The 106,348-nt window shown below is 55.8% G+C and overlaps 1 protein-coding gene across 4 annotated transcripts; it reads left to right on the top strand.

Annotated features, from left to right (window-relative positions):
- The first annotated feature begins 16,922 nt into the window (after positions 1-16,922).
- Positions 16,923-79,974, top strand: SH3TC1 (SH3 domain and tetratricopeptide repeats 1). Of its 4 annotated transcripts, XR_010125996.1 has the most exons (19): positions 33,936-34,116; positions 39,875-40,074; positions 44,487-44,561; positions 47,486-47,613; positions 49,247-49,352; positions 50,880-51,026; positions 51,726-51,936; positions 53,033-53,109; positions 54,057-54,252; positions 57,887-58,017; positions 60,271-60,312; positions 62,080-63,744; positions 67,312-67,492; positions 68,711-68,861; positions 71,012-71,134; positions 71,858-72,008; positions 73,081-73,277; positions 76,793-79,716; positions 79,804-79,974. XR_010125996.1 is itself a non-coding variant. In XM_054485389.2 (18 exons), the coding sequence occupies exons 2-18, from the start codon at positions 39,903-39,905 to the stop codon at positions 77,048-77,050; spliced, it is 4,011 nt and encodes a 1,336-aa protein (XP_054341364.1). In that variant the 5' UTR covers positions 16,923-17,056; positions 39,875-39,902; the 3' UTR covers positions 77,051-79,974. The 4 variants fall into 4 exon arrangements, 3 of the variants coding, with proteins under 3 accessions (XP_054341364.1, XP_054341363.1, XP_054341365.1); XM_054485389.2 differs by lacking the exon at positions 33,936-34,116 and adding an exon at positions 16,923-17,056 and having other exon boundaries at positions 76,793-79,974; XM_054485388.2 differs by having other exon boundaries at positions 76,793-79,974.
- Positions 79,975-106,348: the final 26,374 nt, after the last annotated feature.

Below are 106,348 nucleotides of genomic sequence, written 5' to 3'. Positions count from 1 at the left end.
TGGAAGGTACACTGCACCCCACCAGAGGGGACCACCATTATTGGACCCCACAAGGGGCATGGTCTTCCAGAGCGGTGGCCTGTGGGACCTGGGAGGAAAACTGCAGGTCTGAGGGCTCCCAGCTGGGGAGAAGAAATGGAAGCCCAGAGAGACAAAGTCACATGGAGCCAGGTCCCCAGAAGGCCAGAAGCCACAGTGCTCTCCCAGCCACGTGACCCTTGGTTGACAACCACACAGGCACACAGCCCTGCAGGGAACTCAGAAGGCAGCCGTCCCTGACAGTGAGAGCAGCTCTTGTCCTGGGAGGGCAGATGGGTCCTGCCAGAAGCCTGGGCCTGGCCTTGTTGGCCTCACAGGCAAGCTCAAGCTTGCCCCCCAGCTGCTGATCAAGCAAGACATCGTGTCCCTTCTTAGCAATTTTGTCACCAGGCTGTGCTTCCCAGAGCTGCTGTGTGGGCATGGAAAGGATAAGGTTTCGAAGAAGCTTAATCAGGAGCACTTGCCTGAATAACTTACAAAGTGCTTGTTCTGTGGGCCTCCCAATCGGGTGTTCCCTTGAGGTCATGGTGCTGAGTGTCACCCAGTCTTACAGACGAGACACTGTAGGCTCACCAAGGCTAAGAAATGTGCAGTCAGCTGGGTGGGGCTGGACCCAGCTCCCTGAGATGACCAGAGCAGAGCAGTCTCCACTAGAATTTCTTCTTTGGCTATGGCCAAGCTGCTTGGAGCAGGAATTGCGTGGTTTGATGATAACACTAATGGTTTGATAATAATAAAATGACTTTAAGTAAAGGACATCACCCTCATCCAATCTGTTGAAGGCATTAAGGGCAAAAAGAGTTTCCAGTGGAGAAGAAAATCTGCCTCAAGACTGCAGCACCAACTCCTGCCTGAGTTGCCAGCCTGCCCTGCAGATTTTGAACTTGTCAGCCCCCACAATACCATGAGAACATTCCTTAAAATAGAACCCTGTTTATCTATCAATTGTCCTTTGTACCTGTCTGCTTACCTACCTACACACCCATTCATTCATCCATTCGTCCATCCACTCCCATCCATCCATCCACCCACCATCCATCCATCTACCACCCCTCACCCATACATTCATATATCTACCCATCTATCCACCCACCCACCCACCCATCCATCTATCCATTCATCCAGTCACCCATCCATCCGTCCATCCACCCATCCATCCACCACCCATCCACCCATCCACCCATCCATCCATTTACCTATCTGTTCATCCACTCACCCATCCAGCCATCCATCACCCATCCATCCATCCATCCACCCACCATCCACCACCCATCCACCCATCCGTCCATTTACCCATCCGTTCATCCACTCACCCATACAGCCATCTATCCACCACTCATCCACCCATGTATCCATTCAGCCACCTATCTATCACCCATTCACCCATCCATGCATCCATCTGTCCATCTACCTATCCATCCACCACTCATCCACCAATCCATCCCCCACCCATCCACCCATTCATCCATCAGTCTGTCCATCCACCCATCCATCTACCACCCATCCACCCATCCATCCATCTACCTATCCGTTCATTCAGTCACCCATACGGCCATCCATCTACCACCCATCTACCCATCCATCCACCTACTATCCATCCATCCACCCACCCACTCACCATCCATTCACCTATCCATCCTTCCACCACCCATCCACCCATCCATCCATCTGCCACCCATCCACCATCCACCCACCATCCATCTGTTTCTATCAGTACTGTTTCTCTGGAGAAGCCAGACTGATATACTTTCCAAATCTATAATTCCCTGGGCTCCCTGGCACCATGACTTGAAGGCCCCTGGCTGAGCTCAGCCTGTCCTAAGCTCTTCCCAGCTCCAGAAATGGCACCTGCTGCTACCCCATTGCTCTCCCTGACACCTGAGAACCCCTCTGGGAGACTTCTCTTCCTGCTCCATCACATCAGTCCAACCCCAGGTCCTACCTCCAAGTCCTTCCACAGTGTAGTTGGACACAAGTGCAGGCACCTTCTCCTGCTCTCTTTGCTCCTGCTCCCCCTACCCCCATTCCTTCTCCTGCAGCCAGAGGGATTTGCTAAATCAAAGCAAATTCCACTCCATCACACCCCTGCCTGCCAGGGGCCTCCCTCTCCTCCTCTGCCTGGCCAAATTCTCTTCAGTCTTTAAGGATCAGCCCAGGCATCATCTCCTAGAAGTCCTCCCTGGCCCCTGGCTGAATTGGGCAACCCCCGGGTTTCCATGAGTCCTGGGACTTCCTCTTTTACAGGCTGGTCACTTGGGATTGTCATTGATTGTTTCCTTGTCTGTCTCCCTCACTAAACGGTGAACTTTGAGTACTATGAGCTTCTCTGAGGAAAGCTGAGGTTTGAAAGGGCCAAGGTAATGGGCCAGGTAAAGGATGGGGCGAGAAAATCCAGGAAGGGCTGCGTGTTTTACTTGACTTTTTGATTGCAGTACCTGGAACATTAAAAATCGAATGCTTTTATCCTATTTTGTTCTAAAGAGTATATGGGGCTTCTTACAAAGGAAGCCTTACTATAGAAAGATCTTTTTAAAAGCTGGTAAGAAAACTAGAGTTAAGGAAAACTACATAGATTAGGAGGAAGTTGGGGCTGAGGTCAAGCCCTGGAATCTCTGCCGTGGGAGGTGACACAGCCGAGGGCAGCCCCTCCTTCCTCTCTGTACTGCCCAGCAGCCCCAGCAGAGAGAGGAACAGGGTCAGTTACATAATTCTCTGTGTCCACAGGATTAGAAGAATGGCTGAGAAGAAGCACGCTTCCCAACCCTGAGACTTGAAGAACCTGCCTCTCCAGGTCCTGTGGGGTGAGGCCAGTCTGGCTTCCCCCACAGCCAACACAGTGTGCATCTCAGAGCACTCCTTCTCCTAACCATCCCTTCCTTCCTGTCCCTTTTTGTCACTGGATGCAGAGAGCTGGGGACTTACTGTGCATACAGTAGGTGATGAGCAACCATCTAAAAGGAACCTAGCTGTATAATGAAGCGGTATTTTTAACATAAAAGTTACCTATAATTTCATGGAGAAAATATGTGATCATCTACATTTCTCAGGATGCCAAGGCAAATGAGCTTTTTAAATATTTTTTCTGCCCCCTGGTGGCAGAGTACCCTAATTGCAGGCGTACTATCAAGGATCAGAAATCCCCTCAATCCCACCAGTGACACCCAGCCTGTGAAAAGTGGACAGACACTGCCCTCATCAAAGATCACCCAAACATCTGCCTTCGGCCAACACAAAGAGGCAGAAGGGAAGGGGTAGTTTCATGTAAGATCTTTAACCACCCTCCCTTTCTGATTTCTGAGGTCTTGGGTCCAGAGGCTGTGCAGGCTTGTAACTGTGATCGCATTAAGCATATGAATGTGGAGAAGGTGGGGCAGCCAGTCAGACACGCCGTGGTCTCTGTTTTTGGGTGGGTTGTTTACTTCACTCCCATTTCCCCTGCTCCCTGCTTTCTTATAGCACCCCAGTTTTTTGTGCAGGGGCCACAACACCTACCCCATGCAGTCCATGGACTTCTCAGTAAGTGAGTGACTCCACATCCAGCTCAGAAGGTTTTAATGAGTCTAAGGATGATCCCATCTCTGGAGACAGACAGGCTACATTAGTCAACATCCCTGGACACAAAGATTTGCTCCAGGAAAGGCATATGACCCAATTCGGGTCAATGGGGTGTGGCAGGTGGCTTGCTAGGAAAGGCTAGAAAGAACATCTCCTGACCTTCAGGAGAGAGTTTGGAAGCTGCCCTCTCTCCTGCTGTGGATATTGCAGTGTGGGATGTATGCCAGGGACAGCTTGGGCAATTTTGTCTCCATGTGGGAAGTAAGCCTGAGAGGGAACACAATTGTAAAGAAGTGGTCTCAGAGCCCCTGGATCAAGCCAGTCCTGAGGCCCACCTACCTCTGGACTTCCCAGTCCATAAGCCAAGGAAGCCTTTTTCATTTGAGCCACTTGGACTTGAGTATTATTTATAACACTCCATGAAGCCCCAAGTCATCAGTGTTTGTGATGTCACTGAAATGAATGCCAGTGGGCTTAAGTGTCCTTGGCATGGTCTCCCTCAAAATACCATGGCATTTGGATTGCTTTTGGTTTAGAACACTGCAGGGGGCCCTCACCTCTCACCTGCTCCCTGGTCTGGCTAGTGTGCTCGGGGGATTCCTGAGAGCCTCTGGCTTCTCTGACCCTTCTTCAGAGGTGGAAAGAAAGATGACACCTCTCAACTCTACTTCAGGCAAGACTCAGGAAGAAAGGGATCTCCACCGTGTGTCAGGGAGCCTCCTTAGCATCCACCTCGCTGAAAGATGGAAGGAGAAATATGTCCAGTACAGAATGTTCCCAAGGCCCCCAGTTCCCCACGCAATGCAGGTTGGCAAAAAGTCTTGCAGGCCGTGATCAGGACTTACTTACTAATGACAATTGATAGTATTGTCTATGCAGCCTCCTGGGGAGGGGGCTCAGACCAAATGTCCCATTTTGCAGCAAAGACGGTGAGATATTGAGCTCCTGACCATGGGGCTCACTTGTCTGTCCACACACCCCATCTCAGGACAGCTGCCAGGTGCTAGAATGACCCACCCAAGGTTCAGCCTTCTGAGCTGTGTGCTGAGGGCTGGGTCCTATTTCCCAGGACACAGCACGTGCACCAAGCCAACAGGCAGTGCACAGGGCCTGGAAGCAAAGGGCAGAAGCTCTGTCCTTTACAGGGACCTCCTTGTAAACTTTGTGCTTCAGTCTTGAGCTCTGTTGCATCAGAGGTCTGGGTTCAGGGTAGGAGGGTGGCGATGTTTCTGCCAAGGGAAGGAATAAAGTCTCTGTTGAATCTGTTGAACCCGTTGAACCTGAAACTGACTATTAATTGGCTACTTATCCCAATGAACGGGAAGGCAATGAAGAGTTCTTCTACTGGGAGGGAGGGGGCAGAAGACTGCAAATGATCCTTATTACCACGAGAGCTGGGGGTGTGCTTTCACCATGAAAGCCTCAGCCCGGAAGCTTCACTGGGGCATTTCTAGGTTCTTCCATGCCCAGCGATAATGGTAAATAGGCAATTGCAACAACCACTGACCGGCAGACACAAATGACTCAGGGCTCGGATACCTTAGAGCCGGGGGTCTAAGGTCACCAAGCCTGACTGACGGGCTGTCCAGGGTGCACGGCAGGAGTGGCTGGTGGAGGAGATGGTGGCGTCCACCATAGCCCCGGGATCACCTGCAGCTGTGGGGCCGGGGCTTGTCCAGCTAACCCTCCTGGAGGAGTCTACAGAGATGGTGGGCAGCTGGTGGCCCCATGGTGGGCCGGCCTTTCTGAGGCAGGAGTGGGGGAGCCACATGGAGGTGGACTGTGGGGGCACCTGAGGGGCGGCCTTCCCATAGCCCTGGCCAGGTAGGGGAAACCAGTGGGGCAGAATTAGAATCTGACTACACTGCTGCCTTGGCCACCTGCAGATGTGTCTCTCTGATTCCACCCCTGGCTTCACTGACATCCGACATGGGATGGTCTTGGGGCTTCCTGGCACACCAGCCCAGTCCTGAGAGGGAACTGGCAGCCACAGGCACACTGACCCATGGGGCATGGGAGCCTATGAATGCATGGCCCCGTCTTCCAAGCTGCAAGTAGACAATTTTTTTTTTTTTTTTTTTTTTGAGACCGCGTCTCACTCTGTCACTCAGGCTGGAGTGCAGTGGCGAGATCTCAACTCACCATAACCTCCCTCCCAGGTTAAAGTGATTCTCCTGTCTCAGCCTCCCAAGTAGCTGGGAATACAGGTGCCCACCACCACGCCCGGCTAATTTTTACATTTTTAGTAGAGACTGGGTTTCGCCATGTTGGCCAGGCTGATCTCGAACTCCTGACCTCAGGTGATCCACCCACCTCAGCCTCCTGAAATGCTGGGATTACAGGCGTGAGCCACCGCGCCCGGCCTGCAAGTGGACAATTCTAAGCCAGGTTCTGCTCGGTTCCTCTGATGATCCCAGCCATCAAGCCCCAGGTGCCCGCAGGGAGAAGTCCATGGACAATGCCCCCGTATGGGCCGCCTCCCTCCCGGCTCCCTCTCCCCAGCCCCATTCCTGTTGCCCTGGACCCTTTAGAAATTAACTTCCTCTTCTGGAACTGGGTCTCCAGCTCTGCTTTCCAGAGAGGGGCATGGGTGGGGGACCAGCTTGAGGCAGGGAAGGAGCAGGGAGCAGGAACCCAGGCTGGCGGGCAGGTACCCAGGAGCCTCGAATGCCAGGCGCAGATGCTGGGCTCCTTGGGCTCTCAGCAAATGAAAGTGGCTGAGTCTTTGTGCCTGAGGTGTCTCAATAACAGCAATTGCAGACTTGACCCAGGAGAGAGATGGAGAGACCGACAGAGACCACAGGCACCCACACATACACAACCGGAGAGAGAGAGAGGGAGGGAAGGAGAAAGACCCAGAGAGGAAGAAACAGGGAGATGCAGGGAAATGACAGGGGAAGAGACTGGGGTGGAAGGGAGGGAAAACAGAGTTGCTGGATGTCAAAATCAGCCCTGCCACCCCTCCAGCCTGGGGTTCTGTCTCATAGGACCTTCTGTTCACGGTTCTCCCAGGGACATTTGGGACCGGACCATTCTGGATACCAGGGGCGGGATGGTGGCTTCATTCTGAGGATGAATGCCTGAGGGCATTGGGGCTCCGTGTTCTCAGGGAACCCTTGAAGAGAAAGGCCGAAGGGAAGGAAAAATCAAGAGATGTTTCGCTCACATTAGCCTCCTGCCCTGAGGAGTCTGAGTTCATCCCAGCTGCTGTGAGGGAGCCGTGGGACAGTGCGCAGGGGTTCTTGCTGATGCTGAGTAATCCGACCTCCTCTCCAAATAGCCAACTATCTGCTTTCTTGTACAGAACGAAAGGGAAGTGGGGGGAGAGAAGACGCAGACACCAGTGGGCTCTGAACTTTCATCAGGGAGAGATCCGCATGTGGGTTTCTGAGCAGAAACGCCCAGGACCCGCAGGACCAGCGTCACCATTGTCCCGCTGCCACTCCCTCTCCGGCCTCCCTCTTCTCGTCTTCGCAATGGGCATGTTCACACGCAGCCCGCAGGCTGGCGGTGATGGTTTCGTGGGGTGATGTGCATGAGTAGGTGTTTATGAAGCCAGCCCCGCCCACACGTGCAGATGGTGCTAAGAGGGGCTCCCTCAGCTCTCTGACTCTGACAGCTCAGTTTCCTGGGAGTCCTGCACCTCCCTGCTCCCCTGATGTGTTAACTGTCCTCCAGTGCTGGGAGGTCATGCAGGCAGGCAGCTGAGAACTCCCACCTCACCCCCAAGCTGAGTATGCTTCAGGGTCTGACCCTAACGAGGGTCCCAGGCAGTGTACACACAGGGCACTCCTGACCTCGCTGCAAAAGAATCAAAGCTGAATAGACACAGGAACCCCAGCGCACATAAACCAGACAGCACAAGGACCAGACGTCTGAGCCGTTTAAGCAGCTGCACCGCCTGCCGGGAAAGACACTGAATTCACAAAGACCTGTTTTTAGGCCGGGCGCGGTGGCTCACGCCTGTAATCCCGGCACTTTGGGAGGCCGAGGTGGGCGGATCACGAGGTCAGGAGATCAAGACCATCCTGGCTAACACGGTGAAACCCAGTCTCTATTAAAAATACAGAAAAATTAGCCAGTGTGGTGGCGGGTGCCTGTAGTCCCAGCTACTCGGGAGACTGAGGCAGGAGAATGGCGTGAACCCGGGAGGCAGAGCTTGCAGTGAGCCAAGATCGCACCACTCTGCACTCCAGCCTGGGTGACAGAGCAAGACTCCGTCTCAAAAAAAAAAAAAAAAAAAAAAAGACCTGTTTTTAAGAAGTGATGAAATTACCTTTTATTTTTGCAGGGGTGGGTGAGTAAATGAATGGATGCGCAGGATAAAACTCAGAATGGTGAGAACCCAAACAAGGTAACTGTTACTGTATATAAAAGTTTAAAAAATAATAGTACTGAAACAACACCACCGCCACATAAGCTCCCTCCTACGCCGGGCACACGGCATTCCCTTATGCTACCTAGAATCCTTCACTGAGCCTGCACCACCATCGCCCTTGCACAGACGAGGAAACCGAGGCTGACTCGGCAGAGGGGCCTTCCCAGGGTCACGGAACTGGAGGTGGCAGTGCCAGGACTGGAGACCAGGCCCGCAGTGCACTGTGAAGGCACACAGTAGGTTGAAGTTGCTCTGCCAGGGCGAGCCTGGATTCTGGAATGTTCGTCCACTACACCAGGGTCAGTGCCTGCCCACTTGTGCCCTTCCTCCTGGGAAATCACTCCCCAGAGCTTATTAACCCGGGCCCCCTGCTGCAGAGCACACCCAGGGGGAGCTCAAGCTACCTGCCGCTGGCCATGGCCAAGGTGGTCACACCTGCCTCTCGGGGCTGGAGGCCAGGAGCAGAGGTGCCAGCCAGCCTGGCAGAAGGGACTCTGGGGGCAGGGCCAGAGGCGAAGAAGAGCGGCCATCATAGCCCAAGGCTTAGCCATGCCCTGCCTCCCCTCTCTTCCGCCTTTCTCGGCGTCTCTGGGGCTCCCTCCTGGCCTGTGGCCTCCCCCGGGCTGGGTTTCCTGGTGGCCCTCTGGAGTGCAAGAGACCCAGACTGGGCCGACTGGACCGCCCCACACCCCGACCAACTGTGAGACCAGGTATTTCCTGAGCCCTCGCCGCTCCTCCTCCATAAAAGGGAGCTGGCACTGGCCTTGCAGGGCTGGCGAGGGGTGGAATGGCACAGGAGAAGGGACTTCAGGGAGTTGTGCAATAAACGCCCTCAGGCCAGGAGCTGGAGGTTTTAGATCGATCGATCGATTGATTCGGTAAAGTCTGGAACTTGGGTGAAAAGGCAGACTAGGCTGCATTCACTGAATGCCTTCTTGCTGCCAGTTAAAACTGTAGGTGTGCAGGGTGACTGTCGTTCCTACAGTTACGTGTGTGGCATCTCCAGTAAAGATGAACCTGACTGGGAATCACTTATTTTTCTGGCTAGGCTTATACCTCGCATGTGTCACAACGTTAACAGAGTTATTTATGTATTTGGCCCCACCAGTTAAAGAACCTCCTACAGATGTTACTCCGACTTTCTTGACAACAAGGGTGCTCAGTACTTTACGCCAAGCTGATTTTGAGGCCCGTAACGTTCTCAGGGAGTCTGGGTATGCTGGGAAAATCAGCTAGGTGCCGGTGATTTTGATACCGTTACATTTTGATAGGGACCCACTTTGAAAGCAGCCTTCACGCCAGAGATCTGTGGTTATTCGAACCTTTATTACTAGTGACTCCACGCCTGGTATACCTGCAACACCTGGCAATGAGATCCCCGTAGAGGTGGTATTAAAAATGGTCACTGACATCAAGAAGATTCCTAGTATTTCTCGAATTATGTATGACTTAACATCAAAGCCCCCAGGAACTACTGAGTGGGAGTAACAAACTCCTTGTTCTATTAAAAAAGAAGAAAAAGAAAAGAAAAGGCATTCTAGGGAAACTGAGGACTCCAGGAGTCAGAGGTGGGCAAGAGAGGAGACAGCGGGGCAGGGCCACCACAAGTTTGTGTCATCTGGTCTGCCCCGACCCACTTCACAGCTGGGGACACCCAGGCTCAGAGAGGTTGAGTGCTCTGCCCAAGGTCACACAGCCAGGTTTTGGTAGAGCCAGGAACACCAAGGTGAAGTATATTCTAATCCCAGTGTTTTTAGTGAATTGGACGGACCAAGGGGGCCTGCCAGAGCATTTTATCAGATCACTGTCATCCTTGTCCTTCCAGAAAGTCAGGCTCTGTTTATTATTTGCTCTCCCAAGGTACAAACAGACCTGGGGCCTTCCTGTGTTTTCTTATCCAGAAGACACACTGCCTTTCCGGGGGCCATAGGGGAAGGGAGTGGACGCTAATGCAGCAACAGCTACACGACAAAGGCCTGACGCCAGAGCAACACTCAAGTTACTGAGTGTCCTTGGCGCTTCATCTGTGTGACCTCCTCCCAACAGAGCCGGAGGCTGCTACCTCCATTTCGCAGGTGAGAAAACCAAGGTACACGAGGCCATACCCTCCCCAGTAGCCAGCAAATAGCAGAGTAGAAGCACAGACCCCAAGTGTGCTTGACACACAGTCACAGCTGGAACCATGAACCTCACCTTGCGTTCCTTCATTTAATCACAAACGGTGCTTCCGTGTGGGCTGGGGAGGAAGAGAGGTTGAATCCTGCATTTTTAGTGGCTTAAAACAGCATTTATTTTTGCAGTTTCTGTGGGTCAGGAATCAGGTGCCTCTGGCTGAAGGCCACTCATGAGGTTGCAGTCAGTGTTGGCAGGGTCTGTGGTCTCATCTGAAGGTTGACTGGGGGAGGATCCACCTCTGAACCTGCTCATGCATGAGCCTCATTTGTGAGATGAACAAACTGAGGCTTAGAAAGGTTAAGGGTCTCACTCCAGAAAATACAGCTGGAAGGATCAGGGCCAGGTGAATTCATCAGCCTGTGCGGAGACAGGGGCTCCAGGTGGACACAGCTCTTGGGGCTTCCCAGGGCATGGAACCCACTGTCTTTTGTTTTTGCTGGCAGCTGCCACCGTGGGCACCCACAGCACACTCCTCAGACATCAATCCACAAATCCCAGCCAGGCCAGGCCTTTCTGTAATCCCGTCCTGACTTCATAGATGTCTCCGAGGCTCAGGTGGGGCAGCTGCCCAGGGTCACACACTGGGGGTTTGGTGGAGGTGGGATGCAAACCAGGTCTTCCGGCCGAAAGCCCCTGTTCTTGCTCCATCAAACAGCTTCCTGTGTCCAGTGGCAGAGACACCCGAGCCCCCGTGCAGGGCCTCACCTTGATGCAATTAACTCGTGACCTGGTCATCACAAGCGTGGTGCCACAGGCATGGCGGAAGACACCCCCAGGGAGGCAAGTATGATGGTGGAGTCCAGGCCGAGGGGCCAGAGTGCCTGGGCTGTCCCCACGTTCATCCCACTCCCCAGCAGGAGATGTTGGGAGCTCCCCACCCCTGCATCGTCTCTCAGCTCGCCACTCCAAAGAGTGAAGCCAGAAGCCCCAACCTCGCAGGCTACGCTGGTGATCAGCGTACGCTGACCATACGCTGGCATCCCAGTGGAGCGGTAGCTGAGTCAGCACATGTAGGATACATGCACGGGACACTGTCCCTCCACTGCAGAGATCCATGCACGTTCTCTGCCGTTCAATGCAGTACTACTGTATGCTTAAGGGCTGGGGATCTCACAACTGGAGAGAGCCAGATGAAGCCCAGCCCACCACTTCCTGGGCAAGTCATGTCCCTCTCCCATCCATGGAAGGGGTTGGTTTAGGAACGTGCACTCGGGGCGCTCCCACTGTGGGGAAACACAGGAGGGTCTTAGCCTAGCCCCTGTCCAAGACCAGAGCTCAATCCTGGGTGCTGCTGTTGTTCTTCTGATTTTCCGCTAGAGGGCAGTGGCGGGTCAGGGCCGTCCTCTCCAGGCTGACACTAACTGGGCCTGCAAATGTCAGGGGAGCTGTAGAGGTTGGTGCTCTCTACACACGAGGAGGGACTTGCTCAAAGCTACCAGGGAGAGCTGCCCCAGGCTCCCAGGGCTCATCACACGCTTGTTCACAATGGGCGCTTGTGGAGAGACACACCACAGACAGGTATTGCAAACTCGTGGGGGGAGCCTAAAGGATTGCAAACTTGTGGGAGGAGTCGGGGGCCCCGTGTCAGGGGCTGCTGAAGACCGAGGCCCTAGGAGCCCCCTGTGCAAGGTGTGCTGTCCTTGGGCTGGGCCAGGGACTCTGGGCGCCTGAAGAGGGATACCTCTTTTGTCTATAAACTTTCTCAGAAACACCATCCTCTATACACTTGCACCAACAAATGGCTTTTATTATCACACTAATCACATTTCTTCTGATTGCAAAAATAATCATCTTCTGATTTCAAAAGTAATGCACATGAAAAATACAGAAAGAGGATAATGAACATTTATTCACTCCAACCTGTCACTCTGATGACCGCAGCAAATGTTTCCTTATTTTTCTGTCCAACTTTTTTCTTCTTAAGAGCATTTTTAGAAGCACAATGTTTTGAGATCTCGCCTGCCTGGGGGAATACATTGAGACTGTCTCCCACACAGTCACTGTTCTACTGGAACGTTGCCAGTCACTCTCAGTGGCTCCTGACTCCCTGCTGGGCTGGGCAGACCCCTGGTGTCAGGGACCAAGCTGGCTTTGGGGAGGGTGGGTCCCGGGGAGAGGTGAGGTCCAGCTCCTGCGGCCAGGTCAGAAGGGCGCAGTTCAGGTCCTGTGTGGCCTCGGTGTTACCCACCGCACTGGCCTCAGCCTTCCATTTGTGAAGCTGGGATTCCCCCACTCAGGGGGTCCAACTGTCCCTGCCCTGCCAGAGCACCCACCTATCCTTTGCCTCTCTCTGTGTCTTGCTCTGGCCTCGGGGTGTACTGCTTATCCCAGAGAGAAACAACGGAACCGGCCGCTGGCTGCTGCGGGGCCTCTGCTTCTGCTGCTTGGGGTCTGGGTCCAGCAGTGTCCATCGTTATGTGGGATCTTCCAGCCTCTCATGGGCAGCCTCCACGCAGGGGGCCATTCCTGCCCTTCAAGGCCACCTTTCACCCTTCACTCCCTCACTCGCCCTGCGAGCTCCTCCTAGCTGTGGGAGATTCGCCTCACGGGCCCCCCGTCAAATCTCTGTCCCCTCTAGGGTAGCAGGGTGGCCTGGCCGGCACTTTTAGGATCAAGACTGACCAAAAGAAGGTGGATTGGCTTTATTTATTTCTAGAATAGTCTTATAGAGTAAGACAATACATAGGTAACTCGTGTTTTTTCGTTTGTTTGTTTGTTTTAGACGGACTCTCGCTCTGTCACCTAGGCAGGAGTACAGTGGTGCAGTCTCAGCTCACTGCAACCTCCGCCTCCCGGGTTCAAGTGATTCTCCTGCCTCAGCCTCCCAAGTAGCTGGGACTACAGGTGCACACCACCACACCCAGCTAATTTTTGTATTTTTAGTAGAGACAGGGTTTCACCATGTTGGCCAGGATTGTCTGGATCTCTTGACCTTATGATCCGCCCAACTTGGCCTCCCAACATGCTGGGATTACAGGCGTGAGCCACCGCGTCCAGCCATGTATTCTTAAATGAATTCTGGCTCCATAGTGCCAGTCCCCAAGGCACAAGGAATTATGCATATTTTTGTTTGTTTGTTTGTTTGTTTTAGAGACAGGGTCCCACTCTGTTGCCCAGGCTGGAGTGCAGTGGCACCATCATAGCTCACTGCAGCCTCTACCTCCTGGACTTAAGCGAGCCTCCCACCTCAGCCTCCCAACTAGCTGGAACTGCAGGTTTGTGCCACCATGCCTGGCTAATTTTTCGTAGAGACAAGGTCTCACCACATTGCTCCGGCTGGTCTCAAACTCTTGGGCTCAAGCAATCTCTCCCCTCAGCCTCCCAAAGTGCTGGGATTACAGGCGTGAGCCACTGTGCCTGGCCTCACACACATCTTGTACGCATCAGTGAAGCCCCTTCTCATGTCAATTCTGAGTCCACCACCTTAGATTAAAAGGAGGCAGCCTGGCCGGGCGCGGTGGCTCACACCTGTAATCCCAGCACTTTGGGAGGCTGAGGTGGGCAGATCACGAGGTCATGAGATCGAGACCATCCTGGCTAATACGGTGAAACCCCGTCTCTACTAAAAATACAAAAAATTAGCCAGGCGTAGTGGTGGGCGCCTGTAGTCCCAGCTACTCGGGAGGCTGAGGCAGAAGAATGGTGTGAACCTGGAAGGCGGAGCTTGCAGTGAGCCGAGATTGCGCCACTGCACTCCAGCCTGGGCGACAGAGCGAGACTCTGTCTCAAAAAAAAAAAAAAAAAAGGAAGAGGTCAGGAGGCTGCCGCGGCGTGGGCACTCCTGTTGTTAGGGAGTTCTTGACAATGAGAAGGGAGCAGAGGTGTCTTGAGCCAGCTCTCACACAATCCCGCCCCTTCCCCCTCTCCAGCCTGCCAGAGCCATGGCAATGTCGGTGGAGAAGGAAAATGCCTCCCCACAGTCTGGCAGGTGGGGAGGCGCCTGCTCGGTAACTCAGCCCCACGCCCTCGCTGGAAGGTGCACAGAGCATGCCCAGCCAAGCCCCCCCAGATGCAGACGGGGAGACTGAGGCTGGGATTTTAAATGCAGGCTTCTGACACAGCTCAGCTCCGGGAGGGGACCTGATGGACTGGGGAGGGCAGAGGTCAGAACTTCTAGCACAGAAGAGCTCCAAGTCTCTGCGACTTTAGCCGTGGTAGGCGCCTGAATGCAGACCCAGCTTGGGGCTTCCAGAGTAAGATGTGTACAAGATGTGTCCAAACTGCTGGGCTGCGCGGACCCTATCTCTGCCCTTGGAAATGGGGACGGCTGCACAGACCTCACTGGGGGGCAGGGTGACACCCAAGTCAGAGGCACAAAGAGAAGCACCCAGCGAGTCCCCTGGTCCCCTGCAGGCTCCTGACCTGCAGAGGGTCCATGGTAGACAGTGGCCTGGGACTAATCTCTTCTCAGCCCCAGGGCCTGGCCTCCCTGGTCTAGTGGCCGGGGCACACACCTGTGGCCACCAGGAGCTTGGGGCCCTCCAGGAATTCCAGGGCTCTGGGCAGGTTCCTGAGGATGGAGCCGCTGGAGGCTCAGTCACAGCTCAGCTCTGGCAGTCACAGTCAGCAGGGACCTCCGTGTGGCTGTGGGGTCAGAGAGCTCACCCCATGAACAGCAGACTCTTAGCGCCTGCTGCTGTAGGCAGGCTGAAAGTGTCGCCCCATGTGGCCAGGCTTCCTGGATTTTCAAGAACAGCAGGATGTCTGGCTTTCGGGGGAATCTCCACCGGCTTTATTGCTGGAGACACACTGGGAAGTCTTTAAACCTCACCCCAGTGCACTGAGGGCCACTGACAAGGGTGATGCTCGGGCAATGTGAGCTCCCAAGGTGGGGCCTGTCCGAAATCCCTGGTCCTGGAGCAGCACCCAGTGAATGTGGGGGAAGGAAGCCTCTAGTTGGAGGGACAGGGCAGAGACCCAGTGACTATTGTTACCAGATTGCAACGAGCAGGGCATTATAGAGGCAAATTTGTTGTTTTCCTAATTAAGAGCGAAGAAAAATGTCAAACAATTCATACCTCATTTATTCATTGATTCACACAGATAACAAAAAATGCATGGGCAGTTCCTGCCCAGCCCCAAGGACCAGCTCAGGCCCCAAGCCCAGCACTTCCCCCGTCACCACTGAGTCACAGCATAAGTCACCTGGCAGGGCTGGGTCAGGATCACCAGGATGCCCGATAAAAATACACATCAGGGGTGTGTGTGTGTGTGTGCATGAATGTACATATGTCTCTGTGTGTGAGTGTGTATGTGTATATATGTGTACATATGTGAGTGCACCTCTGTGTATGTGCATGTGTGTATATATGTGAACACACGTGTATGTGTATATGTGTGCATGTATGTGTATGCATGTGTGCACATGTGTACATGCATCTGTGTGCATGTGTGTGTATATATGTGAATGCGCCTGCGTGTATGTGTATGTGTGTAGGTATGTGCACATGTGTGTATGTGTCTATGTGTATGTGTGCATGCATGTATGTGTATGTATATGTGCACGTGTATCTGTGTGTCCATGTGTCTGTGTGTGCATGTGTATGTGTATATATGTGTGTGAGTGTACTTGTGTGTATGTGTATGTGTGTGCATGTATGTATGTGTATGTATGTGTGCACGTGTCTCTGTGTGTACGTATGTCTGTGTGTGCATACGTGTATATGTGCGTGAGTGCACCTGTGTGTATGTGTATATGGGTGTATATATGTGCACATGTGTGTGTATTTGTGCATATATGTGTGTGCGTGCATGTATGTGTATGCATGTGTGCACATGTGTGTCTGTGTGTGTGTCTGTGTGTAGGTCATTGTTTTAAGCCCTGAATGTTGATTAACTCGTTTATTCCTCATAAATACCCGATGAAGTAGGCCAACTACCTATTGTTCTTCCAGCACAAAGACCAGGAAAGGGAGGCACAGAGAGGTTAAGAAACTTGCCCTGTGTCACACAGCCAGTCACAAAGGCCATGCCCAGCTCCCGGGGGTTCAGGGTGCCTCTGTCTGTCAAGGCCCCTGGTGAGTATCTGAAGGTAAGAGTGCTGTTTGGAACAGAGGTTCCCAGAGTCACCTGATGACAAGCATCGCTTAGGAACTTGTTAAAAATCCAGATTTCTGGGCCCCACTCTGGGAGATCCTGATACAGGGGGTCCCGAGTCAAGAATCTGAACCTTTAAGGACATCCCAGGTGACTCTATCTTGAGCGAGTTTGGGGACCAGTCCCTCTGGGCACCACATGAGAGGTCCTGCCCATCTTTGCTGGCCTTACACTGGGCCCCATGGCACACAATAGGTGCTCAGTAAATGTTTACTAGACTCCCAGCTAGCTGCTGTGACAGCCCAGCTGCAGAAACCAGGCTTGGGTGAGACTGGTCAGGTTCTCCTCCTCCCAGCAGAGCAGGGCCTGGCATCTGTTCCTAGGGCCCAGCCTCTCTCCTCTCTGAGCAGGGACCAGGGAGGTGCTCTGAAACCCCCAAAGCCCTGGGCAGACTGGACCGGCCCAGGAGCGCCTCTGCCAAGCTCCCTGCAGTGGCTCCTCCCCGCCCTGCTTGGGAACTGTGGCCCGGGAGAGCTAACAGTGGCTCCTCCCCGCCCTGCTTGGGAACTGTGGCCCGGGAGAGCTAACAGTTCTGACAGCTGATAAGGAGGAGGAAGGTCAGGGAGGAGGACAGCCCTTCCCAGGGTGGGGTGGGGCGGGCAGGCCACAGCAGCACAGCCAATGACCCAGGCCGGCTGCCCAGGTCATCTGATTGGAGCCCAGAGGCCAGGCTCACTAAAAACGTGCACCTTCCTGCCCGGACAGGGTGCTGGGCTGTGTGGCTGTCCTGAGGAACTGTGATAGCAACAGCTGTGGCCCTGCAGCAGGTGGTGGGCCCGGGATCCAGCCTCCCCTCTTCCCCTCCCTGGCAGGGTAAGTTCCAGAGCATTTTGCTGGGTCTGTGCTTGGAGAGCCCTCCCCCCCTCCCCCAAGGCTAAGGCCCCCAGCCCCATGCTCAGTGTCACCTGTCGAGACAGGTGAGGCCGGAGAGGGTTTTCATGGGGAGGGTGCACCCGAAACTCGAAACTCGCCTAGCCAGAAGCAGCAGGGTGGGTGCTGCCTCGAGTGGGGTTTCAGGTGAAGGGCCAGCCTGGTGTTCCCGTGTGTGAGAAATGGGCCAAGAGCCTGATGGGTGGAGCTGGATGCTGTCAGGGTGGCAGGGTGAGGTGGGGGTGCTGTCTCCCCAGGATCCTGACGACTGGGCGGGCAGGGTGCCTGGTGGAAAGGTGAGGTCCCAAGAGGCTGTGGCCAGGGGTTCTGATCCTGGCATGCCACTGAGTGATTCCACCCTCCATGCCTCAGTTTCCCCATCTGTAAAATGAGGCATTGGTGTTGGTGCCCAGAGCAGTGCCCACATGTGGCCAGCAGCCATAGTTGATGGAAATGGTGCAGTGCTGGTGACCCTGGAGGACGCAGGAGCCCTGGGTGGGCCCAGAGTCAGGCTTCCCCTGCACCCTATGTCTTTCATGCTGCCTCTGCCCTCCCGCTACACCAGTGCCAGGGGTCTCAGAGGGGTTCCAGTGGCTCTCTGCATCTCCAAAGCCTCAGTCCCCGTCATGGGGCCAGGGTTCCCACCTGCCATTGGGGATGAGGCCGCCTTCTCTCAGGGCTGGACTTGGGAGTGGGTTTTGAAGGAGGCAGGGACTGGATGCAGAGGCTGTTGGGGCAGTGGAGAGGCGCTGGGGCCTGACCCAGAGGAGGGCAGAGGAGAGGCTGCCCTGGGGGTGAGGGGGCTCTGTGGCCCCCGGCAAGGGGTGGGGCCTCTGTGAGCCTCAGTTTCTCAGCATGCCACCCGCCTGGCGACCTTGCCTCCCTCTCCCGCTGGGACTATAGAATGGTCTAGAGCCCTCTGTGGCAGCAGCAGCAGCCCCGGGCGAGTTCCGGATGAGGAAGGAGCCTGTCCTCATCCTCACCCTCATTTACAGAGGAAGGCAGGGGCTCAAGGTGGCAGGACTGACTGAGGACCACGGGCAGGTCACACCTGGGGCTAGGATGCCCTTTCAAAGCCCTGCCTCGGTTTCCTGGTGCTGTGGGGACAATAACCAGAAACCGGCCCTGCTCCACGCATCTCTGTGATTAACTCACTCCCTGTACAGTGGAGGGAGGCGTGGCCCAGGGAGGCTCCCGGGCTGGCCCGAGGCCCATGGCAAGCAGCCCCACCCAAGCAGGCAGCTCCAGGCTTGGCTAGGATCCCGTGGTGACGCTTGGGTGTCTATGGGCCTTAAAAGTTCACTCTCCAAACGCATCAAACTTGTTCCACCCTACAGGGACTTTTTGTTTGTTTTTCTTTTAATAGACTGAATTCTTTGGAATCCTCTTAGATTTACAAAACAGTCAGGAAGACAGTTCAGAGAGTTCTTGTAAAACCCCACCCAGCGGCCTCTATGATTAGCATCTTACCTTGGTACAGTACATTCATCACAACTAATGAGCCAATACCACCAATTCCTGATTACCAACTGCAGCCCACACCTGACTCAGATTTCCTTCATCTTTACCTAACGCCTTCGCCTGCCCCAGGATCCCACCCAGGACCCCACTTTGCGTTTAGTCCTCCTGTGCAAGTCCACAGTGGTGGGCTTTCACCACCACGCCCAACTAATTTTTGTATTTTTAGTAGATACGGGGTTTCACCATGTTGGCCAGGCTGATCTCGAACTCCTGACCTCATGATCTGCTCACCTCAGCCTCCCAAAGTGCTGGATTACAGGCATGAGCCACTGTGCCTGGCCATGTGTGTTTTCTTTTAGGCCCTCTCAGCTGACAGAGCATGAAGGCATATATGTGTACACCAACCATGTATATATGTATGTCTCTAAGAATGCCTAGATGCAATATCTGTATCTCTATTAGGTTAAATGTGAGTTCATACTGACGTCTCCAACTCAAATCCGGTATTACTAAGTGGATTCCAGCTCCGCCCCACCGGTGATCTGTAACCACCCACTCCAACATTGAGAAACCTGGCTTTCACCATTAGCCATTCATTGACTTAACAGTTCTGTTCCAGTCTACATGTATGGAAGTATCAGAATGGCTGACCCATACCCCTGTGGGAGGCAACTTTATTCATTTATTTTTTGAGACAGGCTGTTGCTCTGTTGCCCCGGCTGGAGTGCAGTGGTGTGAGCATGGCTCACTGCAGCCTCGACCTCCCTGGCTCAAATAATCCTCCTGGCTTAGCCTCCTGAGTAGCTGGGACTACAGGCACACGCCACCACACCCAGCTAATTTTTTATTTTTTCTAGAGACAGGGTCTCATCATGTTGCTCAGGCTGGTCTTGAACCCCTGGGCTCATGTGATCCTCCCGCCTCAGCCTCCCAAAGTACTGGGATTACAGGTGTCAGCCACTGTGGCCGGCTGGAAAGCAACTTTATCAGCCAGAGTGGAGTGCGTCTGTGGGGCTCCTTTTGCCTTCAGTTTCATAGACTTAGTGGAACTTTCTTCCTCTCACTTCAATGAGATTGTCATATACATTTGTGATACAGTTAATTGTTTTGTCAATCTCATGAGATTGTTGTATACATTTGTGATACAGTTAATTGTTTTGTCAGTCTCATGAGATTGCTGTTTACATTTGTGATACAGTTAATTGTTTTGTCACATTTCACATCCTGGGATTCCTCTCTCTGCCTAAGTTTGTTCTTTTTTTTTTTTTAAATATAATTTGCATACATAGACAGGGCATGGTGGCTCACACCTGTAATCCCAGCACTTTGGGAGGCTGAGGCGGGTGGATCACTTGAGGTCAGGAGTTTGACACCAGCCTGACCAACATGGTCAAACCCCATCTCTACTAAAAATACAAAAATTAGCCAGGCGTGGTTGCGGGTGCCTGTAGTCGCAGCTACTCGGGAGGCTGAGGCAGGAGAATCACCTGAACCCGGGAGGTGGAGGTTGCGGGGAGCCGAGATTGTGCCATTGCACTACAGCCTGGGCAACAAGAGCGAAACTCCGTCTCAAAAAAAAAAAAAAAAAAAAGTGCATACATTAAGGCTCCCTGTGCTGTAAAATTCAATGTCTTTTGGGAAATGGAGTCAGGCATCTGTCATCACAGCATCATCCAGAATAGTTTCAGCACCAAGAACTCCCCTGTGGCTCACTGACTCAGCTCCCCACTGTTGCCAATGCATTCATCCTCCTGCGGTTTCTTTTCACAAGTGCAAACAGATACGAACGCATCCTAACCCCACTTTCAGACAGAAAATGGAGCAGACACTCTGCAGCTTGCTTTTTTCTGCTTAATACGTCTCAGGGATCTTTCCTTGTTGGCACTCAGAGAAAGCCTTGATTCTGTATCACAGCTGCTGGCTACCTGTTGTGTGGCTGGAGTGTCGTTTATCTGACACCCAGGTTACCTCCAAGGCATTGCTGTTAGAAATAAGTTGTATGGGCAACTGCGTACCCTGCCATTTCAGAAGTCGACAGTCATCTGCAGGGTGAACTCCCAGGTGTGGGGTTGCTGGGCAAAGGGTCAGCACAGTCGTGGTTTTATGAGCGTTGGTCATTTGCCCTCAGATGGGCCCTGCTGGCACCGTGCTCTCTGCAGCCTGCCCAGGGTGTGCTCCTGGATGCTGGGTGCTGCGGCTCCAGGAGGTGCCACAGGGTCCCTTGGGGTCTTTTTGCACTCCCTGACAGGGGGACATTGAGCAACATTTCCCACATTTTACGGCGATAGGCAGGAGCTGTCCGCACGGGCCCCTCGCTGTTTTACTGTGGAGTTGTCGATCTTTTTCTCTGGTGCTTGAAGCGGAGGTCAGCGTCTCAAGCGTGGTTTCATTAACAGCAGCTGCTGGCGGAGGGGCTGGTGCCAGCCTGACTCTGAACCAAGACCAGCAGCAAAATTTGCTTGTTGCACATTAAAAGTAACGGGAGTAAGGAACATCAGACAAACCCCAGTGCAAGCACAATCACAAAGATACCTGCCAGTTCTCCCCAGGAAAATGGGGACATCTGAAAAACCTTCCCAGCCAAAAGGCACCCCAAAAGACGAGGCGATGAAACCAGACATGGTGTCCCCCATGGGCTTCTGCGTGGAGCAGAAGACGGATGTTAGGAGAAACTAAGGAAGTCAAGTCGAGTGTGAATTGTGAGTAACAATAGCAGGTCCATGTCGGTTTACTGAATGTGACAGGTTACGCAGGTGTGAGATGGTCATCACGGGGAGGCTGATGGGAGTTTATGCCAACGCCCTGCACTGGCTTCCCAACTTATCTATCTAAAATTTCAAAATAAAGTTTAGGTTAAAAAGCACTTTTAAAAAGCCACTTGAGGCTGGGTGCGGTGGCTCATGGCTGTAACCCCAGCACTTTGGGAGGTGGAGGTAGGTAGATCACTTGAGGTCAGAAGTTCGAGACCAGCCCGGCCAACATGGTGAAACCCCATCTCTACTAAAAATACAAAAATTAGCTGGGCGTGGTGGCGCATGCCTGTAATCCCAGCTACTCAGGAGGCTGAGGTGGGAGAATCGCTTGAACCCAGAAGGTGGAGGTTGCAGTGAGATCATGCCACTGCACTCCAGCCTGGGTGACAGGGCAAGACTCCGTCTCAAAAAAAAAAAAAAAAAAAGACATGCTCCTGTACCATTCTGGGACTCCTGACCTTCCCTTGTCCTCTCTGACACCTGCCATCCTTCAAAGCCCTGCTCAGATGTCACTGCCTCCAGGAAGCCTTCCCTGACTGCCAAGCACAGTTAATATCCTCACTTGTACCCTCTGCCACCCAACGCCACTCCCGTTCCACACTATCAGTTGGATTTGTCTGATGTGTTTCTCATATTAGACAGGGGTTATGGGTTCGGAGGAGGAAGACCACGACAGCAAAGTTCACTCCTGCTCGCATCATAGCAAGGACACCTGCTATCAACAGGCTTTGCCATTGATGCTGTTGACCCTGGTCACCTGGCTGAGGAGTGTTGGTTGGGTTTCCCCATTTCCACACTATCCCCTGTGGAAGGAAGCTACTATGTGCATCCCGCACTAAAGGACTGGGGGTCACGCTCCGTCCCCCAGCCTAAGTTAGTTGGAATTCTTTTGCCCAGGGGGTCTGTCTGTCTCTTCTCCCCCATTTACCCAGCTATCCCATGACTTATTTGTACTGGTGTGGACTCATACATATTTGTTTTCTTTTTCTTTTCTTTTTTTTTTTTGAGATGGAGTCTTGCTCTATCACCAGGCTGGAGTGCAGTGGCGTGATCTTGGCTCACCACAACTTCCACCTTCCGGGTTCAAGCAATTCTCCGGTGTCAGCTGCCTGAGTACCTGGGATTACAGGCATGCGCCACCGTGCCCATCTAATTTTTGTATTTTTAGTAGAGACGGGGTTTCAACATATTGGCCAAGCTGGTCTTGAACTCCTGACCTTGTGATCCGCCTGTCTCCACCTCCCAAAGTGCTGGGATTACAGGCGTGAGCCACCGCATCCGGCCTACATATTTGTTTTCTATTTGGGGTTGACATTACCACTGCTTTACTTGTGTTTTGTTGCTCACTTTGTCCCAGCTTTGGCCACTGGGAGCTCTTTCAGTTGATTCCTGTGTCCCTTTGTCATAGTTCCATCATTTCGGGGATCTATTGGTCCATTTAACTATTGGTTGGTCGATGGATCACACTTCCTTACTTCGTGATGCGACAAGACACTCCAGGCCCACTGTGTTTATTTCCTGCCAGGGAATGTATTTCACAAATATTTCATGTGCGGAGGCTGGTGCAGAGCCCCTCCTCCAGGCAGCCTCCCCAGCTGTCTACAGGCAGGACTGGGGCTGTGCAGTGCTCCCCTTTCCCCACCGCTCTGCAATGGCTGCTCCGGCCGAGCTGTCCCATCTGGCTCCATGGCTGTCTCCACCACGAGGCCGAGTCTGGGCTCTCTAGAGGGCGGTAGGCATCTGACTCATCCATGTCGGATGCTGAGCCAGGCCCAGCGTCGGGCAGGCAGGTTGGATCTGGGCAATACTGCCTGCTGATCCTGCCCCACTGAATAATAATGACGACGACTGCTCTCCTTTGCGGGACCCCTCCTCTACGCTGGCAAGTGCTGGGCCTGGGCAGGGCCGTAAAGCAGCTCCCCCAGGGGCTTCGAACCCAAGCTTCAGAATCTGCTCTCCATCACTGGGTTGCACCCCAGCATGTGCTGTGTGGGCCAGCGGGGGAGTTTCCCGGTCCCCTCTGTGTGGTACCTGGACCGCTATGCTACCCTTGGTGGGCAGGGGAGGGCTATGACAGGGTAGGAGGGGTGAGGGGTGTGTCCATCCTGCAGCAAGTGAGGGGAGACCCCGGGACCCACACCTGGCTGGACACCAAAGTGGCGGGCCACGCCCCTGTGACGCCGCCTGGGAGACACCCCAGTGGGTTAGCAGGCATGTGAGGTAGCAGCTGTGCATGTTGGCCTAACAAGGGGCTGCTGCCTGGAGCCTGCACTGGGTACCCGTCATGAGGCAGCCACCCCCTCCCTGTCTCTCCAGTGTCCCAGGGGGAGGTGCAGCCAGTGCTGTGGCCAGATCCTGCCGGGCACTGCTCACAGGCACACGTGGCTCGACATATGAGGCAGGAGAGCTCAAACCCCACCTAGGGCAAGCCCGAGCCCGCTGCAAGCCGGTGGTTCCCTCCCACCCAGTTGCCCACACAGCTCTGCCTCAGCAGACGTGCACTTGACTGGTCTCTGTCCCCTTCTGCATGTCTGGCAGAGGCGAACCCCGCTCAGAATACATGGGGCTGTCAGCTCCCACCTGGCTTGGGCAGTCCGGCCCACTGTCACCGGCACTTGGTTTGTTAGTCATTCAGCAAACGCTTGCAGAGTGTGGTGCTGTGCCGGGCACGGGGCCCACAGAGAGCAAGGCCCGCCAGTGCCCTTGCTGGAGGAGCCCACAGTGCAGGGGACCTGCCTAGGAAGCAAGTGGCAGTGATAGACGATGGCCCCAGTGCCAGGAGGGGCGGAGCATGCTGAGGCTCTCCAGGGCGCAGGGCAAGGGCTGGCTGGGCTGGCGGCCGGGGTAGGCCTCTTTGAGGAGGCAACACACCGCTGTCACAGCCTGGAGGAGAAGGGGTGGTGTGCAGAGGCCGGGGCAGGTGTCGGGGGTGTGTGACAGCACAGGGTGGCCAGGGCCCTGACAGGGGTGGGAGAGGGGAGAGAAGGGGGAGGGGAGAGCAGGGTGAGGCTGGCAAGGGTGGCTTGGATGTAACCAGGTGGGGAAAGAGAGGGGTCACCCGCCAAGTGCCCTGTGGTGCCATCTGCTAAGATTCAGGGCCGGCGGGGGGCAGTAGGTGTCCAGTTCTGGCTGGGTGGTGTCTGGGCTGGCTACTGGCCATCAGAGAGGCAGACGGTGGCACTGGCACAGGCCCTCCTTCTGAGCTGCAGCCTGGGGACCTCAGTAAAAGCAGATGGCTCTGAAGTCCCCGCCAGCGTGAGCTCCCCGCACAGAGCGTGGCCCTTAGAGAAGGCATGACTTCGAGGGGGGAGGAGGCTGGGAGGCGGGAGAAGGTGTCCAAAGGGTGTGGTCAGTGGGTGGACCAGTGGCCCCGAGAGACAAGGAAGAGGGAGCCGGGAAGGGACTGCTAAGCTTGGCCACACTGTGGCCACAGCACACGGGCGACCTGCGCCTGGGTAGTTTTGGGGAGCGCGGGGTGGGGGCGTTGATGTGAGACCAGGAAGTAGGGCATGGAAAACAGCACTTGAGGTTTTGCTGGGAGGCGGCAGCACTGGCCACAGGTGCCTGCGATCACCAGCGTGCCCCCGTGACATCTGGCCCAGTCCAGGTGGGTAGCGGGGGCCTGCAGGAATCCCCCTTGGAGCCCTCCTCCCTTCCGCCTGCTGTGACCTCGGCCCCGGAGCCTCGAGCTCCCAGGAGATGGCTCCCAGCTGGGAGGACTTCCCTCCTTCGGAGGAGCTGGGCACTGTGTGCTTGGGCTGGGTTAATGATTGTGTAAGCCAAGGTCAGGATCAGCCCCCATCACTGGGCTCTGCAGAATGCCAACATTCCTGCTGAGGTCCCACCCCTGATTCAGGAAAGTTGGGGCTCTGAGGAGTTCGGGCCTATGGGATTGGAGGTCCTGGGGGACTCATCTATAAGCTGGGATCTGATGTCCCCAGGCTCTTGGGAGAATGGCAGCCTCGCAGCCCCTGCTGTGTGCCCTCATCTGTGTCCTTCTCCTCTGTGCACTCTGTCGGTCACCCACACCCCACCAGCCGGCTGGTCCACAGGGTGTTTCTGAGGCTTGGCCTCTTCTGGCTCTGTGATCTTTTTTTGGAGACAGGGCCCGGCTCTGTTGCCCAGGCTGGAGTGCAGTAGTGTGGTCATTGCTCGCTGCAGCCTCCAACTCCTGGGCTCAAGCAATGCTCCCACCTCAGCCTCCCGAGCAGCTGGGACTACAGGCATGCACCACCGTGCCCAGCTAATTTTTTTGTATTTTTTGTAGAGACGGGTTTCACCATGTTGCCCAGGCTGGTCTTGAACTCCTGGACTCAAGTGATCCTCCTGCCTCGGCCTCCTAAGGTGCTAGGATTACAGGCTTAATCCACTGCGCCCGGCTCTGGCTCTGTGACTTTACCCTCTTCGCACCTCTGTTCCTTGTGGTTTTAAAGGTGGAGATGCTGAGGACTGGCGGGAGCTGCAGGGCTGCCGTGGGGGCTCCTATGTAGGCAGTGAGGGCTCTCTGGTCAGCTTCCTCCAAGGAAGGAAGGTCCCTCTTCTGAAATCTCCGCTGGGGAAATAGCTCGCTTCCCTCACCACCCCAAGATGAGGAGCACTGTGCTAAGAAGTCTCAGGCACCTGGTCAGCGGGTCAGGCAGACCCAGGGAGAAGGAAGGACTGTGGACCTGCTGGGCTGCAGAGTCAGCGATTCCCTGGGCTCCAGGCTGACGCCTGCCCCGACAGATCAGGACATTCCGGCCAGTTGGGGGTGGGTGTCTTCAGTTCCAGCCCAGGCACGAGAACTGCTGATCACTTCCTGCAGGCCTCCGACCCGGCAGCCCAGCCACCCATCCGGCCGGGGTGGCCATCAGTCATCTGGAAAACCTATGAGCCCTGTGTCCTCGTTTTGCAAAGAGCAGTTCCTGAAATCATGGGGCCTAGAGCTCTGCTCTTCTGATCAGGGGCCGGTTTCAGCAGCAAAGGCCAGAAATAACACACAGTGTGAGCGCTGCTGAGTGGGGCACCATCCTAGCCCTTTCCGGGGTATGACTCATGATGCTGCCATTCCAGCACCAGCTGGTACGGGGCTCCAGGCTAGCGGCTTATCATGCCGGTCCAGATACACCCGTCCTCAAACTTGGGTGTGCAGAGGAATCAACTCAGGAAGGAACCTCGGGAGAGATTTGTGCAGGTCCTTCCCCCCGTTCTCGGATCTGAGTAGGGCTTGAGAATGCCTTGGGAGGTGTGTGGGGACATCTTTGCTTGTTTGTGTTTCTGGGAAACACTGCATTCAGCAGAGATAGCATTTTATACAGGAGGAATCGCAGGCCGGGAAAGATGACAGGGCTACTTAGCGTGGAGCTGGGGTCCAGCCGGGCTGTGTTCTCCAGGGGCAGGGGCCGATCTCTGAGTTACATTTATTTATTTATTTATTTATTTATTTATTTATTTATTTATTATTTTTGAGGCAGAGTCTTGCTCTGTCACCCAGGCTGGAGTGCAATGGCACGATCTCGGCTCACTGCCACCTCGGCCTCCCGGGTTCAAGTGATTCTCTCACCTCTGCCTCCCAAGTAGCTAGGATTACAGGCACCTGCCACCAAACTCAGCTAATTTTTGTATTTTTTTTTAGTAGAGACGGGATTTCACCATGTTGGCCAGGCTGGTCCCGAACTCCTGACCTCAAGTGATCTGCACCCCCCTCGGCCTCCCAAAGTCCTGGGATTACAGGTGTGAGCCACTGCGCCCAGCCCTCAGTCACCTTTAAAATGAAAGGGCCACGGAATCACCAGGAACTCTCCTTCCTGTGCCCTTGGGTAAAGGTCATTTTCGCCCTGCCCTTCAGTCTCCCCATTTGTAAGCCTGAAGGTTGCAAATTACAATCTTCTTATCCAACCACTTGTCTTTATTTTATTTTATTTTATTTTTGAGATGGAGTCTCACTCTGTTGCCCAGGCTGGAGTGCCGTGGCATGATCTCAGCTCACTGCAACCTCTGCCTACCAGGTTCAAGCAATTCTCCCGCCTCAGCCTCCTGAGTAGCTGGGATTACAGGCATGTGCCACAACGCCCAGCTAATTTTTGTGTTTTTAGTAGAGATGGGGTTTCACCGTGTTGGTCAGGCTGGTCTCAAACATCTGACCTTGTGATCCACCTGCCTCGGTCTCCCTAAGTGCTGGGATTACAGGCGTGAGCCACGGTGCCCGGCCCACTTGTCTTTATTTGTTGCCTTCTCTTCCGCTCGGAGTTTAGGTTCATGTTGCCACCTGGTGATTGGCCTCTCTGTGCACACATTTGCACGGTTGCAGGCATGAATAGGGTGGAGCAGCGAAGCGGGGCCTGATGTGATGTACCATGTTTCAAGCCTGTTTTGCAGCACAAGACGGCCTCAGTTCTGTGGTCCACAAACCATATGACCAAATCTGGTCCCCTGTCTTGTATAATAGATAGTTTTCTTGGCACGTGGCCACACCCGTTCACTTACTGCTATCTGTCTGCTTTCCTGCTGTAAAGGCAGGGTTGTGACACACCTGACGGCTGGCAAAGGCAAACACCCATCCCTCTGGCCCTACCCAGAGCGCGTTTGCCTCCCCTGTTCTGGAACGACCTTGGAGGCTCCTGCATGCCTGTTTCTGCTGGACAGGGCCAATGGGAGAACCAGCAGCCTGCTGAAGTGGGGAGAGTGTGGGTACCCTCTAGCCCCTGGGCCTCTGCATTCCTGAGAGTCACTTTTATGGCGTTGTAGATTAACCCCTTGGGGTGCAAGCATGCTGGCCTCTCCTTGACTACCAGTGTCCATAGTTCCCTGAAGTGGCTGTGGGAGATTTTAGCACACTGCCTGCCAGGAGCACAGTTGTTTGAGCTGGCCCTGACCCCTGAGAAGCCCTTTACTCCCCTGTTTTGCCTGGTTCCTCTCCCTCCAAGTCTCAGCCCAGGTGCCTCCTCTTTCAGGAAGCCTTCCTTGATTTTATCCTCCTCTCTTTCCTCCCAGGCCTCCCTTTGCTGCTGCACTGATCATGCTTTGCCATCCTGGTCTGTTTCCCAGTCAGTTCCCCCCACTTGTCTGTGAGCTCCTCCTGTGAGCAGCCAAACCATGGGACGGGTGGGGTCCCAGAAAGCACAGCTGGGATGGGGGTGCTGCCATTGCCAGTGGCAGATGGGGCTCCAAGCTGCAAAAAGCAGCATTACCTGGAGGTGGGGAGTGGGACCGACCCTCAGAGGTGCAGTTTCCTGTGAGGGATGCAGTCCCGGGGACCCCTGCTGGTGTGGAGGCAGGTCCGGATCGCTTTCTGAGCCCGAGATGATTCACTGCAGAGAACTGAAAATGCTCTGAGACAGTGTGATGAAGCCAGAAACCCCCTGTGCCTTCCTATGACTGCAGCTGTCATCATTTGCTGCAGGAAGCTGAAAAACATGAAGACAAAAGCCACCACCCGTGCGGGAGGTAGAAGGCAGGGCCCCTGCTCCCCAGCCAGCACCCCTGGCTTGAGTTGCAGCCTGGGGCTCGGGCCTCAGGGAGCCCGGTCAGCACTCAGGGTGTGTGTCCGAGGCTCTGGCAGGAGCTGTCCTGGGACCTTCCAGGTGGATAATTAAAGGGGGCATGGGGAGGCCCTAAAAAGCCACAGCTGAAGGGCGTGGCTGGGGGCTTCACGCTGCTCTGTCCCAGGTGGGCCAGATTTGGGATTTCCTGAAGGAAGGACGCAGGAACAGGTTTGGTCGCTTCTTTGAGTGACCCGGGACAGTCACAGGAAAAGTCTGAAGGCACACTCACTTTTCCCAGGCCGTGGTGGCCATGCCTGCCGCTTCTAGTGCTGGCTAGAAATCGTGTCCCTAGCACCTCGTCTGCCCCAACTCCTGAGCAGCCAAACCCTGGGATGGGAAGCACTTGCTGAAAATGAGCTTGTTCCACACTCAGGGAAAGCCTCTGGTCAGGGTGGCTTGTTTTATTTTCTCTCCAACTCTAACATACCTGTTCAGCAGCTTCCCAGCCCGGAGCAGGCCAGAAGCAGAGAACAGTCTGGTGTAAAAGTTCGGGTGGGGAGATGGAGAAACTCTAAGAGTATCCCCTCACCCTGGCAGTGGGTCACCTTGCCTTATAATTCAGTAAAACACCAGCTGGTCCCAGAGATCAGGAAAGGGACAGAGGAGGGGCGTTGCTTTCCAGAGCACCATCGCAGATTAACACTGGGGCTTGGTGCTTGAAGGAGTGGGTGTTAGGTTCCCTGGAAAACCCCAGACTACTGGGCAGGACTTGCTTCCCGGGGTTTCCGACAATTGAGGACACCACTGCCTTTGTTTCCGGCTGCTCCACACACACCTTAGAAAGCCCCAGAGGGCAGTTGAGGGAGGGGTGAGGAACACAGGTTTGGTGCTGGAAGGACTGGGATCTGGGCTGGTTCTGCTACATAGGAAATGTGTGGCCCTGGGCAGGTCATGCCTCCTCTAGCCCCTCTGTGAATCAGTCCAGTGGGCATCAGGAGACACTCACCAGCAGGCATCAGGAGATACTCACGAGCAGGCAGCAGGAAATACTCACCAGCAGGCATCAGGAGACAGTCAAGCTGGTGGCGCCATCAGCAAGCCCCATGTGATGATAATCCTTGTGAAGGACTGAGCATCTTCTTGGCAAGTGACAATTTGAATTTATTACAACCACATCAGGGAGCAGAACTGTTGAGCTGGAGGGCACTTAGAAATCTCCAAGCCCAACTCTACCATTTGCAAGATGGAGAGACTGAGGCCCAGAGGAGTGACAGATTGTCTCGGGAGAATTGAAGCCTAAGCTGGGGTTCGGACAGGTCCTCTGGCAGGCAGAGCTGTGTGTGCTTCTGCCCCAGCATCTGCAGCCTCCAGGTGGGTGTGCTTGGAAAGCCCCCAGCCCTGAAGGCTCAGGCACCTTCCTCTAGGAGGCCGCTGGGTGTGCTGTGTGGAGTCGGGGTGCTCTGTGCAGTTGGGGAGGCTCTTGGAAAATTCCCCCGGCCTTGGGCCAGAAGTACAGCTGCAGAGACAAACAGGATATGGGGTCTCCAGCCACAGCAGGGGACAATGGCCAGGAGAGGAAATGTCTCCAGACCCGTGTGTGGATGTGGAGCCCGTCTGGGGGCTTTTTTCAACGTAGCTTCCAGAAAAACAAACACAGGGGAAGCCAAGCATCTCTGGTCAGGAGAGGCAATGGGTTCTTTCCACTCTGGAGAAGGGGTGGAGGTGTGAGCAGGCTGGAGAACTGGGGGCACCCGCTTTGAGTCTCAGGTCACAGACGGGAAACTGAGGCCCAGAGGAGGAGGTGCCACAGGCAGGCAGCAAGTTGACACAGGTGGTCTTGGGCGCCGACTCCCTACTTCTCCCCACAGCCCCTTGGGGCCATCATCTGAGCAGGGGCACAGGGCAGCCCCATCCCGTGATGGGGGAGATGGGGCCAGGGTGCTGGTAGGAGGCGCTAACCTCCCAGGGACGTCGGTTCCTCCCCACCTGCCTGTTGAGCGCAGCCCCTCTGTGCTCCTCGCTGGGCCAAGGCTGCGGAGAGGACCCGGCGCGGGCATTTGTTACATGCACAGAATCTCAGTGCAACTGAGCTGTGCACCTGTGCTTGGCTTGTTAGAAAAGTCCTTGAGTCTAATTTAATCTTTACGGTGACTCAGGGCATGGCCACAGAATCTCACGTCCCCACCCGCCTGACACCCAGGGCTACTTGGAGGAAGTGACCACTCCATGAGGTTGTGCTGACGGATGTGTTGGACCCGAGGCACGAATGTGACCCTCGGTGGAGAAGACTCGCTGAGCAGGGGAGGGAGCTGCAGAGGCTACAGGTGGCACTGGTGGGGACGTGGGGAGAGGAAGACCTGGAGGGGTGGGGCAGGGTGATGTTGGGTGCTTCTGTGGGCATCCACAGGTCCTGGGCACTGGGGTGGCAGATGCCTCGGGGGTGGCCATTCACCCAGGAAAGCAGCCCACATGGAGGAGAGGCGGGTGCCCAGAGTTACACCCATTCCACAGGGAAGCTGCCAGGAGAATCCAGCTCCCAAAGTGCTCTGGGCTTCGGCAGTGGGACCTTTGTGAAGGGTGGAAGCATTACCCAGTCCCCTGAGACAGGGGAGGCAGAGGGAGCCGGACAGAGGCCTTCAGCTGGTGGGGGCTGGGCAGGATGAAAGTTGAGCTCTGATGGGAGAAGGAAGGTGGGAGATGGGGCCGGCAGGTGTCTGCAAGGAAGGGTGGGGTGCTGAGGGCTGGAGTCCAGGAGGGGCTTCAGGATGGGGTCCCCAGACCTTGCATCGTCCATCCCCAAGGCCCAAGGAGGGGGCTGGGTTGACACCAGGCTGGATGGACTGCAGGCTGCTGGGGTTGAGGGGCTGTGGTTGGGGCCAATGTTTCCAACCACCGTCCCAGGCCTGCTTCACAGCTTATGTACCGAGCTGACCCCAAAAGGTCCACCCTGAACCTGTGAACCTGACCTTATTTGGAAAAAGAGTCTTTGCAGATGTAATTTCCTTAAGGGTCTCTAGATGAGATCATCTTGGGTTATTTAGGTGGACCCCAAATCCAGTGACAGGGCGCTTAGGGGAGACTGAAGAGGAGACACAGACACAGAGGAGGAGGCTGGGTAAAGACAAAGGCAGAGACTGGAGCGATGCGACCTCCAGCCAGAGCATACCTGGAGCCCCAGAGGCTGGAGCAGGCAGGAAGAGGCCTCCCCTGGAGCTTCCGGAGGGAGCACGGCCCTTCCCACAGCTTGATTTTGAACTTTTGGCCTCCAGAACTGTAAGAGATGACATTTCTGCTGTCTGGAGACCCCGGTTTGTGGCACTCGGTTGTGGCAGCCCCATGAAACTGATAGAGTGACTGCCCCTCGATGATGCCGGAGAGACCACCATTTTCCTCCTCAGACGCAGCCAGGACTGGGGAGCCGCGTCCCCGCAGGGAAGAAGACCTGGTCTGGGAGCTGCGGCCCCTCTGCCTGTGGGTCAGACTTTCAGATTGCTGCCACTGGGGACTCTCTGAAAGTGTCCTTTGGTGCCTCTGAACACCCCCCCCCCCCCAACCATGTGCTCACTGAGCATGTTGGTTGCAAGGAAGGTGGGGCCTGGCCAGGCCGGTCTGGGGAGCCTGGAGGCTGGGCCCCTAAGGGGCTTGGGCCTCACGTGGGCCCTCCTCAAGGTCTTTTTGGGGCAGCGAGGGGATGTGCCTGGGGCATCTGCAGCTGAACTCCAGCTCCCGGGCCCTGGCCTCAGTGGGGAGGAGGGAGGGTGTGACTTGAGGGCTCCCCGTGCAGGATGCAGGGACTTGAGGCAAGTGACGGCCCCTAGGCAGAGCCTGTGATTAGAGAAAGGTGAACAGGACGGGAGGGTGAGGATGAAGGACGCAGGTGTGGGCTGGGAGGGGCTTTGACCTGAGTAGCTCACCTGGGCTGGGAGTTCTCAGCCTGGGGCGACTTCACCCCCAGGGGATCAATATCTGAGCTATGTTTGGCTGTTATGATTAGAGGAGGGGGCTACTGGCATCCAGTGGGTGGAGGCCAGGGACCAGCTAAAACCCTCCAGTGCACAGGACAGCCCCCCGCCCTGCAACAAAGAAGGATGCGGCCCCAAATGTCGGTAGTGCCTTGGTTGAAAAGCCCAGCCCTAAAGCCTTCAGAACCAGTCAGACCTGGTTCCAGTCTTATCTTCCTGTTGGTCACTGGCCTTGGGCATGTCATATTACGTCCCTGAGCCTTAGTTTTCCTGTCTGTGAGATGGATACATTACTATTTAACTTAGGGATTATTCTTGGTTTTATCAAACCAGGTGTGCGTAAAGCACCGACCTATCACAGCATAGGATGGAGGGATCCCTCCCATTCCCACTTCCTAGAGCTGGGCCGGAGCCAGCAGCCCACACCCACCACGTGGGTGCTCACACTCCTGTGTTGACAAGGGCATCAGAGCAGGCAGACTGGCGGGGCCAACAGGGCAATTTGAGTTCAGTTCTGCCTCTTGTCCGAGCTGACGTAAGCCCAGGCGAGGCTTCCTCAGCAGGCAGGGGCAAGATGTGCCTTAGCCTTGGGTCCGCCTGGCCAGGAAGGTTTCTGCTCTCAAACGTGGCTCAGGCCTGGAGACAGTGGGAGGGTAAAGAGGTAGACCCATTGGGACAGGCCAGGCTAGCAAGGAGAGCTTCCGGTGAGGAGGAGGAGAGCCCATCTCTTCCCCTAAATGTTCCCATTGGTGGAGCCAGTGGCCCGGACAGCACCTGGGCAGAGACGGAAGGAACTGCATGTGAGCGTTTGTGTGCATACGTGTGCCTGTCCATGTGTGCACACACTTGTGCTCGTGAGTCTCTGTGTGCCCACGCACATGTGTGTTTGTGTGTCTGCATGCATATGTATGTGTGTGCAGTAAGTGGAAGAGGAACAGAGAGCAGAGCTGAGGCTGGCAGGGCTGGAGGGCCGGTGGCTGGTGGACTTCCCCAATCCCAGCCTGGCGGGGGACTGGGTGCCCCTGGCCTCTACTACAGAGCCTGGGGGCTGGGCAGCGGGCAGGCAGGACAGAGCCTGGAGCCGGTCCAGGAAAGAGCTAATGATCAACTGGCTGCGGTGTCTGTGCAGCCGCCCTGGGCCTGTCTCTCCGTCACTGGCCCTCAGGCGCAGGGAGGAAGCAGGGCAGGAAGCAGGGGGCGGAGGCCGCTGTGCAGTCAGCCCAGCTGTGGGCGGCCCCTGCCTGCTCCATCCAGCTGGAGACAGCCCCGTGGGGCCAGCCAGTGCTGGGCCAGGAGCGGCCACCTGGTTCCTGTGTGCTACGGCCCCGTGGGCCTGGGAGCTGCCTCTGAGGAGCACACCGCAGGTACGGGGGGCTCTGGGGCAGGCGGGGCGTGGACTGGCCGAGCAGGCTGCTGTCTGCCACTCTTGCCACGGTTGGATCTTTACACTTTCTTGAGGACTTTTCTGACCTGTTTGGGATGGGGGTGGAGCGAAACTGCGAGCTGGGGACCTCAGGGAGGTCATCGGCACCCTCAGCAGACCCCACTCAGAGCTCACAGGTGCTGGCAGTGCCAATCCGCAGTGATTGCAGGCAATGATTTCAGCTTTGACAAAGCACCCTTGCTTCTGGGACCTGGCCTGACCCCATGCTGACCCTTGGCGTGAGCAGCCCTGGGGGTCTGGGAACAGAGCCAACCTGTTGCTGGATTCCAAGTCCAGCAGGTCTCAGGTGTGACCCCAGCCCCCGGTTAGCTTGGGCCGCACTGCCAGACCCACCAGGGCGAGCCCGGCACCTCTGAGCCTCACCCGGCACCGCGGTGGCTATAACCGGCCACTCTGATGCTGCCACCTGGGCCTCTTTTCCAACAACCAAATGGACCAGCGACTGGACCAGGGGCTCCAGCCTGAAAATTCCAGGCAGGGCCTGGGCCCAGCCTTCAACTTCAGGTGTGCCGGGGCGTGTGCTCCTGTGTGTGTGCACCCCTGAGACCCCTCTGGGCCTGTGTGTGATCCCCCAGGAGCCGTGGGAGCCCTGCCCTGTCTGTGAAGCGGGAGTTTCCGACCTTTTGCCGTTGACGAGGCTCAGATGAGATGAATAGCAAAGTGACACTGGGGGGAGTTAGTGGTGTCAGCCAGTGCCAGGGCCAGGGGCAGCCTGCATGTGGGCTGGCCACTCAGGGTGTGGCCTCCCAGCACCAGGCAGCGGGGCTGCGGCTGAGCTTGTGGCTGGAGGCAAGCCTGGGCCCGAGTCAGGTTTGGGTTTAGGATGGGTATGTGCGGACTGGGCTCTGACCGCCTGGGTTCAACCCCATCTGTGCTGCTTGGCTGTGTGACCTTGGGCAGGCAGAGTCACCGCAGCTGATGGCTCATCCGTGAAAGGGGCACGGCTGTGCCTCCCTCCTCCAGGTGAGCCGAGGATGCTGTGAGCACCCTGGATGGCCATAATTACGTGACTGTCAATATCGTTGTTGACAGCGATGACAACTATGTCCCGTGTCGGGCGCTGGGCCAGCGTTTTTTGCATGGGGACGTCACTCACTCTTCCAGCAACACGGGTGAGGATGGCCGCACAACACAGAAGAGCAAGGCAGGGCCCAGCAGCGCACGGGTGCACCGGTTTCTCGTGCTGCCAGAGCGCAGGACACAGCCCTCTCGGTTGTGTTCTCTCGCAGCTCTGGTGGTCAGAATTCCGAACTCACGGCTCCTGGGGCGGCTCCTCCCTGCCTCTTCCTGCTCCCTGTGGCTCCGGGTGCTCCTTGGCTGTGATTACATCAGTCCACTCTCCGCCCTGGTGGTCACATGGCCCCTCCCCGGCTCCTGTGTGTGCCTCCGTGTCCTCTCTTTTACAAGGACGCCAGGCACTGGATTTAGGGCCATCCTCATCTGGAACACCCTCATCTCAAGTGAAGGTCGCTTCATCTGCGCTGACCATTTCCAAATACGGCCCCATTCTGAGGTTCCGGAGGGCATGAATTTTGAAAGGACAGTGTCACCCCAGGATGCGAGGTGACAAGCCAACCCTCCGGAGGTGCTTGGTGGCATAGGTGAGGTCTCAGTGGCCCTAGAAGTATTTGTTCCGTAAGAGCCTGGCGAAAGCTTGGCCAAAGCTTCCCAAACCCGTTCAGGGCCGGCCGGGGCCCTCTGCCTCCTTCTTCCAACCCACATTCACCAAACTCTGACTGTGGACCGGGAGCACTGTCCCTTTAACCCACTCGACCCACTTGTGCGGTGTGCGTGCTCATTCTCATTTTCTGGCTGAGTAAATTGAGGCATGGAGAGGCCTCCCAGACACCGGGGTTTGGCCCCACGTCTCCATGTTCTGGAGCCAAACTCCACCCCTTCCTCTGGGGCTGGAGGCTGGCCTGGGGCTGGATCCTGTTCTGACCCATCCAGGGCCCCCCAAGGGTTTGTCCTGATGATAAACTGAACAAACAGGATGAAGGCAGGAAGGAGAGAGTCCTGCCGGCTGCTTGGTGGTCCCCCAGCTGAGTGAGCTGGCCCCTGGGGGCGTCAACACCTGCCCGTGGTTGGGGCCTCTGCTTGTGCAGTGGTGGCTGGGCCTGCAGGGCTGAGGGAGGGGACGCTGAGGAGAAGGCACTCACTTCCTCATCGCCAGGCTCTGCACAGGAACCCCACGCTTAGGGTTGTAACAGTAGGTGGGAAATTCCCTGAGCCTGGAGAGCCCTCCTTTTCTCAGAAGACAGTCTCTGAGCACTAGCTGTGTACCAGGCCCATAGAAGCCCTGGATGCTGTTTCGAACAGGCCCGTTCCTAACCCAGGGGGAGGTGGTGGGCTGGGAGGCGGGGAGGTGGTGGGCTGGGAGGCAGGCAGGTGTCCCGGGCATCAGCCAGTGGATGGAGAAAGGCTGCTGAGACTCCTGCTCTGCCTATAGGGACATAAGACCCGGCTCCTGAGGGACAAAGAGGCAGAGATGGGAGGACGAGGGCTCCGAGGTCAGGCGTTGGGAGCGAAAGACCCCCTAAACCAGGAAGCTCCCATGCCTAGGGAGTGGATTCCAGCGCTTTGTTGAGACACCCCCGTGTGCTTCTGGAGAGGAGACGGAAGACAGCCTGGCCTTGCAGGCAGGGGCTTCCTGGCGCTGCCATACACTTGGGGCCAGGTGGTGGGCACAGGCAGCCACAGGTGCCATGACCGCAGTCCTGCAGAGCAATGAGGAGAAAGCAAAGTCCGAGGCTGGGCGAGGGCAGCAGGGGCATCCTGCACTGCCCCTGAAGGTGCCCAGAGCTCTCCAGGTGTGACCAGGATCCCAGGACATGGAAACAGGGAGGGCGAAGGCCTCAGGCTGCACAGGGCATTGGATCAGTGAGGCTGTGTTCTGCGTCCGCAGTTCCACGCACGCTTCCTCCTTTGGAAAGCAAGTCTCGTGGGCTGCACCCTGCTCCCACTCCTGGGCGAACAGCTTCCCTGGAGGGTCTCTTGGGCGCCTCTTGGCGTCAGATGTCTCCTGATTCACCATTCCCGGCCCCCACAGGTCCCAGTCCCTGCCCCTCAGAGGTGGTTGGGGGGTGGGAAGGATTTGGCCACAAACTGATCAATCAGATTACAGTTGGAGCAGGTGTGCGGGTGGGAGGGGGTGTGCCGGGGCCACCTCACAGCCAGGGGCTGTCGCCTCTGCAAGACTTGCTGGCCCGGGGCTGGTCCGGCTGAGGCCCTGCAGTCTGAGCATCCCCAGGGAGCCTTCCCTGACTGTGGGATTCCCTCCCCGGCCAGGGCTAGGGGACCCTCTCTATGCTTCATAGAACCTGCCTTACGGAACCATCGCTATTCTGTCTAAATTCCCAACTTAGCAGGCCTGGGTCTCCCTCCCTCTGTGTGGGAGGTGGGTGGTTGTTGAAACCAAGGACTTTAGACCGTGGGCTCCTCCTGCCCTGCTCTGCTGATGGAGCCCAAAGTGTGCGGTGAGCTGGGGCCTGGGAGGCCAGTTCTCAGGGTGACAGCCACAGCTGTGGGGGCAGGGGTGGTGGCTGGGCTTACATGACACCCACTCGTCTCTGCCTGCAGCCGACTTGCCCCCCATGAGGGTTTCATCATCCTGTACTAAAAGTTACAGGGGAGTTGCCTCTTGGGGAGCAGCCTCTGTGAAGGGACCTGTTGCCACAGTGGTGGCCCGAGCCGAGAGCAGTGCGGGGAGGGAGGAGGTGCTCGTGGGTGGGAAAAGGCATGGCAGGGATGGCAGCTGCAGTGTGCACTTCTGCTTTGGTCTGACAGGTGTGCGGGTGCGTGTGTGTGTGTGTGCGCGCACGTGCACATAGGCTTGAGAATTGCCTAACCTCTCAGAGTCTCGGTTTCCCCATCTGTACACTGGGGAGGTAGGCCTTCCCTGGGGGTTGCTGGTACCAGGAGGTGTGCCAGTTGGCACCCACTGTCCTGGGACTGTCCTGAGGTCAGTCTTGACCGCCTCTGGGTTTTCAGGCTCAGAGCCTCGGGGGAGGGTTGGGGGTGCTAGGGAAGGAAACCGGGCTCCATCTGTGCTTGATGTATGGTGAGATTTTCCGTGCTGCTGTCTAATGCAGGCTCAGCTGCCCCTGTTTGGTAAAAAACTGAGGTGGGGAAGAAATAAGCCCAGCATCCACGCAGCTCCTGCCTCCCATCTCCCCACCCCTGCGAGACATTCTGAGCAAACACTGGGACAGACTTTGTGGCACGTGGACTTGTCCCCCTGCTCCTGGCTTGAAGCTCCCAGGGGTGCCTCTCTGCCCTTCCCGGGTGCTCGATATCCAGGGCCTCCTGCCTCCCCTTCACAGCCGCGTCCTGTGTCCCTGACTGCAGACCCCACGCACCCCCAACCGCTGCGTGATTTGCCTGTCAGTCCCCTTCCACATTCCCTACCCGGAGACCAGGGTGGAGGTGGGAGATGGGGACAAGGACAGGAGGCTCTGGGGGTTGTCCTGGCAGCTGGCAGACCCCAGCCTCCTGGGCCCATCAGGGCTCTGAGGCCCGGACGGAGGCCCTGGCAAGCCCTGGGTGCCCTGCCCCCCAGCGTCCACCACAAAAGGGGTGACAGGACAGCAGAAGGCCAGACTTGCGCTTCTGCTCCCAGACAGAGGTCAGAGGCGTGGCCGCCCTGGTTCTCCATGCACTGCCTGCAGAGGGGATGTTTGCCGGCCACCGGGGGGCTTCAAGCCAGGAGCAAGGGGATGAGTCCACACACCGGAAAGTCTGTCCCATGTTTGCTCAGAATATCTTGCTGGGCGGGAAGATGGGAGGCAGGAGCTGCGGGGGACACTGGGCTTATTTCTTCCCTACCTCACATTTCACCAAGCAGGGGCAGCGGAGCCTGCGTTAGACAGCAGCAGGGAAAACCTTCTCACCACACATCAGGCACGGACGTAACCCCTTTTCCTTCCTCTGCATCCCCATTGCTCCCCAAGGCTCTGGACTTGAAAACCGCCCTGGCCATGGCGTTCTGGAGGGGCAGGGTGGACCTTTCCCCACTCACAATCAGGGAACAGTGAGGCCCCCCCATGACCAAGCCCTTCCTTTGTGGACAGCAGGGTTCTGACTGTGTGCTTGCCATCCTCCTCTCTTGTTAGCCCCTCTGCCTGAGGCCGGAGCTGAGGAGGACGTGGCTGACCCCGCCCCTGCGGCCGCAGCTGGGGTTTGTCCCCCGTGCACCTCAGCCCTGGCCCAGGCTGCCGTCCCCATGGCCCCTGTGCCTGCTTGTGACTCTGGAAGGGGGACTCTGTGTCCTTCTGTGTCTTCTGACAGGCAACGGAGCACTGTTCCAGGAGCATGGTCTGTCAGGCGTGACGGCCCAGCAAAGAGGCAGTGACTGGCTCCTGAGGAGGGGCCCAAGGCACCCAGGGGTTCTGCCTCGACGGGGAAGGGGCCTCCAGGCAGAAAACAGCGAGAGGAGGCCCCATGGAGGAAGGGAGCACAGCAAACCCGAGATAGGGAGGGGAGGCGCAGCAGCGGTGCGGGATCACGTCTACCACAACACGGTGCACGCTCACCTGCTGCGGTGAGGGGCTCGCTGGATCTGAAAGGTGCAGGCGCTCAGCAACGCTGGTGTTCTCTCCTCTGGACCCGAGCCCTGGACACAACCTCCATGCTGGTTGTGGAGGGGCCACCTCTCCTGACCACACCCCTTCTGTCCACAGGGCCAGGCATGTGAGGCCTCTGCGGGTCATGGAGAACCTCCCTGCTGTGACCACTGAGGAGCTGACCCCCATGAGGAGGGGTCCCGTGGGACCCTCAGGAGGTGGCAGCAGCCGGGACCAGGTCCGGACTGTGGCCATGAGGCCCTCTGTGAGCTGGGAGAAAGCGGGGCCCAAGGAGGCCAAGGCGCCAGTGAGAGGCTGTGAGTTCATTCCACCCTCACCACCCACCCTCCATCCCACCTACTTCTCCACCCCACCCGCCCCATCCATCCATCCCTCACCGCCCTGTCTGCCTCCAGGCCTCTTGGGGCTTGGGCTGGGGCTGGGGTCTGCTCTCCATCACTTCTCGTTTCCCTCCCCCACGTGTGTTTAACAGGAGCCACTGTGCCCGCTGAGTCACTTGAGAGGCCAGGGCCCAGCTCGTGTTTTTCCAGGGACGCGTCAGTGATAACAAAACTGGCAAAGAATGGGGCAGGGGCCTTTGAACCTACATGTTCAGAGACCATTCCAGAAACAGTCCGACGGGTTTGGCCTTGGAACCCCTGAGAGTCCTCAGGATGAGGCATCCTCATTCTCCAGGAGGCACCCAAGGTGCAGAGAGGGAAGGGCCAGGCCAGGCCACCCTGTGTTCAGGGGCTGGGCCAGGACATGCCCCCAGTTTCCTGAATTCCTGGGAAACCTGAAGAGTGGGCTAGGTGATCTCTAGGATCCCCTCTTACTCCCATCCTGAGACCCTGAAGGGGGCGAGGGGAGAGGCAGGGGAGACCAAGGCCTGCACGGCCCCTCCCGGCAGGACACAGCTGCGGCTGTGACCCGTCCCTGGGCCTCCTCTTCCCAGTGTCCAGCCTCAGCCCAGTCTCCTCTTAGCTGCCTGCATCCCTGTCTCGGGATTCCAGGGCTTGGCACGTGGTAGGTGCTTCGTCACTGTTCAAGGGGTTGTTGAGCGAACAATGTGTTTGGACAGTGGCGTGGAAACCTCAGATGCTGTCGCCTGGCTCACAGCCAGGTGTGGGAGTGTTTTATATCTGTGATCTTGCCCTTCCGCATGAGGGTGGAGATGGGAAGGGGTTGATGGCCTCCTGCACTGAATCACAAAGGGGAAGTGGTCTTCAGGTACCGGCATGCCCACCAGGAAGGGTGGCTCAGAGGTTTGGGGTGGGGTCTGGGCCTGGGGAGCCCACCCGGCCATGGAATCGCGTTCCCTCCAGGGCAGGCCTCACGGAAAGGAAGGGGCTGGGCTGTGCCCAGGGCCACGAGTGCACAAGGAGACTGAGATGCGCAGGAGGGCCCTGGCCAGCCTCCCACAGAGCTGCGGGGCCAAGGGAGGAGCTGGGAGCCTCTGAGAAGGGGAGTGGCGGGAGTTGGAAGCCTTTGCCCTGAGTGGCTGGGTGTTTCCTCCTCCAGAGGCTCAGCAAAGCACCGTGGCATCGCCTCTGCCTGGAGCGAATTTCTGTGGACCCAGTGGAGGGGAGCTGAGGAACCTCTCCCTGCTTAGGAGGCTGGATGGGCTGAGGGAAAGCTGGCTTGGGGTGGGGCTCCTCATCAGCTCCTTCACCTCCTTGTCTTCTCTGGACAATTTCAGATAGACATCAAAGGTGGCAAGAAATAGTACAGATAATTCCATTTGCCCATACCCAGCTTCCTTGAATGTTCACATTTTAGGACTTTTACTTTGTGTGTGTACTCGTGTGTGTGTGTGTGTACTCGTGTGTGTGTGTGTGTGTGTGTGTGTGTGTGATTTTCTTCTGATCCTTTTGGGAGTAAATTGCAGATATGATGCCCCTTCATCCTAAAAGGTGTCCATATTTCCTAAAACCAGGACATTCTCTTACATAACCGCGTTGTAATTATTTCAATGTTAATTCCCTGGTTTTAACAACACCATCACCTCATCTACAGGCCTCATTCAGATCTTGCCATTTATCCCAATAATATCTTTTATAGCAAAAAAAACAAAAAAAATTCCTGAGTCACACTTTGTGTTCTGACGTTACCGTGACCTCTCTGAGGTACCTTTTAATCTGGAGGCTGCTGTTTTGAAGGATACAGTTTGGATCTTTTGTAGAATGTCCCTCGATTCGAGTGCAGCTACTATTTGTTCATGATCACATTAGGGATTTGGGCAGGAATTCCGCAGAAGTGATGTTTCTTCAGTGCAGACGATGTCCATTAGTCTCCGGCTGGTGACGCTAATTTTGGTCCCTTGGAGATGGGGCGGCTGCCAGTTCTCTCCGCTGCACAGTTTATTTTTCTCCCCTCTGCAGTTAGTAAGTAGCTGGGGGGACGACACTCTGAAACTGCATGAATATCCTGTTCCTCATCAAACTCATGAAGCGCTATTGTTTCATCATGGGCTGGCCTGGCTGAAATAATCCTTGTGACAGAGGCTGCCAGGCAGTGACTGTCTAATGAGGCAACCCTTCTCGGTTCAGCAATCAGCTTTCAACTATAAGGAAGAACTGTCCCGCTCCCCAGTTATCCATTGATTTATTTCAGCTTAGGCTCACACATCTTTAATTGAGTCTCCAGACTATATACATCATTACCTATTTTGTCATTCAAATCACCCTAGATTTGGGCTTTCTGTGTGTCTACATCCCTCAGTGGCTGTGTCCTCACTTTCTGGGACATGAGATGTTCCAGGCTCATCTTGCACTTTCCCTGCCACAGCCCTGAGATCAGCCGTGTCTCCAGGGAGCCCTGGCTTCTGAACTGGAGGATGGTGTTTAGAAGGTGTCGGGCTGGAACTCTATCAACTTCAATAGGGATGGCATCTCATTCGAGAGACTGAAGAGGAGACCCAGAGCCAGCGACCATGACATAGGGTTGATTGAGAGGACTTACATACAGGGTGGTTCAGCAGTGATGGGCTGGACAGGACCCCTGTGAAAAGCATGCAGCTGATGTAGCATTTTCCCTTAGCACCCACCCTCTGCCATCCTCCACCTGGCAATCCTCATCCAACCCTTCCAAACAAAGGGGCAAGATCTGCATGGCCTGCATTCCCTGTGATGAGCCAGGGGCTCAGATCTTCTTCAGACAGGGAGTGAATCTCCAAGCTGGCTGCTGCTGGATTCTTTAGCTCAAATTCCGAGCACACGTTCTTCTTAGCCCACGGGGGCATCTGCGGGGTGTGTTTTGGTTACTGCTGTCAGGTGCATTGGCCAATGGAGTCGAGATCTGAGTACCACACGCTTCTTTCCATTTGAAATATTTCTTTCTTTTTTTTTTTTTTTGAGATGGAGTCTTGCTCTGTTGCCCAGGCTGGAGTGCAATGGTGCGATCTCGACTCACTACAACCTCTGCCTCCTGGGTTCAAGTGATTCTCCTGCCTCAGCCTCCCGAGTAGCTGGGACTATAGGCGTGTGCCACCCTGCCCGGCTAATTTTTGTATTTTTAGTAGAGATGGGGTTTCCCATGTTGGCCAGGTTGGTCTCGAACTCCTAACCTCAGGTGATCTACCTATCTCAGCCTCCCAAAGTGCTGGGATTACAGGTGTGAGGCACTGCGCCCAGCCCATTCGAGACATTTCTGAGCCCCCACTGCATGCCTAGCTCTGGGCTTGGGCTGGGGCTGCAGAGCAAGTGAGGCCTAGGAATGGGCTCTGGCCACACCAGGTGAGCACACGCCACTGCAGGCGGTCAGCAAACGCTGGTGTGAAGTGAACACCATCGCGATGCAAGGCCCAAGACCACTGTGGCTGAGCTGTGCCCAGGGCTCTCAGTGAGACATCTAGGAGGCTGTGAAGACCGGCCACACAGAAGTTCACTACTCTCTGCTGCAGTTGCGGATTTTCCTAATCAGATCCCCCTGGATCCTGAAGCCTGGATAGAGAAACTGCGCAGGACAGAGATGAAGTGCCCAGGCCAAGATGCAAACTCTGCAGGACCAATGGCCAGAGGGGTGACCCCCAGCAGGGAACCGAGCAGCCAGTAGGGGTCCATGTCCTGGCTCCCACTTGCACAAGCTGTGAGGCTGAGCCCATCTGTGGGCTCAGATAAAGTCCCCCAAAGATGCCCACGTCCTTATCCGCAGGACCTACACCTGCATTACCTCATCCAGCAAAAGGGACTTTGCAGATGTGATCAAAGGCAAGGATCTCGAGATGGAGAGATGATCCCGGATGCTCCAGTGGGCCCTCCATGGAATCACAGGGCCTTTGTAGGAGGAAGGCAGGAGGGAGAGGCAGAAAAGGAGATGCAGTGACAAAGCAGAAGGAGAAGTGGCGGCCACAAGCCGAGGGATGGGTGTGGCCTCTTGAAGGCGAGGAGTGGATTCTCCCCAGAGCCCCTGGGAGGAACAGGGCCCTGTCCACACCCTCACTTTAGCTCTGTGAGGCCCATTGGAACTTGAGAGCAGCGGGATCATACGAGTCGTGTGGTCTTAAGCCTCTGAGTGTGGGGCAGCTTGTCACAGCATGCTGGGAAATGCAGGCAGCTTCCCTCCTTGCTGGGCTCTGGGAAGACTGGGGGAAGGCAGCTGTGGGAAAGGTGGCTCGTGTGGGACAGAACTCACCTCTTTTCTTGCAGAGAGACCTGGAGCGTTTGGCGCCTTCAGAGGAGCCAGGCGTTTGCTTGGTCTCCCCTAATCCTGGGAACCTGCTGTGTTGCAGACGAGCCTCCTCCCGCCCGCGTGGCTGGGCCTGCTGCTGGGACCCCTCCCTGTCAGATAGGAGCTTATCCCACAGGTAAACATCCTGGGCCCTACACAGGGCTTCAGGTTCAAATCCGGGCTGTGCCGCTCCCTGGGCATCCAAGAGTCTAACCCAGGGCTTCTCAAAATGTGGCCTCAGACTTCCCGCCTTAAAATCACGGTGGGAATAGAAAGAGGGGCTTGTTAAGTGTGGATGCCCAGGTCCTGCACCCAGAGGGGGACATGGCCCCTGGGGGCTCCCCTAGGCATCCCTGTGTGCACCTGCACAAACAGGGGACACGGGTCCTGGGGGCTCCGTGGGTGACACCCCGGGGAGGGGCTTCACAGGTGCCATATGGTAAGAAGTAGATGAAAGTACCCACTGCATTGTGGGGCGAGGTGTCCAGGCACAGGCTTCCCAGGGATGGGATCTCCGCAGGGCACAGGTGGAGGGAGGCAGCCCTGGGCCGGGGAGCGGAGCCCACAAAGGGGGCCCAGGAAGCTGTGGGCTGTGGAGGTGGTAAGAAGCCCTTTACCCTGGAGACCCCCCAACCCCCAGCTGGGGAGGAATGGAGACCCCAGCACCCATTGTTGGCTTTTCACCTTTGCTGTGATGCCCGACTGTCCTCTGACTTTCCTTTTGTGTGGTCAGCACTGCTGGTGGCCACTTGGGATGACCAGGATGCATTAGGCAATAGGACAAGTTATTTAGAATTTGAAAATGCAGGCCAGGTGCGGTGGCTCATGCCTGTAATCCCAGCACTTTGGGAGGCCGAGGCGGGTGGATCACTTGAGGTCAGGAGTTCAAGATCAGCCTGGCCCATATGGTGAAACCCCATCTCTACTAAAAATACAAAAATTAGCTGGCGCATGCCTGTAATCCCAGCTATTTGGGAGGCTGAGGCAGAAGAATCACTTGAACCCAGGAGGCAGAGGTAGTGAGCCGAGATCGCGCCATTGCACTCCAGCCTGGGCAACAGAGCGAGACTCTGTTCTTAAAAATAATAAAAAAAAAAAAAGCCATCACAGCTCAGGAACCATTGTGGAATGATGGGCTGGTGCCTCCTGTTGGGGGAGTGGATTCCAGATTCCAGAAGTCTCCAGGTTGGCCCGGTTGGCCCTTCCCCCATAGGGGGTGAGGGTGTTCGCTCAAGGGTCCCCTAGCAGAAAACTCTCAGGCAGGTGCTTTAAGCTTATTCAAAGGTGTGAGAATCCGTCTCTGTCTCTGTCTTGTTTCCATCTGTCTCTCCCTCCCATTTTCTCCCCTCTTCCTCTCTCTCTTCCTCCCGGTTTCTCCCCCCTCCCTCCCTCTCCCCCTTCCATTTTCTTCCCACTTCTGGTTTCTCCCCTCTCCCTCCCTCTCCCGCAACCCATTTTCTCCCTTCTCCCTCCCTCCTTCCTCCCCTTTTCTCCCCCCTCCCTCCCTCCCCACCCCGGTTTCTCCCCTCTCCCTCCCTCTCCCCACCGTCCCGTTTTCTCCCTTCTCCCTCTTTCTCCCCCTCCCGTTTTCTCCCCCTCCCTCCTTCTCCCCCTCCCATTTTCTCCCCCCTCCCTCCTTCTCCCCCTCCCGGTGTCTCCCCTCTCCCTCCTGATTTCTCCCCTCTTCCTTCCTCTCCCCCTCCTGGTTTCTCCCCTCTCCCTCTCTCTCCACCCCCCTCACCATTGTCTCCCTTCTCCCTCCCTCTCCCCCTCCTGGTTTCTCCCCTCTCCCTCCCTCTCCACACCCCCCCCCCACCGTTTTCTCCCTTCTCCCTCCCTCTCCCCCTCCCGGTGTCTCCCCTTTCCCTGCTCTCCTTCTCCCCTTCTACTCCTCATTCTCTTCCCCTCTCTCCGCCTTCTCCCTTGGGGCAGCCCTGCTCTGTAGAGGCCAAAGCCCCTGGAATGCCACTGCCTAGAGATCTGGGGCCGAGTCTTGACCTGGAGGATTGGGAAGACTTTTTTCTCAGCATTTCCAGGCACTGGGAAGGGATAGTGCATAGGGCAGACGGGGTCACAGCCCCGGGAGCCTGGATTCTAGTGGGAAATTGCCAACCTCAGACATTGAGGAGGGGGCTGGATCTCAGGAACTCCACAGCCCCCGTGGCGGGTGGCCCTCGGATGGGACACAGCAGACAGAGCACGTGCCCATCCCTGCAGAAGGTTCCGCTTGACGGTGCCACAGGGATGGCCCAGAGCAGGGCCGATGGGTTGGACCATGCTGTCATGGGGTCCCAATGGCTCTGCGCAGACCAGAGGACAGACAGGAGGGAGGGCCAGATGTGGATAGCTGCCCACGTCAGACCCACCAGGGCTCAGAACCACGATGGGGGCAGGGGTGGGGTGGGGGGTGGAGCCCATGGGGTTGCTGGTGGCTGACATGGTGTGTGAGTGGGAGGTGTCATTGATCCGAGCGGGGGTGGGGGCCCTCTGCCCTCTGAGAGACAGGGAAGAAGTGGAGAGGAGCCGGCTTAGGGAGGCAGAACTGAGATTTGCAAGGTGCTTGTGGGGTGTTTGCTGGAGGTAGGTGCCCCCATGGTCCCAGACTCCCCACCTTACAGTCACCGTGGGGGTGGAGGAGAGGCTTGCTAAATGTGGCTGTCCAGGTCCTGTGCCCGCAAGTTCCGACGCAGCAACCATCTGGGGTAGGGCGCTGAGGGGAGGGGTTGGAGGTTACGGTGACAGGGAGGGGAGACCATCTGCGTGCAGTGGTTTCAGTGCCAGCCTGGCCTGCAGGGGACATGAGTCCACTTGTCCCCACTGCTCCGTAGGACAGGCACTCACCCTGAAAGAAACAGGCTGGGAGCTAGGCAGTGGTCCAAGGCCTTTATAGGGGTGGGGCAAGGTTGTGATCTAAACCCAGGGCTTGAGCTCCCCAGGAGCTCACTGCCCAGGCCTTCGGGCTCAGGTGTGTGGGTTGGAGGCTGGCAGGTGGAGTACAGTGCCCCACAGACCTCCCAGCCCAGGTCAGACCAACTGCCCAACCTCCACCTGCCCCTCCAGACCTGACCCTGCAGCTGCTGGCTGTACGGAGGAAGAGTGGACTGCGGGACCCCGGCCTACAGCAGACCCTCCGGGGCCAGCTCCGCCTGCTGGAGAATGACAGCCGGGAGATGGCCCGCGTGCTCGGGGTGAGTAGCCCTCTGGGGACTGCTCAGGGATGGGAGCTGGAGTCGGGAGGAGGGAGGGGCTGAGGTGCAGTGTCTGAGACTGGGGACAGAGGAGGCAGGCCTCAGAGAGCGAGAGGAGAGTGGTGGCCTTGGAGGGGCGGCTGTGATACCCAGCGGGTGGTGAGGGCTTGTTTCTCCCACTTGCTTTGTGGAGGACACTGTGATCGTCCCTCTGCTCTCCCACAGCCCTAGCACAGGGGACCTTGAGCTGTCCCTTTCTCCACCCCACCCGCGAGGAATGTCAAAGTCTCTTTGATGGGGAGTTAAGGACAAGTGTGAAGTTAGTCTTATTATTTTTTTCCTGATGACAAAGCCAGCCTCCTGCGGGCTTCTGCACATACCAGCTTTCTGGGGAGGCTGGCACAGCATGTGTCTGGGCCTGGCAGACCTCCCCATGGCTGAGGGCCCGGGGCTTGGGAGCTGGGCTGGGCGTTACCACCACTGACTGTGGTTGGACCAGCCTGGCCTTGGCCGATGCCTCTCAGCCTCTGTGAACCCCGCTTCCTCAGCCATATACTGGGGATGCTTAGAATTACGTCCCCGGGAGCTGACTTGAGGGTTATGTGATTAACTCATACCAAGCACCTGCAGGGTGCTGGACAAATAGTACCTGCTCGACACGTGGGGCTGTCATGCGGATGTTGGGCACAGGTGAACTGGGTCAGCGTGCCGGCTCTGGGTTTGAATCTCAGCTGAGCCACTGACAGAGGTCAGACCTTGAATAAGAAATGGGGCCTTCAGCGGGACATGGTGGCTCACACCTGTAATCCTAGCACTTTGGGCAAATGAGGAAGGAGGATCACTTGAGCCCAGGAGTTCAAGACCAGCTTCAGCAACATAGGGAGACCTCGTCTCTACAAAAAAATTAAAAAGTTAGCCAGGTGCGATGGTGCACACCTGTGGGAGGGTAAAATGGGTGGATTATCTGAACCCAGGAGGTTGAGACTGCAATGAACCGTGATTGTGCCACTGCACTCCAGCCTGGGCAGCAGAGTGGGACCTCATCTCTAAAAAAAGAAAGAAAGAAAGAAACGGGGCTTTATTTTTTGTCTCTGAAATGGAGACTCTAATAGTACCCCCCGACACACACTTCCCGAGCCGGAAGAGTTCCAGTGTTAGCTGCTGTTATTTTTCATGCCCCATCAACACTGATTAATGGAAATCAGAGGAGAGGGGATGCTGGCCGGGGGGATGGAAATCAGAGCTGAAGCTGCAGGTGGGGCTGGGGCCACTCAGGGCTGAGAGTACAGCCGAACGGGGACCAGCTTAGGTCGGGAGAAGTGGCGGTCACTGGTGTGTGGGGGATAAGGCACGTAGAGTGCTGAAGGGGAGGCGTAGAGGGTGAGGGGCCAGGGCATGGGGGCCACGTGAGCTCTGGGAAGGGCAGGGCCTTCTCCCCACAGGCTCTGGAGAGCCACGGCTGGCTTGAGAGCAGGGGAGGAGCTGACTTGGGTTGGGAAGGAATCTGCCCTGGGTGTGTCGCCCCCCGCCGGGGCCACATCTGCGAGATGTCTCTGTCATGTGGACCCTGTCCTCCTGACAGATGCCCCAGAGCTCCTGGGGACCTCTCGAATTCCTATTTCTTTCTCTTAAGGAATTATCAGCCAGGCTGCTGTCTATCCACAGTGACCAGGACCGGATCGTGGTGACGTTTAAGACTTTTGAAGAAATCTGGAAGTTTTCCACTTACCACGCTCTTGGTAAAGAGGTGACCCTCCCAGAATTGGTCATGGGGACGCCCGTTGGAAGGTGCTGGTTACACACCATGCACTTAGAGTACATATTGGTGCTTTGTTTATTTATTTATTTATTGTTTTAAGACGAAGTCTCGCTCTGTCACCCAGGCTGGAGTGCAATGGCGCAATCTTAGCTCACTGCAACCCCTGCCCCCCGAGTTCAAGCGATTCTCCTGCCTCAGCTTCCTGAGTAGCTGGGATTATAGGCACAGGCTACCACGCCCAGCTAAATTTTTTGTATTTTTAGTAGAGATGGGGTTTCACCATGTTGACCAAGCTGATCTCAAACTCCTGGCTTCAGGTGATCTGCCCGCCTTGCCCTCCCAAAGTGGTGGGATTACAGGCGTGAGCCACGAATCTGTGCTTTAGAACAGGCAGGTTCACAAAGGCCTCACTAGCAAGATAGCAACACTGGTGTGCACACCTGTTGCTCAGGGAGAAATGCCGGGTAGGCGGAGTCGTAGACGGATGTGGGTCTTTGTCGCAGGAAGGATTTAGGCTGTGCTTCTGGTTGCCTTCACACGCTGCCCTCTGTAATTTCACTCAACCAGAACTTGAGGGAAGCTGCCATCCAGTGGCCTCAGTGCTGACCGGGAAGGCTGTTATTTGAAAGCTGACCCACGTGAGCTCTTCCTGGAATATTCCCTGTTCCATTTGGAGGAATTCCAGGCTCCAACGGAGCCTCCCTGGGGATCTTGCGACACCACCCTTGATTTGAGGGCTGAGTAAGTTAGGGAATAAGAATTTGTAGCCACAGTTCCCCGAGCACCGGTGAGCAGGGCTGATGCTCATCCCACTGTGGACGTGGGCTCCTTGATCTGGTTCTTGGAGGAAGTGGCTCATCCATGGCTGCCCATCCACAGTGATGGCCATTGTTGGGGGATGTCCATCCAGAGGGCAGCAGGCTTCGTGTCCCCCTCTTTCAGAGTCCACTCTACGCTGAGTGTGGAGGCAGGATTCTCACATCACTTGCCTGTGCCTTATGTGTGCACCGAGCCTCCTAGTTCAGCTGTGGTGAACGAAGCCTCACTGCCTCAGACGGGAGGGGGGAGCTCGCAGCATCCCAGAGACAAGGCTTCACCTGATAGAAATGGAAACAGATACCAGCTCATGATGCGGGGTGGGGCTCACACATGTGCGTTTCAGACCCACCTTGCTGCTGGCCCCTACCCCCCGCGGCCTGCACGGCCCCCGACCACATGGTCTCCATCTCACAGAGGGGAATATGGAGGCATGGAGAGGTCAGATAACTTGACCACGGTTGCCACTGGTGGGTGGTAGAGCTGGGCTTGACCTCTCACAGCCCGGTTGGTCAGGCCGTGGGCCGCTGTGTGTAGCCAGCACTGTGGGCACCCCAGGGCAGGTGGGTGTCTTCCATGGTCTCCCTGGACCTGGTCAGTGCAGGGCTCAGCCGACCTGGGACCACACAGGCTTCCCTGCCTCCCCGCCCCTCTTCCGGAGCCCTCGGGTGACTGGGCCTGGCCTCCACAGGCTTCACTCATCACTGCCTGGCAAACCTGCTCATGGACCAGGCCTTCTGGCTGCTCTCGCCCAGTGAGGAGGAGGAGACGGCCATCCAAGTCCACGTGGATGAGAACGCCTTGAGGCTGACCCACGAGAGCCTCCTCATCCAAGAAGGTGAGCGTTGCGTGGGGTGATGGCCGAGATCCAGCTGGGCGGGGCACGCCCGGGCTGTGGGGTGACAGCCTGGATCCCGCTGTGCTGAGCATGCCTGGGGCTGTGGGCTGCAGAGCCTCTGGAGGCTGAGGGGTGCTTCAGGCAGGGAGGTGTGCTTGGTGTGGCACTGTCACTTAGCTGTAGAGACCCTGGCCAGCCCCCAGGGACACAGAGGTGCCTGGAAAACAGTGGAAGAGAGGTTCTGTCTAGTGCCAGCCCCCAGCTCATGTCCCTGACATGGCTGCTGCCCTGGCTTTGCGGTTGGCCCCGAGTCTGAGGAGGGGACATGAGGCTGTCTTTCCTACCTGACCACAGCAGGAGGGGGCCTGCCAGCAGTGGCTGGGGTCACTGGGGCGGTCCATGGAGAAGGGCCCTGGGGGTCCCATGTTTGGCTCCGCATCGCACAGTCAGGGAAACTGAGGCCCAGGGCGAGGTTCTGAGGCTGAGCCAGCCTCACACAGCACATGGAGGCAGAGCTGGGACCTCGCCCCGGGCCCACCTCTCTGTCTGAGCCCCTTTGGGTCTCTGTACCTGCAGACACTGGGAGGGGCCATTCCTGCGGGTGCTGCCTTCATTGTCTGCGCGGCAGGGGTATGGGGGGCAGGGCCACAGCTGCGCCCAGTCTGGCCACCCTCAGTGACCGCCTCCATCCTTTTGAAGGGCCCTTCTTTGTCCTGTGTCCTGAACACCATGTGAGAGAGATGACGGGTCCCCGGGATGCAGGAAATGGCCCCCAGGCCCTCAGGCAGGCTTCGGGGGCTCCCCAGGGAGAGGCGGCACCAGAAACAGACTCTTCACCGCCGAGCCCCAGCGTGCCCTCCGAGGAGGTGGCAGTGGCAGCCGCCCCGGAGCCTTTGATTCCGTTTCATCAGTAGGTACCGGCCTTTGCTGCTCTGAGAGCTATTGGCCTCGCTGAGACTCCCAGGCCCGGGTCATCTGGAGGTCAAGGGGATGGACAGGGAATGGTGGGAGCCCCGGACGGACCTGGCCATGGCCTTGTTCTGCTGCTTCCCAGCTGTGTGGCCTCAGCAAGTTGGTCCACCTCTCTGGGCCTCTGGCCTGCCAGCTGCATGATAGGCCAATGACATCCACTTGGCAGGGCTATCCTGGGGTTTGATGGCACAAGAGGTGTGGCATGAGCTCTCACCAGGCTCATCTGAAAAGCTTTTGAGGAAGCTACATAAAACATGCGTATCCAGAGTGAGAAGGCACACGGGACCCACAGGTAGAGCTGGGGGATGTGAGGACAGGTGACATGCAAACTCCTGTTCACTTGCTGAAGCAGGGGGCATTAACTTGGGTTGTAGCTTCCTGGTAGCCAAAGCAAAGAGAGAACCTCAATCTCTTGATTTGCAGTGTCTCAACTGACAGGCTGTGGCTTGGCTTTTCTCATTACTGAGACCCAAGAGGAGCTTCTCCTAAGAATCCTTCCTATGTTCTCTGGCCAGTGGTGTCCCAACAGGGGACACTGAGAGTGTTCTGCCATCTGGGAAAGAGGGACTGTCAGTCATCTAGTCCAGCTTCCTTTTTTTTCTGGCTGAAGGAACTGAGGCCGAGAGAGGAGTGATCTGTTCAGGTTATATGGCAAAGTCACAGTGGTGCAAGGATTTGAATCCAGGCCTCCAGAGCCCCAGGCTGGGATCTCCCTCACCCCTCACTGTGTGGAGCTGGGGGAGGCAGGTGCTTTGGAGGTCTGCAGGGTTCCAGGCCCACAGGGGTGGCAGTGTTTCCAGATGAGGGCCCTAGGCTGAGGGGTGTGGGGCTCCCTGGGGGCAGTGCCACACGCACGGGGCCTGAAGGCCACACACCTGGGCAGGCGTGTGTGTGTGTGTGCACGTGTGTGAGTCGGGGGAGGCGAGGGATCTGCTCAGGTTGCTGGGGGCTGCTGACCTGTCCAGTCTCTGCACAGGATGTATCTGCCCCAAATCTGAAATCCCGCAGCAAAGACCTCCCTCTTCCGGCTCCAGGTGGGCTCTTAGGGTCCCCCAGGACCCCATCGATGACGCCATGGGTGGCCCTGTGATGCCCGACAACCCGCTGATGGGTAAGTGTTTCCATGGGCCTCTCTTTCCTGGGGAAATGTGTGTGCCAGGGAGCAGCACCAACATTTTGGAAGTTGCCCTATATCCTCCCTGAGTCAGAGAGAGAGCTATTAGGTAGTGCAAAAGTAATTGTGGTTTTTGTTATTACTTTCAATGGCAAAAACCGCAATTACTTTTGTACCAACCGAGTCTTCTCCAGCTTGTGAGGTCATAACTGACACTCAGGAGGCTCTGGGGGATGGTGCAGCCTCACAGGATGCTCAGTGAAGCTGCACCAGGGCCCCTGGCCACTGTCTCCAAAGAGCTCCCAAATGTCACTTCTCAGTGCAACCCAACAGTCTCAGACTCTATCCTTCTGTCACCGTGTGAAACGCCTGGAAGGCCCTCGGCCGAGGTGGGCTGGCGCTGGCTGAATTTGCCACACTTGCTAACAGAGGATGGTGACCACGTCCTCTTTATGAAAAGCTGGGACTGCCAGCAGCCCTTCTCCTTGGATGCCAGGTCCGGAGGTTTTTGCTCTGTGGCAAGCTGCCAGTGTCTGGATGGCCTGTGCACCTGTCAGAGCTGCCGGTGTCTGGATGGCCTGTGCACCTGTCAGGGGGACTAAAGCCCCATGCAAGAGCGGGGTGGAGAGTAGGTGGGGCCGGGGGTTGTGGCTGCAGAAGGAAAGGAGGAAAGAGCCTTGGCCTTGGAGGCTGATGGCCGAGACTCATTTATCAACATCTCTGAGCCTCCATTTTTCTCATCTTCAACAGAGGGATAAAAACATCCCCTCTGAGGACCATGTAGACGTTCCCTCCCTCATTGCAGAGACCAAGCTTTACTACGAACCTCCTAGCAGCCAAAAGATGAATTCCCCATGGTTCAGGGTGGCTGGCATCGGCCCTGTCTGCCCGCTCTGGCCCCCATTTGGTCTCCCGGGCACTCACCATGTAGCTTTCTTCCGCAGCTGTGGGCCTGGCCTCGGCATTGGCAGACTTCCAGGGCTCGGGGCCTGAAGAGATGACCTTCCGAGGTGGAGACCTTATCGAGATCCTTGGGGCGCAGGTGCCTGGCCTGCCCTGGTGCGTGGGCCGACACACAGCCTCGGGCCAGATGGGGTTTGTGCGGAGCAGTCTCATCAGCACGCAGGACCCCGTGTCCCAGTGAGTGGCTGAAGCCCCGCCCCTTTCCTGAACCCACCCCCATCTCACCTAAGGGGAAGTTGTTGCGTCCACCTGGCTCCCCCGGTAACAAGACTGAAAGTCACTGTGGACGACGCCTAGTCTCTTCCCTTGTCCTCAGGCTGCTGCCCCCTTGGCCCCAGTGCCTGACTCCAGGGTCCCCTGGTGTCCTTCCTCCGGGCTGCTGCAGGGAGAGCGTTCCGTCCAATGCACACCTGCCCATGTGCATCATCTTCCCGTGGCTACCGTGATAAGGCACGGCACACCAGGGGCTTAAAGCAACAGAAATGTGCTCGTTCAGAGTTGTGGAGGCCGAAAGTCTAAAACCAAGGCCGGAAGGGACACATTTTCTCTGGAGACTCTAGGGGAGGGTCCTTCTTGCCTCTTCCAGCTCCTGGTGGCCATGGGCGTTCCTTGGCTTGTGGCCACATCACTGCACTCTGCCACCGTCTCCACGTGGCTGTCTTCCTCTGTGTATCAAAGTATTCTCTTCTTATAAGGGTGCCCATCTCCTAGCACCCATCTGACTCCAGTCTGACCTCATCTTAGCTGAACTAATTACATCTGCAAAGATCCTTTCTCCAAAAAAGCTTACCTTCTGAGGTTCTGAGAGACATGAATTGAGGGACACGATTTAATCCAGTACACACGTCGCTCTCCTCTGTAAAGCCCCAGGAAGCTTCTGGGCCCGACCTTGCAGGCCCCCATGGCCAGGGTGGCCCTTGACATCAGCTCACCCGAGTGCAGCTGCACAGAATACCTTGTGCCTTCTAAAACTGCTCTGGGTGACACGTGTGTCCTTCTGCCTGGGATGCCCCCTCTCCTCGATCCCCCTGTTCTCCTGGGACCTCCCATCAGACCCCGTGGCTCCTCTGTGGGAGCACTCTTTTGGCCATATGCCTCTTCCTAGAGGAGCACTCTTTTGGCCATATGCCTCTTCCTAGAGGAGCACTCTTTTGGCCATATGCCTCTTCCTAGAGGAGCACTCTTTTGGCCATATGCCTCTTCCTAGAGGAGCACTCTTTTGGCCATATGCCTCTTCCTAGAGGAGCACTCTTTTGGCCATATGCCTCTTCCTAGAGGAGCACTCTTTTGGCCATATGCCTCTTCCTAGAGGAGCACTCTTTTGGCCATATGCCTCTTCCTAGAGGAGCACTCTTTTGGCCATATGCCTCTTCCTAGAGGAGCACTCTTTTGGCCATATGCTTCTTCCTAGAGGAGCACTCTTTTGGCCATATGCCTCTTCCTAGAGGAGCACTCTTTTGGCCATATGCCTCTTCCTAGAGGAGCACTCTTTTGGCCATTTGCCTCTTCCTAGAGGAGCACTCTTTTGGCCATATGCCTCTTCCTGTGTGATTTGCACGCCACCCATGACCTGCCTGCCCCCAGCCAGGGAACTCCAAGAGAAGAATTCCCTGGTCACTTCTGTGTTCTCACTGCCCGGTGCGAGCAGCAGCAGGGGGTCTTTGGAGAGGAGTCAGCTGTGCCTATCCTTTGATGGAATTCTGTTTCCCTGGACTTGACCTTGTTAAGATCTCAGTCAAGGAGCCCAGAGAATGTGGGTGCATGGAGAGGCCACCTTCTGGGTCATGTGACCCTGGTCGTGGCCCCATGCACTGATGGCTAGGCCATGCACTGATGGCTAGGCCATGCACTGATGGCAGGAGCTAGACCAGCAGTTCCCAAAGCATGTTCTCACCCACTGCTCCATCACAGACTTCATCATGCCCTAAGGAGTGGGGAAAAGCTTTGTCCACATCCCTTGTGTGTGATCCCAGGGATTCCCAGCACAAACAAGGCATCCTTTTCCTGTTGAAATGCCTTTTCCACACTTAGGTAACCTCCAGAATCCTCTTCTCACACAACCTTGTTTGCTTTTGACTGAGCTAGTGTTCCATGGAACACTGTTTGAGGATCCCTGGTCTAGCTGATCCCTACCATCTCCAAGGGAGACCACAACTTCTCAACAGGTCACTGGGGGCCGTGTGAAGTCAACATGTACTGAACTTACAAAGGGTCAGAGAAGAGCTGGGGAATGAGCTAGTTTGTTCCCTTCCTTTAACCCAAAAGGATGACAGGGCTGGGTGCCATTGGTCCTGTTCACAGCTGGAGAAATTCTGACTTCTCTCATTCACTCAACAAATGTTTGCTGAATATCTTTCCTATTCCAGACCCTGGGTTTTCATCTTTTATTTAATGAACAACTGGTGGCTCTTCTTTTTTTTTTCTTTAACTTTATTTTTGACACAATTTCAGGCTTAGAAGAGAGTTGCAAAAAGAGTATAACATTCCCATACGCCCTCACCCAGATTGCACAAATTGTTAACATGTTATGACATTTGCTTTATTACTTTCTCTCTTTCACTTCTATTTTTTTCTAAACCCTTTGAGAGTAAGTGTAAACATGATGTTCCTTTACCCCTAAATAATGCAGTATGTGGTTCCAAAAGCAGGACATCTGCTTACATAAACACAGTACAACTGTCGAAATCAGGAAATTAACACTGATACAATGCCATTATCTACAGATCTTATTCAGATTTTGCCAGTAGTCACAATGATGGCCTTTGTAGACAATGAAAATTTCAGACCACGTGTTCTACTCAGATGTCCTGTCTTGCCTCCTTAATATGAAACAGCTTTTCAGTCTTTTTTTTGATGTTTTTAAAGAATACAGGCCTGTTATTTTGCAGAATGTGCTGTAAGCTACTCTAAGTTTTTAAAAAATCTGAATAAGATGCATTTCAAAGTTTCATATTATACTGGTAATTTAGTCCTATAAGCAAAAATTGCCTCCTTTCTCCTTTCCTCTCTCGCTCTCTCTCTGTTTCTTCCTGTAGTTCTTCTCCCTGACTTTATGAGTATGCCCTGAGTGTATGTTGGGCACTCTGGGGAGCACGGAGGTTGTACAGAATCAGTGGGAGTTTACAATGTGGAGAGATTGGATTGGTTCTGTCTGCAGCTGTCACAGGGGACTCCATAAGGGAGGGGACATTTGGAATGGGGCTTTGAAGGCTGCCTAGGAGCTCACTGTCCTAGGACGCCATTACCTGTTTACATCTGTTGCAGCCTTTCTTGCTTCTGAGTATCTGCCCCTGGCCAGACAAGGCACCCCTTGAGGGCAGGATCTGTTTTTTGTTTTTGTTTTTGTTTTTGTTTTTGTTTTCAGACAGAGTCTTGCTCTGTTGCCCAGGCCGGAGTGCAGTGGTGTGATCTCGGCTCACTGCAGCCTCTTCCTTCTGTGTTCAAGTGATTCTCCTGCCTCAGCCTCCCGAACAGCTGGGATTACAGGCTCATGCCACCATGCCTGGTTAATTTTTGTATTTTTGTAGAGACGGGGTTTCACCATGTTGGCCAGGCTGGTCTTGAACCCCTGACCTCAAGTGATCCACCCACCTCAGCCTCCTAAAGTGCTGGGATTACGGGTGTGAGCCACCACGCCTGGACTTTTTGTTGTTGTTGTTGTTGTTGTTGTTTTTAAATCTCTGTCTCCACCCCTGGGCAGAGAGTCGTGCTCCGAGACTGTCTGTCAAATCAAGGAATGGAAATGTGTCTTAGTGTGAAATGCTGACTTTGCAAATACGTTATTTTGTATAAAGCACTTCATTTTTTCCAGGTTGGAAAGTGCGATTTTTCTCAATGAGGAAGAGAAGTCATTCTTCAGTGAGGGCTGCTTTTCTGAGGAGGATGCCAGGCAGTTGCTGAGGCGGATGTCGGGCACCGATGTCTGCAGCGTGTACAGCCTGGGTGCGTGTAGGCGATGCCTGTGGCGGAGCCGCTGCCCTCCCCTTTCCCTTCTGCAGCCCCCGCTGCCTTCGTCCATCCACAGATAGTGAGTGCCAGCCCCTGGGCGCTGAAAGGTGAACAGACAGAGGTTGCAGCTGCCTCCAGGGCACACGGGCTGCAGACAAGCCAGACAGGAGGGAGGAGGGGTGAGGGGCTGGGGGCACGGGAATGCGGCCCTGAGACTCCCGTGGGCACCAGGGAAGCCCTTCCTTCCCTGACCCCAGGTACCTGCCTGAGACGCTGGGTGAGGGAGAGGGTGTGGGCCTGGTTCTAATTTGCCAGCCCTGAGGGCTCCTGTTTGGGGCCCAGCCCTCTTCCCACTGTGCTTTGCCCGGGTGAGAGAGGCTTTTCTCTTTGTCACAAGACAAAGAACCCAGGCTGTGGTGTGGCCTGGTCACCTGGCTGCCAGGGAGTGTCACGGTGGGACCCCAGGGCTGCCGCCTCCTAAGGACAGAGATAGTCCCTCTGACCTCAGTGTCCCTCTGTGTGCGAAAGGTTTCTCTGGTGGCTGCAGTGCAATGCATAGATGAAGGTGGCATGTCACCCACAACATAAAGAAACATGGCAGAGGCCGTGCTATCTGCTGGGTGTAGATAAACACAAACGGGCCTACACTTTTTTTTTTTTTTTTTGAGACAGAGTCCTGCGCCGTTGCTCAGGCTGGAGTGCAGTGGCATGATCTCGGCTCACTGCAACCTCTGCCTCCCGGGTTCAAGCGATTCTCGTGTCTCAGCCTCCCAAGTAGCTGAAACTACAGGCACGAGCCACCACACCCTGGATTAGTTTTGTATTTTTTTGTACAGACAGGGTTTCACCATGTTGGCCAGGCTGGTCTCGAATTCCTGACCTCAGGTGATCTGCCAGCCTCAGCCTCCCAAAGTGCTGGGATTACAGCTGTGAGCCACCGTGCCCAGCATCTACACACCTACTTGTATACCTGTCTACACACGTACAAACACAGACATAAACACACAAATACACATGTAAATACACACTGTGTGCATGCACACATGCACTCACATGTATACACGCACACACACACACACACCCATGCAGACATGTGTGCACATGTGCCTGCAGAGGTGTACACACACATACACACATGTGCATGCACCCCCTCACAAGATGTACACGCACACGTACATACATATGCATGCACCCCCACACACACAGATGCACACACATATATAAACAGATACAATTCCACACACACTTTTTTCCTGCTTGCTCGGTGACATGCATTACAAGACCTTTTCCCCACCAATATTAGAGTTAAAATTTGTAGACCCCACAAATCAACTTCCCTTCCTGAATGGACAAACTTCGACTTGACCTCAGCATATCAAGGCTCAGACCCCCTGGATGGTATCTCCTGTTCTTTTTAGGAAGCAGGTTTGAGACCCTCCACACTGTGGGGTGTTGTGGGTGGGGGCATTGCAGGGTGCAGGTGTCATAAGTGGGGGTGTTGCAGGGTGCAGGTGTTGTGAGATGGAGGCATTGCAGGATGCTCCCCAGAACTGCACACCTGTTATCCCAGTTCACAGCGCTTGACGCTGTCCACATCTTTTTACAGCTATTTCTCACTTGACCTCCATGGAAACCCAGTAAGCAGTTAGTGTCAGCCACTTTACGGGGTGAAACTGAGACCCGGGAGCTGCCTGCCCTGGGATGAAGAGGGTGGGGGTGCACTGCAGAGCGGTGTTGATCCCTGGGCTGTCGGACTCAGAGCTGCTGCCTGTTCAATGCGCCCTGCTCCCTGATGGAGCTGATGGAAGCCGAGAGGGTGCTCCCCACTGATGATGGGAGGATGTCCCCAGAAGATGGGAGAGTGGAGTCCCCACAGGGATTGGGTGGGGTGGAGGCCTGGAGATGCTGGAACATGAGAATTCTCTGGCCCATTGGCTGGTGCCTCTTCCTCAGGTGTCAGGAGTGCTCCTATGCTGGTTGCACCTGCACCCTGCAACACCCCAGCCCACAACACCTGCACCCTGCAACATCTCAGCCCTCAACACCTGCACCCTGCAACATCTCAGCCCACAACACCTGCACCCTGCAACACCCCAGCCCACAACACCTGCACCCTGCTACATCTCAGCCCTCAACACCTGCACCATGCAATGTTCTCACCCTGCAACATCGACACCAGCTCAACCTGGCAGGGGACCAGAGGTGCTGGCCGGGGGTGTTGATTGCTTCTCTTTTCTCCCTTGCCAGACTCAGTAGAGGAAGCTGAGACCGAGCAGCTGCAGGAACAAGGTGGGTTTTGCCGGTGGCTCAGGCTTCCTCTGGTTATGAGCTGGGTCTTGGGGTAATGCCGGGGGAGGTGACAGAGCTGAGCACGGTGGGCATTGGGTGCGGCTGTCACCCCTCTGTGGTGTGGGCTGGGGGCTTGACGGAGGTCGCCTGAGGTGGGCCTGAACCTCCCATCCACTGTGGCACTGGAGGCCGTGGGGTCCCACACTTCTTCCAATGAACATGCTGGACCCCGCCTGGTCCCCGACCGAGGTGGAGCGTCCTTTCCACTGCTTGGGCCCACTTGTAGCTGTGGGTTCCTTTCTCATGACCTGGAGAAGCTGCAGCTCCCTTCTGCTCTGCCTCAGAGGTGGGAGGCCACACTGCCCTCAGCGGGTGGCAGAATTCAGAGCCTTAGGTTGCAGGGGCCTCAACTGAGGTCCCTCAAGGGTCTGCTCCTTCCTGAGGGGCTGATTCAGGGAGACCCTCCCATCTCCCCTCTACAGCTCTGTCTCTTCCCCTCACACAGGGTCCGCATGGGGAGAGCCTGGGGATGTGGACACCCCAAGGGCCCTCGAAGTTCCCTGGGAATGGGATCCATCCCAGTACATCTGGGACGCAGGCAGGAGGTCCCAGAGGAGGCCAGGAAGCCAGTGGGGAAGGGAAAGCTGTTGTAGGTTTGCCTGGGGGAGGGGGTGGATCCACCCTCTGCCGAAGTCCCTGGAGCAAAGGCCAGTGGCTCTCCAGCTGCCCCCAAGGCCAGGGTAATGGCTGGGAGGGGCTGTTTGCCTCTGCCGGGCGGGGGAGATTTCTTAGCTAATCTAGTGTAGTCAAGTCAGACATTTGCCTCTAAATCATATTTAATTTTTTTTTTAATTCCAAGGCTTTACAGATGAATAAGGAGACAGTTTGTATTGAAAATATTTTTTACATGTGAGCTTGAAACAGAGAGTCTATTTAAATCTAGATTCTTTCCTTCCCAGTAATGTCTCCTTTCGTCTCAGGTTTTCCAACAGGAAATGCGCTTGTTTGCTCACCTCTGGGAGGGGGCTTTGGCTGGGAATCCACCAAAGCCAGCAGGCGCCAGCCGGCTGCATGGGCAGCCTGGCCTTTGTTAACCCTTTAGGAACTGCGGGCTTCAGGTTTTCAGACCGTCCAAGGTGAAGGTGGCCACAGGAGCCTGGAAGCTTTCCCATCCTTCCTGCAGGGATGGTCCATTTCCCTGCATGGAGCTGGGTACACGGCTACAACATCCCTGTCCTCTGCCATGGGTGGCTTTACCAATTTTGCATAGCAGCTTTTGAGCTGATCAGTAGCTCTGACTGGCTGTTGAGGATTTCATGGATTCCTGTACCCCATCGGGGGGCCCAGTATGCTGACAAAAATTACATTTGTACTTGTAGTGCTGCATATACATGGGTCCGATTAGAAGGCTTTGATTCTTTCTAAAGGGAAAGGCATCTCTGAGGGATCACTGAGCTGACACATAGTCTCCTAAAACCATGCTGTCAGGTGGGTGACAAAGGAGGACAGGAGGGTGATTTTGTGGGAGAGTCGGGCCACGGGCCTGCGTTCTCTCTGTCCCCACAGTACCGGAGTTCCTACGTGCTCCAGGCCCTGGGTTTGCATTGCACATACTACTCAAGGGCTCATGGCCAGCCGGCGGGGCAGTATCGTCTGGAAAGTGCTGTGCCAGGGACACAGAGGCCGGGGATGCTAGGACCCTGCCCCCGGTGGACCCAGGACTCACTGCTGGACTCTAATCTGTCTAGGTGTTTTTGTGACTTGCAGAAATACCTCCACCTTGCCTGAGCCCGGAGCCACAGGAGACCCTGCAGAAGGTGAAGAATGTTCTGGAACAATGCAAGACCTGCCCAGGCTGCCCCCAGGAGCCAGCGTCCTGGGGTCTCTGTGCGGCATCCAGCAATGTGAGCTTGCAGGACCCCGAGGAGCCCCCCTTCTGCTTGGAAGCCAAGGATGACTGGGAGGACCCAGAGGCCCTGAGCTCACTACTGCTGTTCCTGAACGCCCCTGGGTACAAGACCAGCTTCCGTGGCCTGTATGGTGTGGCGCTGCCATGGCTGAGCAGCATGTTCCGCAGCTTCAGTGACGAGGAGGAGCTGGCTGGGCACCTAGCACGGGCCCGCGGGGCGGCCAAGAAAGCTGGCCTCCTCATGGCCCTGGCCAGGCTCTGCTTCCTCCTGGGGCGGCTGTGCAGCAGGAGGCTCAAGCTGTCCCAGGCCCGGGTGTACTTTGAGGAAGCGCTGGGGGCCCTGGAGGGCAGCTTCGAGGACCTGTTCCTGGTGGTGGCTGTGTACGCCAACCTGGCCAGCATTTACCGGAAGCAGAAGAACCGGGAGAAGTGTGCACAGGTGGTGCCCAAAGCCATGGCCCTGCTCCTGGGGACGCCCGGCCACATCTGCAGCACCGAGGCGGAGGGGGAGCTCCTGCAGCTGGCGCTGCGGCGGGCGGTGGGTGGCCAGAGCCTGCAGGCCGAGGCCCGGGCCTGCTTCCTGCTGGCCAGGCATCACGTGCACCTCAAGCAGCCCGAGGAGGCCCTGCCCTTCCTAGAGCGGCTGCTGCTTTTGCACAGGGACTCGGGAGCCCCAGAGGCTGCATGGCTCTCAGACTGCTACCTACTCCTGGCTGACATCTACAGCCGCAAGTGCCTGCCCCACCTGGTGCTGAGCTGTGTCAAGGTGGCCTCATTGCGGACACGGGGCTCGCCGGCCGGCTCGCTGAGGAGTGTGAACCTCGTGCTCCAGAACGCCCTCCAGCCCCACAGCCTCCCCGCCCAGACTTCCCACTACCTCAGGCAAGCGCTGGCCTCCCTGACGCCGGGCACGGGCCAGGCGCTGCGCAGCCACCTCTACGCCAGCTTGGCCCAGCTGTACAGACACCACGGCTGCCACGGCCCGGCCATCACCTTCATGATGCAGGCAGTGGAAGCCAGTGCTGTTGCTGGAGTCCGTGCCATCGTGGACCACCTGGTGGCCCTGGCCTGGCTGCACGTGCTTCATGGGCAGAGCCCGGTGGCCCTGGACATCCTGCAGTCTGTCCAGGATGCGGTGGTGGCCAGCGAGGACCAGGAGGGCGTGATTGCCAACATGGTGGCCGTGGCTCTGAAGAGGACCGGCCGGACGAGGCAGGCAGCGGAGGGCTACTACTGCGCCCTGCGGGTGGCTCGGGACCTGGGCCAGCAGAGGAACCAGGCAGTGGTGCTGGCCAACTTCGGGGCCCTGTGCCTGCACGCGGGTGCCAGCAGGCTGGCCCAGCACTACCTCCTGGAGGCTGTGCGGCTGTTCTCGAGGCTGCCCCGTGAGGAGTGTGGCCGGGACTTCACCCACGTGCTCCTGCAGCTGGGTCACCTCTGCACCCGCCAGGGCCCGGCCCAGCAGGGCAAGGGCTACTATGAGTGGGCCCTTCTGGTCGCCGTGGAGTTGGGCCACGTGGAGAGTGAGTGCCCCGGTTCCTCCTGCGTGCCTTCCGGGGCCACTCGGGTCAGGGCATACCTGGGGTTTGTGATTCAGACACAAGCGGTGGTTTTTCCACCATCGAAAGTGCTGAGTCATGGCAAACAGCAGATGTTGGCAAGCGCCCTGGAGACAGGCAGTTCCCACACAGGGCCAGGCCCTCTGGGCCCTATTCGGGGAACCAGCTCTTCCCGGTTTGCCCAGGGACCATCCTGCCTTGAGCACTGAAAGTCCTGCATGCTGGGAATCCCTGAAGTCTGGGCAACGGGCGCTTCCAGACATAACCCTGGAAGCGAGGCAGGCTCCGCTGAGCTGGGGCTTGGGGCCCCTCCATGAGCCAGGCCCTGAACGCCGGTGCTTGTGCCCATGTTATCTGCTTGACATCTCGGCAGCCCTGTGCACCTGTCATCCCACTTCACAGAGGACGCAGGGGCGGGTGGTTACCCAAAGCCGCAGAGCAGTTTATGCAAAAGCAGCTCGTTGTGCAGAGTGTGCCAGGCCCCACCCACAAATGGGGCTTGTGGGGTCCTTGGGTGGCAGGGGCTGAGCGTGGGAAAGTGAGCTTCAGGCCAGAGAAGCCACAAAAGGGTGAGTGGCGTGATGGCGGGGCAGCTCTTGGTCCCGGGTTAGGGAAGCCTCTTTAGTCTGGGACCAGAGGGTTGAGAAGATTTAGTCAAGTATTAGGTGGTAGGTGAGGGGCTGGTGGTGTAGCCTGTGTGAAGGCCCAGGGGTGAGTGAGGAGGGGTGTGTGAGCGGGGGTGTGATGGGGGTGAGTGAGCGGGGATGTGATGGGGCTGAGTGAGCAGGGGTGTGAGCGGGTGAGCGGGGATGGGTGGGGTGTAAGTGGGGGTGAGTGAGCAGGGCCTATGCAGGGAGGTACAGAGTTGGGCGTGGGTGGGTTGGGTGCTGGATGGTGAGAAGCTCTGCTGGAGAGCTAAGCAGGGCCTGGGGCCTCAGGCTGTGGCTTGGCCTTTTCCCCAAGGGCACTGGGGAGCCATGGAGTGCTGTAGAATAGTCACGGCAGCCTGAGCAGTGAATGGACAGTAGGTGGGCAGGGCTGCCCGAAATCTGGGCCAGAGAGGATAGATGAGGAAGTTGAGTCTGGGGAAATGGCCGAGACACGGGGTACTGTTGCAGGTCCCCTCTGCCTTGCAGCGCTTTTTCCCTCCTCCCAGGATGGACGTCATGGCATAGTGAGACCACTCAGAGGTGCCACCTGTGGCCTGGCCCGGAGTCCCAGGGGCTGTGGCCAAATCTGCCCATTTCCCAGCACTGGCCTGGCACCCACTCCTGGCCTGGGAGGGACGAGCTTTTGGAAAGGACCGTGTGAAGGGGCCCCGGTCCCACACATCTGCCCAAGGAGGGGTGGGGGGGTTAAGACCCAAGCTTCTTCCCCAGGGCCATTCTCTGACTGGAAGGAGACCCTCCAGGAACCCAGCACCCCAGCCCCCACTGCAGCCGCCGGTGGGTCCTAGCACAATAGCCTGTGGCACCTCCACCTACGAGGCCCTCCCCGGGGTGCTGGGGGATTCAGACTTGGAAATGCAGGCCAGGGGATGGGATCATGCTTCCCCGTCTCCCCACCATGGGTGGAACAGCCGAGGAGACTGAGGGTGGGGCTGATACCGCACGTGCTTACTTGGGGTCATTTTTGAGTCACTTTTGGTAGTTTGTGTCTTTCTAGGAGTTTGGCTGTTGCGTCTAGATGATCTGATTTGTTGGCGTACAATTGTTCGTAGGGTTTTCATGGAATCCTTTTATTTCTGTCAGGCCGGCAATAATGTTCCCTCTTTCATTTCTGATTTTAGAAACTTGGGTTTTTAATTTTTAATTTATTTATTTTTATTAGAGTTGGGGTCTCGTCATGCTCCCCCAGGCTGGTCTTGAATGCTGGCCTCAAGCGATCCTCCCACCTCAGCCTCACAGAGTGCTGGGATGACAGGCATAAGCCACGGTGCTCGATCTCTGATTTTAGTCATTTGTGTCCCATCTTTCTTTTCTTGGTCCATCTGGTGAACGATTTGTCAATTTTGTTAATATTTTCGAAAAACCCACTTTTGGTTCTGTTGATTAGCTCTTTTGTTTTTCCATTCTCTGTATTTTTACTTCCCATTTCCACTCTCATGTTTATTATTTTCTTCCTTTTACTCGCTTTGGGTTTAGTTCATTCTTCTTTTTCTAGTTTCTCAAGGTGGAAGGTTAGGTTTTTGATTTGAGATTTTTCTTCTTTCTTTGCATGTAGACATTTATAGTTATACATTGCCCTTTCAGCACTGCCTTAGCTGCATCTTGGAATTTTTGATATGCTGTGTGTGTGTTTTTTTTTTTTTAGACAGAGTTTTGCTCTATTGTCCAGGCTAGTGGTGGACAATCTCGGTGCAGTGGTGCAATCTCGGCTCACTGCAGCCTCTACCCGGGTTCAAGCCATTCTCCTGCCTCAGCCTCCCGAGTAGCTGGGATTACAGACATGCACCACCACACCTGGCTAATTTTTGTATTTTTTTTTGTAGAGACGGGGGTTTCACCATGTTTCCCAGGCTAGTCTCAAACTCCTGGACTCAAGTGATCCTCCCGCCTCGGCCTCCCACAGTGCTGGGATGACAGGCTTGAGCCATCGTGCTGGCCCGTGCTGTGCATTTGTTTTCATTCTTCTCAAATTAGTTTTCAGTTTCCCCGATGGTGTCTTCTTTGACTCACTGGTTGTTTAGGAGTGTGTCATTTCCACATATTTTTGACTTTCCCAAATCTCCTTCACTGTTAATGTCCAGTTTCACGCCAGTACAGCTGAAGAACACCCCTGCTTCGGTCTCAGTCCTTTCCCATTCACGGAGGCTCGTTGTGTGGCCTGGCACGTGGTCTGTCTTGGGGAATGTCCCGTGGGTGCTTGAGAGGACTGTGTATTCTGCCGTTGTTGGGTGGCATGTGTGATAGATGTCCACTCGGCGTACCTGGTTTCTGGTGTTCATCTCCGGAATGTTGCTGACACTAGAAAATCAGAAGCTTTCCACTGTTCCCAGCGCCCTGGCTTTGGGAGAGGCCTGTGGGTTTGGAGCCTGGCTGCACGGGAGGAGCATGTGCGGGAATGCCAGGGGCCGGCTTTGAACCCCATTCCCCCAACATGATGCCGTGTGCAGCAGACGTGATGCTTGGCTTTGCTCCCTCAGGGTTCCATCTGCAACAGGGGCTACTTGTGTCCCTGGCCTCATCAGCTCGGACTGAAGGTGGCCCTGGTCCTGGCCAGAGGGGCTTTGTGAAGCAGAAACAGATGGCCTGGTGCAGGGGTCGAGCCTGGCCAGGACCTCACCCCTGGGAGTTGTAAAGAAGGCCAGCCTCTACCATGGGCATCTGCACCAAGCTGTGCCCATGTCACGGTGTGCTCGGTGGCTGCCCTTGCACGGGTGCCTGGCCTGTCCGCGCTCAGGCTCCTCGCCTATGGGGCCCAGGCTCACAGAGGTGTGAAAGAGGCAAGCACACCACAGGGACCTCTGAGCCCAGCCAGCCTCGCTTCGATGCTGGGAGGCTGACGTCTTCCTTTTTGTCTTCCGCCCAGGCCAGCTGCGGGCCGTCCAGCGGCTGTGCCACTTCTACAGTGCCGTCATGCCCAGCGAGGCCCAGTGTGTCATCTACCATGAGCTCCAGCTCTCCCTGGCCTGCAAGGTGGCCGACAAGGTGCTGGAGGGGCAGCTCCTGGAGACCATCAGCCAGTTCTACCTGTCCCTGGGCACTGAGCGGTGAGGACTGGCTCTGTGGTGGTGGGGGCGGGGGGAGGGGGCAAAGGGGGCGGGTGGGGCAGGGCGGGGCAGGGGCACAGGGAAGCTGGCCCAGGGCCCCAGCAGCCCCTCTCCTTGGGATCATTTGGTTCCTTGGCATTGGATGCTTTGAGCTGGGGGGCCTGGGGTTGTCCCAGGGCTGCTGATGATCCGTGAGTCCCAGCTGGAGCCTCCCTTGTTGGGTGACACGTCTTCCCATCCCTGCTTCCACACCTCCCCAAAGGTCATCTCAACCCCAGCAGTGGCAGTACGTGCATTCTGGGCTGTTCTTCCTACCGAGGTGGTTTTTGTCATCTGACCTCTGCCTGCCCCGAGTCTTCACTCCTGGCCTTCATCTGTGCCCTTAAATGTGACCACAGCAGCCACCTGTGGCTTCTCTCCCACAGAAGACAGAGCCAGTCGTATCACCTGCTTCCCTGGGGCAGGGTTTCAAGGTCTCACGTCCCACCTGTGGCCCACTTGGCTCCCCTGGAGCATCCTGACCTGGTGGGGTAACCACGGCCCTGGCCACCCCACCCACAGGGCCCAGTGACATTGCTGCAGTCACACCCCTTCGACTCACCGAGAGAGCAGGGAAGGAACCAGATTCCACAGGGACCCAGGAGATTGGCTCCAGTCTTGGCCTCAGGTTCACAGCAGGAAAATGGGCCAGTGTGTTAGAGCCATGCTTCTCAAAGTGTGGTCCCTGGACCAGCAGAGCAGCATCCATGTCACCCAGGAGCTTGTGGCAAGTGGGAGTTCTAGGGCCCGCCCCAGGCCTGTGGAACCAGAAGCTCTGGGGGCAGGCCAGCAAGCTATACGGACAGGCCTCCTGGTGACTGTGATGCGTGCACACCTTGAGAACCATTGGCCTGGATAGCATCTGAACACTAATGGCTCCTGGTGCATCTGGAGAAGACACAGGCCATGTCTGGGATGCGGGGGAGATGGACTAGCACGCTCCCCCTGCCACAGGGCAGCATGATGCCCAGTTCCCTCAGAAGGATGTCCTTCATCTTTCCCGTGCCGTGTGTGTTCACCCCCACCCTCTCAGCAGCCTGGGAAGGGCAGGACACTGCACACACAAGAGGGCCATTCCCAGTCCCATTCCAGATTCATCTGTCACCAGACCCATGGGAGGAGGCAGACTGGTTCCAGGAGGATAAGAGACCTTGTTCTGACACCTGTGTCTGATTCCAGGGCCTACAAATCCGCACTGGACTACACCAAACGGAGTCTGGGGATTTTCATTGACCTCCAGAAGAAAGAGAAGGAGGCGCATGCCTGGCTGCAAGCAGGAAAGATCTATTACATCTTGCGACAGAGCGAGCTGGTTGACCTGTACATCCAGGTGAGTGGTGAGGGAGGCAGGAGGGCCTCTGCACATGTTCACTCTCCATCCATCCATCCATCCATTGATGATGATGATAGATGATCCTTCCATCATCTATTTACCTGTTCATCCTTCCATCCATCCATCATCCATTCATCCATCCATCCATCCATCCTTCCATCATCTACCCATTCACCTATGGGTCCTTCCATCCATCCTTCCATCATCTACCCATTCACCTATGGGTCCTTCCATCCATCCATCCATCCATCCATCCATCCATCCATCCATCCATCATCCATCCATCCATCCTTTCATTATCCATCCATTCACCTGTTCATCCTTCCATCCATCCATCCATCATCCATCCATCCATCCATCAGGCATCCATCCTTCCATCATCCATCCATTCACCTGTTCGTCCTTCCATCCATCCATCCATCATCCATCCATGCATCCATCCATCCATCAGGCATCCATCCTTCCATCATCCATCTATTCACCTGTCATCCTTCCATTCATCCATCCATCATCCATCCATCCATTCATCCATCATTCATCCATTCTTTTATCATCCATCCATTCACCCATCCATCCATCCATTCACCTGTTTGTCCATCCATCCATCCATCATCTATCCATCCATCATCTATCCATCCATCATCCATCCATCCTTCCATTTATCCATCCATCCATCATCCATCCATCCATTCATTCATCCATTCATCCATCCTTTTATCATCTATCCATTCACCTGTTCTTCCATCCATCCATTTATTCATCCATCGTTCCATCATCCATCCATTCACCTGTTGATCCTTCCATCATCCATCCATCCATCCATTTATCCATTTATCCATCCATCCATCCTTCCATCATCCATCCATTCACCTGTTCATCCTTCATCCATCCATCATCCATCCATTCACCCATCCATCATCCACCATCCTTCCATCACCCATCCATTCACCTGTTTGTCCACCCATCCATTTATCCATCAATCATTCATCCATCCACCCACCCATCTACCCATTAATCCATCCCTCCATTCATTTGTCTGTCCGTCCATTTGTTTATCCATACATTCATCTATCCACCCATCTATCCATCCATCCATCCATATGTACATACATACATCATCCACCCTCCACCCATCCATCCATACATTATCCACCCACCCATACATACACACATCATTCAACCCATCCATCCATCCATCCATCCACCCATCCATCCATCTGTCCGTCCGTCCATCTGTCTGTCAATCCATCCATCCATCCATGCATCCATCTATCCACTTACTCATCCGTTCATCCATTCATCTGCTCATCCATCCATCCATGTGCCTATACATCTGCTCATCCATTTATCCATCCATCCACTCATTCCTAAGCCACTGCTGAGCACCTGTTGTATGCTTTTCCCCTCTCTCCCGCTGGTTCCCTCATATCCTCCCCCAATGGCCAGCATCTTCTCCCTGAGGGCAGAGGCACAGCCCCTCACAGTGCCCAGCACCTGCTGGTATACAGCACATGCTCAAATGATGTGTCCTCTCAGTTAACACACAGAAGAACTTGCTCCAAGCAACATGTGGCAAATCTCCTTACAAAATGCATCTGTCATAGCAGCGGTTTTCAGAGGCTTTCCCAAACCCAGTGTGATCTGGAACAAACTGGGAAGCCCAAGAGCCTGGTGAAGCTTTTGTTTTTGAGCACCTGCTGTATACCTCCTTGAGCTGAGGAGAAGGATCAAGAGCTCATGGCCAAGAAGGGACCAGCCCACCCACAAACACTGTTGATGTGGGGTCCTGAGCTGTGGCAGGGATGTGGCAATGCAGAAAGGAGCCAGGGCATGGGCTCCCAGCAATCTGGGGGCCACGGAGGCTGGTTTGAGTGCAGGGGGAGTGGGCTAGGGCTAGCCCTGGTGGCAGGATTCACAGGTGTCAGGTTCCTGGGCTGTAGCTGCACAGTCACCTCCTAGCACTCACGTGCCTGAGGTCATTGTCCCCATGCCAGCGGTGGGGGCGGCCCTAATGCACAGCGTCTGAAAAAGGCTCAGGTGCACCTGCAGTGTGTGAGAGGAAGGAGGCTGGGGGGGGGAGTCCCACCTGGGTGGGCGTGGCCACCTCGCCAGGTGTGGGTCTTGAGGGAACTTCTGCCTCCTTTCAGGTGGCGCAGAATGTGGCCCTGTACACAGGCGACCCCAACCTGGGGCTAGAGCTGTTTGAGGCGGCTGGAGACATCTTCTTCAACGGGGCCTGGGAGCGGGAGAAAGCCGTGTCCTTCTACCGGGTGAGCTGGCCTATGGGCTGATGTGGGTGGGCCCCAGGGGGGCACCTTGAGGGCTGAGGCACAGGTGTGGTCGGGCAGAGGCCTCCCACCTGGAGGCAGGGCCACCCATGCACATGCTTAGTTTCCTAGTGGTTTCACCAGGAATGATATTGACTGTGCCCCCACCGCCCGGGACAAACACTTGGGGCCTGAACACAGCAATGGCCTTACCCTTGCACCTGATGATCTCAAGCAACCTTGAGTGGGAAGTCCCGTCCCCATTTGACAGATGACGAAACTGAGGCTCAGAGAGGCACAAGGACATGTCAAAGGACACACAGCATGCCAGTGGGAGGCCCAGGGCCAGGGCCCAGGTCTCCATGCACCCCGAAGTGGGGACGGCTTCTCCCTTCCTCTGAGCTCACGGTGTGGCTCAGTCCTGGGCACAGATAAATGTGGTGTTTTTAGAGCAGAGAGGAGTGCTGGCTCCCCCCAGGCAGATGCCCGGTGCCCAGGTGGGAGGGGCTGGTCTGAGGCTGCCAGGTGTAGCTGGATGGGCCTCAGGTGACTCTTCAGCCTCCAGTTTGGGTGTCTGAACCGCCCTTTATCTCAGAGCACAGAGCTGTGTCAAGGCCTAGGGGTAGCTGGGGTGTGGGAAGCTCCGAGCACGTGTTTGAGTTCTGAGGAGGGCGCTGGGCAAGGTGGGTGCTGCAGGAAGCCTGACCCCATCTACCTGTGTGGCAGGACCGGGCCCTGCCCCTGGCAGTGACTACGGGCAACCGCAAGGCAGAGCTGCGGCTGTGCAACAAGCTGGTGGCACTGCTGGCCACGCTGGAGGAGCCCCGGGAGGGCTTGGAGTTTGCCCACACGGCCCTAGCACTCAGCATCACCCTGGGTAAGCCCCCTGAGCCCCTGCCCTGCCAGGACCCACACTTTGCCAGAGCTCAGCCTCCAGGTCTGCAGGGCAGGAGCCGAAACAGCTGCCGGATTTTCCTGGTCTCCCGTCCAGGCAGGCAGATCTGCCCAGCTAGCTCCCCCGTCCGGCCGCGGGGCACAGCCCGAGGGCTCTCACGCAGTGCAGAGCTCCCTGCCTGGCTGAGCTCTGCTTCCTGTGCCTCTTTCCCCTGCTGACCACGAGGGCCGCCCAGTGTGCCCTCTGCCTTCCAGACATGCCAGGCATCTCGTTGGTCCCTGCATGTGCCAGGCTGAGTGGCACATTCCCTTTCTCTTGTACCCTTCCCACCCTCATCAACCGCATGGCTCTCTGGCTGATGAAATCCCAGTTCCCCTTCCAGCAGCCTCTTAATGCTGGGCATCTCCCGGTGCTGTGCCAGGGTCGTCTGTCCTCCTCTAGAGAGAGGGAGCCCTGGACAGGCCGCATGCCCCAGTGCCTTGCGCCCCAGGGCCTGGTACACAGGTGTGCAGCCACGTGGGAATGCATTGAATGCAGGCTCCACGGCACTCTCCCTGAAAAGGGGAGGACACCGGAGACAGCCTGGGTGGGCTTGCACATCTGCAGGGGGACCTGGAGCTCAGGCACGCAGTGACTCCCCAAGGTAGGGGCCTCTGATGATGACACACCCAGGAAGAGTCGGATGTCACGTCTGTGGGTTGCCTGGAGCCCTGGTGCCCAGGAGCACCTGGGCTGCGTGCCTTTTGGGCTCTCCTGGTTAAAAACAGTGAACAAAGGCAGGTGGCTCTGTGTAGGCACAGAGCTGGGCCATCCAAGTCTGAGTCTGCCAAAGCCTCACGGTAGACGGGGGCAGGCCTTATTAGTTCTGCTTTGCAGATGGGAAAGTGAGTCTGGGAGCCCTGAAGGGACTGGCCAGAACTGCCCAGGTGACTGCAGGTGCCTGGAGGCGAGCCAGGTGCTGCCTGGGGTCTGCATGCCTGCTCCTGAGGGTCCTGTGCCCTGCCTGCCCCAGGGAGCCATGTCCTCACACCTGCCCCCTTGGCCTGCACCCCAGGGGACCGGCTGAACGAGCGTGTGGCCTACCACCGGCTGGCCGCCCTGCAACACCGGCTGGGCCATGGCGAGCTGGCAGAGCACTTCTACCTCAAGGCCCTGTCGCTCTGCAACTCGCCGCTGGAGTTTGACGAGGAGACCCTGTACTACGTGAAGGTGTACCTGGTGCTCGGTGACATCATCTTCTACGACCTGAAGGTGGGTGGGGAGGGGCTGGGCTCAGGGTCTTCCCAGCCCCCTTGGAGTGAAATCTCCACCCAGACCCCAGAGGCCTGGGTTCCAGCCTTCCTTAAGAATGGCCCAGTGGCCTCCCTGGAGCGCTGCACCCGGCTGGAGGAGCCGGCAAGGTTAGCAGACACAACCCAGCTCCCGAGCTGGCCAGGCCCCGCCCTCAAGAACTCAGCCTCAGCCAGGGAGGCTGATACATGAGCGGGCAATGGTGGCCTCTGGGTAAAGAAGGGAGATTGTAGTCAGGGGGGCCCTCCTGGAGGAGGTGACACCAAAGCTGAGTCTTGACAGTCAAGTGTCAAGTTGTATTTAACAAAGAAAACAGGGTAGGGAGAAGGACATTTGGGGGGACGGCATCATCCTCACATTGAATCCATGTTGCAACATCCAACCCAAATCCCGGCGCCTCCTCTAGGAAGCCTGCCCAGGGTGCCAGCCTGCACTGAGCAACTCCTTCCTGGAGTCCCAAGACACCTTGAATCTTCACATCACCCAGGCAGGGTGGGGCAGGGCCGGTGTCTTACCACCTGCTTCACAGACAGGGAAACCCCAGTTCAGGGCGGGTGCAGTGGGGCTGAGGCCTTGCTGGTCGGGTCTGTCTCGAGGGGAGGTGCTGGGACCTGTGCTCCCTCTGCCCCCAGCCCTGCAGGGGTGGAGAACTGGGACTGGCAGACTCGGACCTGGGGTGTCCCCACCCCCTTGCCCAGCAGGTGCCCGCCCCTACTCAGCATCACACTGGCACTGCATCGGTGCTCCTTGTGGGCTGAGGGTCCAGGGCACTCCAGTCCAGGGACTGAGCTCTTGGGGGCCTTAGAACAACATGAGGAGCTGGGGCAGCCCTAAGACCCCGCCCCGTATCCCCCACCGCAGGCCTGGGGCTGCCAGGGAGGCCCCCGCCCAGTGCTGGTGACACCTGGTGGTCAGAAGCAGTCCCTGTGGCCTCCCAAGTCCCAGCCAGACGGGGAGGTGCCAGGTGTCAGGCCCAGAGGGACACTGCTCACCGCTCAGGGGCTCGCCTGGGACTCAGGGGACAGGCCTCCCAGAGGGGCCTTTATCTCTCTTAGTCATGCCTGCCACCCACTCCGCCCACCCAGGAGGAAGGAAAGGACCAAGTAGTCCCTGAGAGGCCAAAGTCCATGGCTGGGGTCGGGGGGCAGAGGCCTCCTTCACCTCCTTCCCATGCACAGCCCTCTGGGCCTCATGGTGACTGTGCTGTCAGTGCACGCCAGCTTCCCACCGGGAGGCCCCCTTAGAATTCCCCCAGGGCCGCTGTCTTTCCAAGGCCACACCCTCCTCCTCGTGTAGGAGGCACTGGACCCAGGGCCCAGAGAGGTGGGAGAGAAAGCCTGGTTGGATGGGGCCTGGAAGGCTGGCAGAGAGGCAGGGGTAAACAGGCATCTTTGCCCATTGCCTCTAAAATGGGGTCCCCTTTAGTCTACACGTGAGAGTGAGCCCTGGAATAGGGTGGATTAGGTGTGTTCTGGCTCAGCCTGCCACCCACTAGCTGCTGCACACACTACAGGCACATGCAAATGCACACACACGCACGAGCACACATGCACACTCAGGCACAGGCACACACACACAGGCACAGGGACACACACACAGGCACAGGGACACGCACACAGAGACACATGCACACACATGCACATGCACACATGGGCACACATGCGCGCACAGGCACACACAGAGACACATGCACACATATGGACATGCACACACAGGCACACAGAGACACATGCACACATGGACACGCACACGCAAATGCACACAGGCAAACACACAGGCACAGGCACAGGCCCATGCACAGACACGGACATGCACATGCAAATGCACACAGGCAAACACACAGGCACAGGCACAGGCCCATGCACACACACGGACACGCACATGCAAATGCACACAAGCACACACACACAGGCACACGCACACACGGACATGCACACACAAATGCACACAAGCGCACACGGACACACACACGCAAATGCACACAGGCACACATGCACACACAGGCACATGCACATACAGGCACACGCACACACAGGCACACACACACGCAAATGCACACAGGCACACATGCACACACACAGGCACACGCACACACACGGACATGCACACACAGGCACACACACAGGCACACGCACACACGGACATGCACACGCAAATGCACACAAGCACATGCACACAGGCACATGGACACGCACACGCAAATGCCCACAGGCACATGCACACACAGGCACATGCACACGCAAATGCACACAGGCACATGCACACTCAGGCACACGCACACACACAGGCACATGCAAATGCACACAGGCACATGCACACACACGGACACGCACATGCAAATGCACACAAGCACACGCACACACAGGCACACGCACACGCAAATGCACACAGGCACACGCACACACAGGCACATGCACACACAGACACATATGCTTTGGCTGGCTCCTTCCTGTTTAGTTGGAATGCCCCCCCTTCAGGAAGCCCTTGCCTCCCACCCCAGGCTGAGTCTGGGGCCTCCTGGGCCCCCCACAGGCTCCTGGGCTTCCCTCTGCCACAGCCCTGGCCACCCTGTGTAGTCAGTGTTCACTCCCAGGTCCCCCAGACTGGGAGCAGGGATGTTAGGCTCAGCCATGCACCCAGCATAGAGTCCAGTGTTCGGTGCGGCTGGGGGGCATTGGATGAGCAGTGAGGGTGACTCGGGCCCTTCTTGCGCCCCTGCTCCGTGTGTGGGGCGGGGCAGTGAGGGCATGGGCTGCTGCATCTTGGACTTTGTCCTTGGCCCTGGGAGCCGTCTTGAGATGGTGAAGGGGAACGGGCCAGGCATGGGTCTTAGAGAGGTCCCTCGGGTGACCCCCGTGTGGAGGAGGCGCCTGGGGAGAAGCTGGGTGGAGGATGGGAGGGTCAAGGAGGAGGTCTGGGAGGTGGCATCCCAACCCGGGGATGGTGAGTTTGAGACACAGATGCATTGAAAATGGGTGTGGATGTCTGGGGCATCACACTCCGTCAATATTTCAGGGAAGATTCCCAGAGAGGACACCTGGGAGATGCTTTTGTACCTGGCCCGGCCTGTGGAGGGCCTGGAAATGGTCAGCATGGACAGGGGCCAGAGGGAAGCCTGGGTCACTCGACGCTGTGCCCCTGCTATGGCTGGGAGCCACGGGTCCTGCATGGAACTCTCAGAGCAGGCAGGATCCGCCCCAACCTCAGCCCACAGGGAAAGCAGCCACCGCCTGCAGAGAGGGTGGGGCTGGGACAGCAGGCTTGGGGTGAGTGGGGTGTAGGGACAACCAAGAAGCCTTCCAGGGGTTGCCAAGGCCGTCTCCACCTCCTGCAGCTGAGCTCACAGCAGTGTCACAGGCTTCGGGGCTCATGGGGTGAGCCAGCATTGGCTGGACATGGGGAATGACCTGGGCACAGGAATGGCCTCTGGGGAGACGGGCTCCGAGTCCCCCTTTTGCGTGGCCTGTCCCCTTCAGGACCCGTTTGATGCAGCCGGGTACTACCAGCTGGCACTGGCGGCCGCCGTGGACCTGGGCAACAAGAAGGCACAGCTGAAGATCTACACGCGGCTGGCCACCATCTACCACAACTTCCTCCTGGACCGTGAGAAATCGCTCTTCTTCTACCAGAAGGCCAGGACCTTCGCCACAGAGCTCAACGTCCGCAGGGTCAACCTGCCTCCTCTGCCACTCTGCGGGTGGGCCCCTTGGTTGGCCCCCAGCCACCCTCGCTGAGGACAGCGTCCAAGGGAGTGGGTTTTGTGCAAGGGGCGGGGGTCTCCTGCCTCTCCCGGTGTCTCCGGTGGCTCATATTCTGGGAAATGGAGGCACGAATGCAGGGGTCAAATAGCAATAAATTGGTTTTTTTTTTTTGCAATAACTTATCGAAGTCACCAGGGCATCCTTCCCTAGTGTGCTTCCTGGGGCGTGTCTAGGGGCCAGCTCCCTTCCCTGGGGACAGCCCTGCTGCTATGTCCTGATCTTGGGTATGAGAAGGACCCCGAGTCCAACAGACCTGTGCCAGGTCACCAGGAGCCAGGGTTTACTTGGCGGCCAGAGGGGAGATGGTGGTGGAACTCCCTGGGCAGCTCGCTGCTCGGAGCTTTTGCCATAGGTCTCGTGCCACCCTTGCCTTTAATCCTCAGGCCACTGTGCCCGGAGGTGGGGGCTGCTAGTGCCCCCATTCGCCATTGAAAAAATAGAGGCACAGAGAGGTTAGGTGTCTGGCCCACAATCACACAGACGCAGAGCCCAGTGCGCTGACCACCACACCACACTGCTGGCCTGCTGCCAGGAAGGTGTCCCCCATTAGGACCCAAGGTCAGCTCCTGGACCTCTCTTGTGGTGTCAGGAGAGCCACAGGCCAGTGAGGGTGGCCCAGGGGATCCCCCACTAAGTGTCCTATGGTCCCAGACTTGGCTGGGCTGAGCCTGGCCATTCCCACCTCCAGCCACTGGTCAGCCCTGCGGGCAGTAAGATGCAGAGATCTCTGCCTGTGTAGACGCTGCTGCCCAGTGTTGAAAGCCTCTTCTGGGCTGCCCCCCAGTCCTCCCCACGTACCCCTCCCCTTCCTGCTCCCGACCCTCATCTCCGTCTCCAGGAATCCCAGGTTTTCCTTCTTGGAATCTCTTGGTTCCAGGAAACACGGCTCACGCGGTCTCTTTGCCAGTTTACAAGGAAACCGAGGTTCAGAGACTGTGGGTGCCCCACGTGATTCTCACAAACACTGCACTCTCCCAGGCCCCTCTTTTAAACACTTTTTAAATGAGGCGACATTCACATCGCATGCGATTAACTATTTCAACGCGAATCATGTGGTGGCATTTGTGCATTCACAGTGCTGTGCAACCACCCACGCCATCTAGTTTCAAAATGCATTCATCTCCCCAGAAGAAACCTCCCGTCCTCATTAAGCAGTTACCCCTCCTTGGTATCCCCCAAGCCCCTCTCCTGCGGTCCGGAGAGACACTTGCCAGTGGGCGGAGCTCTGATAATAAGGAATCAGGCACCCACTGCTGGTCCAGGCCTGGGTTGGTTTTCCACCCAGCAGAGGTGGCAGAGCCAGGAGGGTCTGGGAGCGCTGCAGGGGAGCCCCATGCTTGCCGCCGGAGCCCTGCCCCGAGCCTCCCCACCAGGGGGCAGCAGAGAGCTTTCCAGAACCGGCCGCGGGGCTGGCGGGCAGCAGAGGCTCAGAGCTGCTGACAAACCTCATGTTGACCCCAGACCGCTGTCTCTGTGGGTTGGGCTTGGGAATTGGAGAGGAGGCCGCGTGATTGGAAACATGAAGACGGCACGGCCTGGCTGGAGCAGCGGGAAGCGCCGTCACGGTTACTGAGGACACAGACCTCCTGCCAGCCGGGCCGGGTCTGCAGCCATTCCTCTCGGGGTGGGGTCTGCAGGTCCGGGTTGCTCTCGGCCCCCGACCTGCCTCAGAGTCCCAGGGGCTTTGGGACTGTGCCTCCCCATTTCCACCCACCCTGGCTGGTGCCATGAGGGGGCCTGGATCCTGGGATCCTGTTCCTCTCAGTCAGCAGCGCCTGGGGGACGAGAGGAAACAGTGGGTCTTCAAGCCCCACATTCAAATCCCCGCCCACCACTCACAGTCTGGAGGTTCAGGGTGAGGGAGTTGATTTCTCTGAACCCCAGTTTGGTCACCACTAAAATGAGGCCGACACACTGGGGCAGAGTGCCGGCCCCAGGGCTAATAGAGGCCTGTTTCCTACTAACAATACTTCTTACTCCTAGGAAAAGCTCCAACAACCACACGCTACGCAACATTCAACCCAGGTCAACTTGTCAGAGGCGTTGGAACCAGAGCAACTCCATCTTGAACAGGAGCTGGGTAAAGTGAGGCTGAGACCTGCCGGGCTGCATTCCCAGGAGGTTAGGCATTCTAAGTCATAGGATGAGATATGAGGTCGGCACAAGATACAGGTCATAAAGACCTTGCTGATAAAGCAGGTTGCAGTAAAGAAGCCGGCCAAAGCCCACCAAAACCAAGATGGCCACGAGAGTGACCTCTGATTGTCCTCACGGCTCATTATGTGCTAATTAGAATGCATTAGCTGCTAAAAGACACCCCCACCAGCACCATGACAGTTTACAGATGCCATGGCAACGTCTGGAGGTTACCTTATATGATCTCAAAAGGGAGGGGAGAAACTCTCAGTTCTGGGAATTGCCCACCCCTTTCCTGGAAAACTCATGAATAGTCCACCACTTGTTTAGTGTATGATCAAGAAATAACCATGAAAATGGGCAACCAGCAGCCTTTGGGGCCGCTCTGCCTATGGAGTAGCCATTCTTTTTTTTTTTTTTTTTTTTGAGATGGAGTCTCACTCTGTTGCCCAGGCTGCAGTGCAGTAGCGTGATGTCAGCTCACTACAACCTCCGCCTCCCAGGTTCAAGCAATTCTTCTGCCTCAGCCTTCCTAGTAGCTGGGATTACAGGCACCCGCCACCACGCCCAGCTAATTTTTTGTATTTTAGTAGAGACAGGGTTTTGCCATGTTGGACCAGGATGGTCTCGAACTCCTCACCTCAGATGATCCACCTGCCTCGGCATCCCAAAGTTATGAGATTACAGGAGTGAGCCACTGCGCCTGGCCGGAGTAGCCATTCTTTTATTCCTTTTCTTTCCTAATAAATTTGCTTTCACTTTATGGACTCGCCGTGAATTCTTTCTTCTGTGAGATCCAAGAACCCTCTCTTAGGGTCTGGATCAGGACCCCTTTCCAGTAACCAACTTGCTTAACCTTCGTCTCTTTATCTGTAACCAAATATAAAGCCTACCCCGAGATTCCAAGAGTGAAGAGAGAACGCATGGGAAACGAGGGGCACAGAGTTGGTGTGCAGAACCAGGCAGCCAGTCCCTTCGTTTTGTGGTGGGTGGAGGTCAGGGCTCGGCTGGCTGAGGCCTAAGCCCACTGGTCTCCAGCCCTGCTCTGCCCTTCGGAGGCTGGTTCCCAGGCAACAACCACCGCAACAACAACCCCCTTCAGCAGAGTGGGCATGAGATGAAGAGATGTCCAGTGGGCACGTGCCCAGCCCTGTGCAGCCAATGGTCTCACAGCCCAGAAGCCAGCTGCCCTGATTTTAGAGGGAGGCGGCCATGACCCCCGGGTTGACTCAGTCACCTTCCCACACACATTCAGCACACGCCCACTGCACCGGCTGCAGAAACTGCCTCGGGCAGGTGCAGGGAACTCCAGGAGTGTTCCAGGGACTGCAGCTGAAATCACACTCCTTGTTGGGGTCCCTGGAGACTCTCCCCTGAACACAGAAGGAAAGAGCCTTGCCCAGGGTCACACAGCCCCCTCTTCTGACTCAGAGGCAAGGGAGCTCTGCCCAGCACAGCCGCCTCCACTCTCCTGGAGCCCACGTCCTTCCCTGCACTGGTTCCTCCAGGGGTAAATATCGGCCGAGTCCAGATTGGACTCTCATTTTGGATGAGGGAGCCGAGGCTCAGAGAGGGAGGGTCACCATCCCAAGGGTATGGATGATCAGCATCCCAAGGGAACTGGCTGCCCCTCTGCTGTTCCCTTGAATAGAGAGAGCACCATCTTCACTCAAGAGAACAGCAGGGCCAGCCAGTTCTAGGCAGGATTGGGCAGCATACAGGTCACCATCCCAAGGGTGCCCAGCAAGTCTGCATCAGCCTCACCTTCGCCACGGAGCCCAGGAGTTGAGAGGAGGTGGTTTACGGCCCAGCGTGAGGCCAGACTCTCTCCTGAGCAGTGTTCTCCGGAGATGGGAGAGGCCACCTCAGGCAGAAGTGAGCTCCCCGTCTGCAGAGGGGTTCAAGCAGGCCACGAGGGTCTCCCATGTGAGTGGAGAAGTATGTCCGGGTGACACAGTTTGGGCATAAAGGTGCCCTTGGACTCCAGTTGGCACCATCAGTGACCCAGGCTGTGTTTCCAGGGAGCTTGGCCGCAGTCAACTCACATGCCATGTGTCCAGCGCCTGGCTTGGGGAGCAGGGTGTGGGTCTCAGGCTGGGCAGCTGGCGAGACCTGTGCACCAGCAGCAGGGTGGGGTCTGCGCAAGCTCAGGGGCAGGAAGCAGGCTTGAGTCCAGGCTCAACCTCTCTCTGACTGGGCCTGACCCAGAGCACCCCGCAGTGGGCTCCCCTTCGTATGCCTTGCCCCTCTGCAAGCCTCAGTTTTCTCAGCTATAAAATGGGGCAATGAGATGTACCTTGCTGAGCTATTAGGAAGATCAACAGCATGGTAGGAAACATTTAGCGTGTTTTCCAGGGCTTGTCAGGTCCTCCAGGGTTGACGCAAAAACACAGTGAACATGCCTCCCCCCAGACGGAAGTGACGGCAGGCAGAATTCTAAACTGACCCTGTGTGCCTCCTTCCCCTTCGGCACAGGTAAGTCTGGGCTGTGATAGGATTTCACTTCTGCAAGTAGGTTGTAGTAGGTGGGAAGGGTGAAGAGGTCTGCAGATGTAATTAAGGTCTCTAATCAGTTGACTTGGACTTATTCAAAGGAAGATGATTGCAGATGGGCTTGGCCTAATCAAGTGAGTCCTGTGTAAGAGGGTTCAGCCTTCTCTGATTCTCCTACTGGCCTGGAAGCAAACAGCTTCCAGGCTGCACAGCACAGTGAACAGTGGGCTCCCCAGAGGGGCCGGCCCAGTAGGCGCTGCAGGCTCTCTAGGAGCTCAGCGGTCCCCAGCCAGCAGCCCTCAAGCACACGGGACCCCAGACCTACAACGGCACGGAGCTGAATTGTAGCTGCCAACAACCACGTGAATTTGGAAGGATGCTGAATCGTGCGGGAGATCACAGCCTAGCTGGCACCTCAATTACAGTTTGTGGTGACCCTGGGCAGAGAATCACATGAGGCTTCTGACCCAAAGAAAGGGGCGTTGCTTTAGGCTGCTGAATTTGTGATAATCTGGTACACAGCATAGATAGCAAATACAAGGCCAAGCCTAGGAATGGGGAGGCCGAGCCCCAGGTATCCCTCCAGCCCTGAAGGACTCATGGTGGGCGGTAGCCAGGCAGCCAGGCAGCCCTTCCCGAGGCCGCCTCCTTGCCTGCCCACTTACCTGTTCCAGCAGGTCCACTCCTCAAACTGAGGTCTTCACGTTCAGCTCCCACACCAGGAATTAAGGAAGAAGGGGGAAGGAGGAGTAAGGCAGGAGAATGGGGAATTGGGGTAGCCAAGGGCTGGGGCATGAGCAAAGGAATAGCAGGTGTGGCCAGTTAGAGTAAGCCAGACAACTGCAGGGGCAGCTGGTTCTAGGCAGGACTGGGCGGCACCCAGGCCACATCCTCGCTCCTGCGATAACAAGACAGAAATTTCCACTGCAGCCTCTGATGGACCGTGGGCCAAGTGTCTACTTCACTTTTGATGGACTGCGGGCCAGTCCTTTGTAGGGCATAGCCAACTGGGGGCCTCTCGAGGGCACCCAGGGGTGTTGCCAAGTTCTTTAGCTTAATAAACACGCGAATTGAGGGGCCCTCGAGCCGCTTGCTAGAGCCACTCCCACTCTGTGAATTGCACTTTTGCTTCTTCAGGGAATCTGTTTTGGTTGCTCCATTTTCTGTTGCTTGGTCTCTTGTTGCTTCTCTTGTTGCTTTGTCCGTTTTGTTCAACATGCCAAGACCCTGGACAACTCACAGTAATGACCTTCCATCGGGGAACAGGGGGTAGGTGTTGGGACCCCTGGCCTCCACCCTCCACCCAGCTGTGTGACCCCAGGACAGCCTGGGCTTCAGGTGGCCTTCTCTGCAGAGCAGAGGGCACACGTCCTGAGCCCTGGCGTGGGCGTCCTGCGAGCACGGCCTCCTGTCCTGGACCCTGTTCGTCCGCTGCCGTGCTCACCAGGCCAGCCCTCAGTACCCAGCCAGAGCCAAACACAGGATTCCACAACCCCGGCCACTTTGGTCTGGGTCTGTGTGGCATCCCAGGAAGAGAGAATTCCAGGGCCAGGAGATCTCCAGGAAGCAGGGAGTACCTCATCCCTCCCATAGCAAACAAGGCAGCTCCTCGTCTGTGACCGCTCTGATAAGCCCGGACTGCAGGATGAGGAGACCTCTGGGGACTCATCCGCGTGGGGAGGGCTGGGTTTCCAGAGAAGTCTGAGAGGGGAGGAAGTTTCACAATGCCAGCACCCCAGGCTTCAGGCCAGGCCCAGCCCCTCTGGGGAGGATAGCCAGTGCCAGTCCCCTTGCCCTGTCCCCAGAGCCTCAGGGACTCCAAGAGGCCCATGGGCAAGCCTCTCCCTTCACCTCCTCACCCTTGTCGGCCCCAAAGCGGAGCCCCTGTGTGCATCCCCGCCTCCTACGCAGGAACACACACCAGACTGGCTATCTCCAGGCCAGCAGGGAGGACCCCGCTGTGTGGCCACGGCTCACACTGTCGGGCCCTGTGAACACACCCATTCCCGACACGGCCTGGATCCAGGGCGGAGTGCAAAGCTGGGCCGGTTCTGACCTAAGCCTTGTTTCCAGCACGAGCCTCTGGGGCCCCACCCGGGATGGGCCACTGACGGAGGAGTGATGTTACCTTCCCACGTGGGTCCCACATGCTCTGGGACAGCCCTCCCTGTGCCGGGGGAAGGGCCCTGGAGGGAAGGAGGCCCTGGGACCACTGTAAGCTCAGCCTTCACCCTTATGGGAGCTTCACCCCAAGCCCCTGACCCTGTAGGGACAGATCAAAGGAACCTCCAGAGCCACCTATGCTCTGGTGCCCCACTGGTGATCAGTGCTCTTAGCAAAGGAGAGATGGTATTGACCTCAACCTGACCAGGGCTTTCTGCTTTACCTAACAGCGGACGTAAGAAGCATTCCACTCAAGTTCAAGAGCTAGGCTCATTGTGTGGTCACCGTTATACTGGAAGTCCCAGACAACGCAGCAAAACAAGGAAAAAGAAATCGATTCAAAGAATTGTTAAAGAAGAAACAAACCGACATGATTCACAAATGACAGGGTTGTTTACCCAGAAAATCCAAGACGTCCCAGACAGCTTTAAGGGTCACTAAGAGGCCAAGTTTCCTGGGAAAAGAGTAAACAAAAGTCAATTCCATTCCCACAGACCTGGAACAGTGAGTTGGGAAATGCGATTATAACAATTATGCAATGTTGAATATCAAGAAGATAGACACTACGTATGATGGTTAATATTGAGTGTCAACTTGATTGGATTGAAGGATACAAAGTATTGACCCTGGGTGTGTCTGTGAGGGTGTTGCCAAGGGAGATTAACATTTGAGTCAGTGGGCTGGGAAAGGCAGACCCACCCTTAATCTGGGTGGGCACCATCTCCTCAGCCTCTCACATCCTCCTCAAAAACCCATTCCTGCCACATAACAAATCCAAAGATGGAAAGCAAAAATGATGTTAACTTCTTTAAAAAATGAGGCTATTGGCCAGGCGTGGTGGCTCACACCTGTAATCCCAGCACTTTGGGATGCCAAGGCGGGCAGATCACCTGAGGTCAGGAGTTTGAGACCAGCCTGGCCAACATGGTGCAACCCCGTCTCTACTAAAAATACAAAAATTAGCTGGGCAGGGTGGCGCACACCTGTAGTCCCAGCTACTCGGGAGGCTAAGGCAGGACAATCGCTTGAACCCAGGAGGCAGAGCTTGCAGTGAGCCGAGATTGCGCCACTGCACTCCATTGGGGCAACACAGCACAACTCTGTCTCAAAAAAAAAAAAAAAAAAAAAAAGATATCATCATGAGCCAGAGTGGGAAAGAATTTCTCAAACAAGGCACCTAGAACATAAAAGGAAAAGATGACTAAGTTTGGCTGTATTAAAACTACAAACCACTGTGTGGAAAAGACACCATGGACACAGAAGAGACAGGCCCCAAGCTCAGAGAAGATACTTGCATCACAGGTTTTAGTCAGGGTTCTCCAGGGAAATGGGGCCAATAGGAGATATATATACATATATACACACACACACACACACACACGTAAATATGTACACTTATACATCATATACATATATGTTCGTACACATGGATACACACACATACGGAGATTGATTACGGGAATTGGCTCAAGTGACTGTGCAGGCAGAGAAGTCCTATGAAATGCTGCCTGTGAAGCTGGAGACCAGGAGAGTTGGTGGTGTGATTCTAGGTCTGACAGTCTGAGGACCCGGGGAGCTGATGCTCAAGGGCAGGGGAAGATGGATGTCCCAACTCCACAGCAGAAAGGGAGAGGATTTGCCCTTCCCTCACCTTTTTGGCCCATCTGGACCCTCAAGGAATGGGATGCTGCTGCCTACACTGGTGCTGATGAGGGCAGCCTTCTTTAATACTATGGATTCAAACACTAAACTCTTCTAGAAGCGCTCTCACACCACCCCCCCTAAGAAATACTTTACCAGCCCAGTCAAGCTGGCACAAAATTGACCCTCACCACACATGTGCATGGTGCGCTACATGGAATATATAGAGTTTATCATGTGCACGTGTGTAATACAGAATCTAGTAGATTTGTTATGACATTTTATGTATGTATAACATCTGCAAACATCATATATAACCAAGTACACGCATGCATGTGTGTAATATAGGATCTAATAGATGTGTTAGATATGACATTTTATGTATAACATCTGCAAACATCATATATAACCAAGTACACGCATACACACATACAGTTACAGATGTATTGATTAATGACGGGATACATTCTGAGAAATGCGATGTTAAAGCGTGTTTGTGTGAACATCAGGGAGTGCTTATACACACCCGGATGGTCTGGCCACTCTACACCGGGCAGAGGGCAAAGCCTCTTGCTCCCAGGCTGCACACCTGCATGGCGTGTGACTGTCCTGAACACCGCAGGCAGCTGTCACACCACGGGAAGGATTTGTCTAAACATTGAAAAGGCATAGGGAGAGTTGGGGCAGCCGTCATAGAGCTGTTCCTGCACCCTCAGTGCTCATCGTTGGCCAATCTCCCCTGCACATGGGGAACGAGGGACAGGCCTATGGCTACAGGGCTGGGAGGCACCCTGGCTCCACTGCTCAGAGCTCATGGCCGTGGGAAGTCAACCCCTTGGAGTCCTGGCTTCCTCCTCTGCAAAATGGGGACAGTGATGCCGATGTCAGAGGTTCCTGTGAGGGTCATGTGAGGGTGTGTTTGTAAAGAACAAGCCCTCAATACACAGTGCTGTTACTGTTAGCTTTTTTTTTCTTTTTTTTTTGTTTCTGAGACGGGGTCTCACTATGTTGTCCAGGTTTGTCTTGAACTCCTGAGCTCAACTGGTCCTCATGCCTCAGCCTCCTGAGTAGCTGGGACCATGGCTGTTTCGCAGCACACCCAGCTGTTGTTGTTATCTTTTTAATGGAAAAAGTCTGGACAGGAGAGACCGGCGTGCATGGGCGATAATCTATCCACCCCCGTGCATGGGCTGCACTCTACCCTTGGCCTGGCGGGCTTCTACCCCCGCTTCAGGACCCCATGTGAATGACCCCTTTATAAGCATTTTCTGCCTGCACCACCTCCTGGCAGTTCCCCCCACCTCTATACTCCCCTGAGTAGTGTTTGTTGCACTGAATTGCCATCCACCTGTTTACCCAGCTCCTCCACTCCATGAGGCCCTGGAGTCTGGAGTGGGTCTCGCTCACCATCATGTGCCCATCAGCACAGGGTCCGCGCCTAGCAGGCGTTTGTTGAGGGAATAAACAAGCCGGTGGGGGTGTGAGAACTCCTGAAGGAAGGCAGTTTCCACGAGCATTGAACTCCCCTGAGAGGGACCTGCAAGGCAGGCAGAAAGCTTCTCCTGGGGCTGGGGTTTGGAAGGAGGCCTCAGCCTCCGAGGTCCAGGGGCAGGTGTGTCCCATGTGGTTGGGAAAGGGTTCTGAGTGTGCAGGAGGAAGATATCCCATGAAGGGAAGCTCTGGAGGCTTCTGCACTGAATGGAACGTTCTTTGCTCTTTCTCAGAAGTCCCTGCAGCCCCTTTCCTGACTGGACCTTTTGCAATGAGTGATTGTCGTGGGCATTTTCCATCGGGGATGGACCCACTGGCTCTGCTGAATTTCCTGCTACAGAAAACGTGGCCGGGCTGCTTTTGTTAACTGCGTGTTTGACAAATGAATATTCTCAAACACCCGCTCTGAACAATGGCCTGCGCTTCTTGGTGGGCAGTTGGGGCCGCTGCCATTTTAGGGACAAGGTGCATTACAGACATCGCGTGGTCACAGCCCCTTCTCGCAGCTGAGGCCCAAAGAGGGGAAGGAAGTAGGGAAGGGCAGAGCCTGGACACCCCTGCAGCCTCCAGCTTCCCCACAGCCCCTGTGGTGGCGTTTCCATGGTAAGCCTGGAGGTCAGCAGGCAGGGGCATCAGCCGTCGCTGGGAGGCTGCAGCGGGAGCCAGGGCAGTGCCAGCCAGGCTGCTCCATGCCACCAGTCTCCCCTCATCACCTGTGTCCATCTTGACACACTGTGTGTCTCACTAATCCTTTATTTCTCTGTTGTGTGAGGACCCTTGGTGCATAGCTCGGGAGGATAAAAACGGCATTGCAATTCAGGGCCAAAATGAAAGGGCAGGCGTTCTTTACCTGTTGGTCCGGCTGAAAATCTAGCTCCGCACTCCAGGAGACCTGTCTCAGTTTCCAGTCGCCGCCATAACCAGTTACCCCGGTTTAGTGGCTTAAAGCAGCAGACGGGCCTCCTCTCACGGTTTTGGAGGCCAGGGGTCCAAATCAAGGCGTCATCGGCAGGGCCATGCCCTCGGAAGGTGGGGAGAGGACCCTTCCTGCCCCTCCCAGGCTGCTGGTGACCCACGGCGCTCCCCTCTCTGCAGTGTCTTTACAAGGCCTTCTGCTCTGCGTGTCTGTTCCAATCTCCCTCTGCCTCTGTCTCCTAAGGACACTTGTGGTGGCGTTTCAGGCCTACTCAGATAGTCCGGGATCATCCCTCCATCCCAAGTCCCTGGGCTGAATCCCCGTCTCCCTATGAGATCACAGGTGCTGGTTCCAGGTTCCCGGCACAAGGTCCTAGGGGGCCATTTTCTGGCTGGCCAACAGGGATGCGCTCCAGATGAGCCAAGAGAGGCGCTTGAAGCCATGGTGGATTCAGGAACAGGAGGCAACAGGATGCAGAGCGGTAGGAGGCAGAACAGGGGAGGGTTGGCCTGAGGGAGCTGGTCTGCGGGAGGCGAGTGACGCCACTCCTGAGGCCAAGGAGGGCTGTGTGAGGCCTGGGTGGTCAGGTCCGAATTTCAAGGGGTACCTGCCTCTTGATGGGGCAATGAGGTCATGGAGGTCATCAGCCCCAGGCAGTGGCCGGGAATGGAGACATGGACCCAGATGAACTGGAAGCACATTTACCCCATTTCCCAGGAAAAGACGATTCAGGGCCACCTCCAGCCTCACCACAGCCACCCCGGAACCCCCAGCTGCCGTGTTTCACCATGGCCAAAATCAGCGTGGATTTACAGTGCCTTTCCCAAGCCACTGCTTGCGTCTGCTGCATGACCCTACATCCCTGTGGTTTTCTTATCTAGCATTTTGATGGGGAGTGGGGGAAGGGTGGCGGGTGTCGCTTAGTGAAAGAATATGCACTTCTGTGGCAGGCAGCTCTGCGCTCCGTGGCTGGCTCTCCTATGCTCTTAGCCCTGGGAGACTGTCTGCCCTCAGTTTCCCCACCTGTAATGCGGGATTGCGAGCCTCACAGAGGGGTTCCTTCCTCTCCCTCCCTGCCTTCCTCTGTCCTTCCTTCCTTCTTTCTGCCTCTCCTTCCCTCCTTCTTTCCCCTTTCCCTGCCTCTGTTCTCTCCTTCTATCCTTCCCTCCTTCTTTCCCCTTTCCCTGCCTCTGTTCTCTCCTTCTATCCTTCCCTTTTCCGTGCCTCCCTTCCTGCTTTGACCCTCTCCATGTGGAGGGGTACATGACTAAGAGGAGCTGCCTCATCTCTGTTGGGGTCATGGTGACAACACTGGGCATGGGGTGCTCCTGGAGGTTTGAGGGGCTCACTTCTACCCACGTCCAGAGCAGGTTTCCTTGTTCAGAGCAAGTGGACAGAATGACCCCTGGAGGGTCCCTGTCCACTTGTCACCGTGCAAAGGTCCCAAGCTCTCAGGGAGAAAGGAGGTCAGACACTGACTCCTCTCCGGAGTCCAAACAGATGGGGCCCTGGTGCCTGGGTGTCTGGGCTGAGGTTGCAGGCTGGGGCTTGGGAAGATCAAGACCCTCTAAGTTTGCAAATTAGCTGAGGTTCAGAAGAAGCTTCAGCTATTGAAAGTAAAAATTGCTGGTCGAACTCTGTGGCTGAGATGCTGATGAATGAGTGATACGCAGCTGAACAGATGGGCATTGTCAGCAAGGGAGAGGATCTTCTTTTTGGTGAGAAATAGTTTCGTTTCTGGAAAAGTTATTTTCTTTTTCTTTTTTTTTTTTGAGACGGAGTCTCGCTCTGTCTCCCAGGCTGGAGTGCAGTGGCGCGATCTCAGCTCACTGCAAGCTCCACCTCCCGGGTTCACGCCATTCTCCTGCCTCAGCCTCCTGAGTAGCTGGAACTACAGGCGCCCGCCACCACGCCCAGCTAATTTTTTGTATTTTTAGTAGAGACGGGGTTTCACCGTGTTAGCCAGGATGGTCTCGATCTCCTGACCTCGTGATCCACCCGCCGCCTCGGCCTCCCAAAGTGCTGGGATTACAGGCGTGAGCCACCGCGCCCGGCCGAAAAGTTATTTTCAAATAGGTGATTCTCTTGTCATCAACAGTAACTTGGAATTGAGGAAGTAAGGTTGTGTGTGTGTGTTGTGTGTGTGTTTTGTGGGCGTGTGTGTGCCTGTGTTTTGTGTGTGTGAGAGAGAGGGAGAGAGGCTCTGGCTGCGTTGAGAACCTCCGTTTTCCTCTTACCAGTATGTGGGCCTCTTGGCAGGTCTGCATGTCCAAGCCCGTCCCTCTTCTTTCTGTTTCTAATAAAACCCCACAGCATTCCACCGTGCCAATGCCACTGGCTCAATCCATTCCTGCTGCTATCACAGAATACTGCGGCCTGGGTGGCTTACAAACAGCAGACATTTCTTTCTCCCCGTTCTGGAGGCTGGAAAGCGCAAGTTCAAGGTGAAGTAGATTCAGTGTCTGGTGAGGGCCGCATCGTGATTCGTGGATGGGCTGGAGAGGGCCGCGTCCTGACTCATGGATGGGCTGGAGAGGGCCGTGTCCTGACTCATGGATGGGCTGGAGAGGGCCGCCTCCTGACTCGTGGATGGGCTGGTGAGGGCCGCGTCCTGATTCGTGGATGGGCTGGTGAGGGCTGCGTCCTGATTCATGGATGGGCTGGTGAGGCTGGTGAGGGCTGCGTCCTGATTCGTGGACAGGCTGGAGAGGGCCACGTCCTGATTCGTGGATGGGCTGGTGAGGCTAGAGTGCAGTGGCATGATCACGGTTCATGGAAGCCTCAAACTCCCAGGCTCAAGCAATCCTCCCACCTCAGCCTCCTAAGTAGCTGGGACTATAGATGCATGTCACCATGCTTGCTAATTTTATTTTTTGTAGAGACAGGGTCTCACTGTGTTGCCCAGGCTGGTCTTGAACTCCTGGCCTCGAGTGATCCTCCTGTCTCAGCCTCACAAAATGCTGGCATTGTACACATAAGCCACAGCACCCGACTGCAATTAAGATCTTGGCACATGAATTCTGTCTTTCCATGATTATATGCCCAAAGTCAGGTCTTCCGAAGTCATAAATTGTGAGGAGAAATCCAGTCCAGGGCCTTCCTGCACAGCCCCCTATAGCTGGTGGGGCCAGGGAAGATGCTCTCTCAACTCTGGGTTGATAGAGCCATGTGCTGGCTGTGTGACCAGAGGCAAGTCACTTCCCTCTCTGACCCTCTGGTTTCTTTCTTTTTTTTTTTTTTTTTTTCTGAGATGGAGTCTTGCTCTGTCGCCCAGGCTGAAGTGCAATGGCGCAATCTTGGCTCATTGCAACCTCTGCCTCCTATGTTCAAGCGATTCTCCAGCCTCAGCCTCCCGAGTAGCTGGGACTACAGGCGCGCGCCACCATGCCGGCTAATTTTTGTATTTTTAGTAGAGACAGGGTTTCACCATGTTGGCCAGGCTGGTCTCAAACTCTTGACCTCAGGTGATCCGCCCACCTCGGCCTCCCAAAGTGCTGAGATTATAGGCATGAGCCACCGTGCCCAGCCTGGTTTCTCTTCTGTACAATGCAATACACAAAGAGGGGTAGGCATGTTTCCAAGTGCACCAGAAGCAGGTGGGCTCTAAACAGGGCATCCCAGCATGCACCACACCAGTAAGAGATCACAGCACTGCTCATCGGTCTGTTCATAGGGCCCCTGTTTTTTAAGCCACTGCTGGTGCTGGGTCAGGAGTAGGCTGAAAGGAACAGATATAAATGATGCATCCCACACTGTGGAGCGGAGGTGGACGCTGTGGCTACTCTAGCCATGAGGCAGACTGGCACGGGGCACGGGGCCACAGAGAAGGGAGGCGGGGAATCCCGCTTGGGGCAAATGAGGCTTCACAGGGGGATGCAGTGCAGGGGTCCACCTGGGGTGTGACACCTCAGCATGTCCTCCCTCCCTGTCCTCCCCCTGCTCCCTGAGTGCTGCTCAGGCATCCCCAGGACTCAGGGTGCTTGGGGAATACGTGTTAAATCACAGAGCCAGTGAGGAAACAGCAAACGGGTGACGGTGCAGGGAGGGGGAGTTCCAGGCAGAGCCAGCTAGAGGGTGAGGCCTTCTGGGACAATGACTTGTAGGGTGTGACAGCAGTGTGGGCTGCAGGGAGGGTTCGATCAAGCAGGCTGCCAAATGGGAGGGTTTCAGTACGAGCAGCTGCTGGCCAGACCCCAGGCATCATCCGAGAGTGGGCAGGAGCCATGCTGACAGAAGCATCTCTGGCATTCCTGGCTCTCTGTCCCCGACTCCTCCCCTTGGCTTCTGTCTGTGTCACTCACAGGAGACTCATCCAGCACCATGAACCAGTTACAGAGAGGTGGCTTTCTAAACCTTTTAAAACATCTAATGCCTTTTAAAGATAGTGTTCCATGACATCAAAGATACATTAAGAGAGGTCCTCCTCCTGGAAAAAGAAGAAACCTGGTAAAACCTTCCCAGAAAGCAAGCTGGCCCAGAGTCTTTTTTTTTTTTTTCTTTTTTTTTTTGAGACAGAGTCTCACTCTGTCACCCAGGCTGGAGTGCAGTGGTGCGATCTCAGCTCACCGCAAGCTTCACCTCCCGGGTTCATGCCATTCTCCTGCCTCAGCCTCCTGAGTAGCTGGGACTACAGGTGCCGGCCACCATGCCCGGCTAATTTTTTGTATTTTTAGTAGAGACGGGGTTTCACCGTGTTAACCAGGATGGTCTCGATCTCCTGACCGCATGATCTGCTCGCCTCGGCCTCCCAAAGTGCTGGGATTACAGGCGTGAGCCACTGTGCCTGGCCCCAGGAGTCTTAAAAGAGGGAAAGGATATGAACAGACACTTCTCAAAAGAAGACATTTATGCAGCCAAAAGACACATGAAAAAATGCTCATCAGCACTGGCCATCAGAGAAATGCAAATCAAAACCACAATGAGATACCATCTCACACCAGTTAGAATGGCAATCATTAAAAAGTCAGGAAACAACAGGTGCTGGAGAGGACGTGGAGAAATAGGAACACTTTTACACTGTTGGTGGGACTGTAAACTAGTTCAACCATTGTGGAAGTCAGTGTGGCGATTCCTTAGGGATCTAGAACTAGAAATACCATTTGACCCAGCCATCCCATTACTGGGTATATACCCAAAGGACTATAAATCATCCTGCTATAAAGACACATGCACACGTATGTTTATTGCAGCACTATTCACAATAGCAAAGACTTGGAACCAACCCAAATGTCCAACAATGATAGACTGGATTAAGAAAATGTGGCACATATACACCATGGAATACTATGCGGCCATAAAAAATGATGAGTTCACGCCCTTTGTAGGGACATGGATGAAATTGGAAATCATCATTCTCAGTAAACTATCGCAAGGACAAAAAACCAAACACCGCATGTTCTCACTCATAGATGGGAATTGAACAATGAGAACACATGGACACAGGAAGGGGAACATCACACTCTGGGGACTGTTGTGGGGTGGGGGCAGGGGGGAGGGATAGCATTAGGAGATATACCTAATGCTAAATGACGAGTTAATGGGTGCAGCACACCAGCACGGCACATGTATACATATGTAACTAACCTGCACATTGTGCACATGTACCCTAAAATTTAAAGTATAATAATAATTAAAAAAAAGAGTTGATATTCATGGGCCTGTGAAGACTCTTATCCTCACCTTATTCTTATCTACGTCCTAACGAAGTCCCTGCAGAGGCCCCTCAACCGTTTACGCCCAAGACAGTTCATCACAGGGTTGGTAATCCCAGCACTCAGTGATGGGGCTGACTGAACAGAGCATAAGCCCACACCCATTGGCTGGTGTGGATCTGTTCAAAGCATGTGTTCCAAAGAAGTTTTTTGTTTGTTTGTTTTTTGTTTTTTTGAGACAGATTTCTACTCTGTCGTGCACTGTTGTGCAGTGACACAATCTCAGCTCACTGCAACCTCCGCCTCTCAGGTTCAAGCGATTCTCCTGCCTCAGCCTCCCAAGTAGCTGGGATTATAGGCGTGTGCCACCACGCTTGGCTAATTTTTGTATTTTTAGTAGGCATGGGGTTTCACCATGTTGGTCAGGCTGGTCTTGAACTCCTGACCTCAAGTGATCTGCCCCTCTTGGCCTCCCAAAGTGCTGGGATTACAGGCGTGAGCCACCACGCCTGGCCAAAAGAGGTTTAATAAAAGGAGAATTCATCTTTTATTTATAAGTCAATGGCCGGGCATGGTGGCTTACACCTGTAATCCCAGCACTTTGGGAGGCCAAGGCGGGAGGATAATTTAAGGTCAGGAGTTCAGAACCAGCCTGACCAACATGGTGAAACCCCATGTCTACTAAAAATACAAAAAGCAGGGCGTGGTGGTGCATGCCTGTCATCCTGGCAACTCAGAAGGCTGAGGCAGGAGAATTGCTTGAACCTGGGAGGCGGAGACTGCAGTGAGCCAAGATCGTGCCATTGCACTCCAGCCTGGGCAACAAAAACGAAACTCTGTCTCAAAACAAATAATAAGTCAAATAAGTAGAACATTCCACTATAGCGTGAGCACGGTGACAAAAATAAGTCTGCCTCATGCACATACCCTGCTGTTCATTTGCCTTCGGGTTCTCTACCCCTTTCTCTACCCTTCCCTAGTCTGTTCTGTGTCTTGGGAAGAAAATATTTCCCAGGCTCCCTTTCCAACCAGCCTCCTGCTGGGCTCAGCTGATGGGAGGGCCCCAGGTGAGAGGAGAGGAGACGCCAGGGTGTTTCTCCCGTTGTGTATGTGCACACACATGCACTCCAACATACACTCTGATATAGGTTGGCTGTGTCCCCACCCAAGTCTCATCTTGAATTCCCCTGTGTTGTGGTAGGGACCCGGTGGGAGGTAATTGAATCATGGGGGTAGGTCTTTCCCATGCTGTTCTCGTGATAGTAAGTCTCATGAGATCTGATGGTTATTGTAAGTGGGAGGAGGGTTCCTGCACTAGCTCATTTTGCTTGCTGGCATCCATGTAAGATGTGACTTGCTTTTCCTTGCCTTCCGCCATGATTGTGAGGGTTCCCCAGCCACAGGGAACTGTAAGTCCAATTAAACCTCTTTCTTTGTAAATTGCCCAGCCTCGGGTATGTCTTTATCAGCAGTGAAAACAGACTAATACACACTCCCTTTGTGACCTGAGCTCTAGCCAAGGAACCCCAGCCCAGGGCTCCAGCATTCCAACCTCCTGCCTCTGCTGCTCCAGTCCTGGTGGGGTAACAGCCCCCTGCTCTGTGCCTCAGTGTCCTCTGAGTGGCTTTTCTGTCCCTCCATCACCTATGTGACAATACCCTAAATTAATCACCAGTCTTAAATACCCAGAGTGGTTTCCATCTTTCAGGCACAAGGTGTTTTTTGCTTTTCTTTTGAAATAATTATGGATTTACAAGACTTTGCAAAGATAGGAAGAGAGGTCTCGTGCACCCTTCTCCCAGCGATCTTATGTGACTATAATAAAGTATGGAAGCCAGGAAATTGATGTGGGTACAATGCGTGTCCTTAGTTCCGTGTCATTTTATCACGTGCATGGATTCCTGTAAGCACCACCACCATCAAGACACAGCAGTGTGACACCCACAAAGCCCTCCCTCGGCTGCCCTGTGGTGGCCAGAACCACCTCCCCGCCCACCCCAGCAACTGTAAGTCTGAACTTCATCCTTATGGGTTTGTCAATTCGAGATCATATACATGGAGTCACACAGTAGGTGACATTCTGAGATTGGCTTTTCCCCTCAGTGTAATGTGTTTGCAGTGCAGTCCCCTTGCTGGGCCATCGGCCGTTTGCTCCTTTTTATAGTCGAGCTGTGGCCACGGTGGACAGTGCGGTCTGTGACTGTGTAATAACTCATCTAGTACGTCTGGTTGTTGACAGTTTCTGGCTGTTACGAATAATGCTGCAGTGAACAGCTCTGTACAGGTGTTTGTGTACCTGTGTCTTTATTTCCCTGGGACAATCACTCAGGAGCCAAGAGCTGGGTCACATGTGGGTGTTTTGGATTGTTAAGAAACCACCAAAGCATTTTCCACAGTGGATGTACCATTTTACATTTCCCGAGAAGGTTTTGATCCATGTGCAAATCTAGAAGAAAAACACAAAAATGATGATTATTTTTGACTGGCATAATTAAATATATATATATATATATTTTTTGAGACGGAGTCTCACTCTGTCACCCAGGCTAGAGTGCAGTGGCTCGATTTCAGCTCACTGCAACCTCCGCCTCCCGGATTCAAGAAATTCTCTGCCTCAGCCTCTCGAGTAGCGGGGATTACAGGTGCCCACCACCACGCCCAGCTAATTTTTGTATTTTTAGTAGAGACAGGGTTTCACCATCTTGGCCAGGCTGGTCTTGAACCCCCAAACTCATGGTCCACCCACCTCGGCCTCCCAAAGTGCTGGGACTACAGGCGTGAGGCACTGCTCCTGGCCAAACATAACTTTCATTCCTTGACTGTATATGCCTGTATCTTCCACATTTTATAAAATAAATCAGAAGGATTTTCTGTAAAAATTATTTAACAAAAAGAACACTCTTATGAAATTATGATTTTTCAAAGGAAGATGCTGCAAGGTCTGTTAGTGTGATCTTAACTATGTAACGCACACTCACACACACACTTGCACACACACACACAAACACAGCTCAAGACTCAAGTCCAGAGGAGAGCAGCCCAGATGTCACAAGGCCCCATGCTGACTGGAGATTCAGGTGCAGTTTCCTGGGGTGGTTTTTGGTGGCTACCATGGCAAATGACCACATGTGGTGGGTGGGTTAAAGCAACAGAAATGTGCCCCCTCACAGTTCTCTGGAGGCCAGAAATCCTAAATCAAGGCGTGGGCAGGGCTGTGTGCCCCCCAAAGCCTCCGGAGGAGGATCCTCCTGCCTCTGCCAGTTTCTGGTGGCTCCAGATGTTCCTTGGCTTGTGGCCATGTCACTCCAGTCCCTACCTCTGTCTTCACGGAGCCCCCTCCTCCCTCTCCTGCTCCTGCTCTGTGTGTCTCTCATAAGGACGATCATCAGTAAACTCAGGGCCTTCTGGCTAATCCAGGATGATCTCAACTTGATCACATCTGCAAAGACACTTTTTGCAAACATGGTCATAAGGTGTTTGCAAAATACCTGGGGGCTGGGATATGGACGTATCTTTCTCAGGGCCAGCAACCCACCTACTACAGTGTGACTTTTTAAACGTCTGCATACTCTGCTACTTTCTAAATTACCCACAATGAGAATGTATATTTTTGTTTGTTTATTTTTTTGAGACAGGGCTCACTCTGTCACCCAGGCTGGAGTTTAGTGGTGTGATCTTGGCTCACTGAAGCCTTGACCTCCAGGCTCCAGAGTATCTGGGACCACAGGCGCACGCCACTACACCAGGCTAACTTTTTGTATTCTTAGTAGAGACAGGGTCTCGCTATGTTGCCCAGGTTGGTCTCGAACTCCTGGACTCAAGTGATCCACCTGCCTCGGCCTCTCAAAGTGCTGGGATTACAGGCATGAGCCACTGCGCCTGGCCTGAGAATGTGCACTTTCTGTTACGATAGATGATGACTAATAATGCTACTAATAATAAACAGTTGCATAAAAGTAATTGTTATTTTTCCCAACTTGGGAATGAGCCAGAGACGGAAAGGGAGAGACAGTCGACAGAGCTTCCTCAAACATCCCCACCAGGCGCTTAAGTGGTTCCAGTTCTCCGGCCTTGTAGGCCTTGTAAACCTGCCGGGGGAGCTTCCTGCCGCTGAGTACTTGCGAGCAGCCTTGATTACATTTCCTCGGGGTAGATTCCGGGAGCCACTGGGCCTGGGTGCACACTCAGCTCTCGGTGGCTCTGCAATCTCTCTCTCTCTCTCTGGCCACCTCCCCTACCCCCCATTCTGTAAGGCACCCAGCCTGGGGTCAGAGAACCCCGGATAGGGTGAGGTGGGGGCTTGCTCCTGAAGATGCTCTCAGATTGTCCACGCGTCCACATGGCTTCTCTTATGGTGCCTGCATCTGAGTCGCTGCTACTTCCTGACAGGGATACGAGGCAGGTGCACGACGAGGGACCCTCACTCCACCCAGACCGTGGCCTGAGGGGCCAAGTGCGTGGACGCCACCCTTCCAGTCCTTCCGTGGACAATCCCTCCAATCGCTGTGGCGAAATGCACTGCTTACGGACACAGCCGAGCACCTATTTCTGGAGGGTCTGAGTCTCTGGGGTCCCACCTTTCTTTGAAGTTGTGCTACATTTTCATTAACTTTTCTCACCGAACACGTGAGTACAAAGAGGCACGGCAGGAAATCCCCAGTTCCTAGACACGGCCCTCCCTGCCTCACTGTGCAGTAGAAACCGCACCCCGATTTCTTCCCAGGGAATCAGGAGCCATCGCCCCAGTCTGTGGAATCACCCTCTGGGCCCATTTGTTCAGCGGAATGAGGGGCCCAACTGGCCGGGTGGCACATTCGTCTTCTGATTGATGGGACCATTTCTGTGGCCCCTGTTGGAAGCACTCCTGCCATGGGAACCAACACTCCCGCCAGCAGATCTCAAAGAAAATATGGATTTAGCCTTCACTGACAATGTCACCGGCTTTAGTCCAGGCTGCAAGCCTCGTAGGGGAGGCCCAGGGGCAGTGTTCGTCTAGAGCCAGGGCCTCCCCAGCCTGGGGGCAGCGACGCCTAACCTGGATATTGACAGGATATTCTCATGGAAGGGGAAAGGGCACCGCAGGGTGCAGGCCTGCAGGCTGGCGAAGGCCGGTGTGTCGCTGCAGCAGCCTGGGGAACCGGGGAGCCACAGCAGATGGAGAGGGGAGGCTCCAGAGCCCTCTACTCCACCGCCAGGGCCAGGCCTGTGGGCAGGGGTGCTGGGAAGCGGACGCCTTGGGGTGATGTCACTGACCGCCAGTGGCTGTAGCAGGAGTGGAAGTGCTCAGTCTGCACAAAGATACCACAAGGTCTGCGCTGACCCAGAGACCCACAGATGGGGCAGGGGTGAAGCAGGGGGACCCCTTTGGGGGCAGGGAATCCACCGCGGCTGCATGGCTGGAGCTTCCTGCCAACTGCAGGAAAATTATAGGGACCCTTGCCACAGCTGGAGGGAGCACACCGCAGCCCTGCAGGAACCAGGAACACACTCTTTTCCACCCTCCGGGGCTGCCCGGGGGCTCCTCCACAGCCGCTGAGTGTCACCTCTTGAAGGGTTTGTCATCGTACGGAGATATTTAAGATTAAAGGGACATTATCTCTGCACATCCAGATGCCACAAAAGTGCCCTCTGCGGACACAACCCTGGTGGGGCCACCACCGCCTCTCAACCCCAGCTGCTCCCCACCACTGCCCTTGCCCCTCCACCCATGCAGCCCCCCGCACCCCTGCCACACTTGGCGTCACATCCAAACCTTTGCCAGGACCTGCATCCTGTGCCTGACCCCGCTCTAGCCCACCCACCCCCACTTTCACCACCCGCTGCCACCCCACACTTGGCCAGAAGGAGCGATTTGAGGCCTTCCCTCCGTCCTGGCCTGTCCCTGCCATGCCTATTCCCAGCAGTGGGACGTTTAGGACATGCAAGTGCTGGCGGGTGGCATGGTCAGTGCCACCAGCAGCACCCACAGCTGGGCCTGGGAAGAGAATTCCACCCAAACCTGCATCCAGTCCAGGGCAACAGGGCCCAGGGTTACGGGCACTCCGGCAGGAGTCCAGGACCCCAGGGTCAGCCCCGCCCTTCTGCCGACCCGCTGTGACCCTGAGCAGGTGATCCTGTCTCCTGGGCCCTGGGCTCCCTCCCTGCACAGGCTCCCACCAGCCCCTGTTCGCCCCGGGCCGCTCGTCAGGCCTCATGCAGCCCACAGGACAGGCACCGCCGGGAAGGTGCAGCCATGGGGAAGGGGCAGGCAGAGCCCCCGCTCTCAGCCACAGCTGGAGGACATGGACTGCAGTCTGCAGCGCGAGGCCTGCGGGGTGGTTGTCTCCCAGGGCAGAGGCTCTCTCAGGGTCCTGAGCTGGGTTCCCGGCAGGGTGGCCGCTCAGTTCTGCCGAGTGAGCCTGGATTGCAGCGTCACTAGCCAGGGCATCTCAGTGACGGCCGAGATTGCAGGAAGGTGAGGGGATTTCTCAATTCCAAATGTCACCTCCATCCCTCCTGTGCCAGGCTCCCAGCCTGACCTGTCTGACCTCTCTCCTCAGGCCCTGGCTTAGGTCAGGGTCCCCCAGATGCAGACACGAGCCTGACTTTGACCTTCGTGGTGCAGGTGTGGAGGGGTGTGTGGTGCTCAGGACGGCGCTGAGCGGTTCATGGCTGGAGGGCACCAGTGTCTGCACCGCACCCTGACACAGCCCGGGAAAAAGTGTGTGCACACGTGGGAGACAGACAGACATGTGAGAGACGAAGCGACACACACATGCAGAGACATAGAGACACAGAGAGAGACATAGAGACACAGAGAGAGACACACAGAGACACAGAGAGAGACATAGAGACACAGAGACAGAGACACACAGAGACACAGAGACAGAGAGAACAGAGACACACAGAGAGATATAGAGACACAGAGACAGAGACACACAAAGACACAGAGACACACAGAGACAAAGAGAGAACAGAGACAGAGAGAGACACACAGAGACACAGAGACAGAGGGAGAACAGACACAGAGAGACACAGAGACACAGAGAGACACACAGAGACAGAGACACAGAGAGAAACACACAGAGACACAGAGAGACATAGAGACACAGAGAAAGACAGAGACACAGAGACACACAGAGACACAGAGAGAGAGACATAGAGACACAGAGACAGAGACATAAAGACACAGAGACACACAGAGACAAAGAGAGAACAGAGACAGAGAGAGATACACAGAGACACAGAGAAAGACACATAGAGAGACATAGAGACATAGAGATACAGAGGGATACAGAGAGACAGAAACATACAGAGACAGAGACAGAAAGACAGAGACACAGTGAGAAACAAAGACATGCAGACAGACACATAGAGAGACATAGAGACACAGAGATAGAGACAGAGAGACACGGAGAGACAGAGAGTGATTGAGGGATGGAAGGAGACAGAGAGAGGTGGAGGGACACAGCCAGAGCGGTAAAGCAGATGTCACAGGACGTGAGCATCTGGGGACCCTGGGGAAGGCGCATCGCATTCTTTGTCACTCTCATGTGTCTATTACTCTATAATTATCTCAAATAAAAGCTCAGAACACGTGGAAGGAGGTGCATCCTGGAGGAGGGATGCGAGGCCAGGCTGGCCCAGCACGGAACAGGGAACGCTGCCCGAGTCGGGCAGGAGCAGGAGGGCGGAGACAGCGAGGCCCACAGCAGCAGGAGGCAGCGGGGTCAAGGATCAGCTACTCCTGGGGATGGGGTTTCTTTCTGGGGTGGTGAGAATGTTTTAAAATTGATGCCGGTGATGGTGGCACATGTGTGGGTGTAGCAAACACTGCTGAATCTCACACTTTACAAGCATGAATTGTATAGTTCGTGAATTATCTCACAAAAAAGCAGTTGTATATATATATGTTACACAAATTATCTATATACTATATACAATAAGATAGTTTACATTAAGATAGTATATATTATATATTATTTTTATATATTTTATTTAAGACTTTTTCTTGCTGGATGTGTGAATAGGAAGAGGCACCACAGGAAATCCCAGTTTCCTGATGGGGTACACCCTGCCCCACTGCGCGTCCGCAGCCCCAGCCGCTTCCTCCTTGGGAAGGAGGAGGCTTCGCCCCAGCAGGTAGAACAGCTCCTGTTGCCCATTTGCTCAGCAGAATGGAGGCCCACGTGGCCAGGTAGCATGGGATGGGGTGTGCTGGAAATGGAGGCTCACGTGGCCAGGTAGCATGGGACGAGGTGTGCCGGAAACCAGGGTCTGGGAAGGTGGGGCAGTTTCGGATGATGCTGGAGCTGGGCGTGGGAGTCAGGACCCGGGAGGGATGGAGGAGGAAGTCCCTGCAGTGGTGGTCCTGGGAACAGGGAGGCCGGATGCACTGCTGTCCCCACCCATGGAGTCCCTAGGACCAGGGTCGGGCTGACTCCCAGGGCTTGAGAGGGAGGGGGTCAGGTTGGGTGAGGGCGGAGGCGATAGTGGGTGGAGGTTTGTGTGTGTTTCAGATAGAGACGGCTGTGCATGGGTGTGAGCTGTAGGGCATTTTGCCCGAGAGTGTCTTAGAGGTGGTGGCATTTAGGGGTGAGGGGTGAGGTGTCGCTTCACCTTTCGGAGCCTCTGCGTTCTTCCCTCGGACATGGGAATGGTCACAGGATTCAACCACACCGGGTCAGGGAGCAGCGGGAACGGGCTCAGCACTCACACTGTGGAGGGGGCACCTGAGGAGCAGCTGTTTCCCCGCAGGAGCCCGAGGGTCACCAGAGGCCTCCTTGCCCCTCAGGGTGGAAGCCCCATCTTCCCGGCCCTCTTCAGTCCCCCAGGCCCCTGGGACCCTATGGAGGCAGCTCAAGCATCCCAGCCTTACCCCACAGAGCAGTGTCCCCCTACTCACCCCGGACAGCTTCCCTATTCCTGACACCCAGGTGGCCAGAACCACAATTTAGGCCATTACCTCACCCCAGCTCCCACTGGAAGATGGAGGCCTCAGATGACCCCTGGCCAGTGGCCCCTCAGAAGGTGGACAGAGGCCGAGCGGCCTCCAGGACAGCAGCACCGTCTGCGGGCAGGTAGGGCTGGCGGTCCTGGGAGAGCCGCCTCCCTGGACAGGACATCCCCTCCCAGGAGGCAGAGGCTGCTGTGGTCCAGGGTGTTCACATTCAACCCCTCCTGGCAGGGCTGGGTGGAGTCAGGGTGATTTCCAAGAGGGGTTCGGGCTTCAGAAAGCCAAAGGAGGAGCGCCATGTGAAAAAGAAAAAGGGGACCCTTGCCCAGCTGCATGACCCCGATTCATCATTTCATTTCATCAGCTAGGGCGGGTTCCAGGCCCTCGAAGCCATCTCCCTGCTCCTTCCCCCTCCTCCCAGCCTTCCTCCTGTGAGCCTCCACGTCGCTTCTGTACAAGATGAGTCCCTCTGCCTGGGTTCCAATCCAATGCTGCAGCTCACTCACTGTGTGATCTTGGACACAGCGATGAGCTGTTGAGCCTCTCTGTGCCTTGCTTTCTTTATCTGTGCAATGGGCACGGCAATAGTAAGACCTCCTTCAGAGGGTGTGGTAAGGGCTAGACACCTGCACAGTCCCTAGTACACAGTACATCGCAGAGGCTCAATCAATGCGACCTACTAGTATCAGTTAGCCTGGTTGTCTCAGCCACCCACTTTCCCTTTGTGGGCCTCAGTTTTTCCTTCCATAAAATGGGTATGGAACAGCAGTGTGGCTCTGGGGGAAGAACATCCACTTTGGGGTCAGATCCAAATTTTCCTAAGCCTGGGTCCATCACCAAAAGGCTGAGGGGCCTTGGGCAAGTCATTTAAACTCCCCTAGCTCGGCTTTCTGTACCTATAAAATGGTTGTAACTGGCATTCCCCCTTGAGGGGTTGTTCCCAGAGCTTATAGAAGAACCCAAGGACGGCAGAGCTGATGTCAGTGTTGGGAGGTGCAGAAAGGGTAGCCCATGTCATAACCTACGCCCACCCCCCCCACCCATCAGCCTGAGCAGAGCCCACCCTCTGAGTCACCCACTCACATAGCCACCGCGTCTTATCACAGCTGACGATGGTCTTTGAGGTCCCTGGAGTGGTGTAAGTGGTGACCTCATCTGACACGAAGCCTGGACTTGGGCAGGGGTCAAGCCAAAGGGCCGAGCCTGCCCACAGCTTGGAGGGCTCCTCTGCAGACCCAGGATGGGTGCTGCTGTCCAGCTCTGGGCAGAGATGGAGGGATGGGATGGGGCCATGGGGTTCTGACATGGGACAAGAGTACCCTGGAGAGAGGCAGACCCTGGCCCAGCCCAGGCCCAGCCTGGAGGGAGTGAATTCCATTCCACTGAGGATAAGCAACATCTCATCTTATGCTTGTTTGTAAAGAACTATCAATATTTCGGGCAGGGTGACAAAGGGGAGTAAGTAGAAATGAAAGAAGGAGGGGTGTTCGTAAATTAAACAAGCTTCCTGGCGTTGTTGAAGAACGAGCTGAGATAACACGGGCCAGAGGGCCGGCCCTGCGCCTGCACACGTTGGCCTGGCGGAGCCTGAATCTGGAGCTCTGGGCTGACGACAGAGGCGGTCCTGTGCCGGGAAGCCAGAGACTTAGAGGAACCTCCCAGGTGGGTCCCAGGCCCTTGGGGAATCCTCTCCTACGCCTGGCCCCTAAGTCAGGTGTTCATGGTCGGGGCTGGGAGGCCCCGAGGTTTACTGAGCGAGAGGCAGTGCAGGGCGGGAGCAGCAGGGGGCGCGGCTCTCCTAAGGACAGCGCTGGGCTCCCGCCAAGCTCAAGGCAGCCACTGTGAGCCCCGCCTGCCCAATTCAGGGAAGAACAAAGGCCACCCCAGGGAACTGCATCCTAGCTGCAGAGCAGAGAAGGGTCTTTTCACTCCGGGCCTCAGTTTCCCTCTCTGTACAAGGGGACTAAATCCCCACTGCAAGGTGGTCAAGAAGGTGACCGTTGGGGGCAGCATGGTCTCCAGGGAGGAGCAAGGACTTGACCTAAGGACAGGCCGAGATCTGAGGCCCACCTGCCAGAAGCTCTGACCTTCCACTCCCCTAGCCCTGTTCTAAGGATCCTAACGCCCACCTCTCAGGGGCCTCGTGAAGACTGAGTCAAGTGTATGCAGAGCACTCCAGCAGCCTCAGGGCCTACACATCGGCAGCTGTGGTTCCTTGGAAACTGTGGCAGGCTGTGCAAACTCTGACCTGCTGCAGCAGCTGGTCCTGGACCCTCTCAGAGACTCAGTTTCTCCATTGTAGATGAAAAGCTTAGGGGAAATGAGCTCTTGGGCCCTTCCCAGGGACTTAGTTTTCTGCGCACTGAAGGATCCAGGGATGGAAAAGTGTTGATCTTCAGGGCCAGGTGTCTGCAAGAAAACACAGGTCCCCCAAAAAGCCAGCTCTGGGCCACAGTACCCCACCAAGGCTTACTCGAGGGGCAAGCATCCTGGGCACATGAAAAATTCTCCTTGCCCCTTAGGCAAGCCCACCCTGCAGAGACATGAACCGGGAGCCCTGGCCAAGGTTGAGGGAGGTTCAGCCCAGCTCTGAGGTCCCCAACTCCTAGCATTCTGGGTCATTCCAAGAAATGGCCTGAAATTCTCCACATCTTCAAAGCAAAATGCACTTGAGGTTTGTAGAGGCAGAAACGCAGGTGCTATTGCCCCTTGTCAAACGGCCTTTTAGGAGGAGAAGCCCCAGGTCCCTTCTCTCCCCGTCCCCTGGGACCCTTCAACCTTTCACTCTCTCTGGGTCCTATGGGGGCTCACACTTGGGGCCCCGCCTCCTCCCACCTCGTCCTCCCCAGACACCCTGTCTGATGGGGCCGCTCCCTAGTCGACGCCTCCCCAGGCCTTTGAGGACCCTGGGCCCTCAGGGATCAGGCCCCTCCACCTTCCCCTTCCCTGAGGCCCTTTAACCTCCAGCTCCCCCTCCCTCCTCTGGACCAGAGGTACCCCTCCCCATTCTCAACTTGGGTATCTGTGAACCTGGATGGAAAAACATCTTTATTTACCCCAACAACTCCAACTGAAGTCCTGCATTCATTCCTTTGGGGGTGTAGTTGACCCCAGCCAGCAGGGCCTGTGGCTCCACGGCTAGTAGAAGCAGTGTTTACATCCCCATGTCACCGCCCTCACTGAAGGTGTCTCCAGTGGCAGCCCTCTGCCCAGGTCTGCTGCGAAATGTCCAGTGGTATCAGACGACAGACTGACCAGAACCTGTAATTAACATGCTGATAAAGAAGCCCATAGGCCACGCTGTCATGAATTGTTTCATGTATTTTGATAACTGTGTTTTGATAGAATTGTTCCTCTTTGTGACCCCATGGTCTTTGTTTTATGCATTTAAATGTACTTGACGACATCTTTCTGAAAAGGACTCCCAGGCTTCGCCAGGCAGCCCAGGGGACTAGGGACACACACAGTGTGAAGACCGCAGCTCCAGGCTGTGCACGCGGGGTTATCTCCTGCTGCTGCCCGGACCTGCTTTTGCTTGCCAGCCTCTGCCCAGGTGACGGCCAGCTCCCCCTTCCCATCCCGCTGCTGCACGTCCAGATCCTCTCCAGGCTTGACATTCACCTCCAAGGGGGGTTCTGCCCTCTCTCCCGACTCTGCAGATTTCACCCCATCAGCTGACGCGCTGTCACCACACTCTGACCCTCGTGATGGGACCTGGGTCTGAAGGGGCCCTGCAGAGAATGCAGGAGCAATGGTGAGAATGGAAACAGCTTCCTGTTCCGTGGACAGCGAGGACTCGGGAACACTGCTCAGCCATGGCCTCTGTGGTTCTTCCAACGACCCTG

The sequence above is a fragment of the Pongo pygmaeus genome, chromosome 3, assembly GCF_028885625.2.
Source record: "Pongo pygmaeus isolate AG05252 chromosome 3, NHGRI_mPonPyg2-v2.0_pri, whole genome shotgun sequence".
Lineage (NCBI taxonomy): Eukaryota > Metazoa > Chordata > Mammalia > Primates > Hominidae > Pongo > Pongo pygmaeus.
The sequence above is the reverse complement of the archived record's forward strand: the minus strand, read 5'-3'. Positions and strand labels throughout refer to the sequence as shown.

Coding starts and splice junctions, on each gene's coding strand:
- SH3TC1 (XM_054485389.2), top strand. CDS start 39,903: ATGGAGAACCTCCCTGCTGTGACCACTGAGGAGCTGACCCCCATGAGG. Junction 51,027..51,725: donor GAGCCTCCTCATCCAAGAAG/GTGAGCGTTGCG, acceptor ATCCTTTTGAAG/GGCCCTTCTTTGTCCTGTGT. Junction 51,937..53,032: donor CCTTTGATTCCGTTTCATCA/GTAGGTACCGGC, acceptor TTCCGGCTCCAG/GTGGGCTCTTAGGGTCCCCC.